The 112782-nt window shown below is 45.7% G+C and overlaps 1 protein-coding gene across 3 annotated transcripts; it reads right to left on the reverse strand.

Moving 5' to 3' along the window:
• Positions 1 to 15418: 15418 nt before the first annotated feature.
• BCAS4 (breast carcinoma amplified sequence 4) lies at positions 15419 to 93169 on the reverse strand. 3 transcript variants are annotated; one of them, XM_060202674.1, is made up of 5 exons: positions 92617 to 93162; positions 74467 to 74538; positions 57419 to 57520; positions 47632 to 47766; positions 15419 to 15886 (listed from the first exon to the last, which is right to left on the reverse strand). In XM_060202674.1, exons 1-5 carry the CDS (start codon positions 92911 to 92913, stop codon positions 15764 to 15766), a joined length of 729 nt encoding a protein of 242 aa, XP_060058657.1. In that variant the 5' UTR covers positions 92914 to 93162; the 3' UTR covers positions 15419 to 15763. The 3 variants fall into 3 exon arrangements, with proteins under 3 accessions (XP_060058657.1, XP_060058668.1, XP_060058663.1); XM_060202685.1 differs by lacking the exon at positions 47632 to 47766 and having other exon boundaries at positions 92617 to 93169; XM_060202680.1 differs by lacking the exon at positions 74467 to 74538 and having other exon boundaries at positions 92617 to 93166.
• Positions 93170 to 112782: the final 19613 nt, after the last annotated feature.

The raw sequence follows: 112782 nt of genomic DNA on the forward strand, positions 1-112782 counted from the left end.
TTAGTCTTCCTTGCAATTGGATTTGTATCATCAAAGATGTCCTTGAGGTTTATATGGGAAAGTGTTCCACCAATGTTTTCCTCTAAGTATTTGATAGTTTCTGGTCTAACATCCAGGTCTTTGATCCATTTGGAGTTGACGTTTGTTTGTTTCTTTTTTATTTATTTATTGATTTAAGAAAGGAGACATTAACAAAACCATAGGATAGGAGGGGTACAACTCCACACAATTCTCGCCACTCAATCTCCATATCCCATCCCCTCCCCTGATAGCTTTCCCATTCTCTATCCCTCTGGGAGTATGGACCCAGGGTCGTTGTGGGTTGCAGAAGGTGGAAGTTCTGGCTTCTGTAATTGCTTCCCCGCTGAACATGGGTGTTGACTGGTCAATCCATACTCCCAGCCTGTCTCTCTCTTTCCCTAGTAGGGTGGGTCTCTGGGGAAGCGGAGCTCCAGGACACATTGGTAAGGTCCTCAGTCCAAGGAAGCCTGGCTGGCATCCTGATGGCATCTGGAACCTGGTGGCTGAAAAGAGAGTTAAAATACAAAGCCAAACAAATTGTTGTTCAATAGTGGAAATGAAGTGTTGGGGGCTACTCACCGCATACTCTAGTGTACTTCTGCTTTCAGGTATATATTTTGCCCTAGTTTATGGATACATGTGAGCATATGCTCTATCTCACGGAACCTGGTCTATATCTAGGTTTTGGGACTTTGTTAGAAAGTGAACCACCTGGGATGGAATTAGAGAATACTATGAAAGGAAAGGTCTCACCCAAGTAATGAAGCTGAAGGGTTGTCATTCCACACCTGAAGTCTCTGGACACAGTCTGAGCTGAAGCATGTTGAGGTGGCACTCATTGTGTTAATTAGGTTGTGATCAGCAGATGCAATATTATTTTATATAAATTGGGAGAAGCATGCGGGAAAGTGGGCCCTACCCTAAGGTTCCTAAGGTTCCAGGACTGGGAGAAATATAGGCTCTATAGTGGACTGTTTTGTTTCTGGTGAGATAAAGTAATTCAGTTTCATTCTTCTGCATGTCTCAACCCAATTTTCCCAGCACCACTTATTGAAGAGAGCCTCCTTCTTCCACTTAATATTTTTGGCCCCTTTATCAAAAATTAGATGTCCATAGGTGTGGGGGTTTAGTTCTGGGCTTTCAATTCTGTTCCACTGGTCTATGTACCTATTTTTGTTCTGCTACCAGGCTGTTTTGATGATGATGGCCTTATAATATAGTTTGAAATCTGGAAATATATTACAGCCTTTAGGCTCAAGATTAATCAACACTTTGTATGGATTTATATGTTAACTCTTTTTCAGCCACCAGGTTCCAGATGTTACCAGGATGCCAACCTAACTTCCCTGGACAGATGACCCAATGTGTCCTGGAGCTCTGCTTCCTCAAAGCCCTACCCTACTAGGGAAAGAGAGAGATAGGCTGGGAGTATGGATTGATATGTCAATGCCCATTTTCAGCAGGGAGGCAATTACAGAAGCCAGACCTTCCACCTTCTATACCCATGTTGACCCTGGCTCCATACTCCCATGGAGTTAAAGAATAGGAAAGCTGTCAGGGGAGGGGATGAGATACGGAGCTCTGGTGGTGAGAATTGTACTCCTCTTATCCTATGGTCTTGTCAGTGTTTCCATTTTAAACATAAATTAATTAAATTAAAATAAATAAATAAAATATTTAAAAAAGAAAAAAGGAAAGAGAAGAAAGAGACAAAGAGAGAGAAAGAAAGAAGGGAATAAAGATAGAAAAAAGAAAGAGAGAGGCGGAGCTACAAGCAGCAGATCGCTTTCTCTCCTCTCCCGGATCAACTAGGAATACCAAAGGAGACCACCTGGGACCAAAACAAGACAGGACTAGAATGATCACAGGAACCCACTAAATCACCGGTGAGTACTAACATGGGTGGCTGGTGACAGAGAGGAGCCTAAGGAGAGATTAAGTGACTGCTAACAGTTCAGCAGTTTATCAGTTGAGACACCACCTCCAGTCTGCTCCACCAACAAGGAGACAGCTTAAGGGAGGAGAGGACTCCCCAGAGACTGACCAAGTGCAACTCTGAGTCTCCATTGCTACTACCCTGAGAATCTGGAGCAGCGACAGGAAGGGACACCAGGGGACAGAGATCTAACCAGGAAACTCAGGAGAAGACCTATACCTTGGTGGCATAGCTGAGGGGCTGTGAAAGTCTCTTTGCATAACCACTGGATTATCTCTGCCACACCCTGCTTTATCTCTTGGTCAGGAGTCAGTGATTAAGCTAAGAAGCCTATTTATAGTTTAAAAGCCCTCAGGCTCCCATAGTCTACAGGGAATTTAAAAAAAAAAAAAAAAGAGGCTTTTAAACCACTGAGCTCCAACTCAGGGATTGAAACAACTGTTAATTTCCACCACTGTAAACCCTTTAATTAACTTACTTAGACACAAGTCAATCCAGGCAATAGTGATCAATAATTTGGAAAGTACTGATAAAGGGAACTCATAACATAATATATAAAATGGTTAAAACAACAAGAAAAAATATTGGAGAATCGAACCAGGACAAGAGTCCAGCTAAAAGCCTCCAGAGGGTGAAGCACAAAATAACGAGTTCAACATCCAAACATTAGCTAAGGAAATAATAACAGGAGTGAGTAAAGAATTTGAAAAAAGTGTAATCAGAAATACAGGAACAACAAATGAGAATATGGAAGAAAATACTAATTATCTCATGGTTATTAGAGAGCTGAAAGCTGAAATCTCTGAGCTAAGAATGCAAGTAGCTGAACAAGCTAAAACAGTATCAGAGCAGGGCAACAAAATAGATGAACTCCAGAAAACAATAGAGGGCAGAGAGAATAGAATAAATGAGGCTGGAGACAGAATTAGCAAGATTGAGGATGAATTAGAGACAACTGAAAAAGAAGTAAGAGATCTCAAAAAGAGATTAAAAGACGCTGAAAACAACAACAGAGTCCTATGGGATGACTTCAAAAGAAACAATATACGCATTATTGGCATACCAGAGGAAGAAAGAGAAGGAGAGGAAGAAAGCATTTTCCAGGCCATAATAGCTGAAAACTTCCCTAGTCTAGACAACATCAAAGACATAAAGATTCAAGAAACCCAGAGGGTCCCAAACAGAATTAACCCAGACCTAAAGACACCAAGACATGTCATACTTAGAATGGAAAGGAATAAGGATAAAGAAAGGATCCTGAAGGCTGCAAGAGAAAAACAAAGAGTCACCTACAAAGGAAAACCCATAAGATTAGCAGCAGACTTCTCCATACAAACACTACAGGCCAGAAGAGAATGGCAAGATATCTATCAAGTGCTCAATGAGAAAGGCTTTCAGCCAAGAATACTATATCCTGCTAGATTGTCATTCAGACTAGATGGAGGCATCAAAACCTTCTCAGACAAGCAACAGTTGAAGGAAGCAACCATCACCAAGCCTGCCCTGAAAGAAGTTCTGAAAGGTCTCCTATAAACAACCAGACCACCACAAATAGGACATATATCAAAACACCCTAAAACTCTACAAGAATGGCATTAAAATATCTTCAATCTTTGATATCAATAAATGTCAATGGCCTGAATTCACCTATTAAAAGACACAGAATAGGAAGATGGATCAGAAAACACAATCCAACAATATGCTGTCTACAGGAAACCCACCTAACTCAAGAAGAGAAACACAGACTTAAAGTGAAAGAATGGAAATCTATCATACAAGCCAATGGCCCACAAAAAAGGGCAGGAACAGCTATTCTCATATCTGACATGATAGACTTTAAAATAGATAAGATTAAAAAAGATAGGAATGGACACTACCTAATGCTCAGAGGATCAGTAAATCAAGAGGACTTAACAATTATTAACATCTATGCACCCAATGAGAAGCCATCTAAATACATCAAACTTCTACTGAAAGAGCTACAGCAATATATTAACAGCAACACAATCATAGTAGGGGACTTCAACACCCCACTCACTCAACTTGACAGATCATCCAGGCAGAAAATCAATAAAGACATAAGGGAGCTAAATGTAGAGATAGATAAACTAGAACTATTGGACATTTTCAGAGTCATTCATCCCAAGAAACTGGAATACACATTTTACTCAAATCCACATGGGGCATTCTCAAGGACAGACCATATGTTAGGCCACAAAGACAGCATCAGCCAATTCAAGAGCATTGAAATCATCCCAAGCATCTTCTCAGACCACAGTGGAATTAAACTAACAATTAACAATCAACAAAAGATTAGTAACAGTCCCAAAATGTGGAAGCTCAACAGTACACTTCTTAACAACTTCTGGGTCAAAGAGGAAATCAAGGAAGAAATCAAAATGTTTCGAGAGTTCAATGAAAATGAAGACACAAGCTATCAAAATATTTGGGACACAGCTAAAGCAGTTCTAAGAGGGAAGTTCATAGCTATACAAGCACACATTAGGAAACAAGAAAAAGCACAAATAAACAGCCTGATTGCATACCTTAAAGACCTAGAAGAAGAACAACAAAGGAATCCTAAAGCAACCAGAAGGACAGAAATCACTAAAGTTAGGGCAGAAATAAATAACACTGAGAATAGGAAAACCATACAAAAGATCAATGAAAGTAAATGTTGGTTCTTCGAAAGAGTAAACAAAATCGACAAACCTTTAGCCAGACTCACAAAACAAAAAAGGGAGAAGACCCAAATAAATCGGATAGTAAATGAAAGAGGAGATATCACAACAGACACTGCAGAAATTCAACATATCATGCGAGGCTTCTATGAACAACTATATGCCACCAAGCTAGAGAACCTGGAAGAAATGGACGATTTCCTAGCTACCTACCAACTTCCAAAACTAAGTAAAGAGGAAGTGGATTTCATGAACAGGCCCACACAGCTAATGAAATTGAAACAGTTATCAAAAATCTCCCCCAAAATAAAAGTCCTGGACCAGATGGTTTTACAAATGAATTCTACAAAACCTTCAAAGAAGAACTAATACCTCTACTTTTAAAAGTCTTCCAGAAGATTGAAGACACTGGAATACTCCCTGCCAGATTCTATGAAGCCAACATCACCCTGATACCAAAAGCAGACAGGGACACAACCAAAAAAGAAAACTACAGACCAATATCTCTGATGAACATAGATGCGAAAATATTGAACAAAATTCTAGCCAACCAGATACAGCAGTATATCAAAAAGATTGTCCATCATGACCAAGTGGGGTTTATCCCAGGCATGCAAGGTTGGTTTAATATACGTAAATCAATCAATGTGATCCACCACATCAACAAAAGCAAGACCAAAAATCACATGGTCATATCAATAGATGCAGAGAAAGCCTTTGACAAAATACAACATCCCTTTATGATTAAAACACTACAAAAAATGGGAATAGATGGAAAATTCCTGAAGATAGTGGAGTCTATATATAGCAAACCTACAGCCAACATCATACTCAATGGTGAAAAACTGGAAGCATTTCCACTCAGATCAGGTGCTAGACAGGGCTGCCCACTATCACCATTACTATTCAACATAGTGTTGGAAGTTCTTGCCATAGCAATCAGGCAGGAGCAAGGAATTAAAGGCATACAGATTGGAAGAGAAGAAGTCAAACTCTCCTTATTTGCAGATGACATGATAGTATACATGGAAAAACCTAAGGAATCCAGCAAGAAGCTTTTGGAAATCATCAGGCAATACAGTAAGGTGTCAGGCTACAAAATTAGCATTCAAAAGTCAGTGGCATTCCTCTATGCAAACACTAAGTTAGAAGAAATTGAAATCCAGAAATCAATTCCTTTTACTATAGCAACAAAAACAATAAAATATCTAGGAGTAAATCTAACCAAGGAAGTGAAAGACTTGTATACTGAAAATTATGAGTCACTACTCAAAGAAATTGAAAAAGACACAAAGAAGTGGAAAGATATTCCATGTTCATGGGTTGGAAGAATTAACATCATCAAAATGAATATATTACCCAGAGCCATCTACAAATTTAATGCTATCCCCATCAAGATCCCAAGCACATTTTTTAGGAGAATAGAAAAAATGCTACAAACGTTTATCTGGAACCAGAAAAGACCTAGAATTGCCAAAACAATCTTGAGAAAAAGGAACAGAACCGGAGGCATCACACTCCCAGATCTCAAACTGTATTATAGGGCCACTGTCATCAAAACTGCTTGGTAGTGGAACATGAACAGACTGGAATAGAATTCTATTCCACACTGACCAGTGGAATAGAATTGAGAGCCCAGAAATGAGGCCCCACACCTATAGACATCTAATCTTTGACAAAGGGGCCCGGACTATTACATGGGGAAAGCAGAGTCTCTTCAACAAATGGTGTTGGAAACAATGGGTTGAAACATGCAGAAGAATGAAACTGAATCACCGTATTTCACCAAATACAAAAGTAAATTCCAAGTGGATCAAGGACTTGGATGTTAGACCACAAACTATCAGATACTTAGAGGAAAATATTGGCAGAACTCTTTTCCACATAAATTTTAAAGACATTTTCAATGAAACGAATCCAATTACAAGGAAGACTAAGGCAAGTATAAACCTATGGGACTACATCAAATTAAAAAGCTTCTTCACAGCAAAAGAAATCACTACCCAAACCAAGAGACTGCTCACAGAATGGGAGAAGATCTTTACATGCCATACATCAGATAAGAGTTTAATAACCAACATATATAAAGAGCTTGCCAGACTCAACAACAAGACAGCAAATAACCCCATCCAAAAATGGGGGGAGGACTTGGACAGAATATTCACCACAGAAGAGATCCAAAAGGCTGAGAAACACATGAAAAAATGCTCCAAGTCTCTGATTGTCAGAGAAATGCAAATAAAGACAACAATGAGATATCACTTCACTCCTGTGAGAATGTCATACATCAGAAAAGGTTAACAGCAGCAAATGCTGGAGTGGGTGTGGGGTCAAAGGAACCCTCCTACACTGCTGGTGGGAATGTCAATTGGTCCAACCTCTGTGGAGAACAGTCTGGAGAACTCTCAGAAGGCTAGAAATGGACCTACCCTATAACCCTGCAATTCCTCTCCTGGGGATATATCCTGAGGAACCCAACACATCCATCCAAAAAGATCTGTGTACACATATGTTCTTGGCAGCACAATTTGTAATAGCCAAAACCTGGAAGCAACCCAGGTGTCCAACAACAGATGAGTGGCTGAACAAGTGGTGGTATATATACACAATGGAATAGTACTCCGCTGTAAAAAATGGTGACTTCACCGTTTTCAGCCGATCTTGGATGGACCTTGAAAAATTCATGTTGAGTGAAATAATTCAGAAACTGAAGGATGAATATGGGATGATCTTGCTCTCAGGCAGAAGTTGAAAAACAAGATCAGAAAAGAAAACACAAGTAGAACCTGAAATGGAATTGGCGTATTGCACCAAAGTAAAAGACTCTGGGGTGGGTGGGTGGGGAGAATACAGGTCCATGAAGGATGATAAATGACATAGTGGGGTTTGTATTGTTAAATGGGAAACTGGGGAATGTTATGCATGTACAAACTATTGTATTTACTGTTGAATGTAAAACATTAATTCCTCAATAAAGAAATAAAAAAAAAAGAAAAAAGAAAAAAGAGAGAGGGTTGATAGTGTAATGGTTATGCAAACAAACTCTCATGCCTGAGGCTCCAAAGTCCCAGGTTCAATCCTCTGCACCACCTATGCCAGAGCTGAATAGTACTCTGGAAAAAAAGTTTTTAATTTAAAAAATTAGAAAGAAAGAAGGAAGAAAAAGAAAAGATTACCCACCCAAGTCAGCAAAGTGACCCTTGTGACCTTGCAGCTTCGGGGCCTGGGAAGTCAAGAATTCATACCTGGCAGAGGCAAGTCAGAAGACATCCATCAAGTCCCCCTGCACAGGGACAGCATCCCCAGGATATAGGCAGCTCTGTGTCCTGGCCTTCCCCTCTCCTCCCCCATCATTGTTTGGCTCACACAATTCCCCGGAAACTTGGACTGGCCCATTTCAGCTCATCTGCCACGCTTTTCCCTTAGAAACCAGAAATAGCTTCATTCGTCCTCACAGCAACCCAGCAGGCAGGCTCCCTTAGTCTCCGCACCTTTATAGGAATAGGCTGGGTTCAGAGAGGGTAAGCACCTAGCCTAGGATCACAGAGCTGACATGTCCAGCAGGTGTCTAGGTTGCCCAGGAGGGCTGACCCAAGAGGCTGTAAATTCTAAGTGTGCCTCTGGGTCTCTATTTTAGGACACTTAAACTGCTGTGACATGTCCTCCCATCCCTTACACACACACACACACACACACACACACACACACACACACACACTGAAGATCAATGTCCTTGCTGCAGTAACGTGTCTGAAAATTGAGCTTCCCTGCGCCTTTCTGCTCTCCCTAAGGGATTGAGCCCAAGGGGTGCAACACAGCCATGGGAATAAATCATCTGCAGCCAGGGAACAGTTACAAGAAGATGACACCGGCTGGGCAGGTGCTCAATAGGCAGAGCACAAACTTTAAAAGCCTGAGGTTGCAAGTTTGATCCTGAGCACCACCTATGGCCAGAGAAGTGGTCTCTCTCCCTTTCCTGTCTTACTTTCCCTCATTAAATAAATAAATATTTGGGGAAAAGTGGGGGAAGGCAGTTGGTGCACCCAGTCAATTGCACATATGATCTATCATTCATAAGGAGCTGAATTCAAGCCCCTGATTCCCATGTGAGAGATGGTTAGGTCTTCTTTTCAAAGGAACATGAACAGAACAACTGTTTAAAAAGAGCAAATTATTTTTTAATTTTTTAAAATATTTATTTTTTCCCTTTTGTTGCCCTTGTTTTTTTATTGTTGTAGTTATTATTGTTGCTGTTATTGATATCATTGTTGTTGGATAGGACATCGAGAAATGGAGAGAGGAGGTGAAGACAGAGATGGGTTGAGAAAGACAGACACCGGAAGACTTGCTTCACAGGTAGTGAAGCGACTCCCCTGCAGGTAGGGAGCCGGGGCGGGGCTCAAACTGGGATCCTTACACTGGTCCTTGCGCTTTGCGCCACCTGCACTTAACCTGCTGCGCTGCCACCCCACTCCCAAGAGCAAATTATTTTTATAAATTGTTATCTATGACCATGTGTGGCCATTAGTTTTGTATTCTTTAGATCAGATAATAGTTCCTTGCAGTGCTGGCTAATCCTTCAGCAGAGACCCTCAGACTCTCTTCCTTTCCTTATTTCGGCAATGGGGAGATTGTGAGCTCCGAAGCCCAGCCCAGGGATGGAGGAGACAGTTCTGCATTAGGGATATAAGATGGGGAAGGGTGAGGGAGGGTGCGGTGCTGCCTGATGGCCACTGTTGGCAGCACACCCTTTTGCAAAAGAATAAATGCATTATTTCAACTCCTTATTTTTTGCCTTGACAAGTAATTTTAATTGGACGTCATTTATAACACCAACTTGTTCGTTTATTTGTTCGTTTTTGTTTTTCCTAGAGCACTTCTCAGCTCTGGCTGATGGTGATGCAGGGGACTGAACCTGGGACTTCAGAGCCTCAGGGAGTCTGGTTGCATAACCATTACATTATCTATCCCCACCTCCTGACCCCCACCTGTAGGGGAGGAGCTTTACAAGTGGTGAAGCAGCGCTGCAGGTGTTTTATCTTTCTCTCTCCCTCTCTATCTTCCCTCCCCCTCTCAATTTCTCTCTGTCCTATCAACTGAAAAAGAAAAAGAAAGGAGACCACATTGTGCGTCTCGGTCCACCCACCGTCTAGTTACACCCAGGTGAAACCTGAAAGGCTGTGGAACCTCTTGGGGCTTGAGGGTGATGAGGTAGCAGAGTGGGGGTGTGAGGATGGAGGGGTGAGGTGATGTGGGTTAAAGGGTGGAAGCCAGAGTTCAGCAGGATAGGGGTGGGGTGGGGCGGGGCAGTGAAATAGTTCACTTGAATAGTGCCCCGTTTTGCCATGTACATGACCCAGGTTTGAGCCTAAAGGAAGCATCGGTGCTCGGACCTCTTTTACTCTCTGTCTCACTCAAAATAAAATAAATTAAACAAAATAAATAGAGGACAGGTAGAGGAGTAGTGTGGGAGGAGAAGGGAGAGGTAACAGGAATAAGAAATGGAGGGGTAAAGGAAGGGATGGCAGGGGGGATTTGTAGGGGGAAGGAGGAGTTAAAAAGTCAGGGTCTGGGAGTCGGACAGAAGTGCAGCAGGTTAAGATCCCGGTTCGAGCCCCCGGCTCCCCACCTGCAGGGGAGTCGCTTCACAGTCGGGTCTGCAGGTCTGCAGGTGTCTGTCTTTCTCTCCCCCTCTCTGTCTTCCCCTCCACTCTCCATTTCTCTATGTCCTATGCAATAACAACAACAATAAAAAAAAAACAAGGGCAACAAAAGGGAATATTTAAATTTTTTTTTAAAAATTATTTATTATTGAATAAAGACAGAGAGAAACTGAGAGGAGTAGAGATAGAGAGACAGACAACTGCAGCCCTGCTTCACCACTCGTGAAACTTTCTCCCTGCACATGGGGACCAAGGGCTCGAACCTGGGTCCTTGTGCACTGCAGTATGTGCATATAACCAGGTGCACCATCTTCTGGCCCCCTAAAAAATGTTTACAAAATTATTTTCACAGAAAAATTGCTGGCTCTTGGAGCTGGGGAGATAGCACATAGTCATACTAAAGACTTTTATACCTGAGGCTCCAATGTCCCAGGTTCAATTCCCAGCAGTGCTCTTTTCTTTCTCTCTGTATCTCTCTCTCATAGGAAGGAAGGAAAAAAAAGGAAGGAAGGATGAAAGGAAGGAGGAGTCCGGCGGTAATGCATCGGATTAAGCGCAGGTGGCGCAAATCCCAAGGACCAGGGTAAGGATCCCGGTTTGAGCCCCTGGCTCCCCACCTGCAGGGGAGTCACTTCACAAGTGGTGAAGCAGGTCTGCAGGTGTCTGTCTTTCTCTCCCCCTCTCTGTCTTCCCCTCCTCTCTCCATTTCTCTCTGCTCTATCCAACAATGACGACATCAATAACTACAACAGTAAAAAAAAAAAAGGGCAACAAAAAATAAATTAAATAAATAAAAAAAATATTTTTTAAAAAAGGAAGGAAGGAAGGAAGGAAGGAAGGAAGGAAGGAAGGAAGGAAGGAAGGAAGGAGGGAAAGAAGGAAGTATGGAGGAAGGGAGGGAGAAAAAAGAAAAGTAAGGGCTTGGTGGTGATGTACCTGGGTAAGAACACAGGCTATAAGGGTCCGGGTGGTGGCACACCTGGTTGAGTGACATGTTACAATGTGAAAGGATCCGGGTTTGAGCCCCTAACCCCCACCTGATGGGGGAAAGCTTTGCAAGTGGTGAAGCAGGGCTGCAGGTGTCTCTGTCTCCTCCTTCCCTCTCAATTTCTGGCTGTTTCTATCGAATAAATAAAAATAATAATAAAAAAAGAACACATGCTATGTGGTCTGGGAGGTGGCGCAGTGAATAAAGCACTGGATTCTCAAGCATGAGGTCCCGAGTTCAATCCCCGGCAGCACATGTACCAGAGTGATATCTGGTTCTTTCTCCCTCTCCTCCTATCTTTCTCATTAATAAATACATAAAATCTTTAAAAAAAAGAACACATGCTATAATGTGCAAGGACCTGGGTTCCAGCCCCCCCCGTCCCCACCTACAGGGGAAGCTTCACAAGCGGTGAGGCAGTGCTGCAGGTTTCTGTGTCTCTATCTTCCTCTTGCCCCCTTTGTCTGCATCCAGTAAATTAATTAAACAAAACAAAATGAAAAGCAGTTCCAAAGGGTAGTACATCTGGTTGAGTGCCCAAGTTCCCATGCACAAGGACCCAGGTTCAAGCCCCACTCTCCCCAGCCCTGTCCCCACCAGCAGGGGGAATCGCTTCAGGAGTGGTGAAGTAGTGTGCAAGTGTCTCTTTTTCTCTCTCCTTATCTCCTCTTTCCCTCTCAATTTCTGTCTGTATTCAATTAAAAATATATATACTTCATGAAATGAGGGATCTACCTATAGCCTTTTTTATTTAAAAAATTACTTAATAATATTATTTATTAATGGGAGAAAGAGAAAGAAGTAGGACATCACCCTGGCACATGTGACACTGGGGATCAAACTTATAAACTTGGAAGTCTGAGAATCCAAGTCTTCATTAAGCCTGCACTACAAATCCACTGCTCCTGGTTGTCATTCCCCCCCCCCCTTTTATGGCCCTTGTTTATTACTGTTGTTGTTATTGTTGTTGCTGTCCTTGTTGGATAGGACAGAGAGAAATGGAGAGAGGAGGGGAAGACAGAGAGGAGGAGAGAAAGATAGACACCTGCAGACCTGCTTCACCACTTGTAAAGCAACCCCCTGGAAGGTGGGGAGCTGGGGGCTCAACCAGGATCCTTGCGCTGGTTCTTGCACTTTGCGCCATGTGCGCTTAACCCTCTGCACTACCGCCTGGCCCTTATTTATTTATTTTTACTAGAGCTCAGCTCTGGTTTATACTGGTACCAAATTGAATTTAGGACCCCAGAGCCTCAGGCATAAATTTATTTATGTATTTACTTCTTACCAGAGCACTACACAGCTCTGATTTACGGGGTACATGGGATTGAAACTGGACCTTTGGTGTCTCAGGAAGGCATGAGTTTTCCATCACCATTACGTTGTCTCCCTGGCCCAGGCAAGTAATAAATCATTAACATGAACATGCTATCTCTCCTAGTCCCATCCATATTTTCTAATTCCAAACATTCTCAAACCCCAAGACCCAGCATTTCCCTTGTTTTTCTGCTATTATCTGTGCTGGATTCTTTGAATTTCTAGTGTATGTCTGCTGTTCAGTTATGTGTGGGTGTTTTCTTGGTTCTGTGAAGAATTCCAGAAAAACCAGAAATATCCTTCACCCAAGAGGAAGCTGGGGTTTCTGGGAAGTAGCAAGAAGCTCATCTGCATGAGAAATTAAAACTGGATGAGGGAGGTACCATAAGGGCTATGCAAAAGGACTTTCACTTCTGAGGCTCCAAAGTCCTAGGTTCAGTCCCCCTCACCACCATAAGCCAGAGCTGACCTGTGCTGTTTTTTTCTCTTGTATCTCTCTTTCATTAAAATAAAAATAAACAAAAGAAATCTGGATCTCTCATTTAAAAAGGAGGAGGAGGAGGTGGTTTGGGAGGTGGAACAGTGGATAAAGCATTGGACTCTCAAGTACAAAGTCCTGAGTTTAATCCCCAGCAGCACATGTACCAGAGTGATGGCTGGTTCTTTCTCTGTCCTCCTATCTTTCTTACTAAGAAATAAATAAAATATTTAGTGGTGGTCCAGGAGGTGGCACAGTGGATGGGGCATTGGACTCTCAAGCATTAGGTCCTGAGTTCGATCCCCCGCAGCACATGTACCAAAGTGACATCTGGTTCTTTCTCTCTCTCCTCCTCTTTCTCAATAATAAATGAAATCTTTAAAAAAAAAAAAAAAGAGGAGGAGGAGCAGAAGAGGAAAGAGGGGGAGGAGGAGGAGTGAAAGCAAACAGGAAATAGTATAGTGGTTATGCAAAAAAAAAAAAATTTTTTTTCATGCCTGATGCTTCAAGGTCCCAGGTTCAGTCTCCAGGACCATCATAAACCAGAGCTGAACAATGCTCTGGTAAAATAAATAAATAATAATGAAAGAAAGGAGGGAAAAAAGAGACTGGGAGGTGGCACAGTGGATAGGGGTTGTGACTCAAGCATGAATGAGATCCTCAGTGCAAATCCTGGTATCACATGTGTCAGAGAGATGCTCTGGTTCTCTCTCTCTTAGACTGGAGGTGAATGTTTTACAAAAACTGAGAAGTTGGGTTAAGTGCAAGTGGTGTGAAGCGCAAGGACCAGCGTTAGGATCCCGGTTCGAGCCCCCAGCTCCCCACCTGCAGGGAAGTCGCTTCACAATCGGTGAAGCAGGTCTGAAGGTGTCTATCTTTCTCTCCCCTTCTTTGTCTTCTCTTCCTCTCTCCATTTCTCTGTCTTATCTAATAATGACAACATCAATAACAACAATAATAACTACAACAACAATGAAAAACATGGGCAACAAAAAGGGAAAATACATTTTAAAAAAAAGCTGAGAAATTTTATACATGTACCAACAACTGTATCTACTGTAAACCATTAACTCCCCCCCCCCATAAAAAAGGAAGGAAGGGAGGAAGGAAAGCAAGCAGACAGAAGCTATCTAGGGAAAGGTTCTCCTGGAAGAAGGATATTAGCAAACCCTCCCCCTGCACACTGCAGGTAGCCTGGAAGAGGGGTCAGATTCCGAGATGTCTACATGCATTACTGGTATCTCTCTCCCTTTCCACCTGACAGCTAGTGTCATAAAATGCAAATGAATGCAGATGTGTGCACCTGGAGACAATGACTGAAGTTAATCCCCTCAGGGTTCCATTTCAGCAGCCCCCAATCCACCAGGAAAGTTGGAAGACAGAGAAGCTTAGGACTACGCCCCACCACATGCCTTAAAAGCATGTTTTTTCTTCTTTTTCTCTCTCCCTACACCCCCCCTTTTTTTGCCTCCAGGGTTATCACTGGGGTCCATCCTGCACTACAAATCCACTCACTGATCCTAGAGGCCATTTTTTTTCTGTTGTTGCTGTTATTGTTGTTAGATGAGGACAGAGAAAAACTGAGAGAGGAGGGGAAGACAGAGAGAGGAAGAGAAAGATAGACACCTCCAGACTTGTTTCACTGCTTGTGAAGCGACTTTCCCTGCAGGTGGGGAGCTGGGGGCTCGAACCAGGATCATTGAGCAGGTCCTAGCACTTTGCACTATGCGCACTTAACCCAGTGGGTTACCACCCAACCTCTCTCTCTCTCTTATTTTTATCACTGTTTAATTTCAATAAGTGCTTGTCTTCCTGCAACATGACCGAGTCTCTTGTGATTTTTCCATGTAGATAATCAGTCCAGAACCCTAACAGAGGACCATAAAGGGGGCATGGATGCCCTTGGACCCCTCCTGCTATCCACACAGAGCTCCCATGTCTGCATGAGGCTGGAGGTCCCAGATTTGACCCCCCAGCATCACCATTAGCCAGAGCTGAGGAGTGCTCTGGTTTCTGTATCTTTTTATCTCTCTCTCATTAAAATAAAACATTTTAAAATTAAAATAGTATTAAAACATAAATTAATTACTTACTTAAAGTAAACATAGCTGTGAAGACCCAGAGACGTTCTAGGTATTTGTGGAGTGTATATGGGGCGGGGGGGGGGGGGGGGGCAGTGTGTAAAGGCAATACTGCCGCCTCCAGGCCAGCAATCCGGAACTTTATAAAGAGCGGATTCTCAGGATCCAGTTTATCCAAATAAAGGACCTTTCCTTCCAGGAAACAGTCACCCACAGTCAAGAAAGAAGGGCCACTCAGTTTTTGTCACACCCAGACCACACGGGTCTTGGGACACTTTTATTGAGAGGATTCCTGCACGGCAGGCACTAGGTTTGCAACATAGACTTCCCAACATAGACCTGAGCCGTACACCCTGATGGCACTGAACAAACCCCACAGTTCCTGGGCACAGCCCTTCACAAAGAGAACAGGAACCTCACCCCAGGGCCACCTGAGTGCCTTGTCCCAAAGTACCCACAGGGCTCTCATTGTCCCAAATGACAACTCCTCCCTGAGGCACTACCACTTAGGAGCCAGGGGAAATTTCAGAAAATAAACCAACATAAACATGGTTTCTCCAGCCACGGAATATCCTAATATCCCCACGCAGGACCTCAGAGCTCACAGACGCCTCTGGCTGCTTTGGGGTTGATGTGGTACCTCCGCAGAGTCCACAGGAAAATAGTCCTCCGTCCTGTACAACTTGGGCAGTTCATACGGTGGAGGTGCTGGTGCCAGTGGGTTCTGGAATGGAAAACACAGAACAGGTGTCAGTTACTTGGGTCTACTTGTTCTGTGAACTGAGGGTCCCATGGTAGTGTTAGAGACAATTCTGAGGGACAGCATGCCTGGGATATTTTTCTAGTCTACTTTCATGTTATCTAAAATGCTCAAACAAAAATGAGTAAAGTTCTAGGCACATTCTGTGGGAGGAGTTTTAGAAAGGTAACCACACCTGAGAAGCTGTAACCCCAATAGGAAAGATAGGTGATTTGTGTGGGGGTCATTTGTCCTTTATTTCTTTCTCCCTTTCTTTCTTTCTTTCTTTCTTTCTGGATTAATGTTTTACATTCAACAGAAAATAAAATAGTTTGTGCATGCATAACATTTCTCAGTTTTCCACATAACAATACAACCCCCACTAGGTCCTCTGTCATCCTTTCCTGTACTTTCCCCCTCACCCACCCCAGAGTCTTTTACTCATCTGTTGTTGGACACCTGGGTTGATTCCAGGTTTTGGCTATTACAAATTGTGCTGCTATAAACATAAGTATATACAAATCTTTTTGGATGGGTGTGTTGGGTTCCTTAGGATATAGCCCCAGGAGAGGAACTTTGGGATCATAGGGTAGGTCCACTTCTAGCCTTGTGAGAGTTCTCCAGACTGCTCTCCACTCTTTCTTCTTTTTTTTAATAGGGAGAGAAAGGGAGAGAGACACAGACACACAGATAGACACCTGCAGCACTACTCCACTGCTTGTGAAGCTACCCTCCTGTAGATGGGGACTATGGAACTGGAATCCAGGTCCCCACGCCTGGTAACTTATGCACTCTACCAGCTATACCACCACCCTGCCCTGCACTTGACTTTTGTTGTTTGTTTGGTTGATCCAGGGTGTCTCAAGTATGTATGATTTCCAAGCTTCTTTTCTTTTCTCTTTTTTTTCTTTCTTTCCCTTCCTTCCTTCCTTCCTTCCTTCCTTCCCATCTTTCTTCCAGGGTTATCGCTGGGGCTCGGTGCCTGCACTAGGAATCCACTGCTCCTGGAGGTCATTTTTTTCCCCCATTTTGTTGCCCTTGTCATGGTTGTTATTGTTATTGCTGCTATAGCTGTTCTTTCTCTTTTTCAGATAGAGACAGTAAAGACAGAGAGTGAAAGAGATTACAGTTCCTTCTATGTGATGGGGGCCTGGTTCAAAATTGGGTCTCAGTGGCAAAGCAGTACACGAGCCAAGTGAGCTATTTTGCTGGACCTGCGTGAGCGTTACCGCTTCATGAGCAGTAAAGCAGGTCTGCAGGTGTCTTTCTCTCTCCTCTCTACCTCCCCTCCTATCTCAACTTCTCTCTGTCCTGTCAAATAAAAATAAACAGAAAGGTGGTCTGGGAGGTGGCACAGTAGATAAAGCATTTAGCATTAGGTCACTTTTTCACTCAGTCAGAGAAGGGGGAAGGAGACACCCCCTTATTTAAGCTTTGTTCACTGCTATAGCAATTTTTAAAAAAATTTTATTTATTTATTTTCCCTTTGTTTTTGCCCTTGTTGTTTTATTGTTGTAGTCATTATTATTGTTGTTATTGATGTCTTCGTTGTTGGATAGGACAGAGAGAAATGGAGAGAGGAGGGGGAGACAGGGAGAGAGAAAGATAGACACCTGCAGACCTGCTTCACCGCTTGTGAAGCGACTCCCCTGCAGGTGGGGAGCCAGGGGCTTGAACCGAGACCCTTATGCCGGTCCTTGTGCTTTGCGCCACCTGCGCTTAACCGTTGCGCTACCGCCCGACTCCCGCTATAGCACTTCTTATGGGGTGCTGGGTCCCACATGTGGCAGTACAGACACCCCACCTGGGTGAGGTAGATTTGGGCCCAAGAAGTGCTCATTTCTTTCTTCTTTCCTGTCCCTCTTCCTCTTCCTGCTTTTTTAAAAAAGTATTTTATTTATTTATTTACTTATTTTTATTTTTGAGTGAGATGAAGGGAGAAAGACACAGAGAGAAACACCGGAGCACTGTTCAGTTCTGGCTTATGGTGGTGTGGGGGATTGAACCTGGGACTTCAGAGCCTCAGGCATGAGAGTCTCTTTGCACAGCCATTATGCTATCTACCCCCACCCACTTCCTCCTTCTTTTCCTTTAAATTATTTAATTATTTTTTATTTTAATGAGAGAGATAAAGGAAGGAAGGAAGGAAGGAAAGAAGGAAGGAGGAAGGGGGTGCCAGGCAGCGGTATACCTGGTTGAGTGCACATATCACCATGAGCAAGGACTCGGTTCGAGCCCCCACTCCCTACCTACAGAGGTAATGCTTCATGAGTGGTAAAGCAGGTCTGCAGGTGTCTCTCTCTCCTCCTCCTCTCTCAATTTCTCTCTATCCTGTCAAATAAAAATAGACTGAAAGGTGGTCCGGGAGGTGGCACAGTGGATAAAGCCATTAGGCTTTCAAGCATGAGGTCCTGAGTTAAATTCTTGGCAGCACATGTACCAGAGTGATGTCTGGTTCTTTGTCTCTCTCTTCACCTACCTTTCTCATTAATTAATAAATAAAATCTTTAAAAAAATTAAAAAAGAGTTCAACACCTAAAGAGGGGGGGTGGTTGCCAGGAGCAGAGGATTTGTGGATTTGTAGTGCAGGCAATGAGCCCCACTGATAAGCCTGGTGGCAAAAATAAAAATAAAATAAAATAAAATGAGTAACAAAAAGAAAGAAAGACAGGAGAGAAAGAAATACAGACAAAGTGATAGAATGCTGGGAATTGAACCTAGGACCACAGAGCGTCAGGCATGAAAGTCATCTGCATAACCATTATGCAGTCTCCCCAGCTCTCACTTATTTCAAATGTGGATTTCTATTGCAGAACACCGGTGAGGAGAGATTAGCCCATCAAGTAGCCCTCCCTCCCCAGGATCTAGTTGGAGAGGTCAGCAGTCACCCAGGCATCTCTGAGGAAACCAGCTTTATGAGCCCTTCACACAACACTTCCCCACCCTGGCTGCAGTACCACCTCCAGATCTGCTTAGGGCCAGCCTCCACCTGGGAAATCTGATGCCACTCCACTGGGGGTGTGGCCTGGCCATGGGCTATTACAAATCTCTGGCTGATTGGAGAGCCAGGGCCAATCCCAGGGCTGTTACCAAAGACGGAACAAAGCAACTGCTCTGGGTGGGCCCAGCAGGGAGAAACATGGGCATGGGTTCAATGGGTCCAGAGGGAAGAGGCCCTACTGTATGTCTCCACCCAGGCTCTCTTATCATCCCTCATCCATGTCCTGGCCACCTTTGAATCCTGAGACTCAGCTCTGGCCCAGCGTTGGTAGCAGCTATAAGCACCAGGGCAAGAACAGGGCCTCTAGCCCATGTCACTCATGCAAAATGCAGCACTTCCACATGCTGTGCCCTGGGCTACACATACACATCCTGTACACATCCCCACCACCATCACCATCACTTGTTACCAAAGAGACACAGTAACTCAATGACTGCCATTCCCACATCAGAACTGGAAGACCCAAGGTTTGAGAGGGAGGTTGCCTCCAGACTCACATCTTTCAAGTGTCTATCCATAGGGCAAGGGAAAAAGGATAATGGCTAAACAAAGAAATTCTCATGCCTGATGCTCCAAAGTCCCAAGTTTGATCCCTCATACCATGAGCCAGAGCTGAACAGTGCTCTGATAAAAAAAAAAAAAAAAAAAAGAGGAGGGGGCAGGTGGTGGCACATCTGGTTAAACACACACACTGTAGTGCAAAAAGATGCAGATTCAAGCCCCTGGTCCCCACCTGCAGGGGAAAGGTGGTGAAGCAGGACTGCATGTGTCTCTAATCTCCCCCTCCCCTCTCAAGTTCTCTCTGTCTCTATCCAATAATAAAAATAAATAAATAAATATATATATATATAGTATCCATTCAGCACATAGTTCCAGCTGCCTTGGGGCTCACTGTCTGGGGGAGGGGACACACACATAGGAATATCACCACCAACTGATAAGGGCTAAAGGCAAGGGGCACAGAGGCCTGCAGAACCTGAATGGTCCACTCAGCCTGCAGCTCTTCTTAGTCTTACCAACACTCAGTGAGCATGAACAGCCCTGGTGCTGTGGCATAAAATTATAAATAAGGCTTTTGGCAGGTTGACCGAATAGCAACAGCTCAGAGCTAGGCCAGTGAAAACCTTCAGGTTTAGGACATTTGCAGGTGCAAAGACTAGCAATGAGCTGCTAACAATTCTGAAGTTGAATAGGACAGAAAACTAGCCCCCCCCGGGGGGCTGGATGGTGGCATCCCAGTTAAGTGCACACATTACCATGTGCAAGTACCCTGATTCAAGCCCCCGGTCCCTGGCCCCTGCAGGAGGAAAGCTTCACAAATGCTGATAGAGTGCTGGTGTCTCTTTCTCCCTCTTTACCTTCTGTCTCTATCAAATAAAGAAATATTAACCAGGGGAGTCGGGCTGTAGTGCAGCAGGTTGAGCGCAGGTGGTGCAAAGCACAAGGACCGGTGTAAGGATCCTGGTTTGAGCCCTGGCTCCCCACCTGCAGGGGAGTCGCTTTACAAGCGGTGAAGCAGGTCTGCAGGTGTCTATCTTTCTCTCCCCCTCTGTCTTCCCCCTCTCCTCTCTCCATTTCTCTCTGTCCTATCCAACAACACTAACGACAACAATAATAACTACAACAATAAAACAAGGGCAACAAAAGGGAATAAATAAATTAGATATTTTTTAAAAAAAGAAATATTAACCAAAAGAAAGAAAGAAAACTATCTCTAATGCAGGGTGGCTAGTGACATACTCCTTCCCCATTTTCCTGACAAAACCCAATTTTAGTTGAAAGGTATAATAACCAGTGCACACCTGCCTAGTACCAGCAGGCAGTCCTCTCTCTCTCTCTCTCTCTCTCTTCGCTTTCTCTCCTGATAGGCCTCCCTCTGTCTTGACTATGAGGTCGATGCTCCTTTTAACTGTCTGCCCTTCTCTTCTCTTGGTGATTGTTTCTTGTTTATTCCAATAAACCTTTGCTGTGTGTTGCTTTAGTCTCTCCCAGGTCGCTTGTGCATCAATGGGCAGGAGGCACAAATTGTTTTCACCAGGGTTAGGTGACAGTGTGGGCAGTAACAGGACTCACTCAAGTTGCTTAGATAAGGAAATGGAATGGCTTCCCCAAACAACTGAACTGCTGGACACCAAAGCAAGCAAAGTGAGAAGATACAAATCTCGAGTCTAAGTGATATTCAACCCAATGTTTACTGCAGTAGCTAAGTTACTTATTATTTTATCTTTAGTCTTTTTTAACGAAAGACCAGAACACTGCACAGCTCTGGCTCATGGTGGTGCTGGGTGTTGAATCTAGGATTTCAGAGCCTCAAGCATGACAGTCATTTACCAACTAGGCTATTTCCCTGTCAGAAGATAATTATTATTGTTTTTAATCAGAGGACAGCACAGCTCCAGTTTATGGAGGTGGTAGTAGTGGTGGTGGGAAGGAACTGAACCTGGGTAACTCAGAGCCTCAGGCATGAAAGTCCTTTGCATAATAACCATTATACTATCTACCAGGTCTGCTAAAGTACTTAACAATAGCTAAGCTATGGAAACTACCAAAGTGCTCCTGCTCAAGTGAATAGATGATTGGATAGGAGATTGCTCTATGTGCACAATGGGATTCTGGTCAGTTAAAAACAAACAAACAAACAAACAGCATTCCCAGCACCACCATAAGCCAGAGCTCAGAGTTGAGCAAGTGTTCTGGAAAAAAAAAAAAAGAGCATTATGCAAAGCAAAATTGAGTTAGCAAGACAAAGACAAAGATTGAGTGGTTTCACCTATGTGTGTAATATAAGGAAACAAATCTGAAGAACATACAAATTAAAAATAAAACTGTGGGGCCAGGGAGACAATTCAATGGTTATGCAAAAAAGACTTTCATGCCTGAGGAACCAAGGTCCCAGGTGCAGAGTAAATGATATGGTGGTGTTGGAGATTGAACCTGGGAGCTTAGAGCCTTAGGCAAGAAAGGTTTTTTTTTGCATAACCATTATGCTATTACCCCATAGTCACAATCTCTAAGAACTTGTTGATGGTAATGATACTAAGTGTAGGTTTTACTGACCACTTCCTGAGACCCAGCCCATGATGCAGGATCACAGTCCATTCACCCACATAGCTTATAGGAGGGTGGGTGTCCTTAATCCAATTTTGAGGAGAGGAAACTAAATTGCAGGCTGGCACTTGCCCACAGCCACCTCAGTGGGAACCAGCAGAACTGCGTTTGAACCCAGGCCCTATCTTCCTGCCTAGGTGTGCTATCTATGCTGCCCCAGGCGCCAGCCAGGACACAGGGAGGGCTGACTAGAGTGGTGGAGTCTTGTGTACAGACCCCAGTATTTCCCTTCAGTATCTGTCTCCCCACACACTGAGACATCCCTCAGGAGTCTCCCTCAGTGATGGCAAACTGGTGACCTTTTTCTGAATGTGGTCAGCAGACATTACTGGTTTGGATGCTGCACATTTTAAAACAAATTTGCTGCCAACATGGATGAACTGGGATGACTCAAATAAATATTAAGTCCATCTTTCTTTTCTTTTTCTTTTCTTTAATAGGATAGGACAGAGAGAAATTGAGTGGGAAGGGGAAGATAGAGAGGGGAGAGAAAGACACCTGCAGACCTGCTTCACCACTTGTGAAGCAACTCCCCTGCAGGTGGGGAGCCAGGGGCTCAAACCGGGATCCTTGTGTAGGTCCTTACGCTTCATATTATGTGCACTTAACACGCTGCACTACTGCCTGGCACCCTCAAGTCCCTCTTTCTTTACTCCTTTTGTTCTCTCTTCTTTCAGTTATTTATTTCAGTTCAATGAGGTTACTAACTTTTATTTGATATTTTTACCACAGCACTGCTCAGCTCTGATTTATTTATTTATTTTTTAAATTTTTATTATTATTATTTATTTTCCCTTTTGTTGTCCTTGCTATTCTGTTGTTGTAGTTATTGTCGTTGATGTTGTCGTTGGATAGGACAGAGAGAAATAGAGAGAGGAGGGGAAGACAGAGAGGGGGAGAGAAAGACAGATACCTGCAGACCTGCTTCACTGCCTGTGAAGCGACTCCCCTGCAGGTGGGGAGCCGGGGCTTGAACCAGGATCCTTACTCTGGTCCCCACGCTTTGCGCCACCTGCGCTTAACCCGCTGCGCTACCACCGGACTCCCTCAGCTCTGATTTATTATAGTGTGTGAAGGGGTTGACCTGGGACTTCAGAGCCCTAAGCATAGAAATTTTCTTCCTTTTTTTGCCTCCAGGAGTTACCACTGGGGCTTGGTGCTGGCACTTCAAATCCACTGTTCCTGGGGGTGAGTTTTTCCATTTTATTGGATAGGATAGAGAGAAACTGAGAGAAGTGGGGGAGATAGGGAGAAAGACACCTGCAGGGGCCAGGCAGTGGCACACCTGGTTAACCGCACACACTACAGTGCACAAGGACCCGGGTTTAAGCCCCTGGCCCCCACCTGCAGAGGGAAAGCTTCACAAATGGTGAAGTAGAGCTGCAGGTGTCTCTGTTTCTCTCCCTTTCTACCTCTCAATTTCTGTCTCTATCCAATAATAGATTAATCAAAAAAAAAAAAAAAAAACAACACCTGCAGACCTGATTCACTGATTGTGAAGTGATACCCCTGCAGGTAGGGGGCTGGGGTCTTGAACCAGGATCCTTGCATGGGTCCTTGTGCTTTATACTATGTGCGCTTAACCCAGTATACTACCACCTGGCCCACCCCCAGAATTTTTATGCATGACCATTATGTTACCTACCTTACCCTCAAGTTCCTACTTCTCTTGAACATCAGCCCCCCACATTCCTATGAGTGCAATAAGTTGGCCCCTCTAAACTGGGCAAGTGCTGTCCAGTTTGTCACCATCCTTCCTGGCCTGACTCATCTGTCCTCAGGACCTGCCAAGGCCTGTGGCATCTGGGCTGGCACATCATGTCACTTGGACAGGTCCCCAGTTGACTGTCGAGGACACCAGATGGAGAAAGCTTTGCCTTCAGTCCCGTGCCCTGGGTCCTACGGGCTGAGGACCACTGGCCCAAGGCCCACTAGAACCTGCTGCCCTTGACCTTTCTTCTCCAAAGCTCACAGTCAGCAAGGCTGGAACTGTACCAACCCACAAAACTGTCCTCCTTGACTCTGGCCTGCACCTCAGCCCTACCATGTCTGTGTCTGCTCTAGTGCCCCAGGTATTTCAGAAAGCTCTGACAGCTGTGAGCAGAGCCCCTCCCATTCCTGTCAGCAGCTCCTGCATGTCCAATCGTGCCCATGGATTGGGCTGGCTGGTCTCAGTGTCTGCTCCTGCATACAACTCCCTCCACAGCAGACCCTCCTGGCAGCCAGTGGCCACAGCAGTTGGTGGCTGTGGGATGGTGCTGGGGTCCTAGGGACAGAGGACAGGGCTGAGGGCTCTTGGATCTGGTAGCCCTTACCCAGCTGGAGCAAGCTGGAATAATTTTCTTTTCCTCTCTTTCTTTTCTTTCTTTTTTTTCCCCCATGTTAATTATTTTATTATAGTGACAACACAAATGACAGTTTTTTTCATTATATTCATGCTAGGGATAACAATGCTTCCTCTACTGAAAGTGCTACTACATCTTAAAACACATTATTGACTAGGTTTAGAATTCTGGGTGTGCTCTTTTTCTTTTTTTATCACTGGGGCTTTATTGCTCCAGGATGACATTTTTAGATAGAGGCAGAGATAAAGCAGGAGAGAGAGATATCATAGCACCAAAGCTTCCATCAGTGCAGTGGGGGCTGGTCTTGAACCTGGGTCATGCACATGGCAAAGCAGTGCATTATCCAAGTGAGCTATTTCACCGGCCCTGGAGCAATCTTGACAGAGGTGGTGGTGACCCTGGGCAGCAGCTCTGGAAGGTTCCTACATCCTGATGGATTCTGTTTTTAGCCAGAGGAAAAGTGTTAACATGGAAACCAGCAGAGCAGGAGCCCCCACAAGTTCTGCCAAGATACTGCTACTAAATCTGACCTCACACGTGGTCTGGGAGAAAAAGCAAGACAGCCAAAGGCAGGGGTGGGGTGTTGCCTCCCAGTCCCTTCCACTACTAGTGGAGAGCCCTAGGTCTGGATCCAGAACACGTCTTCTCGCATGAGCTAGTTTTATGACCCTTATCTTGCAAAGCCCAACAAGTTTTGGTAATAGGGTGCTGCTGCATTTATTTCCACTTTGCACTGAGTCCTGCAAATGCTGCAGCTGGATGTGGTCACAGCCCTGCCAGCCATCTTCATGAGTAAAATGCCTGGGGATACAGGACAAGAAGATAGTGGTATCTGGGGAGACATCGGTGGATAGATAGCATTACCTGGGACCCGTTCTTGGCAGTGGAAAGAAGACTCTTCCAGGCTCCAGAGAGCAAGCCAGCTGCTCACACCCTATAGTTACTCAGCTCAGTGGCCACTCAGCTGAACAGAGTCACTAGCACCCCACAGGAGGTGTGGTAATGCCCAGACACCAGGCACCCTACTTCCAGACTCATATCCAGAAGCCTGTATCAACAGCTGGAGAAGGTCCAGCCACTGGTTCTGGAGAGCTGGACACTGCTCACTCTGATGCTGACTAGCAGGACAATGCTTGGAGGTTTACTTGGCTGACCTTGTAAGGTGGCTGGCTCCATAAAAGAATCTTGAGAATAGCATCAATTAGTGCTGGGAAGCAGAAAGCAAACACTGACACAGTGCCCATCTTATGGGGCTCCCTAACTCGGGCAGCTGTTCTCCATTAAGTAAACAAGCCATCAGGATCGAAGCAGCAGGTGTTGAGCTGCCTCTAGGCTCCACTCCCGCCAGGCTACAGAGAGACCTTGAGAACCCGAAGGAACCTGCTTGGGAGGCAAAACCTAGGTGGACATCTGTGTTGCTACCTCTCCCCCACCCATCCACTCTCCCCTCCCAGTCCCAGGCCAGGCCTCCAGGAAACCCTGGGAGCTTCTCCTCAACCTACCCATCCTTCAGGCGGAGCTGTCCTCAGAGTTCCAGCCAGTGCCCAGATCTAAATCTAAATCATCCTTCTCCACAGTGGCCTGGGTTGCAGCCTGTGGGCCTCTGGTAGTCACCAGCTCCACCCGAGATGCTTAGCATGGGTGGCTCTGCCATTTCCCAGGTGATGACACGGTGGCACAGAGGGAGAGCATGAGGTCCCAAGTTTGATTCCTGGCATTGAGTGAATATGTCAGAGTACTGCTCTGCTTCTATCTCACTGAACAAATAACATAAATATTTTCATGTTTATTTTTCCACCAGGGTTATCGCTAGAGACAGAGATTACATAAAAGAGACCACAGCACTAAAGTTTTCTTCAGTGCGGTGGGGGGCTGGGCTCAAACCTGGGTTGTGTACATGGCAAAGCAGCTCACAGTGGATTGACTGACTGATTGCCTCCAGGGTTACTGCTGGGGCTTGGTGCCTGCACTACGCATCCACTGCTCCTGGAAGCTATTTTTCCCATTTTGTTGCCCTTGTTATTGTTGTTATAGCTGTTGTTGTTGTTGTTGGATAGGACAGAGCGAAATCGAGAGAGGAGGGGAAGACAGAGAGGGAGAGAGAAAGATAGACACCTGCAGAGCTGCTTCACCGCCTGTGAAGCGACTCCCCTGCAGGTAGAAAGTTGGGGGCTTGAACTGGGATCCTTACGCTGGTCATTGCGCTTCGCACCACGTGCGCTTAACCCGCCGCACTACCGCCCAGCCCCCCCATCTGAGTTTTTTCACCCCTCCATTTTTTCCTTTCTTTTAGTATTCACACCGCTTGGGAGTTTAAACAGTAGATAAAGTGCTGGATCCTCAAGTATGAGGTCCTGAACTCTATCCTTGTCATTACATAGGCCAGATCCTCCCCCCCCCCCCCCCCCGCTTCCCTCCCCCCACCTCCCCCCACCCTCTCTCAGCAAGAGCTCTATTCAGCTCTGGCTTATGGTTGTGCTGGGGACTGGACCTAGGACATTGGAGCCTCAAGAATTAAGGTCTTTATGGTCTGGGAGGTGGTGCAGTGGATAAAGTATTGGACTCTCAAGGGTGAAATGCTGAATTCAATCCCCAGAAGCACATGTACCAGAGTGATGTCTGTTTTTTTTTCTCTCTCTCCTTTCTCATTAATAAACAAAATATTTAAAAAAAAAGAATTAAGGTCTTTTTTTGCACAGTCATTATGCTATGTCTCAAATAAATAAATCTTAAAAACAAAAGCATTTCCCTAGAGTCCCCCTGTCCTATCTGACTCAGCCTCAGGACTGAAGCCCTTGGCTGTATGCTGGGCCCCTCCAGAGAGGAATCCCACACTTTCCTCCAACCCCTACCTGTAACACATCCAGATGGACTCTCAATTCACACAGCAACTTGGATGAGTCTCTAGGGAGTTATGCTGCTTGAGAAAAAGCTGATCCCAAAAGATTACATGCTGGATGATTCCATTTATAGGACATGTTTTAAAAAGCTGAAATTTAGAAATGGAGGGCAGATTAGTGGTTGCCAGGGGCTAGGGAAGAGAGGTGAGGTGGTTACAGGACCCTAAAGAAAATATAACAGTTGTTTTGCAGAGAATTTTTACTGAGATGAGAAATTATACCCACATGTCAGTGACCCCCCCATAAAATGATTTTTTTAAAAAAAGAAAAAAACGGGGCTGGGTGGTGGTGCATCTCGTTGAGCACACATGTTGCAATGCACAAGGACCCAGGTTCGAGCCCCTGGTCCCCACCTGCAGGGGGAAAGCTTTGCCTCGGAGTGGTAAAGCAGGCTTGCAGGTGTCTCTCTGTCTCTTTCCCTCTCTGTCTCTCCCTTCCACTTGATTTCTGTCTCTACCCAATAAATAAATAAAGATAAAATTTTTTTTAAAGAACACAAACTATTTATTAAAAAAGAAAGAAAGAGTGGTCTGGGAGGTGGCGCAGTGGCTTTGGACATCTCAAGCATGAGGTCCCGAGTTCGATCCCCAGCAGCACATGTGCCAGAGTGATGTCTGGTTCTTTCTCTCTCCTCTTATCTTTCTCATAAATAAATAAAATCTTTATATAAAAAAAGAAAGAACCTGGGTCCATTGTGCACTGTAATATGAATGCTTAAACAGGTGTGCTACCACCTGGCCCCAGGTCTGTCTTTCCCTATCTCCCTCTTCCTCTCAGTTTCTCTCTGTCATATCAAAAAAAAAAAAAAAAAAAAAAAGCTCCAGGGGCTGGCTGTGGCATACCTGGTTAAACATACATAGTACTAAACACAAGCCCCCCGTCTGTCATCTGCATGGGGGATGCCTCACAACTAGCAAAGCAGGCCTGTAGGTACCTCTTTGCCACCCCCTTCCCTTTCAATTTCTTTTTTAAAAATTATTTATTTATTTATTTATTTATTTATGAGAGAGACAGGAGGAGAGAAAGAACCAGACATCACTCTGGTACATGTGCTTCCGGGGACCGAACTCGGGACCTCATGGTTGAGATTCCAGTAATTTATCCACTGTACCACCTCCCGGACCACCCCTTTCAATTTCTGTCCTATCCAGTAAAAAAATGGCCTTCAGGAGCAGTGAATTCATGTGCTAGTACCAAGCCCCAGCAATAACCCTGGAGAGAAAAAAACTAAAACAAACAAACTTCTTGTGGTCTGGGAGGTGGTGCAGTGTAAAGCACTGGACTCTCAAGCTTGAGTTCAATCCCCAACAGCACATGTACCAGAGCGATGTCTGGTTCTTTCTCTCCTCCTATCATTCTTCATGAATAAATAAAATCTTTTAAAAAAAAAAAAAGGAAAACTTATCTCCAACTCCACCCCAGACCACTCTAGTCAAGATGTTAGACCCCCTTCCCTCCCAAAGTCATTTCAGTGACTCTAACCTCCACCTGCTCCTCCCAGGAAGACCCAGCCAGACACAAAGAAGATCACACCTCAAACCCTCTAGGCCAAGTCCCGGCAGCAGTGCCCCATCATCAGCCCCACTCCCACCTTCTCTTCGGACACACCACCTCTCACGCTCACTGCTCCCTTAGCAGCTTGAGGGATTTCCCCCCAGAGCCTGTGTGTGCCTTTTCTCACCTATTCCAAAGTGCCAGCCACACCCTGCAACCCTGCTGCCTTCTCTGGTCACCTCCCTCCCCAGAAAATGGTCTCCCCTGTCCTTCTTTACTTCTCTTTGCCCCAAGCACATTCTTTTTGTTGTTGTCATCAGTTCTACCAGGACTACTGCTGGGGCTTGGTGCCTACACAATGAGTCTACTACTCCCAGTAGCTATGCTTTCCTTTTTTTTTTTTTAAATAAGAAAAAAAGAAATTAAGAGAAGGGGGGTAGGGAATGGAGAGAGAGAGAGAGAGAGCGAGAGAGTGAAAGCGAGAGCCAGAGAGAGAGAGAGAAGCCAGAGCACTACCGTAGCACCTGCTGCAAGGCAGAGTGAACTGGAAATGTCAGGCATGCAACTCTGATGCTCCACAAGCTGAGTTATTGTCCCAGTCCATTCTATTCCATACTAGTGAGTAGGCAAGTTCTCTGCCATCCCTGGGTCTGAAACAGCAGGCTCATACAGGTGGGTGGGTAGATATATATTTATATTTGGTGAATGAATGAATAAAATGAGGGTTGGTGGGTGGAGATCTGGCATGCAGGAGTCAGATCTGGCCCTGGCATAGGGATGGGAGGGACAATGTGAGAGCAATGGGCAGGGCTGTCTCTAGGCCAGAGCACAGGCAAGAAGGAAGTCACACAACAGACAGCTGACAGTCTGGTCTCATTCGCCCAGGTTCTCAAGCAGACAGGATTTGGGGCCAATGGGTGAGTCCCTTCACCCACTACAGGATCCCTTAAATTCCCACCCCCTTCAGCTGGGTGATTTTGTCCAAATCACTTAACCTCTCAGAGCCTTCACTTTCTCACCCTAGAAATAGGACTACAGATACCTCAGGGCCTGGAGGTTTGCCTGCGTAATGCAAAATGCATAGCAAACAGTAAGTACTCAAGGAATGTTGACTAATTTCATGATGAGCACAGCTCCCCTGAGTCTGTATTTCAAAAAGCTATCATTAGCTTTTGAACAACTTAAGAGTCCATTTTCATAATGCATTTTTTCTTTTTTTAAATTTTTAAAAATATTTATTTAATTTTTCCCTTTTGTTGCCCTTGTTGTTTTATTGTTGTAGTTATTATTGTTGTTGTTGTTGCTGGATAGGACAGAGAGAAATGGAGAGAGGGAGGAGGAGAGAAAGATAGACACCTGCAGACCTGCTTCACCGCCTGTGAAGCGACTGCCCTGCAGGTGGGGAGCTGGGGTTCGAACCGGGATCCTTATGCCGGTCTTTGTGCTTTGCGCCACCTGCGCTTAGCCCGCTGCGCTACAGCCCGACTCCCCATAATGCATTTTTTAATATTAAATGCATACAGTTTCAAAACAGGAACATTTCAAAGTAAATCAAAACTATGGGAGCCAGCTGTGGTATTGCTGTGAGTTTTTGTTGCCCTTGTTGTTTTATCATTGTTGTGGTTATTATAATTATTGTTGTGATTGATGTCATTGTTGTTGGATAGGGGCAGAGAGAAATGGAAAGAGGAGGGGAAGACAGAGAGGGGAGAAAAAGATAGACACCTGCAGACCTGCTTCACTTCCTGTGAAGCCATCCCCCTGCAGGTGGGGAGCCAGGAGCTCGAACTGGGATCCTTAAGCCGGTCCACATGTGATTAACCTGCTGCCTAACGTTACCACCCAGCCCCCCCACTGCTTTAAGTTTTTATTCACAAGGAACCTCATATACTCCCCCCTCTTTGTTTTTTGATGGGGAGAGGGGAGGAGAAAGAGAGAGAGAGACCATAGAGCCCTGAATCTTTCAATTCTTCAACACAGTGGAGGCCAGGCTTAAACCTGGATTACACAGTATCCAAACAAGTTATTTCGCTGGCCTGCTTCACATGGTTTAAGTGTGGGATACCTCTTAGCCACTAAGAGGGGATGGTTCATGGATTAATTAAGAGGACTTGGCTCATAGCAGCTACTCAAGCTAACCAGTGACAGGTAACAGGAAGCCACACCCAGCCTGACTATGTCCCGGAGTCACCCCACAAGCAACCCAGTGGTTCCTAGTTGCCTAAAGCAAGAGCCATTACCCTCTGGACCCTTTCTGCCCTCTCCCACCCCCACCCCCACCCCCAATCTCACACAGTACTTCATAGGTTACTGCTCATGGTCTCTAAAGCCAGTCCTGGCCAACAGAGAGCTTCCAGACATAGGAGGGGAGAGGCAGCACCAGGGACATAACTGAGACCCACTCCCCCCAGCCAGTGCTCAGTCATGTCCAGCCCCAAAACTCCCCCTCCTTACTCCAGCTGGTCATTCTACCAAGAAGCCAGAATTTCCTTGCTTCTATTGAGGCCCCCCAGTTAATTATTAGGACTCTGCAAGTAACGGGAACTTTGGCCTTGGCTCTTGGCAATGTGACACGGTGTGATGGTATCAGGCACAACAGGCACCTGGACAAATTTACTGCTTAATGAGATGTGATTTACTTCCCTAGCAGAAAGGTGATCATAAACAGAGCCAAGTTCAAGAGCTTCCCAGACGCCTTGGTTATCAAGGGCATCATGTTTTTCTCCAGATGCTATAGCCCCAGATGCAGGAATCGTGCAAAGATCTGGGGTAACAAGGGACACACCTCCACTCAGCCTGTCACTCAGGAAGCCACCATGTGTGGCTAGTGAAGCGAGACTCAGAGTGAAAGAAGTTCACCATATAGAAAGGGAGTCTTTGGGTTAGGCAGTAGCACAGTGGGTTAAGAAAGGGAGTCTTGTGGTCCAGGAGGTGGTGCAGTGGATAAAGCATTGGACTCTCAAGCATGAGGTCCTGAGTTCAATCCCCGGCAGCACATGTGCCAGAGTGATGTCTGGTTCTCTCTCTCTCTTTCCTCCTATCTTTCTCATGAATAAATAAATAAAATCTTTTTTTTTTTAAAGGGAGTCTTTTAGATTTCTTTTTTTTAAAATTGCCTCCAGGGTTATCGCTGGGGCTTTGGTGCCTGCATTACGTATCCACTGCTCCTGGAGGCTATTTTTCCCTCTTTGTTGCCCTTGTTGTTTATTGTTTTTTTTGTTGTTGTTATTGCTGTCGTTGTTGTTAGATGGGACAGAGAGAAATGGAGAGAGGAGGGGAAGACAGAGGGGGAGAGAAAGATAGACACCTGCAGACCTGCTTCACTGCCTGTGAAGTGACTCCCCTGCAGGTAGGAAGCCGAGGGGCTCGAACTGGGTCCTTGCGCTTTGAGCCATGTGTGCTTAACCTGCTGCACCACCATCCAGCCCCCACAAGGGAGTCTTACATGTTCAGACCCTTAAGCTGACACTCCTCAAGGTGAAGGAGCTGCTGTACCTCCTCAGAGGGCAAAGTTGAGACCCTTATTCAAAGTCACAGAGCTGCCAAGTCACAGCATCAGAACTACTAGGTTCTAGATTTATTTAAGCACTGCTCAGCTCTGGCTTATGGCGGTACTGGGGATTAAACCTGGGACCTTCGGTACCTCAACTATGAGAGTCTATTTGGCAAAACCATGATGTGGTCTCCCACTTTCTTTATTTTTATTCGTGTATTTGATAGGACAGAGAGAAACTGAGAGAGGGAGGAGAAATTGAAAGAGGGGTATCTGGGAGTCAGGTGGTAGTGCAGCGGGTAAAATGAGAGAGAGAGAATGTGTGTGTGTGTGTGTGTGTGTGTGTAAGAGACTATAGCACTGAAGCTTCCTTCTTCCTTCAGTGTGATGGGGACTGGGTTCAAGTGAGCTATTCTACCAGCCCTATTTGTTAACTTCTGACTTGGGAAACTTTCCATATTTGAAGGCACTGTCCAAAAGCCAAGAGGATTATGATGAGTCAATTTTAAGAATGTAATTTTTCAGAATCCATTTGCCTCTTGAAGACATGTGGCATTTTCTGGACACTTTTGTGATTATCACACTGGGAGGAGGATGCTACTGAGAGCTAGTGGGTTGAGGGAGACCAGAGAGGCTGCCACATAGGCCTCAATGCACAGGATAGCCTCACCCTAGAGAAAGACCTGGACCCATGTCCATAGGGTTGAGGCTGTGGCACTTTGGTTTAAGCCTGTGCTCTCTCCTCTCTCCTCTCTCCTCTCTCCTCTCTCTCTCTCTCTCTCCTCTCTTACCAGAGCACTGCTTAGCTCTGGCTTATGGTGGTGCAGGGGACTGAACCTGGGACTTCAGAACCTCAGGCATGAGAGTCTCTTTGCATAACCATTATGCTATCTACCCCTGCCCAAGCCTATGCTTTTGACCATCCACTATCCAGGGGCTGTGGGGAGTTTGGTCTAATGAGAGTAGACTTTATGAAGGATGACTTTCAGGGTGATGCTCTAGTTAGAAAAGGGGATATTAAAAGCAGATGTTATAATGGGCCCCTTTTGGGGGCCCCCATAGGACCTTGCCCTCAATGTGGATCAATAATGGTAAAGAGTCTTCCATTCTCTGAAGGCAGGGGCTAGATAACATACTCTAACTACCACCTGAGGAAGATGTGTCCTGAAATTGGTGCAACTTGGAATGTTCCTACTCATAACCACAGAATGTGAGTTTGGACCTACATGGAAGTAAAGGTCACATAGGCTTCTATGCTGAATATGGGCCCCAGATCAAATCGATGGGGTTTACAGTCAACAATATTTATATACTTTTCCCATGTTTGGGAGCTACTCACTTCCCTGATTCAGTTTTTTAGCCCTTTTTCCAGCCATGACATCATCTCCCTAGACAGTAACTTGGGTCCACCTGCATATAAGATGTTAGGCTCAGGCAAAACTAATAATAAAACTAACAAAGAAACTAATAGGGGGTCGGGCGGTGGCGCAGTGGGTTAAGTGCATGTGGCGCAAAGCGCAAGGACCGGCGTAAGGATCCTGGTTCGAGCCCCCAGCTCCCCACCTGCAGGGGAGTCGCTTCACAGGCTGGGAAGCAGGTCTGCAGGTGTCTATCTTTCTCTCCCCCTCTGTCTTCCCCTCCTCTCTCCATTTCTCTCTGTCCTATCCAACAACGAACAACATCAACAATGGCAACAATAATAACCACAACGAGGCTACAACAACAAGGGCAACAAAAGGGGGAAAAAATGGCCTCCAGGAGCGGTGGATTCATGGTGCAGGCACCAAGCCCAGCAATAACCCTGGAGAAAAAAAAATATATATATATATAAGACTAATAATAAAATCACTTTTCATGGGCCCTTTGGAATATACCTGAAATAGACCTACTAGCTATTTCCAAAATGGAGACTCCAAATCTTCATCTGCAATATTCTAGCCTTTAGGTTCATGATTAGTCAACAATTTGTATGGCTTTATATGATAACTTTTATTTTCAGCCACCAGGTTCCAGATGTTACCATGATGCCAACATGACTTCCCTGGACATGACCCCACCAATGTGTCCTAGAGCTCTGCTTCTCCAGAGCCCTGCACTAGGGAAAGAAAGAGATGGGCTAGGAGTATGGATCGACCTGCCAATGCCCACGTTCAGAGGGGAAGCAATTACAGAAGCCAGACCTTCCACCTTCTTCATCCCATAATAACCCTGGGTCCATACTCCCAGAGGGTTAAGACTAGGAAAGCTATCAGGGAAGGGGATGGGATATGGAGTTCTGGTGGTGGGAACTGTATCTCTTTTATCCTATGGTCTTGTCAGTGCTTCCATTTTATAAATAAAAATTTAAAAAAATAATAAAAGCAGTTGTTTTTGTTATTTTTGGAATAGGGGCCTTGAACAATGTCAATGTTCCAGGTCACTTTGCACTGAGACAGAGACAGAAAGAGCGAGGAGACACGATGGCACTGAAGACTCCCGTTGCCATCGCACCCTCAAGTGGTACAGGAGCTCGAACCCAGGTTGCATACATAGAAAGGCATGCACTCTACTTGGTGAGTGATCTCTTTAGCTCCCAAATCTGCATTTTCTCACACTTCACATAAGCCTGAGAAAATATCTTTCTGGTTCAAAAGTAAGAATACTTAATGGGGAGTATAAGGGGAGGGGGGTAGAGGGCCCCACCAACCACCTCCCTTGGCACTATACCTAGGGAGAATTCCTTTTGAGAAGTGAACCAACTGGCCAGCACTCACCACATCTTTTTAAACAATATTTTATTACTTTTTAAAAAATATTTACTTTATTCTCTTTTGTAACCCTTGTTTTATTGTTGTAGTTATTATTGTTGTCATCACAGGACAGAGAGAAATGGAGAGAGGAGGAGAAGACAAAGAGGGGGAGAGAAAGACAGACACCTGCAGACCTGCTTCACCGCTTGTGAAGCGACTCCCTTGCAGGTGGGGAGCTAGGGGGCTTGAACCGGGATCTTTATGTCGGTCCTTGTGCTTTGTGCCATGTGCACTTAACCCACTGCACTACTGCCCAACTCCCCTGTTTATTTTAATGAGAGAGAGATGTCAGACAGACCAGAGCACTGCTCACCCTTAGCTTATGGTGGTGCTGGGGACTGAACCTAGAACCTTAGAGGCCTAGGCATGAAGAGTCTTATGCATAATGACTATGCTACTTCCCCTGCCTTTATTTATCTATTTATTGGACAGAAAGAAATTGAGAGGGAAGGAGGAAGTAGAGAGAGAGATACCTGCAGTACTACTTCATCGGTTACAAAGCTTTTCTCTTGCAGGTGAGGACCAGGGCCTTGAACCTGGGTCCTTGCTCATTATAACATGTGCACTCAACCAGGTGTGCCAATGTCCGGCATTAGCACTCACCACATCTCAGCAATATTCAAATGGCCTATGCTGAGCCAGAAAGGACTGGTGTCCCATCTGTGGAGTCCATGTCCAAGACCCTGAGTGAGGAAACGGGGCCAGTTAGGGACTGTAACCTCTAAAGAGATAGGTGCCTTTGGCTCCAGCCACACAGAGACTCAAAGTGATCTGACTGCAGATCAGATCACTTTGTAAAACACACACACACACACACACACACACACACGCACACACACACACACACACACACACACACACACAAACAGTAGGGAGATAGCATAAGGATTATGCAAAAGGCTTTCATATCTGAAGCTCCAAGGTCCCAAGTTCAATCTTCAACACCATCATCAACCAGAGCTGAGCAGAGCTCTGGTAAAGACAAATATATGACTAAATAAGTAAATATTTTTTTATTGTTGTAGTTATTATTATTGTTATTGATGTCATCATTGTTGGATAGGACAGAGGGAAATGGAGCGAGGAGGGGAAAACAAAAAGTGGGAGAGAAAGACAGACACCTGCAGACCTGCTTCACCGCTTGTGAAGCAACCCCCCTGCAGGTGGGAAGCCAAAACAAGATTTTTTTTTTTGCCTCCAGGGTTATTGCTGGGGCTCAGTGCCTGCACTACAAATCCACTGCTCCTGGAGGCCACTTTTTTCCTTTTGTTGCCATTGTTGTCTATCGTTATTGTTTTTTTATCGTTATTGTTGTTAATATTATTGTTGTCATTGTTGTTGGATAGGACAGAGAGAAATGGAGAGAGGAGGGGAAGACAGAGAGGGGGAGAGATAAACACCTGCAGACCTGCTTCCCAGCCTGTGAAGACTCCCCTGCAGGTGGGGAGTCGGGGCTCGAACCGGGGTCCTTACGCCGGTCCTTGCGCTTTGTGCAACGCACATTTAACCCGCTCCGCTACCGCCCAGCCCCCCCCGAAACAGGATAATTAAGAATCAACATGGACAAGAGTAAATAGTATAATAGTTTTGCAAAAAGACTCTCATGCCTGAGACTCCAAAGTCCCACATTCAATTCCCCGCACAACCATAAACCAGAGCTGAGCAGTGCTCTGGTAAAAAAGAAAAAGGAAATAGAATCAATAGGACCAGGATAGTGTGCTTCTTTGTCATGCCTGTGGCCCAGGTTCAAACCTGGATACCCAATGTACTGGGGGAAACACTGGTGCTCTCTCGTGTCTTTCTCTTTCTCCCTCTGTTGAGATCTCTGTCTCTTTGATTCTGAGAAAGTCAGCCAGGAGTGGTGAGGCCCTGGCGAAACCAACCCCCTCTGTCTTCTGAGCATCAATCTCCCACTTATAAAGCAGGAATGGGAACAGTACCTTCGGCAGGTGAAGCACTAGCTTGTGCTGACCAAAGAGAACCCTAGAAAATTCTGGCTGTTTGCACCATCCTTACTATCATAAAGTCAAAGGGAACACAGTTCCTACACTTGAGAAACTCTGTTTAGGGGGACAACAGGTATAGAGGTGACTTGGGAGCAGGGAACCCTGAGCACCCAAAGATGAACAAGGATTGGGGAGCCCAGAGCAGTGCTGCCTGAGGGGATCTAGGTGGCTTCCCAAAGGTGGTAATATTTACTTCGTCTTGAATGATAAACACAGTTGTGTGCAGACACAGAAGGGCACTGTAGGCAGGGAACCAGCATATGCTAAGGCTACAGTGAACACCAAACCAAATCTCTCCTTGTTAAAAGGCACTCCTCTCCACTCTTAAAATCTCAATTCCTTAAAAAAAAAAAAATCTCCTTTCCAGGACCAGGTGGTAGCAGCAAGCTAAGTACACGTGGTGCCAAGCGCAATGACCAGTAGAAGGATCCTGGTTCCAGCCCGGGGTTCCCCACCTGCAGGGGGTCACTTCACAAGTGGTGAAGCAGGTCTGCAGGTGTCTATCTTTCTCTCCTCCTCTCTGTCTTCCCCTCCTGTCTCCATTTCTCTCTCTTCTATCCAACAACAATGGCAGCAATAACAACGATAAAACAAGGGCAACAAAAGGGAAAAAATGGCCGCCAGGAACAGTGGATTCATAGTGACGGCACCAAACCCCAGCAATAACACTGGAGGGAAAAATTAAAAAAAAAAAAAATCTACTTTCCAAATTGATCAGCCTCCCCAGCTGAGTGCCACCAAATTTAAAATCTGGAGTTAAACAAATCCATTAACAAGGAGGTGCTAAGTAACCCACTAAAACTCACTAAGAACCGGGCTGGTGGAAGAAGGGGTGATGAGGTTGAGGTGGGTGGCTGGGGACCCAACCGCTTGGCCTTCCATAGCTTTTTTTTTAAAAACATTTTTGAATTTATTTAAGAAAGGAGACATTTAAGAAAGGAGACAACTCCACACCTTCCATTGCTTCTTAATATTTGCCATTTGCTCATGTTGCATTTTTGGCGCAGAGGATGCTGGGGCAGCAGGAGAGGCTGGTTCAGGGCCGGGAGAAGGAGCCCCACACTCCCCCTGCTTGCTTTGTGTCAGCTGAGCTGCTTCCAGTGCCCAGATAAAGCCCAGTCAGGCCTGCCTTCTTCCGGGAGTCGTCCCTCCAGGGGGACAGGGCCTGGAGGGGGAGGTGCCCGGCTTGGCTTTGCAGAGGCTCCTCCTTTGCAGAGGCTTGGCTTTGCAGTGCCCCTCCTAAGCAGGGGCTGGGCCAGAGGGGAGGGAGATAGGGATCGAGGGAGTAGTGGGGGTGGGGGGGAGATGCCCTGCCTGGCACTGAGCCCTCCCACCCAAGCCTGGCAGATAGCACCGCCCACAGGCCTCACCTCCAGCAAAGTCCATGAGGCCGCTTGAGAGCTGGGGGAGGGAGGAAGGGAGGTGCCTTGGATATTGGATCTCAGGGCTCTGCAGTCTGCACACAGGAGACCATCAGGGGCCATGGTGGTCTGAAGAGCACTCGATGCTTAACGTTTACTGACCTACCCTACTACGTGTTCAACCAGACAGGAAATTTAAGTTGCCCAGCCAGAATGGGTGGATCATGGGGAAGCTACCCAAAGGCCTAGAAATCTGCTTTATCACAGAAGCCAGAAGTACGAATTCTTTTTTTTTTCTTTGCCATTTTTATCCCTTTGTTGACCTTGTTGTTTATCGTTGTTATTATTATTGTTGTTATTACTGTCATTGTTTTTGGATAGGACAGAGAGAAATGGAGAGAGGAGAGGAAGACTCTAGGGAGAGAGAAAGAGACACCTGCAGACCTGCTTCACCATTGTAAAGCCAACCCCCCTTCAGGTGGGGAACCCGGGGCTTGAACTGGGATCCTTATTCTGGTCTTTGCGCTTTGCGCCATGTGCGCTTAACCCTCTGAGCTACCGCCCAGCCCAAGAAGTATAATTTTTTAATTAAAATATTTATTTATTCCTTTTTGTTGCCCTTGTTGTTTTATTGTTGTAGTTATTATTGTTGTGGTTGTTGGATAGGACATAGAGAAATGGAGAGAGGAGGGGAAGACAGAGGGGGGAGAGAAAGACAAGACACCTGCTTCACCATTTGTGCAAACCCCCCTGCAAGTGGGGAGCCGGGGTTCGAACTGGGATTCTTAATGCCAGTCCTTGCGCTTTGCAACACCTGCGCTTACCCCGCTGTGCTACTGCCCGGTTCCTGAAGTACAAATTTTTTGTGTAGTATGCTATCTTCTAAAAAAAGATTTATTTGTGGGCTTTACAAAATAGTTCACTGTGTAGCACTCTGCTCTGCCATATGTGCAACCCATGTTTGAGCCCAGACCCCACCATACTGAAGGAAGCTTTGATGCTGTGGTCTCTCACTCTCTATCTCTGTGAAAAACAAACGAAAAGATTTTTTTATTTACTTATGGAGGAGGTATGGCTCACCGGGTAGGGCATACACCTTACTTACCAATTTCTTGGCTCAAGTTAGAGCTCAGGCACTACATGGAAGGCACTGTGGCATCAGAGGAAGCTCTGGTGTCTCATCAGCTCTATCTAACTGAAAAAGTGGCCCACAGCACTGCAGCTGCGCACATGTGATGCTCCACAGGAAAAACGAAAAGAGAGAGAGGGAGGGAGGGAGAGAGGGAGGGAGAGAGGGAGGGAGAGAGGGAGGGAGAGAGACGGAGAAAAGGAAAAGAGGAAGAGAATCACTCCCCCATCTCTTTGGTATATGTGGTGCCAAGGATTATACTCTGTATTTGACACATGCAAGTCCAATGAACCACCACTCCAGCCATAATTTATTCTTTAGGGTGACAACTAATTCAAGTTAAAAAACATGAAGTTCTTACTTAATCTTGTGGCTAGCTAATTGGTAGTTATGACTGTATGTGATGTGGAAGGACATATAACAAAGCAAGTTGTTGAATAGGGTCATTTTGTTGAAACTCCACAAGTTGGATTGTTTTTGTCTCCTCTACATTATCAAGAAAGAAAATTGAATACAATGACATTATTCGAGGGCTTGTGCAGACATGTATCAAGTTGGAAGAATAGATGTTGGAGGGGAGTTGGGCAAAAAACAAAAAAAAAATGAATAGATGTTGGTGGAGTAGATTCGGCTCAAGGCTCAAGGACCTCTAGTGTGTAACCTCAGTCGTGGGCTTGGTCCTGGCCCTGGTCCTAGCCCTGGAATAGATTCCAGATAAAGGGAGGGGGGATGGGGGACACAATGAGCAAGTCAAAGCTGGGTCCAGTCCTGGCTGCTGCTATGTGACCCTGGGCAAAGGACAATCCTTGTTACGCTTTAGGTCCCGTCCTTGTGAGCTAGAATAATAACATCAATCGCTGAGGTTACTGTGGGAAGTTGAGACAAGGCACAGAAAAGCTTTTATATATGAGCTCAACAAAACTACCACAGTTGCAGTAGTAGATGCTCAGTAAAATTGCTGGTGGTCTGCCACACATCTGCTAGGTACAGAAAGGCTTCTGACGGGGCTGAGGCGGAGAAGTAAAGAGGATGCTCCCCTCCTCCCTGGCATCACATCTCCTGAAGGGCTGAGTATTGTGGGATATGGGCCATCCACCTAAACCCCAGAGTTGGGGTGTTCTGGGGATGAGTCACAGGGGCAACAGAGTTCCCTCATCATGCTTCCCATTTAGCAAAATCAGGATGACTATAAGATATTGCTAGGTTCGGGAGTCAGGCGGTGGCGCAGTGGGTTAAGCGCACGTGGTGCGCTTAAGGATCCCGGTTCGAGCCCCCGGCTCCCCACCTGCAGGGGAGTCCCTTCACAGGCGGTGAAGCAGGTGTGCAGGTGTCTATCTTTCTCTCCCCCTATCTCCCCATCTCTCTCGATTTCTCTCTGTCCTGTCTAAAAATGATGACATCAACAACAACAACAACAACAACAGTACCTACAACATCAATGAAAAACAACAAGGGCAACAAAAGGGAAAATATTAAAGAAAGAAAAAGAAATGAATATTGAATAAGTTCATTTCTAAAAAAAATAATAATAAAAGATATTACTAGGTTCATATAAAACTCCTACCAATTAGGACATCTGGCCCTGTTTAGCCCCCCATTCCTGTGGGTGGTTCTGGGTAATTCACTCTCACTTTATTATTATTTTAACCAAAATACTTCTCAGCTCTGGCTTGTGTCAGTGCTGGGGATTGAACCTGGGCCCTGGGAGCCTCAGGCATGAAGTTATTTTGTGTAATTATTATGCTATCTCCCTGCTTTTTTACTATTGTTTGTTTAAAGATTTATTTTGACTGGGGAGACAGCTTGACTGGCAGATCATCAGATCTAAATATCTGAGGTTTGTTCCGTGGCACCACATGTACCATATTCTCTCTCATATGTAAGAAATAAAATAAAACTTTAAGAATATTTATTTTAGGGGCTGGGCAGGGGCACACCTGGTAAAGCATGTTACCATACATGAAAACCTGGGTTCAAGCCTAGAGTTCTCATCTGCGGTGTGTGTGTTGGGGGTGAGGGGGCTTCAAGAGTTTCAGGTGAAGAAGTGCTACAGGTCTCTCTCTCTTTTCCCTCCCTAATTTTTTTTTCAATTTTTAAATTAACTTTATTGGATAGAGACAACCAGAAATGAGAGAGATGGAGAGAAAGAGGGAGAGAGAGCTCTGCAGCCCTGCTTCATCACTCACAAAACTTTCCCCCTGCCAAGTGGGGGCCAGGGGCTCAAACCTGGGTCCTGTGCACTGTAACATGTGTGCTCAACCAGGTGCGCCACCACCCGACTCCCTCTCCATCCTCTCCATTTCTATCTCTACCCCAAAAAGAAGAAAAAAATTCATGAGAGGAATGAACAACACTCCAGCATATCCCATGCCAAGGACAGAACTCTGGACCTCATGCCTACAAGTTCAGAGTTCCATATGCTGCGCTCCCTGCCAGGCCAGTCTGCCCCCATTTAGACTAGACATGGGCTCTGCAATGTGCCACAGTTCCCACTGCTCCTGACCGATCACAGCTGGCAGACACGCTCATTTATGTACCAGACTGCTTCAGGGGCATTTGTGGGGGTGAAGGAGTGGACAGGACCTGCCTGGCTCTGCTCTGGTGTCAGGACTTTGTCCCAAGTAGTTTTGCTATTAGCTAAACAGCCTTCTTTCTTGGAAAGCATCCCACTCTGATCCTTAGGAAAATTCATCAAAATGACACCTCGTGAACAAGATGTTTTGGCTTGGCAGAAAACAAACAGTGGTTTACAACAAATTAGCGAGACTGCTCCATGCCTCCAGGCACACGCGCTGAGGACAGAGTCTGGCGCTGTCAGCAGCACACTGAAGGCAGGCACCAACCATGCCTGAGCCAAGGGGACACAGTGACACCCAATCCAGCCTCCATGCCTTTCCAAGGCCTGAGGCCTGGTTACAACCCCACCCCACCACACCCCCCATTTTTACTCCTGTGCATGACTGAAACCATCTCCAGATGTTAGGGGCCTCTATGTGCAAAGACTGAGCTCCTCCTCAGGCTGGGACTCAGGGCCAGCACTCACTAGAGTACCCCTTCACCCCCCAACTTTTTCAGTTGGGCCAGGGCCTGACACCTGGCCAGGCAAAGATCCAGTAAGCTCTGGACACATCTAAGGAACTCCCTCCTGACAATGAAACCCTGAAGCCGGGGACGCCCCGCTCTCCTCTCTTCTTCAAGCCTCCACATGCCTTTGTCCACTCTGAATGCCGACCTTGGCTCAGGAGAGAGCCAGGCCTGGCAAACCATGCCAAGAATAGTCCTCAGCACAGCGTTTGGCTTCTCTGTGGCTTTATCCTGCCCCGTCTGGCCCTGCCCCTGGCTCCCTTGGCAAACCCAGCCCCACTTCCTGCGGTTCCTCAAACAAAATGCTCAGTCTCTCTATGCACAGTTCACTTTGCTGCAACAACCCTTCCTTTTCACTTCAGAATAAAAAAAAAATTAGTTATTTTAGATGGAGATAGACATAGAGAGTGAAAGAGATCACAGCACCGAAGCTTCCTTCAATGCAGTGGGGGCCAGGCTTGAACCTGTGTTGTGCACATGGCAAAATAGCACACTATCCAAATGAGCTATTTTATCAGCTTGCTTTAATTAATAAATTAATTAGGAGCCAGGTGGTGGCACACCGGGTTGAGTGCATATGTTACAATGTGCAAGGACCTGGGTTCGAGCCCCTGTTCCCCATGTATGAGGGAAAGCTTTGTGAGTGGTGAAGCAAGTGTTGCAGGTGTCTCTCTGCCTCTCTATCACTCCTTCCCTCTCGGTTTCTGGCTGTCTCTATCCCATAAACAAAGATAATAAAAATTAATTAATTTTACCAGAGTACTGCTCAGCTCTGGCTTTTGGTGGTGGTGGTAGGGATTTTATTTGGGGCTTGAAAGCCTCAAGCATGATATTTGAGGCATTATTCTGTCTCCACTGACCCCTATTTATCAGTGGGAGAGAGGAAGAACCACAGCATCATTCTGGCATATGTGCTGCTAGGGACTGAACTCATAACTTCATGCTTCTAATTCCAATTCTTTAAGTTTATTTATTTATTTATTTACTTTTATTGTCACTGGGGTTATTATCACTGGGCTTCATGCCAGCACAGTGAATCCACCATTTCCAGTGGCCTATACCTTTTCCTTTATTTTATTTTATTTTTGTTTTGTTTTGCCACCAGAGTTATCTACCACTCCAAGCGGCCATTTTTTTCTATTTTTGTTCTTTCTATTTTTTCATTTGACAGGACAGAGAGAAATTGAGAGGAGGAAGAGAGAGAGACAGAGAGACATCTACAACACTGCTTTACCACTGGTAAAGCTTCCCTTCTGCAGGTGGGGAATGGGGCTTGAACCCAGGTCCTTATGCATGGTAATATGTGTGCTTAACTGGGCTATCCAACTGCCCAGCCCTGTAACTCCAACACGTTACTCATTGGCTACCTCCCAGACCACCATACTGACTTTGAACCCATATCCAGGTCTTAGCTTACCCAGGTCTTCCTCAAATGCCATCCCTGACACCTTAGAGCAAGCTGGGGAGCACTTTAGGATGTACTGCCTACTGAGTTTTTTTTGTGGATTTTGTCACGGTATGCTCCCACTAGACTAACTTCCTGAGGGAAGAGTTCACAGTGCACTACTATCCAAGTAAGCTATTATCCCAACCCAATTTTATCTTTTATAGTAATAATAATAACAATGAAGTGAGAGGCAAAAGAAGACACTACAGCACTGAAGCTTCCTTTAATGCCGTGGAGGCCAGGCTCAAACCTGGGGCATGTACTTAGCAAAGCAGCACACTATCCCAGTGAGCTGTTTTACTAGCCTTCTCTCTTTTTTTTTCCCTCCAGGGTTATGGTGCCTGCTCCTGGAGGCCATTTTTCCTATTTTGTTGCCCTTGTTGTTTATCTTTGTTGTTGTTATTATTGCTGTCACTGTTGTTACATAGGGCAGAGAAATTGAGAGAGGAGGAGAAGACAGAGAGGGGGAGAGAAAGATAGACACCTGCAGACCTGCTTCACCGCCTATAAAGAGACCCCCCCCTTTCAGGTGGGGAGCTGGGGGCTCGAACCAGGAACCTTACACCGGTCTTTGTGTTTCATGTCATGTGAGCTTAACCCACTGTGCTACCACCCAGCCCCCAGCTCCCCTCTTCTTTTTATCCCCATTGTTTTAGTGGAGATATCCTCTTAAATCAAACCCTAAACAGTTTTCTTTCTTTCTTTCTTTCTTTCTTTCTTTCTTTCTTTCTTTCTTTCTTTCTTTCTTTCTTTCTTTCTTTCTTTTTTTTTGCCAGCCCACTGTTCAGCTCTGGCTTATGGTGGTGCGGGGGGTTGAACTTGGGCCCAGTTTTCTAGTGAGCGAAACCTTCCAGGTCCTGCCTGAGTCTGCCCCCAGAGACTTACAGAGACTAAGTGACTTGCTCACAGTCACATGGCTAAAAAATGGCAGAGATGGAATTTGGTACAGTGAAAGAGAGGTACCAGTATTTTAAGTTGAAATCTTGGAATATTACGAGAATCAGTGTAGCAGCCTGGGAGGTGGAGTGGATAAGAGTAATGGACTTGCTAGCATAGGTCTTGATTTATTTTTCTCTGTCTTTTTGCTGTTGTTGGGCATCGTCATTTCAACCTTTCTCTGATAGAAAAAAGGAGGGAGGGAGGCAGAGAGAAGGAGAGGGGGAGGGAGGGGGGAGAGGGGGGAGTCCACACACACACACACACACACACACACACACACACACACACACACACACACACACTTAGTCCGCACTGCCTGTCCCCCACCCACACACAGTCCACACCACCTGCCCCAGACAAAAGCCTTCCGGAGCCAAGATCAACACACAGGGTTGCTGAATAACTCAGTGCCCTGGATGGGATGCATTTCCAGAACAAGTCACCACAGGTAAGCCTGGGGACTCTGAGTCTGGTAGTGATGAGAGGGTACAGATCCTAGCATGCCCAGCCACAGCTGGTGGGATCTGCTAGGGACCCAAGGGGAAACCCCAGTTTTAGAGCCCTGTAGGCATGTTTCAACTCCAGCACCATCCTCCAATACGTAACCATTCTCTGGCCTCCATCTGTAAGTGGGGACACCAGTGTTGGGGCCACAACTTTGATGATGATGGGCAAAAACCATGAAGTGAAAGGCTTGGCTGTTATAATGGACACTTGCTGCAGACCATGGGCAGCCAAGGTCCTCTGTGTCTGTCCCTGCCCACCAAGGGTGCTGCTAAACCATCTGTGGGTGCAGCAGCATGTGGCTGGGTTCATGCTTCACTGGGACTGGCCATGGGGAAGCCACTCACCTGGAGGCAGACACTGAGCAGTACCTGCCAGTCCAGGCCAACCAGCATGGTGATGTCCGGGCTCAGTGGGTGGACAGTAGAGTGTCCTTAGTCACACTCTAAGAATGCTTTTTGGCTAAACAGAGTTGAGTCCACATGGGCCAGATTCTGCCCTTGGACTGCAAGACTGCAACCTCCACTTCTTCTTCAGTCAAATGGGCATTCTACCCAGCACAAGTGAGAGCTGGGAAAGGTGAACAATGAGCAGTGACCCAAAGCACTGCCTGGGACACTGTTCACACTCAGTAGAGTCTCTGAGTGAGGGGTTGGATGGTGGTGTGCTTGGTTAAGGACACACAGTACCATGTGCAAGGACCTGGGTTTGAGCCCCAGCTTCCCGCCTGCAGTGGGGACACTTCACAGGCTATACAGCAGGTCTGCAGGTATCTATCTGCCTTTTTCCCTTTCATTTTTTTGGCCTCATGAGTTATTGCTGGGGCTCGGTGCCTGCACTGTGAATCCACTGCTCCTACAAGTTATTTTTTCCCTTTTGTTGCCCTTGTTATCATTACTGTTATTATTGTTGTTGTTATTGATGTTGTCATTGCTGAATAGACAGAGAGAAATGGAGAGAGGAGGGGAAGACAGGGAGGGGGAGGGAAAGATAGACACCTGCAGACCTGCTTCACCACTTGTGAAGTGACTCCTCTGCAGGTGGGGAGCTGGGGGCTCGAACCAGGATCCTTATGCCGGTCCTTGTGTTTCGTGCCATGGGTGCTTAACCCGCAGTGCTACAGCCTAGCCACCCCCTTCTGTTTTCCTCTCCCCTCTCAATTTTTCTCTGTCCTATTGAATAGACTGGAAAAAGAAAGAAAGAAAGAAAGAAAGAAAGAAAGAAAGAAAGAAAGAAAGAAAGAAAGAAGTGAAGGGAGAAAGAAAGGGAAAAAAGCATGAGGTCCTGAGTTCAATCCCCGGCAGCACATGTACCAGAGTGATATCTGGTTCTTTCTCCCTCTCCTCCTATCTTTCTCATTAATTAATACATAAAATCTTAAAAAAAAGAACACATGCTATAATGTGCAAGAACCTGGGTTCCAACCCCCCCATCCCCACCTACAGGGGAAGCTTCACAAGCGGTGAGGCAGTGCTGCAGGTTTCTGTGTCTCTATCTTCCCCTTGCCCCCTTTGTCTGCATCCAGTAAATTAATTAAACAAAACAAAATGAAAAGCAGTTCCAAATGGTAGTACATCTGGTTGAGTGCCCAAGTTCCCATGCACAAGGACCCAGGTTCAAGCCCCACTCCCCCCACCCGTCCCCACCAGCAGGGGGAAATGCTTCAGGAGTGTTGAAGTAGTGTGCAAGTATCTCCTTTTCTCTCTCCTTATCTCCTCTTTTTTTTTATATTTACTTTATTTATTTATTTATTTATTCCCTTTTGTTGCCCTTGTAGTTATTATTGTTGTTCTTGATGTTGTCCTTGTTGGATAGGACAGAGAGAAATGGAGAAAGGAGGAGAAGACAGAGAGGGGGAGAGAAAGACAGACACCTGCAGACCTGCTTCACTGCTTGTGAAGCGACTCCCCTGCAGGTGGGGAGCCGGGTGCTTGAATCGGGCTGGAACCAGGATCCTTACACTGGTCCATTAACACTTTGCACCACATGCGCTTAACCCGCTGTGCTACTGCCTGACTCTCTCCTTATTTCCTCTTTCCCTCTCATTTTCTGTCTGTATTCAATTTCTAGGGTCCCTCCCACTACAGAACATGGGAGGAAAGAGTGGGGGGGGGGGGAGGTGATACTCACAGTCCTGAAGGAGGGGAGCCCCGCAGAGCCCAGCCACTTTTTTAGGGTCTGTGAGAAGGCCCCCTGGGCTCGCTCAGCCTGAAGCACATGGGCCTCCAGGAAGGTGAGGTGTTGTCCGACCATCTTGACAAAAGCCTGTGGAAACAGAAGGCCAGCTGTGATGCAGCTGCCAGGACTGCAGCAGGTCCCTGGCCAGACTTCCGGGTGCTCTGCCCTGGGCCTGTCAAAGGGCCCCAGGCACTCCTTGAGGGCAGGCAGGGTTTACTCCCTCTATCCTCCCCTTAGAACTCCCCCACTCCCAACTATAGCAACAGCAACAGCTCCCCTGGTGCCAGCCCAGCATGGAACATGCCCTCTTACCTCCTCAGTGATCTGCCGCTTACTTCACCTGGGTTTTATGAAGGAGGGAGCTCCAAGAGGCTGAGCAAACACCAGGCCAGGATGTGGCAGAGGGGAGACACAGTACATATCCATCAGAGTGCAAAGCCTTCTTTATTAAAAAAGGATTTACGCTCACTGAAATGTTGATGGCTACCAGGGAGTCTCAAACTCAGAAGCTGCCAAGCCACAGACAGGTGACTAGCAAGCCAGGAGCAGGGAGGTGAGGAGGGGAGCAGGAATGTTGGGTTCAGGCCTATAGGGGCCACTCAACTCCAAACCTTGTTTTTTTTTTTTTTGTTGCTGTTGATTTGTTATGTTAACATTCCTTGCCTCTTGATGCAAAATTTCCAGTTTCAAGAAAGAAAAAGAGAGGGAGAGAAGGCTGGGGTCAGACTCTGGAGTAGAATTCATGGGGAGATAGTCTGATGGTTATGCAAGAGATTTTCTTGCCTGAGGCTCTGAGCTCCCAGGTTTAATCCCAGCATCACCATAAACCAGAGCTGAGCAGCGCTCTAAAAAAAGAAAGAGAAAGAAAAAAAAGCTGGGCAATGGCATATTGGCTGAGCACACATATCACAGTGTGCAAGGACAAGCAGTGCTATCTCTCTATTTCCCTATAGCCTTCTTCTCTCTGTTTCTCCTGTCTCCATCCAAAATAAATACATAAAGTATTTTTTTAAATACATGTTCTATAATTTACTAGTTGTGTGACTTTGGTGTACAAGTTTTTTTTTTTTTAAGATTTTATTTATTTCTTCATGAAGAAGATAGGAGGAGAGAGAGAGAGAACGGAAGAACCAAACATCACTCTGGTATAGGTGCTACCTGGGACTGAACTTGGGATCTCATGCTTGAGAGTCCAATGTTTTATCCATTGCACCACCTCCCAGGCCACTGCAAATGGCTTTTTTATTTGCCTCCAGTTTCCCCTCCTCCACCATCATTATCTTCTTCTTCTCCTCCTTCCTCTCCTCTTCCTTCTTTCTCTTCATCTTCTTATCACTATTTTATTTATTTTGCCTCCAAGGTTATCGCTGGGGCTCAGTGCCTGCACTATGAATCCATTGCTCCTGCAGGCCTTTTTTCCCAGTTTTTTTTGCCCTTGTTGTGCTTGTTATTGTTGTCATAGTTGTTGTTGGATAGGACAAAGAGAAATCGAGAGAGGAGGGGAAGGCAGAGAGGGGGAAAGAAAAATAGACATCTGCAGACCTGCTTCACCGCTTGCAAAGCGACCCCCTGCAGGTGGGGAGCTGGGGGCTCGAACTGGGATCTTTACACCGGTCCTTGCACTTTGTGCCATGTGCACTTAACCTGCTGCACTACCGCCCAGCCCCCTATTTTATTATTTTTAGATAGATACAGAGAGAGAACATGGCACGAAGCTTCCTTTAATATGGTGGGGGCTGGGCTCAAACCTGGATTGCACACATGGCAAAGCAGCACACCACCCAAGTGGGCAGGGGCAGGGTGGTGGTGCACCTGGTTGAATGCACATGTTACAGGGCTCTGTTCTGGCTCCTACGCTATTTAATATTTACATCAATGACCTCCCAGAAACTTCTTCAAGGAAGTTCATCTACGCTGATGACATCTGCTGTGCAACTCAAGCATCCAAGTTCGACATCCTCGAGGAAACACTCACGAAAGACATGTCTCTGATATCTGATTACTGTAAAAAATGGCGACTAATCCCTAGCACTGCAAAAACGGTATCATCTGTTTTCCATCTACACCATGCCTCGGCCTCGCGTGAGCTATTATAATGTGCAGCTTGGTGATACGAGAATCCGGCATGAAGCCCAGCCAGTCTATCTTGGCGTTACTCTCGATCGCACTCTGTCATTTCACGAGCATCTCATAAAAACTGCAGCAAAGGTGGGCACGAGGAATAACATCATTGCAAGACTGGCCAGCTCCTCATGGGGCGCGAGCGCTTCCACACTACGATCATCATCCCTGGCATTATGCTATTCCACTGCAGAATACTGTGCCCCAGTATGGTTCCGTAGCCCCTGTGTCCACTTGGTCGATTCCAAATTATATTCCTCCATGAGGATAATTTCTGGAACCATCCGTTCCACCCCGGTTCCATGGCTGCCAGTTCTTAGCAACATCGCCCCGCCAGATATTCGTCGGGATGCGGCATCATCCAAGTTCATTTCCCACGTCTACGCTTGACCGGACCTGCCAATATATGCGGATATCTTCGCCCACCCTGTCCAACACTTGACGTCTCGTCACCCAATCTGGTCTCCTACGCCTACACTGAACTTCTCTGTTCCAGACTCTTGGAAACAGAGTTGGCAGTCAGCTGAGGTAAAGAACAAACACCTCATCACAGACCCCTGCAAGCGTCAACCCGGCTTTGACCTAGCACGTTATGATTGGGCCCTCCTCAATTGCTATGGAACAGGCCATGGCCGGTGCGCCCCTATGTTCCATCGCTGGGGAGCCAGAGACGACCCGAACTGCCCCTGCGGCTCCAGAGAGACTATGACCCACATAGTCAACGACTGCCACCTCTCCAGATTCAAAGGAGGTCTCGAAACTTTACATCAGGCTCAACCTGACGCTGTTGACTGGCTACGGAAGAAGGGCAAACGCTAGAAGAAGAAGAAGTGAGCAAGGACCTGGGTTCGAGTCCCTAGTCCCCACCTGCAGAGGGATAGCTTTCCGAGTGGTAAAGCAGGGCTGCAGGTGTCTGTCTCTTTCTCTCTCTATCATCCACTTCCCTCTTGATTTCTGGTTCTCTAATAAATAATAAATTTTTTTTTTAAAAGTTCTCCCTTGTAGGTGCAGAGCAGGAACTTAAATCCAGCTCCTTGCACACAGTAATATGTGTGCTCAGCCCAGTACACCACTGCCTGAGCCCCCTGAATACCATTAAAAAAAGAGCCTTCTCCCCACCCTTTTTTGGAGGTGAGGGGAGTCAAATCTGGCAATTAATCCACAGTTAAATATACTGTGTGGGAGTTAAATATATTGTGTGGGAGTCACATGGTGCAAAGTGCAAGGACTAGAGGAAGGATCCTAGTTCGAGCCCCCGGCTCCCGACCTGCAGGGGAGTCGCTTCACAGGCAGTGAAGCAGGTCTGCAGGTGTCTACCTTTCTCTCCTCCTCTCTGCCTTCCCCATCTTTCTCCATTTCTCTTTGTTCTATCCAATAATGATGACAACATGAATAACTACAACACTAAAACAACAAGGGCAACAAAAGGGAATAAAAAAATAAAATAAATATTTAAAAAATATATTGTGTAGGCAACCTGGGAGGTGGCACAGTGGGTGAAGTGTGGGACATTCACAAACATGAGGTCTTGAGTTTGATCTACTGCATCACATGCACCAGAGTGATGCTCTGGTTCTCTCTCTTATGTTAATAAATAAACAGATCTTAAATATATACACATATATTTAAGATTATATTGGGTGGGCATGAGAACTCACTTGGATAATATGCTGCTTTGCCATGTACATGACCTAGGTTTGAGCTCAGTCTCCACCACACTGAAGGTAACTTTAGTGTGATGGTCTCTTTCATTCTCTAAAACACACACACACACACACACACACACACACACACACACACACACACACACACGGACACATGCAAGCACACACACATGCACTATAAATCCAATAAAATTATCCCACTTGTTTGTAGCCTCTGGTGTGTCTTTCATGCCGTTCTCTCCACTTGACACACATGCTTATGTGTGCAACTCTGTATTTAAGCATATGCATGTGTTGATGTGGTTGCACATGCTTTGTGTAGATCCATGTTTATGAGTGACTGTTTTATGTGTTGTGTGGATGAGTTTATGGGTATGCCTGTGTGTGTGTGTGTGTGTGTGTGTGTGTGTGTGTGTGAGAATTATGTTCATGCATTTATGTGTGTTCATGCCTGCACATGTACTGTGCATATGGATGGCTTTCAGTCACTACAGGTGGCAACTAAGTGCGTCCTCACACAGGTGCACCTATGTGGGTCTTCCCTGTTCAAAATAGTAAAAAGGAAGGGATTTTCTTGCACCAGGAATAGCAAGGAGGACAATTCAGTGCTGAGAGCGATGAGGGAACTTCCTTTCACTGGACTGAAAGCCACAGACCTCCCACAGGAAGTTGTGAGGCCTGCCACCATCCAGCCTTCCCACTTCTTGCCCCCCACACCACCAGGTTCCCTTCAAGTTCCTCGCAGCGTCAGGCTGCCCTTGGCATGCCTGCAGCAGCCTCCACTGTTCTTCATGGGCTGAGCCCTGCTCATTGTTCAGGCCTTCGATTAACTGGCCCCTCTGACTGCCTGACCTTACACAGTCCCTGAGCCACTATGCAGTCCACCTAGTGCCCTGTCTCCTGAGGGTCCTCGCCCTCCGAAGCTCACTCGGGCACATGTGATGCTAGGAATCAAACGCAGCCCCTCATGCTTTTAAGTTCTGTACTCCAGCCTCTGTACAACCTCCTAGGAGGTGCTCTCCAAAATTCCTGTCTGCTTGCTTCAAGAATGTTAGTTCTGGGCTAGGGAAACAGCATAATGCTTATATAAAAAGACTTTCAAGGGGGCCAGGTTACCACCTGACACAGCAGGTTAAGTGCACATGGTGCAAAGCTCAAGGATCAGTGTAAGGATCCGGGTTTGAGCACCCAGCCACCTATCTGCAGGGGGTTGCTTCACAAGCGGCGAAGCAGGTCTGTACGCATCTATATTTCTCTCTCCCACTCTGTCTCCCCTCCTCTCTTCATTTCTCTCTGTCCTATCCAGCAACAACAACAATGACAATAATAACAATAACAACAAGGGCAACAAAATGGGACAAATAGCCTCCAGGAGCAGTGGATTCGTAGTGCAGGCACTGAGCACCAGCGATAACCTCCCAAAGCAAAAAAAAAAAAAAAAAAAAAAGACCTTCAAGCCTGAGACTCTGGGGGTTCCACGTTTAATCCCCAGAACCACTATAAGCTAGAACTGAGCAGTGCTCTGGCATGAAAAATAAAATAAAGTAAAATAAAAAAGAATGTCATAGAATCTTAGTTCTGAAAGAGCAGGCAGTGAGTCAGCATTATTCATAAGACCAAGACCAGAGCCTGGTGTGCTAGAAGGGGTTCAGTTAGACAGTAGATGCAGAGATCCTATATGAAGGAACAAATGCATGCAAGCTTGAAATGCACATGGGCACAAATGGATAGAGGAATGAATGAATGAATGAATGCATGTAAGAGTGAATGGATGAATGTGTACTTATCAAAGAGATACTGGAAGGACCTGAGATGGCAGCTGATCTAATCACCTAGGGTTCTGGCTGTGACAGAGCTGAGAGTCTGAATAAGCCACATAAGATGAGTGTTTGTGGGAAGGGGGCTATGGAGTCATCCTGGAGTCCATGGGGCTTTGGAGTCGTCCTGGACCAGGGCTCACCCCTCACATTAGTAGGTCCCACTCAGTCAGCACATCTGCTTATAAAACATAGGAGAAAGGCCCTGCAATCCTTCCTCCAGCCGATTCCAATTTTACGCTCCTTGCGCTAATACCACTGGTGGGGCTGTAAGGCCACACTGAGGAATGTGCGTTCACAAGGTCTGAAAGGCCTCCAAAAACGCCTGCCAGTCAGGGCGCCAGGGACAGGCCTCAGTCCAGCTTGTAGCTGGCCCCAGGAACAGAAAACACTGCAGAGGATCAGGGGTGCTGGGAATAGGGGGACTTCTAGATATTTTTCTTTACAATGAAAACACCTCAGTTTTATTATGGGGTGGAAAAAGAAAAGCCCCATGGTTTAAAACACAAAAAACAAATTGGAAGCCAGGAAGATGGCACAGGGGATGTGACATAGTGAGTAAAATGCAGGACTGGTGAGCAGGGGGGCCCTGAGCACGATCTCCAGGACCATGCATGCCAGAGCTGTGCTCTGGCGTCACTCTTGCTGTCTTGTAAATTAAATTAATCAAAACATCTTTTTTTTTTTTAATTTTCCAGTGCTAGAGCCTTGCACATACATAATTTCACCACTTCTGGGCTGACTTCTTTATCTTGTTTATTTTTAATTTCTGAGAGACACAAAGGGAGACAGAGAAGGAGAGACACCGAAGGAGCAGAGCTTCCTCTATGGTGTGGCACTCTCATGTGAACACAGCAAGACATGCCCCTCACTCAGTAAGCTATCTTCTGAACCCTAAATTAATCTTTTACAAATAATTAAACAAAAACAAACAAAAAATAGCTCTATTGGTAGAGCACTGGGTTTGCAGGCCTAAAGTTTCTAGTTTGATCCCTGGGGCCACAATGTACTTACTAGAATGGTGCTCTGGAGAAGAAAGAGTGAGTGTGTGTGTGTGAAAATGTGTGTGTGTGTAAATGTGTGTGTGTTGTGTGTGTAAATGTGTGTGTGTTGTGAAACTCTCATGTGTGATAAACTAATAATAAATAATAATAAAAACAGAGCCCTTCTCTCAGGCTGTCCACTCTTGCCTCTATCTTCTTTTTTTTTTAAATATTTATTTTATTTATTTATTCCCTTTTGTTGCCCTTGTTGTTTTATTGTTGTAGTTATTATTGTTGTTGTCGTTGTTGGATAGGACAGAGAGAAATGGAGAGAGGAGGGGAAGACAGAGAGGAGGAGAGAAAGATAGACACCTGCAGACCTGCTTCACCTCCTGTGAAGCGACTCCCCTGCAGGTGGGGAGCTGGGGTTCGAACCGGGATCCTTATGCTGGTCCTTGTGCTTTGCGCCACCTGCGCTTAACCCACTGTGCTACAGCCCGACTCCCACCTCTATCTTCTTAAGATAGAAAAGAGAGGGAGAAAGGAGAGAAAGACATCACAGCACTGAAACCCCCTTCTACGGGGGCTAGGCTTGAGCCTGGGTTGTGCACATGGCAAGCAGCACACTATTCAAGTGAGCTATTTCTCTAGCCCACACTCTTGACCCTTTGGGGGGGGGTGTTCACTTTCTTTCTTTTTCTTTCTTTTTTTTTTTTACCAGAGCACTGCTCAGCTCTGTTTTATGGTGGTGCAGGGGATTGAACCTTGGACTTTGGAACCTCAGGCATGAGAGTCTCTTTGCATAACCACTATGCTATCTATCCCCACCTGATGTGTATTCACTTTCACACTCCTCCCCCCACCCCCTCCCCGCCCCTTACCAAATAAACGGTTTTTACTGCTGAAAGCAAAATAAAATGAAAATATCTACATGACCTGACAATCTGCACACTCCTGGAAAGGCCTCCCCACCCCCGCTCTGTCCAGGGTGGAATCCACACACAACATGGAGGTTGGTCAGGAGCCCGGCCTCGACACCCTAGCTTCCTTCCGAGTGAGGAAAGAATAGGGTTAGAGAGTGACTGACGCCAGCCCAAGCAAGGCAGGAACCAGGGCTGCAGATCTTCACATTTTCTTTCTCTAACAAATGTGTGGAATAAAATTCAAATGAATCAGCTATTCCAAGGGCAAAGTTTTAATTATATTCCTGCCTCATTCTCTGCTGACAAGAATGCTAATGTTCTGCTCGCTCCAGAGGCGAGAGAAAGGCTCCCTTCCCTGTCACTCAGAGGAGATCTCCTTCTCGCTGTCCAGGTGACCATTACTAGATGCCAAACGCCTCCCAGCCAAAAGCCCCGGCCCACAGATGCCAGGGAACAGCCCCAGTCTCACAGAATTGGCTTTGTGACCCTGGAAGCAGCTTGTATCTTGCAGCTGAGCTCCTCCCCTGGGAAATGGAGCAGGGAGGGGATTGACTTTGTATCAGAGAGGAGGAGACGACCTGCCATGCATCTTGGCTTGGTGCCCACATAGGTAAAAGATGGGTGGGAGAAGAAGTCAGTCACTAGGCAGTAGGGCATAGCAGGGATCATGGCAAAATGCAGACCACCTATCACATGGGAGGGGCAGCTGCTTCCAGTTCTAGAAGAAGACAGCTCAGGGGCTGTAAATTCTTTATTGTTCAGTCTGGGTCTTCTTTATGTGGGAATTTTTTTTTTTTTAATTTCTTCTTCTTCTGTTGTTTACCACTCTGGACTTGTGAGCTATTTCACCAATTCTACATGTGGACATTTTCTCTTTTTTATTATTTTTTTCCTTGCTGGGGCCTCACAGCTCCAGGCTGAATTTTTCAGGTAGAGGGAGAGATTGGGGGTGGGGGTATCATAGTACTGAACCTTTTTCTAATTTTTTTAAATTAAAATTTTTTTAAAGTATTTACTAATTCCCTTTTGTTGTCCTTGTTGTTTTTTATTGTTGTAGTTATTATTGATGTCGTTCATTGTTGGACAGGACAGAGAGAAATGGAGAGAGGAGAGGAAGACAGAGAGGGAGAGAGAAAGATGGACACCTGCAGACCTGCTTCACCCACCGCCTGTGAAGCAACTCCCCTACAGGTGGAGAGCCAGGGACTCAAACCTGGATCCTTACACCGGTCCTTGCATTTTGCGCCACGTGTGCTTAACCTGCTGCACTACCACCTGACTCCCCAATTTTATTTTATTTATTTATTTTAATTTTTCTTTTTAAATTTTTTTTTTTAAACTAGAGCACTGCTCATCTCTGGCTGTGGTGTGGGGGATTGCACCTGGAACTTTGGAGATTCAGGCATGAGAGTCTCTTTGCATAAACACTGCTATCTACCCTCACCCTGAACCTTTTTCTAATACATTGTGGACAGGGCCTGAGCCTGGTTCTCATGCATGGTAAAGCAGGAATACTACCCAAGTGAGCTATTTTGCTGGCCTGATAATTTACACATGTAAAAATTCACTTAACTGTACATTTTAGATATGTGTACTTTATTGTATTTATTCTTTGAAAAATAAAATATTTAGGGTGGTCAATGTTTCTGAATTTCCAAAAGCAGCTTAGAATTTAGATTTTTATATCAAGTACCTGGCTTTTAAATGGGGTACCTTGTATAACTTCCCATTTCTTCCTACTTGCCTTTCTTTTTTTCTTTTCCTTCTTTCTTTCTTTCTTTTCTTTTCTTTTCTTTTAACTTTAACCAGCACACTATTCAGCTGTGGTGGTGCATTCATGGTGGCATTGAAGACTGAACCTGGGACCTTGGAGCCTCAGGCATGAGAGCCTTTTTGCAGAACCATTATGCTATCTCCCTAGCTCTCATATTCGTCTTAAATGCCATTTGATACAGACCCCATTTACACCAAACTTCTCTGTTGGTCTAATGCCTGACAGGTTCAAGGTCAGGTCCACCATCTTGGAAAAGAAGGCCAAAGAGATTAAGTCTGCAGCCTGAGAGGTGGTGCAGTGAGTACAGCTGGACTCTCAAGCATATGGTCCCCAGAACTGCACAGGCCAGAGTGAAGCTATGCTTTTCTCTCATTAATAACATAATAAATACATTTTTAAAAAGCAAAAGAAAATAAGGTCACACTCTCACAAAGAAAGCTCATTGTCCTCTACAGACCTCCAGCTGGTCCACCTTGGTGTAGACGCCACGCATTTCTGTCACCTTGCCCTTGAGAAGTGGGATGTTTTCCTCCAAGATCTGTGAAGTGTCACTCCTGATCTGCAAAGAACAAAGCCACTCATTAGCCCCTTGGCGTGTCACCATGTCCTCCCACTTGTCTGAGAACTTGACCAGGGTCTTCACAGACCTGACTGAGGTCTTCCAGGGTGGCATCCCAAAGGAACACGGGTCTGGGAACAACCCCAAGTCACAGGTGGGGACCAACCTAGCTCAAGTTGGGTCACAGGCCCATCCAGGTATCTCTGACTGAACCACAAACTGTTTCCCCTCAAACACTCGCCCACACCAGCCCTGCACGAAATATCTTTATTTTCTGAACCACTGAACTGTAGCAAAGGGAAAGAATTAAAATCTCTTCTCTAAACCAAAGTCGGGTTTTTACTGCACTGGAACTAGTGTTAAGGAGTTTATAATAACCATTAACAGTCATTAATAATGTCCATAAAAATCACATCACTTTCATAGCCGGAGTTTCCAATATGCAAGGTACTGTGCTGAGCATTTCCTGTGTACCATCTCATTTAATTCCAATCACTTCTACTTGGAAGGACCCCAGAAGGGGACTTTTTGAGGTCATATGCTTCCCTTTATCACTGAAACTGGACATGTTTTCTTTCAGAGTTGAGGAAACAAACCCAGCTCTAAATGTGTGAGAGAGAAATCCATTTCTGTGTCCTTACACCCTTACTGCACAGAGCACACACGCTGTTCTGGGCCTTGGGGGAAACCCTCTGTGATGCTTCTCACAGTCACCCCCACCCCCAATGCCCAGTCCAGTTTATCTGGATCGAGCTGGGAATCTGTTTCCAGTCGAGTGTCAAGGTCATGCTAGAGTGGAAGTCTGGGGACAGTCAAACAGCAGTTGTGTCACCGAGGTCTGAATTCACAACACAGTTTGAATTTAGCTCCACTACTGTAAGTTCTGTGACATGGGGCTAGTCACTTCACTTCTCTGAGCCCTTCTTGGCTCATCTGAACAGCAAAGCAATACAAGGGTATGTGTTTCCTAGGAAGGCAGTGAGGACAGAACATGTAGCAAAGTGGTTTGCCATGTGTACACAGCTAGAATCTGGTCTCTGCCCTGAGCCTTGCTTCCTTACTTGAATTGAGGTTAAATAAGCTCATCTTTATCTATGTCTAGGTGTGGCCTGCACAGGTGTCTCACTGTCCCATAAAGTATTTTGGTTTTTAATTTGATATAATACCCATCTAAGCTCCCCGTGGGACTCCTAGGGGAAATGGCTGAGTCCAGGGCTAGGGCGGAAAAATATGAGTCTGGAGCATCTTTAATGCCAGAAAGGAAGGCAGTGTTAGAAAAACATAGAATGTTAGCTTCAAAGGAACACAAGAGCCAATGTGAAAATCAAATAGCCAAGCCTGGAACAATGTGAGCAAGATACATAACAGTATTGGACTATAACTCAAAGTATTAGAGACGCAAATACAACTCTGACTAAATGGCTCAACAGCCTGTGGAAAGGGAGAATGTTATCGTGGAGAGAAAAGAGACCATGTGATTTCATGATATCAGACTGAATGTCACATGGATGCCACATGTCCCTGGTAGGTTATTAAAAGGTGTCATCTCTGGGGTGGAAGAGATGGCATACTGTTTCTACAAGGAAGGAAAAAAAGAGAAGAGGAAGGGAGGGGAGGGGAGGGGAGGGGAGGGGAGGGGAGGGGAGGGGAGGGGAGGGGAGGGGAGGGGAGGAGAGGAGAGGAGAGGAGAGGAGAAGAGGAAAGAAAAGAAAAGAAAAGAAAAGAAAAGAAAAGAAAGGAGGGGAGTTGGGTGGTGGGTGGTGGTACACATGAGTGCACATTACGGTGTGCAAGGACCTGAGTTTAAGCCCCAGGTTCCCACTTACAGAGGGAAAGCTTTGTGAGTGGTGAAGTATTGTTGCAGGTGTCTGTCTCTCTCCCTCTCTATCACCCACTGACTTCTTAATTTTTAGCTGTTTCTATCCAATAAGTAAATAAAGGTAATAAAAATAAATTTAAAGAGAATATTTTTTAATAGCCTCCTATCTGTCAATGCTCTCCAGAAACCTATAACCCCCATCTAACCACATGAAAAACATCTGATAAACCCAAGAGAGGGACTGCCTACAGAACAGCTCCTCTACATTGTCAAAGTCAAGAAAAGCAAGAAGACAGAAGAAGATAAAAGACTTGACACCTGACCCTGATCCTCACATCCACATCCATGTCCTGCATTTGTGGGACAAGTCACCACTATCCTCCCTTCTCCCTGCCAAGGCTGAACTACTAGAAAGATACCTGGCTGTTGGTCTGCTTCTAAGACCCCTTCTGTTGCATTGTTTGCAGCTGTGGTCTATTTACATAATCATTGTTTTCACTGGTTTAAACCCCACTGGTTCATGTGCTTTTTCCTTCTGCCCATCCCCTATCCTACGTACACCCTCTTCTGACCTGACACTTCCGCCTCAGGAGATATATATATAGGACAGGATTGTGATTAGAGATAGCTAGCTTGCACTGCATCCCCGCTCACCAATAAAGATTGAACTGCGTTCCCAGTTCAGCCATGAGTCCCTGGTCGTCTCTCTCCTGCCCGCGAAACTAGCCCGACACCTGGCCTCTGTGGTATGGGAGATGAGTCAGTACATAAAACTAGACTCTCAAGCATGAGGTCCTGAGTTCAATCCCTGGCACTGCATGTACCAGAGTGATGCTCTGGTTCTCTCTCCCTCTCTCTTATTCATTAGTGAATAAATAAACACTGAAGGAAGAGGAGAGGGAGACAGAAGGGGTGAGGGGAGAAAGATACCCAGCCCCCACAAAGACTGAGTCTAGGAGAAGACTGCAATGATGCAAGAGGAAGGGTAACTCCCGGCAAGGTCAGACCAGAGGTCACAGTGTGTCACACTCTCTGCTTTCTGTTACTATCTAAAAAGGAGACCTGTGGGGGAAGGGAGATAAGTGGAAGGAAACTTGGCTTCTCACAGACATGAGGGGAGCACTTTGGAGAGGAGACTCACTGAGAAACACAGAGGTTCAGAAGACCTGCAAAAGCTTCTCCACTAGCTTAAAACTAGCAGAAGGAGCCACCTGCACCAGCTGCAGGGGTGTCTGGAGAGGTGGGGGTGGAGGGTGATCTCTGGGGTCTTTGTCTTGGTTTCCCTGGGGGGTAAGGGGCAGCTGGAAAACAGTAAGGGAGATAGGCATAAGGATCATTTTACATCATCTGGGTAAAGAGCAGCAGGGTACCAACACTCCAGCCTCCAGAGCCAGCTCATGTGCTGGACACAGTCCTGACAAAGGGCAGCAATTGCCAATGTAAGAACATGGGCGCGGAGACTAAGGAAAAGCCATAAAGGTTACACAAGCTGGGTCCAAGCCACCAGACTGCAAAGCGAGAGTATGAGAGGGGTTTCTAGGCAGGCTGAGTCCACGTCGAACCCCGGGGTCTGCCAGCAACTTGTCTACAAAGAATTCCCAAAACAACTAAGTTAGGTGCCCAGGTCTAGAATGAAGGCGATGGGGCCAGATGGTAGCACACCCAGTTGAGCACATATGTTACCGTGTGCAAGGTTCAAACCCACTCCCCACTTGCAGGGCAAAAACTTCACAAAGTGGTGAACCAGTGCTGCAGTTATCTCTCTCCCTCTCTGCCTCTTCCTCCTTTCTCAATTCCTGCCTTCATCCAAAACCAAACCAAACCAAAACAGAATAGAATGGAGATTCTCCATCAGAGCACAGATTTCTGGCTCCTTGTGAAAAGTCAGAAGACACTGCCACACGTGTCCACGTTTCAGATACAGTCATCAGCCTTAGCAGGGTGACAGTTGTCCCCTCTGCTTAACCACAGTCCCTCTACTCCCTAGAGTCTCCCCAACATGGTATCTTCTGGGGGTATCAAAAGAAGGTGCTGCACTACTTATCTCACACCTAACCTGCCACAGGCTCCTATATTTGCATTTTTTTCACACTCCTAAAAACAGAAAAGAGATCTTAAAGGAGAAATCATCAGGTGGGAGACAACATGATAGTTATGCAAAGAGATTCTCTTGCCTGAGGCTCCAAGGTCTCAAATTCAATCCCCCACAACACCAGAAGCCAGACCTGAGCAGTACTCTGGTAAAAACAAAAAAAAAAAAGGGGGGGGGGAGCAGGTGGTGGTGTACCTGGTTAAGCACACACATTACAGTGGGCAAGGACATGGATTCAAATTCCTGGTCCCCACCTGCAGGGGGAAAGTTTCATGAATGGTGAAGCAGGGCTGCAGGTATCTCTCTATCTCTACTTTTCTTTCTATCTCCTCCTCTCTCAATTTCTGTCTCTATCCAATAATAGACAAAAATATTAAAATAAAACAAAAATAAAGAGAAGAATTCAGGGGGCTGGTTGGTGGTGCACCTGGTTGAGCACTCGTATTACAAAGCACAAGGACCCAGGTTCGAGCCCCCGGTCCCTACCTGCAGGGGCAAAGCTTTGTAAGTGGTGAAGCAGTGCTGTAGGTGTCTCCCTGTCTCTCTCCCTTTCTGTCACCCCCTTCCCTCTTGATTTCTGGCTGTCTCTATCCAATAAGTAAAGATAATTTTTAAAAAAAGAAAAAGAAAAGAATTCATCTCTTTTGATATTCTACAAGGGATATCTAGTCCAGGGGTCCCGGCAGAATCTTCCTTAGTCTGTTCTGTCTCCCCTCCCTTCCCAAAAGCTGGAGCCCAGAAGTCTGGGCAGCGGATGCTGGGGTTATCATCGAGCAGAGGCGGCTGTCCTAGATGATTCAGGGCCCCCAGGAAGGAGAGCCAAATGCACTTGACCCAAGCACACACACCAAGGCCAAATGCAACTGCTGGGCTGAGGCCAACAGGAAATTTTCTCCTTTCATGTGAGCAAAATAAGCGTCTGCTCCCTGCCAGAAGGTGGGTGTGAGGCCTCTGGGGTTTCCAGGGGCCCAAATAGGCTGACCAAGCCCAGGGGCACTGACCTGGAAAGCCCTGCAAAGCCAGTTTCTTCAAATAATCTTACCAGTTCACAACCCTCCGGAACTGTACTACTGGCATGTACTCATGACCTGCTGTACACGGGCCACTTAGCATACTGCAGATACTGTGCAAAGCAGTTGCTATTCTGTCTACTGGACAGACTTCTTTCTTTTAATTTCAGGTCGAGGGAGGAGAGAGACAGCAGACACCTAAGCACCACTCTACTTACTGTTCATGGAGCTTCCTTAGTGCTCTGGATGGTGCTCCAGTGTGGTGCTGGAATCCGGGCCCTTGAGTATAGTGGAATATGTGCACTATCTCCTGGCTCCAGTGATGATTTTTAACTGAGTATAAAGGACATACGGGGATGTGCCCTGGTCATAAGCCAGTTTGGCCATCAGTAAAGCATGCCAGGCTCTTGCCCTTATCCAGCTTTTGTAGTCCTTACTTTATCTGATGAAGTTAGACTTAATGTGATGGAAAGAAGTGAAATAGGGGGTAGGAGAGGAAGGTGTCTAAGTAAATATTTGATAAGGTACTTTATGGCATCTTCTTTAGGTCTTTCTACTTATTTGCTGCACTTGATGAGTCTAAGTCTACTCACTGCAGACTACTGAACACTGTTACTCTGAGGTATATATTTTCCCCTAACTTATGTGCAAATGTACTCTGTCCCTTGGACCCTGGTCTATATCGAGGGTCTGTAACTTTGTTAGGGAATTCGCCATTTGAAATAGCACTAAGTGCTCCATGTGATAGGAAAAGTTCCTACCAGATTATTGGAGTTGGAGGGTTGACATCTCAGGCTTGGCATCTCTGGATACAGTATGAAAGGCAATATGGCATGGAGGCACTGGTTGCATTGATTTAGTTGAGGTTAGCAGAGGCAGTATCACAGGGTAGGGGATCAAGAGGAGAAGCATGAAGAAACACAAGTGCCGGGCTAGCTTCACAGGCAGGAGACAGACGACCAGGGACTCATGGCTGAGCTGGGAATGCAGTTCAATCTTTATTGGCGAGCGGGGATGCAGTTCAACAATCTAACCTCTTCGAATTCCTCTTCATTAGAAAGCCCTGTCTTTTATATCTCCTGAGGTGGAAGTGTCAGGAAGAGGAAGTACGTAGGATAGGGGGTGGGGAGAACGAAAATATCGCTCAAACCAGTGGGGATTAAACCAACGAAAACAATGATTATGTAAATAGACCAGAGTCAAGCAATGCAACAGAAGGGGTCTTAGAAGAAGCAGAATTTAAAAGCATACCAACACACAAGCAAAGTACCGGAGGTTCTAGGACTGGGAGAAATACGGATTTTAAAGAAAATGAGGAAGGTTCTTTGCTGTCTTAGAGTTTAGGAAGGCAATAATAGGGAGTCTGGCGGTAGCACAGTGGCTTAAGCGCACGTGGTGCAAAGCGCAAGGACCAGTGTAAGGATCCCAGTTTGAGCCCCTGGCTCCCCACCTGCAGGGGGCGTTGCTTTACAGGTGGTGAAGCAGGTCTGCAGGTGTCTATCTTTCTCTCTCCCTCTCTGTCTTCCCCGCCTCTCTCCATTTCTCTCTGTCCTATCCAACAATGATGACATCAATAACAATAATAACTATAACAACAATGAAAAAAACAATGGCAACAAAAGGGAAAATAAATATTAAAAAAAGAAGGCAATAATTATTATTATAACCAAGTTATTTAGGAGCTTGGTTTACTTTGAAAATTCTATAATTAAGATTTACTATATTATAAATGACCTCACTGTGATTTTTTTGGTGAATACCAGGCCACCCCATCATCTGGGGCTCTAGTCAGTGAACCCTTGGATTCCTACATAGATATGATGGGCCTAGACCTCTTATAGATCCTTCTCTCCACCATCATTGGTCACCTCCATCAGGAACATCATCATAAGCCCTCTTGTGGGCCTATCCAGGACCTTGCCCTCACTGTAGAGCAGCAATGGTAGGGACTGCCCCACTCTCTGAAGGGAGGCCAGGTCAACCTTCTATGCCACTCGAGGAAGACTGGTTCTAAAATGAGTGCAGCCTAGAACATTCCTAGCTGTGATCATGGACTGCGAGTTCATACTGACAGGGACTCAAAGGTCACACAGGCTCTTGTGCTAAATATGAATATATAATGGGCCCTAGGTCAGATCAATAGGGTTAACACTTAATGGCATTTATACACTTTCCTCATATTTGCCCTAATCCAGCTTTCTAGTCCTATTCTAAATTCTGACACCATCTTCCCAGACAATACTTTTAGTCCACCTATATGTTTGCTACCAGGCTCAGGCAAAAATTACTAAAATCATGGGCCCCATGGAACATACCTAAAATAGACTTCTGGGGCCAGGTGGTGGTATACCTGGTTGAGCACACATGTTACAATGCACAAGGGCCCAGGTTTGAGCCCCCAGTTCCCACCTGCAGGGGGAAAACTTTGCAAGTGGTGAAGCAGGGCTGCAAGTGTCTCTCTGTCTCTCTTCCTCTCTATCACCTCCTTTCTGGCTGTCTCTATCCAATAAATAAATATAGACAATAGACTTCCTGGCTTCTTCCCACCTGAAGACCCCTCATTTCATCTGCTCTATCCCTCCCTTTATTAAACTATTTGTCCTGCTTTATATCTTACTGCCTTTCAGATTGCAGATGCTACTATGATGCCATCATGACTTCCTTGGGCAGAGGACCTCACCAATGTGTCCCAGAACCTTGCCTCTCCAGAGTCCTACCCCACTAGGTAAAGATAGAAACAGGCTGGGGGTATGGATCAACTTGCCAACATCCATGTCCAGCGAAGAAGCAATTACAGAAGCCAGACCTTCCACCTTTTGCACCCCATAAAGAATTCTGGTCCAGGGACCTGGTTAAGTGCACGCATTACAGTGTGTAAGGACCCAGGTTCAAGCCCCTGGTCCCCACCTGCAAGGGGAAAGCTTCACAAGTGGTGAAGCTTTCTCTCTGCCTCTTTCCCTCTCTCTCCCCTCTCAATTTCTGTCTCTGTGCAGTAATATAAATAAATAAACAAAAAAAACAAACAAAAGAATTCTGGTCCATACTCTCAGAGATAAGGAATAGGGAAGCTTCCCATGGAGGGGATGGTATAGGGGATTCTGGTGGTGGGAACTGTATGGAATTGTCCTCCTGTTATCTTACAATCTTGTTAATCATTATTAAATCACTAATGACATTTTTAAAATATTTATTTATTTTCCCTTTTGTTGCCCTTGTTATTTTATTGTTGTAGTTAGTATTGTTGTTGGATAGGACATCGAAAAATGGAGAGAGGAGAGGAAGACAGAGAGGGGGAGAGAAAGACACCTGCAGACCTGCTTCACCTCCTGTGAAGCGACTGCCCTGTAGGTGGGGAGCCGGGGGCTCGAACCCGGATCCTTACGTCAGTCCTTGCACTTTGTGTATGTGCGCTTAACCCGCTGCGCTACCACCTGACTCCCGCCCTTGTTGTTTTTTATTGTTGTTGTAGCTATTATTGTTGTTGTTACTGATGTCGTCATTGTTGGTTAGGATGTCAAGAAATGGAGAGAGGAGAGGGAGAGAGAAAGATAGACACCTGCAGACCTGCTTCACCACCTGTGAAGCGACTCCCCTACAGATAGGGAGCCAGGAGCTTGAACCAAGATCCTTATGCTGGTCCTTGTGCTTCGCGCCACCTGTGCTTAACCTACTGTGTCACCAACCGACCCCAACATTTTTTAAAAAGAAGCCCAGTTTGATGAATCTGTACATGTGTTTGCATCAGTGTGACCAATACCCAGACCCATGTACAGAGAGAACATTCCATCATCCTGTGAGGTTTCTGCCTCTCTGCAATCATGAGCCCCTCCCCAAGCTATCTGCTACCTGGCTTCTATCTTCACAGATTCATGTGGCTTGTTTTTGAATTTCACCTTAAGAGATTCACCCAGAATACAATATGCACTCCAGTGCATGCAGAACTAGAAATTCCCACACTTGCTTCCACTGCTGATGGAGATCTGGGCTGCTTCTTGTTTGGGGTATCCTAAACAAAGCTTCCACGGAAACTGGTTGTATGAGTCTTCGTAGATACTTGCTTTCTCTTGGGTAATTATCTCAGATTAGAATTTCTGGGTGGTAGTGTAAGTATGTATCTGACTTTATAAGTGCTACCGAATTTTTCCAAAGTAGGACACCCTGGTACCTGTCTGACCACAACCAGCAAGAGCTTCAGCAGCTCCCACACTCACTATTGGCCTCTTTCATTGTAGCCCTAACCTGTATATGACATGCACATCCCTGCCTTATTCATCCCTCACAACAACTCTCTGGAGATAAATACCACCGTAGTGGACACAACAAAGTTTATATATATAATTTTTACTTATAAAAAGGAAACACTGATAAAAACCATAGGATAAGAGGGGTACAACTCCACACAGCTCACATCACCAGAATTCCGTATCCCATACCCTCCCCTGATAGCTTTCCTATTCTTTAACCCTCTGGGAGTATGGACCCAGGGTCATTATGGGTTGCAGAAGGTTGAAGGTCTGGCTTCTGTAATTGCTTCCCCACTGAACATGGGCATTGACAGGTTGATCCATACTCCCAGCCTGTCTCTCTCTTCCCCCTGGTGGGAAGGGAGGCTGGACAACATACTTTATCTTCCACCTGAGGAAGATGGGCCCTGAAGTTGGGGTAGCTTGCAATGTTATTACTCATGATCACAGAGTGTGAGCTCAGATCTACAGGGATGCAGAGGTCACATAGGCTCCTAAGCTAATTATGGGCCCCAGATCAGATCAAATCGATGCAGTTTACAGTCAACAACATTTATACACCTTTCTCATATTTGGGAGCTACTCTCTTCCCTGATCCAGCTTTCTGGTCCTTTCTCCAGCCATGCATGACATCATCTCCCCAGACAATAACTTGGGTCCACCTGCATATCAAATGTCAGGCCCAGAAAGAAACAAAACAAAACAAACAAATAAACAAAAAACAACAAAGTTTTAATTTCACATAGAGACGGCCTGGGTTCTGGTCCTGGCACCACATGGGAGTCCCAGGGGAAGTTCCATGAATGTAGGGAGGTGCTGTGGGGCCTCTCTCTCTCTGTCTCTGAGTTGAAGGAATTCTTTACATTCCTCCCTTAAAGAGGCAAAGTCTCTTGTCTCTCCTGGGGTCTAGGTGGGCTATTTGACCCGTGGAATGTAACAGAATCTCACTGTTCACTTCTCTACTCAAGAAAGAACTGGCTGCTTCTCCTTCCTGTGTGCTGAAACCCTTGCCTTGGGAGGCCAGACTGCTGAGCTAGAAGCAAGTCCAAGTGCCCATGTGAGGAGGCCCTTCAAGACCAGACTTCCACACCCCAGCCAGTGCCACATGGCTCAGATGCAACAAGAGATGATCAGAACCATCACTTCCATTTCACAGAGATGAGAAGCAGAGAGAGGTGATGGGCTGTGCCCCAGGCCCCATGGTGCGAAGAATTAGAACTTAGAGCAACCAGCATTATATCTAAGGTCAATGGAGAATGCTGGTTCAGGTCAGTGAATGGCAGTCACAATGCTCCATCAAGGACAGGCAGCAGAGTTGACACATCAGACGGGAAGCTGGGCCCTCATTTCAAATAGCTTGATGGTATCAGGATAAAGTGGCTTCTCTTTGACTGTGCAGCTAAGAATCTAACTTCTCTCTGACCTCGAACTTGATCACTGTTTCCAAGTCAGGAACCTGGCGATCAGTGGTCCTTGGGGTGATCTTATCTTTCCCACTGGACATCCCCATTCATGCTTAAATTAAATTTCTCTTTCTTTTCTTTTTCTTTTTTAAATATTTATTTATTATTGGATAGAGAGAGAAAAAATTGAGAGGGAAGGAGATAGACAGAGATAGAGATATACTTGCAGCCCTGCTTCACCACTCATGAAGCTTTCCCCCTGCAGGTGGGGACCAGGTGCAACACCACTTGTCCCCTCTTTCTTTTCCTTTTAGATGGAGATGGAGAGGAAGAGGCAGAGAGAGTGAAAGACACCACAGCACCAAAGCTTCCTACAATGTGGTAGGGGCCAGGCTTGAACCTGGTGCACATGTGAAAGCAGCGCATTATCCAAGTGAGCCACGCTTAGATTTCAGAGCAGCTCAGAAGAGAACTGTATGGTCTGGAGAGAGAGAGAGAGAGACAGGAAGACAGGCACATAGATGGCAGAAGCTGATCAGATAAGGCACCCATCTTGGCCTATGTGCAGCCCATGTACGAGCTCCAGCACCACATGGCAGGTGCGATGGTATTGCTAGAAGAACTCTCTCTCTCCCCCTCTCTTTAATATATTTTATTTATTTTGAACAGAGACAGAAAAAAGTTGAGAGGGAAGTGGGGGAAGAGAGGAAGAGAGAGACACACCTGTAGCACTGCTTCACCACTTATGAAGCTTCCTCCTGCAGGTAGGGACTGGGGGCTTAAACCTGGGCCTTACACACTGTAATATGTACGCTCAACCAGGTGTGCCACCACCCGGCTCCATCTTTGTCTCTTTCTCTCTCTGGATGAAGCAGCAGGATGGAACTGTGAATTTGCACATACTTCAGGTTCTGGTTCCACAAAGAGGGGAGAGGAAGAGACAGAACAATGTCCCAAGCCAGGCTGAGTCACCTCTCTTTGTGCCTCGGAGCCTGTGGCACCTGGATGCAGGTAGATCAGGTGAGATGAGCATCATCAATTGCTGGATCGAGAGCACTCTGTGACCTAACTAGCATCAGCCCGGAGCATCACGGTGGAGCCCTCAAATGATTCAAAACCCTTTCAGGGACAAAAGCACTATGCGGTAGGCACAACCTATCAACACAAGCACACTGGCTTGCATACCAACAGCTGAAATAGTCTTCACCTCCTTGAGAAGCACTCTCTTTTATCACTTTCTATCCCCCCCCATACTCCCCTACCCACCCGCACCTATCTTTCTTTCAGCACTACCATATTGGGCACATATGATTTTACTGTTCTTGGGTTGATTTTCTCATTCTGGATGAGACACTGGAGCTTCCCCCAGGGCTACAGCACTCCTATGTGGCACTGGGACTTGAACCTGGGACTCAAGCATGGTAAGATATGTGTCCTGTTGGGTGAGCTAGTTTATGACCCTTCTCATTCCTTAAAATACGGCAACCTCTCAACCTGGTCTCATTTCCCCTCTTTTGAAAGGACCAACAACATTTTTATCCACCTCAAAAAAAACATACATTTATAACAATGTGACTGGTACACATTGGGAGGCTCTCGTTAAGAGATGGAGAGATAGGACAAAGTGGGGAACACAACTGCTTCCACATGGGTGGCTACTGTGTAGATCTGGCTGATATTTGCCAGCACCCAAGGGAACTAGATCTTTCCTTTCCCAAGAAAAGCAAGAAACCCAGGTTGGTTTTCCATAGGACATCTTTAAATGTCAGCAGGTAATTCCTCTCCACTGCCTCCCCAGAAACATCCATTGCAGGCAGGACTGGTTCCATGGGGCATCAGTCTGAGATCTCTGTATTAAGAGTGTTTCTCCTGTTGCCAGAGTTAGGGCTAGGGCTTAGTAGCTGCATAACCCCACTGCTCCCAGTAGCCATATTTTTCTTCTTATCCTTTACCTTTCTGTTCTCTTTCTCCTTCTCCTGCTCCTCATTTTCTCTCTCTCTCTCTCTTCTTTCTTTTAGATAGAGACAGGGAGGCAGAAAGTGAAAGAGACCAAAGCACCGAAGCTTCCTTCAATGTGGTAGATGCTGGACTCAAACCTGGGTCACACACGGTAAAACAATATCCTGTATGAGTGAACTATTTTTCTGGCCCTCTTTCTGTTTTTGATGGAGAATAAGAGACAGAGGGAGCTGGGTGGTGGTGTACCCAGTTAAGTGCACATATTACTAAACACGAAGACCCATGCAAGCATCTGAGTTCAAGCCCCTGGCTCCTCACCTTCAGGTGAGACACTTCACAAGTAGCAAAGCAGGTCTGCAGGTCTCTCCCTCTCTATCTACCCTTCCCTCTCAATTTATCTCTGTCCTATCCAATAAAAAAACGGAAGAAAATGGTCACCAGGAGTAGCGATGTATCGTACTGGCACCGAGCCCCAACGATAACTCTAGAGGGGAAAAGAGAGAAAGAATGAGAGATAGAGAAGAGGAAGAAAGAAAGAAAGGAAGGAAGAGAGAGACAGAGAGGAGGAGAAAAACCTGCAGCGCTTCTGTGCTATTCATGGTGTTTCTTTTCCTGAATGTGAGGATCAGGGGCTTGAACCCAGGTCCTTACAAATTGTAGCATGTGTTCTCTACCAGGAGTGTCACCACCCAGTTCCTATTAGAGAGACAGAGAAAGACAGAATCAGATCATCACTCTGGCATATGAAGGACTGATGACTGAACTCAGAACCTCATGCATGTAAGTCGGGTACTCTCTCCACTGTACAGCCTCTGGTCTATTGTATTAACATCTTTGCATAGGACCCGGAGGTAGTATAATGGTTATGCAAAAAAGAGTCTCAGGCCTGGGAGTCAGTGGCGCAGCAGGTTAAGCACACGTGGCACAAAGCACAAGGACCAGCGGAAGGATCCCGGTTTGAGCCCCCGGCTCCCCACCTGCAGGGGAGTCACTTCACAGGTGGTGAAGCAGGTCTGTAGGTGTCTATCTTTCTCTCCCCGTCTTGGTCTTCCCCTCCTCTCTCCATTTCTCTCTGTTCTATCCAACAACAATGGCATCAATAACAAAAATATTAATAACCATAACAATGTTAAAACAACAAGGGCAACAAAAGGGAAAATAAATAAATATTTTTAAAAAGTCTCAGGCCTGAGACTTCCATACCACCATCAACCAGAGCTGGGTAGTGCTCCGTTAAAAAATAAATAGCAGGGGCTGGGCAGTGGCACATCTGGTTATGCACACATTACCATGTACAAGGGCTCAGGTTCAAGGCCCAGTTCCCCACCTGCCGGAGGGAAGCGTCATGAGCGGTGAAGCAAGGACTTCAGGTGTCTTTCTGCCTCTCTCCCTCTCCTCTCAACTTCTCTCTGTTCTAGCAAATAAATAAAGAATAAATAAATAAATAAGGACAAGGGAGACAGCATAATGGGTACGCAGAAGACTCACATACTTGAAGCTTGAGGCCCCAAATTCAATCCTTAGCACCACCTTATATAAGCCAGAGGCTCTGGTCTCTTTGTATTTTTCTCATTAAATAAGGAAATAAATAATAGATCTACTAAATAAATAAACAAGTAGCTAAATAAAACATCTGTATAAATGCCTCTCTAGGCTTCGTGTTTGGAGAGGATCTCCTTGACACTGTCTGCAATCCTAGGCCTCTGCATAATACCAGCAGACTTCACACCACAGTTCTGAGTCCCTTCCCTCATATTTAAACTGACTTCTGCCCCAAACTCTCCTCTTTGACATGGTGGGCTGGGATTTGAGAACAAAATGTCCCTGGATCCCTGGTCCATGGTGTCTCCCAAATCCCTCTCTTCTAGCTATGAACTCATAGGGTCCACACTGTGCCCAGCCACATACCCACATGCTGGGCTTTCTGACTGGATGACCACCATTCCCAGTGTTTAAGACCTTCCTGTTTTGGTTCTTCAGGTCCCAAATTAATTCCCACCTGTCCTGATTTCTTAGGCAGAAATTTTAAGTCTTCTGGGTTCATTTTTTTCCCATTTTGTCTTTGAATGCAAATCAAACCTCAGGATTATGGGCCCAGTCCCCTCTCGACCTGCTTTCCCTTTTCAATGCCTCTGCAGCCTCTTACTGGACCTCAAGCACGTGACAGCATTTTGTGACAACATTTCAGCCCAGGGTGATGGTGACCAGAATATGAACCAGGACCCCAGAGCAAATTTGGGGTGGGGGTGGGGATGAGGGAGGGGAAGCCAAAATAAAGCTTACTTTCTTTGTATCCTCAAGCACATCATGGGACCCAGTTAAAGAAGGTGCCCAGAGTTTAGTGAACAAAGGACAATTGGAACTGGTAAGGTAGCTTACTTGGATAGTATGTTGTTTTGCCATGCCATGACCCAGGTTTGAGGCCAGCTTAAGGAAGTTTTGGTGGGTGTTGTGGTCTCTCTCTCCTTCTATCTAAAAGAAGGAAGGAACGAGAGAAAGAAAGGGAAGAAGGGAAAGAGGAAGAATGTGGATATTTAAATGTCTGTCCAGCTCCTACCTAAACCCACATCTGAACTGAAAGCCACTCTTCCATATCCTGCTGGGAACATTTTGTCTGTTTTTGTCTGTGTCCCCAGCAGCTGGCATAAACTAGGTACTCAATGCCAGGTGAGTGTACTAGGATGACATAGTGCCCTTAGTCATGGGCTGCTTTGAAGAGAAATGAACTGAGGTGGGAAACACTTTGTACGATGCCGACAACAAAGCGGGGGTTTACCAAATACCTGAGCTGATGCTGCTGTTCTTCCCTTCAAATACCTCAACTCAGGAGGAGCACAAACCAACACTGATGGGCAGGCTCCCCTTGGGCTAGGAAGAGCCAGTGCCTGGTCACAGTATGAAGCTCAAGTCTTTCGATCTCTAAGATGAAGCATAAGGCCTGGGTTGCTGGTTTCCCTTTAAAAATCTTGGGGAAAGTATAAACTTACCCAATATTTGGGAGCTACTCTCTTCCCTGGTCCAGTTTTCTAGTCCTTTTTCCAACTATGACACCATCTCCTCAGATAATAACCTGGGTTCATCAGCATATTAGCTGTCAGTCTCAGGCAAAAAAACTAGTGAAGTCATGGGCCCCTTGGAATATACCTAAAACAGACCTACTAGCTTTTTCCAAAACGGAGACTCCAAATCTTCATCTGCAATATTCTTGCCTTTAGGTTCATGATTACTCAACAATTTGTTCTGCTTTATATCTTAACTCTTTTTCAGTCACCAAGTTCCAGATGATACCATGATGCCAACCAGACTTCCCTGGGCAGACAACCCCACCAATGTGTCCTGATGCCCCACCTCCCCAGAGCCCTGCCCCACTAGGGAAAGAGAGGGACAGGCTGGGAATACGGATCGACGTGCCAATGCCCACGTTCAATGGGGAAGCAATTACAGAAGCCAGACCTTTCACCTTTTGCACCCCATAATAATCCTGGGTCCATATCCCAGAGGGGTAAAGAATAGGAAAGCTATCAACAGAGGGGATTGGATATGGAGTTCTGGGGGTGGAAATTGTGTGGAAATGTACCCCTCTTAGTACCCTTCTTAGCCTACAGTCTTGTCAATATTTCCATTTTATAAATAAAAATTAAAAAAAAAAAAGCTTGCAGACTTTCAGAAAATTCTATCATTGTCTCCTGGGATCCTGCACCTGCCTGACAACAATTCTGGGAACATGAGGACCTAGAAGAGATTGCTAGAGAATTTGGAGTGTAGACTTTGTCTGTTGGGCCTAAGGCACTGCTTCCATTTTCTTTTTTACTTAGTCAAGAAGAGGGCTTGATCCTACAAATCAGGAAAGACATATGCAAAAGCAGAGAAAGTATAAGAATTGGGGGAGAAACTCAACGCCCGACTGTGTCAAGGGCTACAATCTGGACAAGCGGCTCCTTCTAGGCCTCATAGGCCTGAAGCCATTTCCGGACTGTCTCCATGTTTGCCTGGTGAACTGCATAGAGCAGAGCAAAGTTAAATATAGTCTCAGCATCCCCGCCGACCAGCTCCCTGTATCAGTGCCCGAGAGTGCCACCTGGTGGCCCACTTCTGGCTCCTCTGTGGAATAAAATCTATGGGGGTGGGGAGGGCATTATCAAGATGGCCGTCACAGGAAGCCTTGGTGTTAAGAGAAAATGGGGGAGGGGAGGAAGAAAAGGGATAGAGAGAGACACACACACAGAGAAGGAGGGAGAGGGAGGGGGAGAGGGAGAGAGAGACTGTGTGTGTATGAGAGGGAATGCATGTGTGATTTTTCTCTCACCATTGGCCACTGCCCCATTCCTTCTGATTGCTAAATCACCACCAAAATGGCTGCCCCAGAAAACTCCAGGTAAAGCCCAGTCCTAAATCTGTGACTCCCAAGCAGATACTCACCATGTCAGTTAGGCTGCAAAACTCTTCCAGCCTAAGGAGCATTCCCTCAATGGTCTCCTCCACCTCTTTTGCCTGAAAAGAGACAATATCCTGGAGATTAGCAAGTGGTTTCCAGGGAGACAAACACCCTTTTTTTTTTTTTTAGCAAACTAAATCTAGGATTATGTGGCTGGTTCCCTCTAGACCTCCTTTCATTTTTCAAAACCTATCATAGTCATTAGAAATAGTGATAAGCTGGGGGGCAGTGCAGGACCTGGGACATGATGGCAGAGGAGGACCTAATGGGGGTTGAATTGTTAACTGGGAAACGTTAAAAATGTACAAACTATTGTGTTTTGCTGTCAACTGTAAACTATTTTTTGTTTTTGTTTTTCCTCCTGTGTTATTGCTGGAGTTCAGTGGCTGTACTACGAATCCACTGCTCCTGGAGGCCATTTTTCCCATTGTGTTGCCCTTGTTGTTGTTGTTATTGTTGCCATTGCTGTTGTTGTTGGATAGGACAGAGAGAAATTGAGAGAGGAGGAGAAGACAGAGAGAGGGAAAGGTAGACACCTGCAGACCTGCTTCACCACTTGTGAAACAACCCCCTGCAGGTGGGGAGCTGGAGCTGGAACTGGGATCCTTACATTGGTCCTTCGCTTTGCACCATATGCTTTTAACCCACTGTGCTACCTCCTGGCCCCCAACTGTAAGCCATTATCCCCTAATAAAGAAAGAAAGGAAAAGAAAAGAAAAGGAAAGGAAAGAAAAAGACAAGAGGAGAGGAGAGGAGAGGAGAGGAGAGGAGAGGAGAGGAGAGGAGAGGAGAGGAGAAGAGAAGAGAAGGGAAGAGGAGAAGAGAAGAGAAGAGAAGAGAAAAAGAGAAATAGTGATAAGCTGACAGCAACCCTGTTGACTGCGGACAGAGAACTGGTCCTCTGAAAGCCTCCATGAGCCAACCACTCCATGCAGCTTTCAGACAAGACAAGATAAATATATATATAACAGGAGACAACAAGGCTACCCTCAGCATACCCACTGTTCAGATGAGGAAACCGAGACTCAGAGAGTGAGGGAAACTGTTCAAAGTCACACAGCTTGTAAATGGTAGAGCCAAAAGTCTCATATAGGCTTGAGGGCACCTAATGCTTGTTTTTTTGTTTTTAATTTTTTTAATTTCATGAGTGATCAGTAGATAGACAGATATAAAATAGCATTACTCTGGAATTCTGGCATATGCAATGTTGGGAATCAAACTCAGGATCTCATGCTTGTATGTCCAACACTTTATCCAATGAGCCACCTTCCAGGCCACTCAGAGCTTGTTTTTACTGCACTGCAAAATGTTTCTTGGGAAAAACACAAAAGGCAAAGAGAGCTGCATAGGATATAGAATACAAAGCTATCCACAAAGATATGTGGTGGAACAGTGCTGCAGGTGTCTCCTTTCCCTACCGCCCCTTCACTCTCAACTTCTCTGTCTCTATCCAAAATAAATAAGATGTCAAAAAAAAAAGTGGGAGTCGGGCTGTAGCGCAGTGGGTTAAGCGCAGGTGGCACAAAGCACCGGCATAAGGATCCCGGTTCAAACCCCGGCTCCCCACCTGCAGGGAAGTCTCTTCACAGGTGGTGAAGCAGGTCTGCAGGTGTCTATCTTTCTCTCCTCTCTGTCTTCCCCTCCTCTCTCCATTTCTCTCTGTCCTATCCAACAACGACGACAACAACAATAATAACTACAACAATAAAAAAAAAAAACAAGGGCAACAAAAGGGAATAAATAAATAAAATATTAAAAAAAAAAGTTTCCAGGGCCAGAGAGTGGTACGAATGAGGGACAAGGGTCTGGGGTTGGCAGATCCTCTTTCTTTTTTTTTTTGCCTTCAGGGTTATTGCTGGGGCTTGGTGCCGGCACTATGAACCCACTGCTCCTGATGGCCATGTTTTTCATTTTATTGGATAGGACAGAGAGAAATTGAGAGGGGAGGGGATGATAGAGGGGGGAGAGAAAGACACCTGCAGATCTACTTTACCGTTTGTGATGTGGCCCTGCGGCAGGTGGTAAGCTGGAGGCTTGAACTAGGATCCTTGTGCCAGTCCTTGTGTTTTGTACTATGTGCACTTAACCTGCTGTGCTACCACCAAGCTCCTTCCTTTCTTTCTCTCTTTCTTTCTTTCTTCCTTTCTTTCCTTCTTTCTTTCTCTTTCTTCCTTCCTTCCTTCCCTTCTTTCTTCCTTCCTTTCCTTTTTTCTTTCTCTCCTTTCTTCCTTATTTTTTAATGTTTTATTTATTTATTAGCTAGACACAGAGGGACATCAAAAGGAAAGATAAAGATAACGAGAGAAGAAGAGAGAGACCTGAAGTATTGCTTCACTACCTGCAATGCTTCCCCCCTGCAGGTGAAGACCAGGGGCTTGAACTCAGGTCCTTGCACATGGTAACTTGTGTGCTCTCCTGGGTGCACCACCACCTGGCACATAGTACTTCCATTTTTCAAAAGCAGTCAGAAACTTTAATTTTATGGGAAGTGTTCCAACATTTAAATATGGCACTAATTAAAAAAAGATCTTTTAGATGTTCCTTGGGCCAAGTAAAACATAATCAGAAAAGGGTCTACCAAAATAGACCATGAATTAACCACTTGTATAAAAGTTAATTTAAGGAGTTGGGCAGTGGTGCATCTGGTAGAGTGTATGTGTTACAATGCCAAGGACCCAGGTTCAAGCCCCTGCCCCAACTATGGGGGGGATGCTTCACAAGCACTCAAGCAGTGGTTCAAGTGTCTCTATTTCTCCCTCTATGCCCTTATTGTTTTCTCTCTGTCTCTGTCAAATAAATAAATAAATATAACACTATTTAAAAGTTAATTCAAGGGCAGAGGAGATACCATAATGGTTACGTAATGACTTTCACAGCTGACACTCAAAAGCCCCAGGTTCAAGCCCTAGCACCACCATAATCCAGGTAAAAATAAATTAATTAAAATCTCCTGTACACACACATTTGCTATTTTCACCTCTCTTTCTCTCTCTCTCTCTCTCTCTCTCTCTCTGTGTATGTATTTGTGTATGTGTGTTTTTCCTTTTCAGTTACCAGGCATCTAGGAAGAGTGTTCATGTACAGCAAAAACCAGTCTGACTCACCAAGCCAAGATGGCTTTGCTCCAGGCAGGTATTACTGGACATTTCTGGGCAGGCCTGGTGCACCCCTGCCCCAATATGCACACCTTAAGGCTCTCCTACCACCCATCTGGCATCACAGAAATGTCTCTGCTGGCTGGAGCCTGTGGTTGCAGTGTGAGCCCTGGCCAAAACAACAATATAAACGACTGTGCAAATGAAAAAAAAAAAATTCCGGCTGGAATATAAATAGTACCAAGTTGCAATTTTAAATTCTGGAACCTTCATCTCACAGCTGGGGCTATTTCTGTGTCTCCACGGGGGAGGCTTGACAGGAGAAGGGACCACAGAGGAGGAAGGAGCAGGAGCATGTAGGAAGCTCCCCTCCACCCAGCCACCCCCCCCCAAAAAAAAAAAACAACAAGTAAAAGGTAAAATGTTCTTAATGTATGAAGGAAGAAAGGAGGAAGTGAGAGGCCCTGAGGTCGGAGAAGGGCAGGTTGTGGGCTGCTGCTGAACTAGAGGAAAGAGACAGGAGACAGGTGTGACAGGGTGACGAAGACTCCCTTGGCACAGCTGTAGGCACAGCTGTAGGCTGAGTCAGACCCCAGTCTAAACATCCTTAGGACAGTCATGTCTGTGAGGGGGACATGAGTGTTCATGCCCGGCTGGGTAGGCTGCCTTCTTCCCAACACGTTGAAGCAGTTCTCCATCTAGCTTAGCATGCCCAGAAAGGGCACTGGTGGTCTGGGGTTCAAATCTCATCTCTTCTTTTACCAGCTGTGACCTTAACCCAATGGCTTTGTTTCTGGACCTATGACAAGCACTGCCCAACCATCTGTCAGGGTCATTAGGATTAACCAGACATTATAAATGTAGCTGAGTCATGGGACAGAGTTCTGGCATTAGCAGGTGCATTATAAAGAGTTGCTTTGGGAGTTGGGCGGTAGCACAGCGGGTTAAGTGCAGACAGTGCAAAGCAAAAGGACCGGTATAAGGATCCCGGTTCAAGCCCCCGGCTCCCCACCTGCAGGGGAGTCCCTTCACAGACGGTGAAGCAGGTCTGCAGGTGTCTGTCTTTCTCTTTCCCTCTGTCTTTCTCTCCTCTCTCTATTTCTCTCCGCCCTATCCAACAATGACATCGATAACAACTACAATAATAACTATAACAACAATGAAAAACAACAAGGGCAACAAAAGGGAAAATAAATAAATAAATATAAAGAAATAAAGAGTTGCTTTATGTATCTCTCTCACTGAATAATCCAAAAAAAAAAAAAAAAAAAGGTAACTCACTACATATATGTCCTTTGATTTTTATAAGAATTCTATATGGTAGGTGCAAATGATCTCTCTTTCTCCCCAGAGTACTGCTCAGCTCTGGTTTACGGTGGTACTGGGAGTTGAGCTGGGGAGCCCAGAGCCTTGGGCATGAAAGTCTTTTGCATAACTATTATGCAATCTCCCCACCCAATTTCCCTCTTCTAATAAAATGGGAAACAAAGGACCAGAGAACTTAAGTCATTCACTGAAGATCACACAGTGAATAAACACAGAAACCAGAACGTGGCCCCAGTCCCTATGATGTCAGAACTAAGTATATAACCATCAAGCTGTTCTTTGGGGAGGGAGGACTGTGTGTCCCTTTTTAAATAAATATTTATTTCTCAATGAGAGAGAAAAGGTGAGAGAAAGAGAATCAGATCATCACTCTGGCATATGCAATGCTAGGGATCAAACTTGGAAGTTCTTGCTTGAGAAGCCAATGCACTGTACCACATCCTGGGCCTCAGATGTACCCCTATATCACTGTCTGCCAGCATGGTCTCCCCCACACAGAGGGTGACACCCCAAGGAGGAGACACTGAAGAAAGTATGTGCTGACTGACTGATTCACTAAGGGAGGACTGAGCCCCAAGCATTCTTAGCAGAGGATTAGTCATCCCACCAATCCCACAAATCCCTCACAGGACAATTTCCTCTCCAGATAATCTCCTAAATGAACTCCAAAATGAGAGCCTTGCACGCTGCAGCCCATATGCCTTTTTAAAAAATATTTATTTTCCCTTTTTGTTGCCCTTATTTTTTTATTGTTGCTGTAGTTATTGTTGTTGTTATTGATGTCGTTGTTGTTAGATAGGACAGAGAGTAATGGAGGGAGGAGGGGAAGACAGAGTCGCTGCGCTACCGCCCCACTCCCTCATAGGCCTTTTTAACCATCTCAGAAGCAATGCAGAGGCCCTTTGCCACTTCCCAGGCATAAGCAGTTCCACTTCAAGGGGAAAGAAGCAAAAGGATCACTTGAGGGGGTCGGGTGGTAGTGCAGTGGGTTAAGGGCACATGGCACAAAGCACAAGGACTGGCAAAGGGATCCTAGTTCAAGCCTCTGGCTCCCCACCTGCAGGGGGGTCACTTCACAAGCGGTGAAGCAGGTCTGCAGGTGTCTATCTTTCTCTCCCCCTCTGTCTTCCCCTCCTCTCTTGATTTCTCTCTGTCCTATTTAACAATAACAATAGCAATGACAACAACAAGGGCAACAAAATGGGAAAAATAGCCTCTAGGAGCAGTGGATTCTATAGTGCAGGCACCAAACTCCAGCAATAACCCTGGAGGCAAAAACAAACAAACAAACAAAAAACTCAAGTGACATTCAGGGTATGACAGGAGTGGGGGGGGGGCATTTTCTTACACACCTAAGCTTTGCCATTCCCCTCTTGCAAAGTGCCAACCCCAGCTTCCCAGATGGGCACACAACACACGTATTCTATTATTTATTTACAATTCATTATTATTGTTGTTGTTGCTATTATTATTATTATTATCAGAGCACTGCTCAGCTCTGGCTTATGGTGGTGCTAGGGCTTGAACCTAAGATCTAAAAGTCTCAGGCATGAATTTTTTTTAAAGTATTTTATTTATTCATGATAGGAATAAAATAAAAATAAAAAGATAGGAAGAGAGAAAGAACCAGACATCACTCTGATACATGTGCTACCAGGGATTGAACTCAGGGCCTCATGCTTGAGAGTCAGTGCTTTATCCACTCTGCCACCTCCTGGACCACATCATGAATCTTTTGCATAACCATTATTCTGTCTCCCCAACCCTCTCAACCTAGTCCTCTGAGCCATCCTGTAGAGATAAAGTCCACATGGTCCAGGAGGTGGCACAGCCATTACAGTGCTAAACTTAAAAGCATAAAATCCTGGGTTTGATCCCTGGCATCACATGTGCCAGAGTGATGTTCTGGTTCTCTCCTGTTTGTGTCAATAAACTTCTGTTTGTCGATTTATTTTTTAGAGTTAACAAGGGATTCTCTGAACAGCCTTGGGCTGGAATTACAGACCAGGAAGAATCTCTGTTTGAGGGAACAAGGGCCTTCCTTCCATCCCTGAGCAGGACAAACAAATATCCTGGCCCCAGAGGGACCTTTAACCTGAAAGTTTGCAAGTCCAGAAAAAGCTAACTGCTACCATCCTCACCCCTGACCCTGACTTCTAAGAAGGTCATTTGGCAACAATGACTGACATTTAAAATTCACACCCCTTTAGAGGCTAGAGAGACAGCTCAACCTGCGTGTCCCTTTTTCTGACGGAGACAGAGAAAGGTAGAGACACCACAGCACCAGAGCTTCCCTTGAGGTTCGTGGCACTCCTAATCTGGGGTGCCTGTGGTATCTCTCCATCTGAAAAAGCTGGCCTGGAGTGGTGAAACCACAGATGAGTGATGGCTCAGCAATGCAAATAATAATTAAAAGTAAATTAATAAAACAAAAGGTACACAGCGGGGCCAGGTGGTAGCGCACCAGGTTAAGCACACATAGCGCGAAGCACAAGGATCCCTGTTCGAGCACCCGGCTCCCCACCTGCAGTGAGGTCACTTCACAATCGGTGAAGCCGGTCTTCAGGTGTCTATCTTTCTCTCCCCCTCTCTGTCTTCCCTTCCTCTCTCCATTTCTCTCTGTCCTATCCAACAATAATAGCAACAAAAATAACAACAACAACAATGGAAAAAAAATGGCCTCTAGGAGCAGTAGATTCATCATGCAGACCCCAAGGCCCAGCAATAAGCCTGGAGGTAAAAAAAAAAAAAGGTACACAGCTTTGGACCCAGATATTCCCCCACTAGGTAGCTGTCCAAGAGACATTTTTGCAAACACAGATAAATGCAATATGAGATGATGGGACACAGGCTGCGCTGGCCATTGCACAGGCTTTGTTATCCTAAGAGGTGCCATGAAACCTGCCTCCCTGGCCCGAGGAGTGGCTACCTACATTACAATCCAGACAGAGGTGGACATTCTCTTCAGCAGCTGAGGACAACGAGCAAGTGCTCTTGGCACACTCAGGACAGGATCTCCAAGACACCCTCAGTGAAAGCAGCCTGATGTGGATGAGAGTGCCATGGGTAGGAGTGGAGTAGTCCTTGCCCTGTGAACCTGGAGGGAGGCTCTAGAACTGAGCATCAGGGTGCTGGGGAAGGGTGCAAAAGGCCACACCCATCATCCTCTTGTCACAGAGGCCTACAGAGTTCTTTCTTTCTTTTGGCAGAGAGAAAGTGAAAGAGAGCGCACCACTGAAGCTTCCTTCCTGTCAGGATTGAACTTTGGTATAGAGATTTACCAGCAGTGCTGCAGGTGTCTCTCTTTACCTCTTCTTTCCCTCTCAATTTCTGTCTCTGTCCAAAAATGAATAAAATAAAAATTAAAAAGCATGCTTTAAAAATTAAAGCTCTCATGATGACAAAAAAAAAAAATTGATATCTTCAGTACACGTGAAGGGCTGGACTCGCCCTCTTGCAAACGGTGGACTGAATTATTAGGATGTACTGCTACCTCCACCCAAACACTGACAGAGAGCTCTAAGGACAAGTGGTCGCTCCTGCTTCTCCTCTCCAGTGCCCACTGCTGTCTGCTCCTGGCACCTGTCACTAGACCTCTGCAAATGGAGAAATGAGTCACCACAACTAATGCTCTCAGGCCACTTCCTGTGCATCAGGCCCCACACCAATAGTTTCCGGTGGATTATCTTCACTATACTCTCATGAGATGAGAGGACACTATGCGGAGAGACATCAGACCTGGGGCTGAGAGCTAAACCCCACCCTTTGGGTCCAAAGTCCCTTGTCTCCCACCACTCAGCCCCACCTGACCAGGGGCAGGAAGGCTGGGGAAGAGTCCATAGACCCTCTGAACAGTATGTCATCATTAGTGGTCCTTAGAAATGCAACTTTGAGGGTCAGGCGGTGGTACACCTGGTTGAGTGACATGTTACCATGCACAAGGACCCGGGATCAAGCCCCTGGTTCCCACCTGCAAGGGGGAAACATCATAGGTGATAAAGTAGTGCTGTAGGTGTCTCTTTCCCTTTTTTTTTTTTTGTATATGCTTACTTACTTATTTACTGGATAGAGGCAGAGAGAAATCAAGAGGGAAGGTGTTGATAGAGAAGGGGAGAGAAAGAGAGACCTGAAGCACTGCTTTACCACTTGTGAAGCTTCCCTCCTGAATATGGTGACTGGGGACTTGAACTCTGGTCCTTGTGTACTGTAACATGTGTACTGAACCAGGTGCACCACCTAGACCCCTCCCTCCCGCTTTATCTCCCCTTATCCCCTTGATTTCTCTCTCAGTCTCAATCAAATACAATATAAATAAAATATTTTTTTAAATGAAAAGAAATTTGGGGCTGGGGAGACAGCATAATGGTTATACAAAAAGACTTTAAGGCCTGAGGCACCAAAGGTCCCAGGTTTAGTCCCCAGCACCACTATAAGTCAGAGCTGAGCAGTGCTCTGGTGAAAAACAAGAAAGAAGGAAAGAAAGAAAGAAAGAAAGAAAGAAAGAAAGAAAGAAAGAAAGAAAGAGAAAGAGAGGGAGGAAGGAAGGAAGGAGGAAAGCAGGGAAGGAAGGGAGGGAAAGAAATTCAACTGAGCAAAACTATGGAGAATAAAAACAGTTTTAACAAAGGCTAATTGATATCAGCAAAAGAGAAGTTCCTACATCACATGTCATCAAAACCAAGTCAAACTTCTAAAGACCGCATAACACTGCCAGTAATTTCTTGTCATTCATTCACAACCAATCTGTTGATTCCAGTTCAAAGTCATGGGTGACTGGAGCCTGTCTTTGCAGCCCATTCCTGCAAGACCTGCCTTCCACCACCTTGGTTCCCAGGCAGGCTGCCCTCCCATCACTCATACATCCATTCTTTTTTTTTTTTTTTTTTTTTTTAACCCAAGCACTGCTCAGCTCTGGCTTATGGTGGTGGTATGGGGAATTGAATCTGGGACTGTGGAGCCTCAGGCATGAGAGTCTGTTTGCATAACCATTATGCTATCTACATCCACCCCTCTTTTTTTTTATTCCTTTTTTTTTTTACTTTAAATTTATTTTATTTTATTATTATTATTTTTTTTTACCAGAGCACTGCTCAGCTCTGGCTTATTGTGGTGTGGGGATTGAACCTGGGACTTTGGAGCCTCAGGTATGAGAGTCTCTTTGCATAACCATTGTGCTATCTACCCCCGCCCTTTTAAATTTCTTTATTGGGGGATTAATGGTTTATAGTTGACAATAAAATACAATAGTTTGAACATGCATAACATTTCCCAGTTTTTCACATAATATTCCAACCTCCTCTGCCATCATGTTCCAGGACCTGAACCCTACCCCCCACCCCAGAGTCTTTTACTGTGGTGCAATACACCAACTCCAGACCAAGTTCTGCCCAGTGTTTTCCCTTCTGATCTTGTTTTCAACTTCTGTCTACGAGTAAGATCATCCCATATTCATCCTTCTCTTTTTGACTTATCTCACTTAACATGATTCCTTCAAGCTCCGTCCTAGATGAGGTGAAGAAGGTGAATTCACCATTTTTAATAGCTGAGTAGTATTCCATTGTGTACATATACCACAATTTGCTCAGCCACTCATCTGTTGTTGGACACCTGGGTTGCTTTCAGGTTTTGGCTATTACAAATTGTGCTGGGGGGCCAGGGAGTGGTGCAACTGGCTGAGTGCACATGTAACAATGTGCAAGAACCCAGGTTCCAGGATCTATTCCTCACCTGCAGGGGGAAAGCTTCACAACTGGTGAAGCAGGGCTGCAGGTGTCTCTCTGCAATAAACAAATAAAGATAATTAAAAAATTTAAAAAAACCAAATTATGTTGCTATGAACATATGCATACCCAAATCTTTTTGGATGGGTGTGTTTGGTTCCTTAGGATATATACCCAGGAGAGGAATTGCAGGGTCATAAGGTAGGCCTACTTCTAGCCTTCTGAGAGTTCTCCAGACTCTTCTCCATAGGGGTTGGACTTACTTACATTCCCACCAGCAGAGGGGTTCCTTTGTCTCTACAACCTCTCCAGCATTTGTTGCTGCTACTTTTTCTGACATATCATACATCCATTCTTGTTGTTTAGTTTTGTTTTTTGTTTTGACCAGAGCACTGCTCAGTTCTAGCTAACAGTAGTGCTAGGAATTGAACCTGGGACTTCAGAGTCTCAGGCATGAAAGTCTTTTTACAGAACCATATGCTGTCTCCCTAGTTCAGTCACAGTCATTGACTGGGGCACAGGGAGCCTCCTGTACACATCTTAGTTCAGATAGAGACAGAGAGGCAGAGAGAGCAGAGAGTGAGAGAGACCAGCCCACCAAAGTTTCTTTCGATGTAGTGGAGCCAGGCTCACTGGATCACATACATGGCAAAGCATCACACTATCCAAGTGAGCTATTTTGACAGCCTTGATCTGCACGTCTTAGGGTGTGGGAGGGAGCCCTCAGGAAAAGCCCATGCAGGCATAGGGACACCATGCCAACTTCATACAGGTGGTGGTCCTGTTGGAAATCAACTGTTTTCCTTTAATCATTCTAACAAAACAACATTAAATGCAACAACATTTGAAGTTCTTCTGTGCAGTCACTCACTGGACACAGCAGCAGGCAGGACATACGGGTCCCTGGCTTTACTAGGATTGGGACATTCACACAAGTAGGGTAGGCTTTTTTCCACTGATAGGAGCTGGCACCCATGCAGGGAAATCCCAACCAGGTTGACCATCAAAATCACCAGGGGGTGTTTACAAGTCCAGATCCCCAGCCTGGGCCCCCTTCAGCCATGTTCCCTGTGTGTGCCCCCCCAACCAATTCACCAGCAGCCACAATGATTTTCCAGCACACTCATCAGACCAGATTACTGCAGGCCTAACCCCCAAGAGAGCAGTCAGCATCCAGACAGCAGGTGGCACCCAACAACGACTTCAGAATATTCCCAGGTAGGAGCAAGGCATCAGGATTTTTTTTTTTTTTTTTTACAGATCTCTGGGTGACTCCAATGGCTGGTATTTTGGAAGCATGCCCTGTGTTAGGGCTCTCATGCAATGGCCCCATGTCACACTGCCTGCAGAGCTTGACTTAACTTCAGCACTGATTTATAGATGCATGAACTAGGTAAGTTTTGCCTTTTGCCTTTGAAAACTTTCATTCACACTATGTGTCGTTAACCCCGTGCACCACAGCCCAGCCCCCTGAAATGTATGTTATGCATCTACTCACTGTCTGACGGTGCCAGAACAGAGAGTCCTTGTGTATCTCATGTTCCAGGCATGTTCAGGAACATGTTAAGGGCTACAAGATTTGCAGGACATAGACCCACTTCACTCAGAAAAAAAAAAATTCCCCAAGACTAGAGACAACTACACCATCTAAAAAATCAAAAGAGGGAGAGAAGGAACAGAACTTCAGTGGTGAGTGCAGTGTGGAACTATATGTCTACGATTTTATAATCTGGTAAGCCACTAAGTTATTTTTTTCTTTTTGTTTCTACCACTAAGCTTTTTAAACCATTTATTTATTAATGAAAGAGAGGAGAGGAGAAGAGAAAGAGAGAGAGAGAGAGAGAGAACCAGAACATGATTCTGGTACATGTGATGCCAGAGATCAAACTCAGGCCCTCATGCTTGAGAGTCCAACACTTAATCCATTGCACCACCTCCTGTGTCACAACCACTGTTTTATTTTTAAGAGTTGTTTATTTTTTTACAAGAGCACTGATCTGATCAGCTCTGGCTTATGGTGGTATGGGGCACTGAACCTGAGACTTGAAAGCCTCAGGCATGAGAGTAACCACTGCTGCCGTTTCCACCTGGTTAAACAGCCAGCCAGCCGGCTGTGCCCAGACAACCCCTCGCACTGCGTCTGCAGCCCCGCAGCCCCGCAGCCCGCAGGAGGCTGTCGCCAACACACAAGAGCCCCTGGAGCCCAATGCCAACATGCTGGAGCCCTATGCCAACACACAAGAGCCCGAGGCCAGCCCACAGGAGCCAGCTCTCCACCGCGTGGCGCAGGGCACTGGACGCGTGATCCCTCCACGCTGCTCGGCCACTGCGAACAGGGCAGCAGACATGGCAGGGCCATGGGGCAGGGCCTTGGCGTTCTATCATGGCCGCCACCCCTGGGCACCTAGGCTCACGCCTTCTACAAAGATGGCCTGCCTGCCCTCTTTCTATGAATTCTGGAACTCTCGCACCCTCGCACTCTCGAACTCCGGAACTCAGGAACTCTCGGACTCCGGAACCCTCTCCCAGGGTCCCTTGGGGCGGGGCCAAGCAGGCCCGCGAAATTAACAGGACTCATCCAATTCTCTTGGAGGGGGAGGGCTAGAACAAGCCAATGTAAAGCATACGACACACTGCGATATCCACTCCCGCCCTTTAAAAATGTATTTATTGCAGTCCAGAAGATGGCACAGTGGATAAAGCGTTGGGCCTTCAAGCATGAGTTCCATCCCTGGCAGTGCATACACTAGAGTGAAGTCTAGTTCTCTATCTCCTCTTCCTTCTTCTTTTTCTTTCAATCTCTCTCTCTCTCTCTCTCTCTCTCACACACACACACACACACACACACACACACACACACACACACAAATATATATAAATAAAGCCTTTAGAGATTATTTATTTACCAATAGGACTCAAGAGAGAGCCATAGAGTGTGTAGGGCTGGGGGTTGAACTCAGGAATTCATGCTTGGGAGTCTAGAGCTTTATCCAGAACACCACTTTCAGGGCTGCAGCTTGTAAGCCACTATTAAATCACTATTTAAAAAAAAAAAGCAGCCAGTGAAATAACTTAATTGAATAGTGTGCTGCTTTGCCACATGTGAGACCCAGGTTCTAGCTGGCCTCTACTGCTCTCTTTCTCCGTTTCTATTAAAAAAAAATAGTAATCAGGGGCCGGGTGGTGGTGGACCTGGTTGAGCATACTTGTTACAGTGCGAAAGGACATGGGTTCAAGTCTCGGGTCTCCACCTGCAGGAGAAAAGCTTTTGAAGTAGTGAAACAGGACTGCAGCTGTCTCTCTGTCTCTCTCCCTCTCTATCACTCCCTTCTCTCTCGATTTCTGGCTGTCTCTATCCAATAAAGATAATAAATGTTTTAAAAAAGTCTTAAAAAAGGTAATCATAAGGGGTCAGGCGATAGCGCAACAGGTTAAGTGCACATTACATTAAGCACAAGGACCAGCATAAGGATCCCAGTTCGAGTCCCTGGCTCCTCCACCTGCAGGGGAGTCACTTCACAGGCAGTGAAGCAGGTCTGCAGGTGGTCTATCTTTCTCACCCCCCCTTTGTCTTCCCCTCTCTCTCTCCATTTCTCTCTGTCCTATCCAATAATGACGACAACAATAATAACTACAACAATAAAACAACAAGGACAACAAAAGGGAATTTAAAAAAAGTTAAAAAGTGGGGGCCAGGTGGTGGTGTATCTGCTTGAGCACACATGTTACAATGTGCAAGGACCTGGGTTCAAGCCTCCAGTCTCCACCTGCAGGGGGAAAAGCTTTGCGAGTGGTGGAGCAGTGTTGCAGGTGTCTCTCTTCCGATCATCCCTGTCCCTTTTAATTTCTGGCTCTCTATCCAATAAATAAAGATAAAAATAATTTTTTAATTAAAAAGTGGGGTCCTGGTGGTGGTGCACATGGTTGAGCACACATATTACCATACGCAAGGATCTGGGTTCAAGCCCCTGATCCCCACCCCCACAGGGAGGAAGCTTCACAAGGTGGTGAAGCAGTGCTACAGGTATTTCTCTTTCTCCCTCTCTATCTCCCCCTTTCCTCTCTGTCTCTGTTTACAAAAAGAGGTGGGGGGCTGGAGGAACAGCTTGATTGGTAGAGCACTGGATTTGCATACCTAGTGCTGCAGGTACCAGAGTAGTGGTCTGGCTTTTCTGTCTCTCCCTCTCTTTGTCTTGTGTCAAACTTTCTCTTTCATATGTAATAAAAGATTAGTAAAAATTTCTTCATTGGGGATTAATGGATTACAGTTGACAGTAAAACACAATAGTTTATACACGCATAACAGTTCCCAGTTTAATAAAAACAAATCTTAAGAAAAAAATATGATCGGGAGTCGGGCGGTAGTGCAGCAGGTTAAGCACACGTGGAGCAAAGCGCAAGGACCCGCGGAGGATCCCTGTTAGAGCCCCTGGGTCCCCACCTGCAGGGGAGTTGTTTCACAAGGATGAAGCAGGTCTGCAGGTGTCTGTCTATCTTTCTCTCCCTCTTTCTGTCTTGCCCTCCTCTCTCCATTTCTCTCTGTCCTAACAATGACATCATCAAGAACAATAATAATAACTACAACAACAATAAAAAAATGGTGACAATAGAGCTGGTGGGGAGGACCAGCTGCCCAGGCTCCTTTCCAAAGCAGACCCCCCACCCCCGCCCCTGCTCCTGTGCTCCTGGGCTCCTGCGCTAGCCTGCGGGCAACTTCAGCTCAGGGACCTGCTAATGAATTAAGCTTTAAGTACTGACTGCAAGTGGCTCTGCTGTGGCTGTTGCTGCTTCTTTTGGTAAATAAACTTCAACAAGTGCTCTAAGTGGGTTTATTGCTGCTGCATGGAGCTACTGGGAGTTGGGCTCTTCATTATTTCCCTTACAAATGAGCGTAAGCCAACCCATGTCTGCTTTAAAGAGAACCCCAAGTGGGAAAATGAAGTTAACATATGCAGTTTCTCTGGAAGACTGGCCCTAATGGAGACAAAATGAAGCTGGGGCTTAGCCACTGGGTGCAATGACTTCTCACTGCTGTGAGCTAAGGAAAGAGGAAATAGAAAAACCACTCTTAGGCTAAACTGCAGCCTACCTTCACTTGCACCCCTGGGCACGGGGGCAAGGGTTCATAAAAAAGTACAGCAGTCGAAGGATGTCCCTGACTCCGCGAAAGTCTCAGTTTCCTCGAGCTATAAAAGCAACACAACAGCCTAGCTATAGCTACCTCCAGGATGCAGTGACACAATCCATGAACAGGGCTGGCATGTGACATGTGCTCAGAAATCAGGAGTGAATGCTATTTAATGATGAGATACAAAGAGTCAAAAATGGAGACTGACCTTACCAACTAGCCTCAGTCTAGTTTCCTCTGAGTAATGCCACTCCCGTGATTACTGAGCACCCACAATCTGGCCATTCCAAACTGAGATGTGTCCCAAATTTGATGCTAAAAGCCTGGTTCTGAAATACCATGACTCCAGAATATAAAAACCACATTAAATCACTTATCAACGCAAGGCTTTATTATTTTTCTTGTTGTATATGCTATGTCTAATTTATTGAAATGAGTTTCACTTGTTTCTTGCTGTTTTCTTCTTAATGTGACTCTAAGAATCGTTTAAATTGGGGCCCAGGTGGTGGTGCAACTGGTTGAGCCCACAGGTTATAAATTTGCAAGGACCTTGTTTAAGGTCCCGCTCCCCACCTGCAGGGGGCAAGCTTCAGGAACCATGAAGCAGAACTGCAGGTGTCTTTCTATCTCCCCCTTCCTCTCAATTTCTGGCTTTCTCTATCCAATAAATAAGTAAAGATAACACATTTTTAAAAAGTTTTTTTAAAAAGTATTTTAAATGATAGAGATTCTAGCTGGAGAAGTGGCTGAATGGCTAGAACAAAGGATTTGCATGCCTGAGTCCCATGTTCCTTCCCCAACATCAGATATGCCAGAGTTGAGCAGTGCTTGGGTCTCTTGTCACTGTCTCTCTCATCAAGATAAATACATCTACCAGGTAGTGCACTGGGTTAAGTGCACATACTACGAAGCACAAGGACCCACTCAAGGATCCTGGTTCAAACCCTGGGCTCCCCACCTGCAGGGGCGGTGGTCGCTTCACAAGGGGTGAAGCATGTCTGCAGGTGTTTATCTTCCCTTCCTCTTCTCTATCTTCCTCTGCCCCCTCTTAATTTCTTTCTCTTAGCCAATAAAATGAAAAAAAAAAAAAAAAGATGGCCACTAGGAGCAGTGGATTCATAGTGCAGGTACCCAGACCCAGCAAAAATAAATAAATACATCTACAACAACAAAAGAAGTCTAGGGATACCTCATCTGTGCATAGTTCTTATGGAAACACTCTTGACAGAAAAACAGGTCTGTACCATTTGTCAATTAAGATATAAGTCACATACCATAAAATTAACCCTTTGAAAGTACAATTCAGTTGCTTCTATGTATAATCACAAAGTTATGCAACTATCACCAGTAAGTCCAGAACATTTTCAATACCTTGAAAAAGGGGACATAGGGGCCGGGTGGTGGCACACCTGGTTGAGCGCACATGTTACAGTGCTCAAGGACCGGGATTCGAGCCCCCAGTCCCCACCTGCAAGGGGAACCTTCACAAGGGGTAAAGCAGGGTTGAAGGTGTCTCTCTCCCTCTCTGTCTCCCCTACCATCTCGATTTCTGGCTGTCTCTATCCAATAAATAAAGATAAAAAATTTAAAAAAAAAAGAAAAAGGGGACATAGTACTTATCACTAGCATCAACTTACACATATCTAGGTCTCTCTCTTCCTTTTTAATGAAAAAAAGCAAGATGTGTGGGGTTCAGGAGGTGACATAGTGGGTAAAGTGTTGTGCTCTCAAGCATGAGGTCCCATTTTGACCTCTGGCAACACCAGAGTGGTGATGTCCGGTTTTCTTTCTCTCCTATCTTTATTAATAAATAATATCCTAAAAAAAGCCAGTTAGGAGAGGGAGAAAGCAACATAATAGTTATGCAAAAGACTTTCAAGTCTGAGCCTCTGAAGTCCCAGGTTCAATCACATGCAGTACCATAAACCAGAGCTGAGTAGAGACCTGGTAAAAATGAGAGAGAGAGGAGAAAATGAAGTTGCATAACAGTGTCATAATATAAAAAAGGGCTTGGTGAGAGCTAGTACTAGCAATATATATATATATATATATATATATATATATATGCACATTAGCAAATCAATGTTTAAATATCTGAAAAGACGTACAACTGTCAGTGGTGGTTATCTCTGGAGACTTGAACGGGGGTGGGAGGGAAAGGGTGTGAAGGCTTATTTACCTTTTATTTTAAATACTTCTGCACTGCTTTTAAGGTGTGTGTGTGTGTGTGTGTGTTTCTCCCAACTGCTCAGCTCTGGTTAATGGTGGTGCCTAGGACTGAAACTGGGACCTCAAAGCCTCAAGCTTCAAAATCTTTTACTTAACCATAAGGCTATGTCCCCAGCCTCTGCATGGCTTTTGAAATGACAAGAGACCGAGTTGAATTCCTCGCCCCCAATGGCGAACTTGGGTAACTTTTTCATGCATTGTCTACAGACTGCCTTCAACCGGGAGATACACAGTCTAGTTTTTACTCAGTGCTTTTTAAATAGAAAGCAGAGACGCAGACGAAGACTTTCCCTCCTAGCAACAGCGGAGGGCGAGCGGAGCCGTGTGCCTGCCCGCACAGCCGCCTGGAAAGGGGGTGGGAGGGAGGCCGGGTCGGGGAGACCCTCCGGGCTGCAGGAGCTCGGGGCTGGGACCGGAGGGCGCAGGGCCGAGACCTGCCGCGCATTTCTGGGCAACTCCAGGGGCTCACCGCTCCGCAAAGGAGGGGACCCAAAGTCCGGGTCCGGAGCCTCAGTTCCGAGTACGAGAAGATGCAACGGTGCCTGCGCGCCGCGTCCAGTCCTTCTCCGGGGCTCGCGGAGCCGGGGGCCCCAATCTCGAGCTCCGCCTCCCCCACATCCATCACGGGTCCCCTACCTCGGCCTGGGGCTCCGGGGTCAGGAAGAGCGCGAGCTCACGCGCCCCATTGCACACGGGCTCCGGCCGGTCCGCATCCACGAGCAGCAGCATCCTGAGCGCCGCGGGGTTCAGCTGGCCCGGGTCAGCAGAGAGCCCGTGGCCGCGCCCCAACCTCGGAGCCCCGCCTCTCCGATAGCATGCCCCGGGGCCCGCCTGGAAGAGGCGGAGCAGGTGTGCGATCGGTGGCCGCACAGGCCAGTCTTCCGAAGCGCCGCGCCGAGCGGGCAGCGCCACCCAGTGGCACGCGGTGAGCATTGTGTCCGGTCCTTGCACTGCCAGGTAACCCAGAGATTCTCCAAATTGCTTGCAGATTGCAATCACCTGAGGCTCTGTTTTCAAACTTTCAAAATCCGGACCACACACAGTCTTTGGGAATGGAACTTGGGCATCAGTATTTTGGAAGCTTGCCAGATGATTCCAACGGGAGTTTGTGCACCACTTACAGACCGCCCCTTCTCATTGGAATCCCAGTACAACGGCAGTTTTTACCCCCACTGCATTGTAGAAGGTCCCAGAGAGCCTTCGAGAGCTGAAGCCGGGCGTGGCGCCACCCCAGGCCAGAATTCCTAGGGGTGGGGTCTGGGCAAAGGTGGTAGGAAATGCTCCCCCGGAGTATAGCACCCTGCATTCAAGATAGAGAACTGCTAATCTAGAGGACCCTTTTCCACGCCTCCCCCCAGACCCCAAGATTCGTCCTACAGCTGTATCTGGTTTGTACAGAGTCCTGGAAGTTAAGGAAGCAGGGGTGGCCGCCCTCGTGCTTATGGGACCACCACCACAACCACCACGCGCGCTTTTTAAAATAAGCTCTCCAGGGAGATATTACAGGCACTAAATTTAGCCATGTGCCAATAACATGTACCATTAAAACCCAATAAAAAAATAAAGACTAAAAGGCGCTAAATTTGAGCCTTAGAAGAGGCACAAAATGTTGAGGTACAATCTCCGCCCCCAAGCAATGCTAATGAGGAAAGTAAAGATCCAGAGTTCTAGTTTTTCTTGGATTTTTCTTTTAAGATGTGAAATTCCAGGTGGAGGAGACTGGTTATGCAAAAGAACAGAGGTTCAACCTCTAGCACCACCGTAAATCACAGCTGAGCAGTGCTTTGGTAAGATAAATAAATAACAATTTTAAAAAGCTGTGAAACTTTTTAACAAGTCAGATGTTGACTCAGGTTTGCAAACAACACACCAGGCATTCCTTATCCCAGTGGGCATCTTACCTTTGAATGTATGTTCTATTTAGCAGCCCATGGTAGGGGTGTAAACACATGCTTGGTTAGCTGCTGGGGCGATTTACTGCTGTACAGTGCCCACTTCCTCATCTGTCTTCTGCTTTACTTGTTTTTACCCTTTCTTTCTTCCTCTCTTTGTTTCTTTTTTGTCCCATGAAAGGCAAAGAGTGAGAGAACCAGAGCATTATTCTGGCACATGCAATGTGGAGAGTAGAGACTTGACTTTACTTTCATGTTTGAGAGTCCAAGGTTTTATGCACTGTACTGCCTTCTGAGCCACTCCATTATTGTTGTAAGATTTTATTTACTGACATGAAAGGAAGAACCAGAACCTCACTCTGGCTCAGATAACACTGACTCTAGCCATTGTGCCACCTTCCAGGTCACTGTTTTGTTTTTGACAAGAAATACAGATATAGCAGTCCAGAAGGTGCCATAGTGGATAAAGCATTAGACATGTGGTCATGAATTTGATCCTCACCAGCACATGTACCCGAGTGATGTCTGGTCTCCTTTCTCTTTCCTCCTATCTCGCCTAAGTAAATAAATACAGATTTATTTAGTAAAAGCTCCTGTTTAAGGTGGAGTATACACTTGATAAAGAATTTGGGCTTGAGTAGAAAATGTAAAGGGATAGCACACCCTTGAGCAAGAAAGGGCAGAGGGAGTTGAGTGGTAGCGCAAGGACTGCCACAGGATCCCGGTTCGAGCCCCGGCTCCCCACCTGCAGGGGGAGTCGCCTCACAAGCGGTGAAGCAGGTCTGCAGGTGTCTATCTTTCTCTCCCCGTCTCTGTCTTCCCCTCCTCTCTCCATTTCTCTCTGTCCTATCCAACAATGACATCAATAACAAAAAAAAAAAGGGAATAAATAAATATTTTTTAAAAAGAAAGAAATGGCAGACAGGAAGTAAGTTTGCCTGTTTTATTTTTATTTTTTTACTTTATTTATTCCCTTTTGTTGCCCTTGTTGTTTTATTGTTGTAGTTATTATTGTTGTCGTTGGATAGGACAGAGAGAAATGGAGAGAGGAGGGGAAGACAGAGAGGGGGGAGAGAAAGATAGACACCTGCAGACCTGCTTCACCGCCTGTGAAGTGACTCCCCTGCAGGTGGGGAGCCGGGGCTCGAACCGGGATCCTTATGCCGGTCCCTGCGCTTTGCGCCACCTGCGCTTAACCCGCTGCGCTACAGCCCGACTCCCGTTTGCCTGTTTTATTTCTCTACAACTCTCCAGACCAAATGTCCAGGCCCAGAGGCCAGAGTCACTTTCTGGGAAACTTGGCAAAGACATGGGGCTAATATGCTATGAGAAGGGATTTGATAGCAATTCACTGAAGTTGCACTTGACTATTCATTTCTGTCTTGGTTTTCCTGATGATTGGGGCCTATCCTTGCCTTGTGCAGACACACACACACTCTCTCTCTCTCTCTCTCTCTCTCTCTCTCTCTCACACACACACACACACACACACACACACACACACACACACGACTTTGTTTTGTTTTTAATGGAAGCACTTCTCAGCTCTAGTGGTGCCTGGAGATTGATCCTGATGAGACCTCACAGCCTCAGGCATGAAAGTCTTTTTTGCATAACTATTATGCTATCTCCCCAACCCCCCTCACATACACCCAGGAACCAGGCTCATAGCCTAAACCTTGCTTGTTGGCTAGGAGTCTTCCTTGGAAAAACCTAAAATTGGCCTCTGGTTAGCTCAAGAAAGGCCTGAGCATTGCAAACTTAGCCAGTGAATGTCCTCCAAATCATGGGGTGGGGTGGGGGGATAGGACACCAATTGCAGAAGGCTCCATAGGGCATGCTGCCATTAATATAAAGTCTTAAAAACAGGGTAAGTCACATTCTGTATTGTTTATGGATACAGACATATGGAGTAATGCATAGAGCAGTGCCTGGAAGTCATGTGTCCACATTCCAGAACTTACTCTGGGCTGGGGAGGAGACATCCAGGACCATGAGAGGGCCTTAAAAATTATATCTGGAACTTTTTAACTTCTTCTGCTATTGTCTGATTTAATAAGTAAACTTTTGAACATCTGAACTGCCTCACTTAAAAAAAAATAAAAGCAGGTGGGTTGTGCAAGAAAACTCTTTATGCTTGAGACTCCAAAGTCCTAGTTCAGTCCTCCTCACCACTGTAAATCAGAACTGAACAGTGCTGTGGTAAGAAAATAAATACATAAATGAATAAATAAAGCAAATAAATAAAAGAGTAAAGTAGCAACCTGGGATCACAGTTCAAAGTGCCAACTTCCCTTCCCTGGGGGAAAGAAATGTCTATGTTCTTTACAAGCATCTCAGCAATCTGCACACACAGGGCCAAGTTGGGTCGCCAACAGGCTTTTTGGTTTTTAACCCCCCCTTTTATTTAATAGTGTGATTATGCCTTAGAATGACTTTACTAAATATTCTTATTATTAATAATGATGATGGTGATTATTATATAGATGCTGGGAGCTCTACCTCTAACTTTCCTAATCAGGATCTTTGGGAATCCCTGCAGCTGCATTTTAAGGAGCTCTGAGACTGACTCCCAGCGGCACCCAAGCCAATCCAGGGGTTCCACTCTTGCTCAGGGCACAAGTAAGGGAGCTCCCCCTGGGAAGCCAAATCAATGACTTTAAAAAGCGCACTGAAAAGAAAAAGAAGCAATCTTCCCAGGCTCTCAGTGGCGCTTGCCTCCAGCTGCAGAGCCAGGCCGGGGTCCCCAGGCCTGCAAGGTGGCGGGGGCAGGCACCAGGCCCGCCCCCCGGAATGCAGCCCGCCTAGGCCGCACCCTGCCCGAACCAGTTTGAACCAGCTCGGGGGATGGAGCCATGGCGCGTCCCCGCGAGCTCCCTCTGGCGCCCAAGCCAGGCTTAGAGCTGCTGCTCCGGCCTCCGGTGGGAGAGTCCAGGGCGGGTGTCGCCAGAGGGCTCGGGCGCAGGCCAACAGGCGAGGCGCGCCAGGGCCTCCAGGAGCCAGTGGAGCCCACACCTCTTCTACCTCACTCCATCTGTCTTCACCTCTTGCTGCAAATGGTCCCCTGTCTGCGCCCTTTCAAGGTCATCTCCCAGACTCAGGCACACAGGGTTGGTTCTCAGTCTGCTCTAGTTCTGGAGATCAGCTACAGGCAGAGAGTTGACGCCTAGTTGCCACCCCAAAGGCTGTGTCTGAGCTGGGCTGGCTGTGGCCTTCGCTAAAGGAGGGTTCAAAGACCCAGCTGAAGACTAGTCTGCATCGTGTGGTGTCAGCCTTTGCGTGGGCCTGTGGGTTCAGGACTCCTGTGCAGTACTGGCCATGGTGTCCCTAGTGCCTGGTATATGCACCAAACCCTTCGTGCCAGTGGCCTCCCTGAGGGTGGGTCCACCCTGCTTTGATGCCCAGTCTACAGACGGAGACATTGAGACTGGCCGGTTAAGCACCCATGCAGGATCAGAACTGAGTGGGTGACAGTCAGGATTTGAACCCTGGACACTCCAGTTCCAGAACACAGACCTTTCTCAACACTCTCCCCAAACCTCCCACATATCTGAGTCTTTTATTTATTGATTTATTTTTCTACAGCTGCCTAATTCATTCCTCCTCTCCTGTCTCCATCCCAACCCATTTTCATTGCCCTCCCAAAGCATGTTCTAGTCATTTCTAGTCTTCTTCTTCTCCTCCTCTCCCTCCTCCTCCTCCACATAGATAAAGGGATAGAGAGAGAGAGAGAGAGAAAGAAAGAGAGAGAAAAACACACAGAGAGAGAGAGTGCAAGAGTGAGAATAAGAGTGAACAAAAGAGAGAGAGCGATCTCCACAGTACCAAATCTTCCTTCGGTGTGATGGAGGCCAGATGTGAACTTGGGTTGCACACATGGCAAAGCAGTGCACTATCCAAGGGAACTGTTTCACACGCTTCTCATACACCCCCCCCCCATAAAGTTCAAAGACCACACTCCAACCTATGTTGCCAGTCTGCCTTTTATTACTTTTCTCCTTGAACCCGAAGTGGCAATGGGGAGCCTGTGAAGCAGAACAGGGTCTCAGGGAGTGTGAGAGACTTAGAATGCAAGCTGGCGGGGGTCGGGCGGGTGGGTTAAGCGCACATGATGCAAAGCACAAGGACCGGCGTAAGGATCCCAGTTCGAGCCCCTGGCTCCCATCTGCAGGGGCGGGCTTAACCAGCAGTGAAGCAGGTCTGCTGGTGTTTTTCTCTCCCCCTCTCTTTCCCTCCTCTCTCCATTTCTCTCTGTCCTATCCAACGAAAACAACAACAATAACCACAACAATGATAAAACAACAAGGACATCAAAAAGGAAAAAAATAGCCTCCAGTAGCAGTGGATTTGTGGTGCAGGCACTGAGCCCTGGAGGCAAAAAAAAACAAAAAAACAAACAAACAAACAAACAAAAACCCGCAAGCTGGCAAGGGACCTTGTTGTCTTGGTAGTGTCTGCGGGTGGGCACCAGGGAATCAGTGGGTGTCTTGGGCATCTTACTGGCCTTCCCTAGTCCCGACTCTGTCTTGTAGCCAGAATGGAATATAGACTGAATATTTGTGTCCCCTCACATTCATATATTGAGATCCTGCCCCCCCCATGTTAGGAGGTGGGGCATCTGGAAGTTGATTTAGTCAATAGGGTGAGCCCCCATAAAAGGGGCTCTGAGAGAGCCCCCTTGTCCTGTCTATCAAAGGGCTTTGTGAACACCTTGTACCCTGGAAGTAGGTCTCCCCAGACACTGAAACTTTCACTGCCATGATCTCAGAACCCCAGCCTCCAGAGCCAAACGTAGTAATGGCCCATTCACAAGCTGCCTCACTTTGTTGAATCTATCCAGCAGGACTGAGAGGCCTGCAGATGTGGTTTGTGTCACAACATTGTGTCTTTTCCTATGGCAGCCCTTTTTCAGCATGCACACAGTCAGATTTATAACTTTTCTCAAGAAGGACCTAGACTAGACTACAGACATGAGGGGTGTTGTTGTTTTCGACGGGTTATGTTGTTTTCGCCGGGCTGGCTTCACGGGCGGGTAACAGACGACCAGGGACTCATGGTTGAGCTGTAGGCAGTATCTCTTTATTCATGCAGGATGCAGCACAATCTAAGACGAGCTAAGTTAAACTCAAAGTACAGTACTGTAAAACTCACAATGCTGTCTTTATATATACTTGCCAAGTAAGGTGGTAACAGGATGTGACATAGAGAGGGTGGAGAGAAAAGTGACTGGTGAAAATCCGAGTGTGACAAAGGGGGCAGATTAGGCGAGAATCCTATCACTGAACCACAAATGCCCTGGAGGGAGGGTGGAACTTGTTAACAGTGGTTATGTAAATAGAATGAAGTGGTTATGTAAATAGAATAGTGTTAAGCAGGGGGGATTTAAACCAGATGAAACAGAAGGGGTCTCATGGATACCAACAATTCCCCCTTTCTTTTTAACTAATGGCCATTGTGGGGTGAACAGAAACGTATATCGTACAGGCGTTTTCAAAAGAACTGGCATAAGACATGGAAAACAAAATAGGCGAGCAGCAATAACCAATGTGATGTCAAGGGGAACGTTTCTTGCCTCAAAGGGCAAGGCCTAGCAGGTGAAATGGCATTTCTTGCCTCTGGGAATGCTTCATGCCTCTGGGGGCATCTCTTGCCTCAAAGGACGTTTCCTGCCTCTGTGGGCATCTCTTGCCTCTTGGGGCGCTTCATGCCTCTGTGGGCATAACCTAATAAGGAGGGGAAGTTTTCTACCTCTGGGGAAGAGTCTGCAGGCGAGGGGACATGGTCTATAAAGTCTCAAGGCAATTGGCTGAAGTTAGTCTTTGAGAAACACAGCAGCGTGTACCAGTAAGTTTGATGGAGGTGTCAGTCCAAAGTAGCTGACCACAGAAGAAAATGCCAGAGGATGAAACGCTGCACGTCTGTCTTGATGGGGAATGTCGGCCACCAGAATTCTGCTTTTCTGTAGAGAGTGAGCTCTGGAGTCTGTGAATCTGTTTCTTCAGGTCGTGCCAGGTCACATCATTGGTTTCCGGGGGTGTGTTGTAGTCATTCCATCTTGTGGGTGATGTCAGAGAACAGGATCCAAATGGATTTCCAGGAATTCCATTTGAGTAGATGTTTTTTCATGTGAAGACTTTGACAGCTGAAATTCACTTACTTGTCAAACAAAACTTGTAGCAGATTAGAAGTTTACTATAATTGATAACTCCATTATAATTGGAAATCCTTTCTAGTATGATTTTAAGGTTGTTTAAACAGTTTAAACTCAATAAAATGTGGAAAGGTAAACAGAAGAACCACGGTTAAAAGCCTCAGGCATGAGAATAATTAACATAATCATTGCACTATCTGCCCCACCCATAACTCATACAGTTTTCAGGATTAAACGTTTCAGATTCATGTCAAGACGTAAAAGAGAAATCAAAGGAGGGAAAAAACAACTTTTTGGATTGTTTCTGGATGTCTCTAGAAATCATGGCTGTGTCCAGCATTTTTTAAATTTATTTATTTATTTATTTATTTATTTTTCCTCCTCCAGGGTTATTGCTGGGCTCGGTGCCTGCACCATGAATCCACCGCTCCTGGAGGCCTTTTTTTTCCCCCCCTTTTGTTGCCCTTGTTGTAGCTTCATTGTGGTTATTATTATTGCCCTTGTTGATGCAATTCGTTGTTGGATAGGACAGAGAGAAATAGAGAGAGGAGGGGAAGACAGAGAAGGGGAGAGAAAGATAAACACCTACAGACCTGCTTCACCGCCTGTGAAGCAACTCCCCTGCAGGTGGGGAGCCGGGGGCTCAAACCGGAATCCTTACGCCGGTTCCTGCGCTTTGCGCCACATGCACTTAACCCGCTGCGCCACCGCCTGACCCCCCGGCATTTTTTTTTTAAGTCAATGTCAAACAAAAATTCAGTCATTCAAATCATTCTCTTATGAAACGCAACTTGAGCCAGATTATCAAGATCTCACCATGTAGGATTAAGAATCCCCGGAGGGCGACCTAGTCCAAAAAGGTCCTCGAAATTCCATTTAGGGTGCTTCGGACTATTCCTGCTGGATTGCTTCAGGCACCCATTTTTAAAAGTGTCTTCCCATCAAAGAAAGAATCCATTCAGGAGAGTAGAACTAACCACGTGTCTCCATACTTGGGAACTGCCAGGGTACTTGAGAATGTTCTTCAAATTAGAGTAGTCCTTCTCCATGGGAAACATGCGAGAAGAAGTCCAGAAAGTCCCAGGGGAAATCCCCATGCATATCCCAAGGTCTACGATCACAGTCATAAAGAACCAAACTGTGGCCCGGAGCAAAATGTAGTCCTTTTCCTCAGGAAACATGGGAGAGGGAATCCAGAAAGTCCAAGGAGAAATCTCCGTGCATCTCCCAAGCTCTATGATCCCGGTCATAAGAAACCAAAGTTCCCGGTCAGGGAAACAAAGTTTGGCCCAGAGCAAAATGTTCCAGAGACAGAGTAACTGTCTCATGATGAAACAGTAGAGGCTTTGGCAAACCTCTTCATAAGTAGAAGAGAAGACCATAGTGCATAGGTAGGCAAAGTCTTCACTTATCTGGGAGTTGCGCAGGTCTGGTCCCACGTTGTTGCGCCATATGTTGTTTTCGATGGGTTATGTTGTTTTCGCCGGGCTGGCTTCACGGGCGGGTAACAGACGACCAGGGACTCATGGTTGAGCTGTAGGCAGTATCTCTTTATTCATGCAGGACGCAGCACAATCTAAGACGAGCTAAGTTAAACTCAAAGTACAGTACTGTAAAACTCACAATGCTGTCTTTATATATACTTGCCAAGTAAGGTGGAAACAGGATGTGACATAGAGAGGGTGGAGAGAAAAGTGACTGGTGAAAATCAGAGTGTGACAAAGAGGGGGCAGATTAGGCGAGAATCCTATCACTGAACCACAAATGCCCTGGAGGGAGGGTGGAACTTGTTAACAGTGGTTATGTAAATAGAATGAAGTGGTTATGTAAATAGAATAGTGTTAAGCAGGGGGGATTTAAACCAAATGAAACAGAAGGGGTCTCATGCATACCAACAGGGTGTGTGTGTGTGTGTGTGTGTGTAGCTAAGCAGTGGATGTAGCTCCTTACTGCCTTCCTCACTGGCCCCTGTCTCTCGCCAGTTCCTCAGTTCCTGAGGGCATTTTGGTTTCTGACTCAGTGCTCTGCAAATATGCCCCATGTCTGCTGAGCTTAGCTTCTGTGATCCATTTTTCTCTGCTCCTTTTCCCTTCCACAGCAGAACTACAGAAAGGGTCTTCTATTTTTGGGGGCTGAGAGTGTACCATACAAGACAACATGTAAATTCACAGTTACAGCTGGCCCAGTCTTGAGAAAAGAGAGGAGAATGGTGGGTGTGGAGAAAAGAGGTAATGCTGATATTCTCCCTTCTAGCATGTAGGTCCCAGGTTACTTTTTCTCTCCCTCTAAACATCCATTTATATGAGACACATACATCAACTATTTAAATAGACATTTTATTTTATTTTACTTATTATTTATTTTGGATAGAGACCGTGTAGTTGAGAGAGAACAGAGAGAAAAGAGAGATACCTACACCACTGCTCCACCGTTTCTGAAGCTTTCCACCTGTGAAGACTGGGGGCTTAAACTAGGGTCCTTGTGCACTGTAATATGAATCCAGTCCCCCCCCCTTTGTTTTTAATTTCCACCAAGGCCGTCACTGGGGTTTGGTGCCTGCACAATGAATCCACTGCTCCCAGCAGTCAGTCTGTTTTCTTCCCTCCCTCTCTCCCTCCCTCTTTTCCTTCCTTCCTTCTAGTCTTTCCTCCTCTCCCTTTCCTTCCTTCTTTCTTTCTTTCTTTCTTTCTTGGAAATAGATAGGAATTGAGAACGGAGGGAGAGAGAAATAGAGACACCTGCAGCACTATCTCACCATTCATGAACCTTCCCTCCCGCAGGTGGGAACCAGAGTCTTGAACATGGTTTTTGAGCATGGTAACATATGTGCTCTACTGAGTGCAATGACCTTGAGTTCAGTCTGAGACAATGAAATGACATTTGCTAAAAAGCAAATGGATTCTTGAATCTTAAAAAGAAAAAAAAGGATAGAACACAATAGAGGTAAAAGAAGAAAGTCCTTAGTTCCCCCCAGGATCCCTGCAAGGAAAAGAGAGGGTAGCTTTGCCTAATACGTAACTACATGGCCTCTAAAACGAACCGGATTCAAACTCTGGCTCTCCACCTAAGAACTGTGTGACCTCCATAGATTTGCTTATCCTCTCCATAACTGAGTCTCCTCATCAGTAAAATGGCATGATACAACTTCACAGGGTTGCAAAAAATTCAGTGAGATAATCTATGTAAACTGCTTCAAACAATGTCTGACTAAGTAAATACTCAATAAAAAAACCACAGTATCAGTGGAGTATTGACTAACTAGGGATTTTCAAGGCAGGGCAAAGAAACCAAAGAAACAATAATTCAGGGGGTGGGGTAGATACCATAATGGTTATGCAAAGAGAATCTCATGGGGTGGGGTGGTGGTGCACCTGGTTGAGCACACATGTTACAATGTGCAAGGACCTGGGTTCAAGCCTCCAGTCCCCACTTGCTGGGGGAAAGCTTCACAAGCGGTGAAGCAGTGCTGCAGGTCTCTCTCTCTCTATCTATCTACCTATCTATCTCCTTGCTCCTCTCAATTTCTGGTTGTTTCTATCCAATAAATAAATAAAGATAATAAAAAATAAATAATAAAAAAGAGACTCTCTTGCCTGAGACTCCAAAGTCCCAAGTTCAGTCTCCAGCACCACCATAAACCAGAGCCGAGTAGTGCTCTGGTGAGAGAGAGAGACAGAGAAAGAGAGAAAGAGAGAGAGAGAGAAAGAGAGGGAGAGAGAAGGAAACAATAGCTCAGTTCAGGTGTAACTTTCAGGCAAGATAACTGTCACCAAGTCAGCATTCGATAAAGGCCTGTTGAGATGAACTGGAGGAGTCTATGGGCATGTCAGGTGACAATAGCTTGAAGTTGCTGGAGCTCTTTGGCCTGGAGAAAAATGTGGATTATATGTAGGGAGATTCTGAGGCTAGAGTCACTGAGCTGCTTAGGGCTGCTAAGGAAAGAACTATGAGGCTAGGCAGTGGTGAACTTGGTTAAGTGCACACATTATAGTGCTCAAGGACCCAGGTACAGACCTCTGGTCTGTTTTACGAACAAAAAGACTGCTGAAGAGAGGAGAGGACTCCCCTAAGACTCACCAAATGCAACTGTGAGTCTCCATTGCTACTTCTCTCAGAGACTGGAGCAGCAGGGGGGAGGCCCTGGGCTGACATCTGGGAACAGAGAACTGACCCAGAAACTCAGGAGAAGAGCTCAGTGACCTAGCAGTGGGGCTGTATAGTGGGAGCCTTTCCATATGTTCTCCTGATGAGAAAATGATGAATAATGCCTCAGAAACTACAGACTATAAATGGGACTTGTTTGGAAACTCATAGGGTCCAGCAGTGCTGCCTGGCTTGACAGAGAAGCTGAACTGAGCCTGGAGCTTTGGGATCCTTGGGGTGTGAGAGTCTCTTTGCATAGCCACTGTGCTATCTCTCCCCCACCCTGCTTTATCTCTTGGTCAGGAGTGAGGGATTAAGCTAAGAAGCCTACTATAGTTTAAAAGCCCTTAGGCTCCCATAGCCTACAGGGAAGAAAAAGAACAAGAGATTTTAACAGCCATTGTGCTCCAACTCAGGGATTGAAATAATACTGAAACAACTGTGAATTTCCACAAGTGAGAACTCTTTAAGTACTTTACTTAGACACAAGGCAATCCAGGCAAGAGTGATCAGTAATTTGAAAAGTGCTGAGAGAGGGACCTCATAACATACTATATAGAATGGTTAAACCAACAAGGAGAAATGAACCAGGACAAGAGTCTAGCTAAAAGCCCCCCTAAAGGCTGGACCACAAAACAGTGAGGTTAACATCCAAACGCTTGTTAAGGAAATAGTCACAGGAGTGAGTAAAGAGTTTGAAAGAATTGTCATCAGAAATGTAGAAACAACAAATGAGACTCTGGAAGAAAACACTAATTATTTCAAGGTTATTAGAGAGCTGAAAGCTGAAATAGTTGAGCTAAGAACACAACTAGCTGAACAAGCTAAAACAGTATCAGAACAGGGTAATAGATGAACTTCAGAAAACAGTAGAGGGGAGAGAAATAGAATAATGAGGCAGAAGACAGAATTAGCAAGATAGAGGACAAATTAGACAACTAAAAAAGAAATAAGAGATCTCAAAAAAGAGAGTAAGAGATACTGAAAACAACAATAGTGATTTCACCATTTTCAGCCCATCTTGGATGGAGCTTGAAGAAATCATGTTACGTGAAATAAGTCAGAAACAGAAGGATGACTATGGAATGATCTTACTCTCAGGCAGAAGTTGAAAAACAAGATCAGAAGAGAAAACACAAGTAGAACCTGAACTGGAGTTGGTGTGTTTCACCAAAGTAAAAGACTTTGGGGTGGGTGGGAGGGAGAGTACAGGTCCTGGAAAGGATGACAGAGGACCTGGGGGGGGTTGTATTATTATGTGGAATATTGAGAAATGTTATGCATATACAAACTATTGTATTTACTTTTGACTGTAAAACATTAATCCCCCAATAAAGAAATAATAATAATAATAATAATATGACACATGTGAAAAACTTTGCCATGGCCCTTCAGATGGACCAGTGGCTTTAGGTTAGACTTGAAAGCATAAGGTTTTTTGAATTCGAGTCCTGACATCACATTGCAAGGGTGATGTTCTGGCTCTCTCTTTGCTGCTAGTAAATAAACAAATATTTAAGACAAACAAAAGTTGCCTACAGTTGTTGGTATGCATGAGACCCCTTCTGTTTCATTTGGTTTAAATCCCCCCTGCTTAACACTATTCTATTTACATAACCACTGTTAACAAGTTCCACCCTCCCTCCAGGGCACTGTGGTTCAGTGATAGGATTCTCGCCTGCTTTGCCCCTTCTTTGTCACACTCTGATTTTCACCAGTCACTTTTCTCTCCACCCTCTCTATGTCACATCCTGTTTCCACCCTACTTGGCAAGTATATATAAAGACAGCATTGTGAGTTTTAGAGTACTTTACCTTGAGTTTAGCTTAGCTCGTCTTAGATTGTGCTGCGTCCTGCATGAATAAAGAGATACTGCCTACAGCTCAACTATGAGTCCCTGGTCGTCTGTTACCTGCCCGTGAAGCCAGCCCGGCGAAAACAACATAGCCCATCGAAAACAACATACAGTTGTTACTTTTGTTGCCTGTTGATGAAAACAACACCTGGGAATGATCACTCCAATAAGGAACATTTGAAGACAACTTTCCTGAGGAAGAAAAGAGTGAAAATAAGCACAAGGTCAATTTGCCAAGAGGACACAGTGGGCTCAATGTTGTGAGTCTTCCTAATGGAGAGCAAACCATTGGTCTGGAAATGAGCATCAACTGAGGAATAAATTATGTATGACTGCTGTTAAATATTTCATCCCTGCCTAACCATTATTTGCCTTTGCATAGCTAAAAGAGGAAAGAATAAGATGATACCCCCCTCATCAGAAGCATTATCTCTTTGGCCTGCTTTCTTTTACCCAGGAACGGCCACCAACAGTCAAATACCATCTCTCTTCAGGAGGAAAACTTCAGACCATGACTAAAACAAGAGAGCAATTGGCTGTCCACACCTGACCTTCACTACTTGATTAATGGATGTCTCAGTGGCCACACCTCTGTATCATTTGTTACCTCTCCTCCCAAAGTCATGAACGTTCACTTCTACTTAGAATGCAGTTTTTTTTTTTTTTTTAAATCATGTTAAGGAAATTCATTAGAAAGAGAAATAGGGTAAAAAAAAAAAAAAGAAAAAGAAGGGTATGTTTATTTAAAGAATAATACACTGCTGAAAGGGGCAGGGGTCCTAGAAAGGGACAAAGAAAACAAGAAAAGCATGCAGTGGTTCTATTTATTGATTTACTTGCTTATTTGATTTGCATTAAAAGATACTTTATTACTATACTTTCTGTAATCAAACCAATGCAGATAAGACCTTACATAATTTTTTTTATTTAAATTTTTTTTTTTGCCTCCAGGGTTATTGCTGGATTGCTCAGTGCATGCACTATGAATCCACAGCTCCTGGAGGCCATCTTTTGTCCATTGTTGTTGTTGCTGTTGTTGTTGTTGGATAGGACAGAGAGAAATTGAAAAGGGAGGGTGACATAGGAAAGGAGAGAGAAAGATAGACACCTGCAGACCTACCTCACCGCTTGTGAAGTGACCCCTGCAGGGGAGCCAAGGGCTCAAGCCAGAATCTCTGTACTTGTCCTTGCACTTTGCAAGACCTTACATATTTTTAAGGATTTTTTTTTTTTTTTTGAGAGAGAGAGAGAAAGAACCAGAGTTTACTCGGGCATGTCTAATGCCTGGGATTGAACTCAGGAGCTCATGCTCACTGTACCGCCCCCCAGGTCACAAACCTTACATAGTTTTATTTTATTTATTTATTTATTTATTTATTTATTTATTTATTCATAATGAATTAGACATCACTCTGTTACGTGTGCTGCCAGAGATTGAACTCGGGACTTCATGGTTGAGAATCCAATGCTTTATCCACTGTGCCACCTCACACAGTTTTTTTAAAAATATATACTCACTCACACATTACAGTGCACAAAGACCCAGGTTCAAGTCCTCACCTAGGAGGCAAACTTCACAAGTGGTGAAACAGTGCTGCCCATGTCTCTCTGTCCCTCTCCTCCATCTACTCTTTTTCCTCAATTTATCTCTGTTTCTAAATAAATAAAAATATTTTGAAAAGAAATTTACTTTTTATATTATCTTTATTTATTTATTGGATAGAGACAGTCAGAAACTGAGGGGGGGGGGAGAGAGAAATACCTATAGCCATGTTTCATCACTTGTCAAGTTTTCCCTCTGCAGGAGAGGACCGGGGGCTTAAACCTGGGTCTTTGTACAATGTAATATGTGCTCTCAACCAGGTGTGCCACCACCCAGCCCCCAAGATTTACTTATTATTGAGAAAGAGAAAGAGGAAGAGAGTGAGGAGAAGAGAAAATAATAGAGCTTCATTCTGGTATGTGTAATGTCAGAGTTCAGACTCAGGACTTCATGCTTGCAAGTCCAGTGCTCAACACACTGATTTACCTCCTGGGCATCAGAATCTTAGATATTTTTTAAAGGGTATTACCCTGTACAAATGGGAAATCTGCTTAACACTTTTTAAAGATGTGTATTTATATGAGAGAGAGAGAGCATATCGTGTCAACCTACCACAGTACAACTTTCCCTAAAGTTGACAGTGCAGCTAAAATTTCAAAAAATTCAAATTATTTATATATATGTGTGTGTGTGTGAAGATTATATGTGTTATGTGCCAGCAGTAAGAACAGCATTTCTAGGTTCTTCGTTCACCTGAAGAATATCCCAGAGATTTGACTTCCAACACATTGTATTTAAAAAAAGGTGGAGGTGTGGGGCGGGCGGGTGATGGTTGAGTGCACACATCACAGTGCAAGAGGACCTGGTTCCCACCTGCAGGGGAGATGCATCCTGAGAGTGGTCCAGGAGATGGCGCCGTGGATAAAGCGTTGGACTCTCAAGCATGAGGTCCCGAGTTCAAAACTCGGCCACACAGGTACCAGAGTGATGTCTGATTCTTTCACTCTCTCCTCCTATCTTTCTCATAAATAAAATATTTAGAGAAAAGAAGAGAGAGAGGAAGAGAGAGAGAGAGAAAGAGAGAAAGAGAGGGTTTCATCAAGAGAAGGGAAACAGAGCTGCAGATGTCTCTGTCTCTCCTCTACCTTCCTCTTCATCCTCAGCTTCTCTGCCTCTATCCTTGATAAATAAATAAAGCTATTTAAAAATAATTCTGGGGCAGGGGAAATAGCACAACGGTTATGAAAAGATTTTCATGCCTGAAGAGCCAAGACCTCAGGGGTCATGCAGTGGCGCAACTGGTTAAGTACACACATTATAATGTACAAGGAACTGGGTTCAAGCCCCTGGTCTCCACCTGCAGGGAGAGGTTTCCAAGTGGTAAAGGAGGGCTGCAGGTGGCTGTCTCTTTCCCTCATTTTTTTTTTCTTTTGCTCTTTGTCTCCCCATCCCTTCTCAATTTCTCTGTCTCTGTCTGATTTTAAAAAACAAAGAATTCTAAGATCCAGATTCAATTTCCAGCACTTCCATAAGCCAGAGATGAGCAGTGCTCCGGTAAAAATAAAACCAAAACCAAAAACCAACAAACAAAAAACTCCATATGGGCCAGGTGGTGGTGCACCTGGTTGAGTGTGCATGACCCAGGCTTAAGCCCCCAGTCCCCACCTGCAGAAGGAAAGCTTCATAAGTGGTAAAGCAGTGCTGCAGGTGTCTCCCTGTCTCTCTCCCTCTTTACCTTCCCACTCCTTTCAATTTCTGGCTGTCTCTATCCAATAAATACAGATAATGAAAAAAAAATGAAAAAAAAAACAAAACACCTGTGGTCTGGGAGGTGGAGCTGTGGATAAAGCATTGGACTCTCAAGCATAAGGTCCTCAGTTCAACCCCCGGCAGCACATGTACCAGAGTGATGTCTGGCTTTCTCTCTCCTCCTATGTTTCTCATAAATAAATAAATAAATAAATAAATAAATAAATAAAATCTTAAAAAAAAGAAAAAACTCTGACAAATCCCAGTCACTACTGCACATGATAAAGCAGAGGCAGGGTCTTTTACATTCACAGAAGTATTATATAGTCCTATCCTGAGTCTGTAATACTAGATGAATCCATTCCAAAAGCATTGAGGTTTTAGTCTAGTTTTCCAGCAGAGGGCCCAAAGAATGGTATGATACAGATCTGGTGAAGTTCAGTAAGCAGTTGAAAAAAAAGTTGTTTTTTTTTTTTTTTTGCTTTGTTTTGTTTTGTTTTTGGTGACGTCCTGAGTCTTGTGTTCTCCTGGTCCCCAGGCAGCCAGTGTGCAAGGACAACAAGGCTCTTTGAAGTGCTGTCAAGAGCTGATGCAGCCCATTCAGCCTTTTGCCATTTGGCCAGTTTCCCAGCCACTCTGCCTCCTCCCCTGGCTCTTCTCCCTTTACCGTTTATTTCCTTCCTTTCTCCTAGCCCTGTCTGCCTGTCCATTGGAGACACATGCCAGCCCCACTGGGCACAGGGCCTGTGAACACCAGCCAAAGATCACTGGGGGTGAAGGAAGGGCATTGAGGCCAGCACACGAGAAAACCCCTCCTGTGTTGCAATTGGATTGCAAAAGTTTTACTGTTGATTTGTATAGAGCACTGAAAAAACTATTATGATGGCCATTTGAGGGTAAGATTTGCATGGAATCATGTTTCACATATTGTTTGGTATTTTGTGTCTGTGCCAGCATTTGAATTCCACATTCAGGCTAATCAGGTGTGTGTGTGTGTGTGTGTGTGTGTGTGTGTGTGTGTGTGTGTGTATAAATATGTTGGTGCAAGTATGAGGATCCAATTTAGAATCAACTAGTTGAAAAGTTGTGTTTTGTTTTTTGATGTAGGGGTTCAAACCCAGGACCTCATACATGAAGAATATTCACTTTATCGGGAGTCGGGCAGTGGCGCAGCGGGTTAAGATCATGTGGCTCAAAGCACAAGGACCAGCGTAAGGATTCCAGTTCGAGCCCCGGGTTCCCCACCTTCAGGGGAGTCGCTTCACAAGCAGTGAAGCAAGTCTGCAGGTGTCTGTCTATCTTTCTCTCCCTTTCTCTGTCTTCCCCTCCTCTCTCCATTTCTCTCTGTCCTATCCTACAACAACAACGACATCAATAACCACAACAAGGGCAGAAAAAGGGAAAATAAATAAATATTAAAAAATTAAAAGATTAAAAAAAGAAGCATATTCACTTTATCATAGAGCTATGACTTCCTCCTCCCCATCCCCAGCCCAAAGGTTGTGTTATTCGAGTTGAGAAGACTTTCCCACTTTTTCCTGCTCTCCTAGGAAGTTAAACTAACCGACATCCTTCACAAATTGCTGCTGCTGAGAGTGACTGGAGAACAGTTCTGATTAAGGGGACACTAGAGGGCTGGCAAACGCAGCTCGCGCGGATAGTACACCTGCTTTGCCATGCACACAACCCCGGTTTGAGCCTGGCTCCCGCTGCATTGGAAGAAACTTCAGTGCTATGGTGTCTCTCTCTTCCTCTCTGCCTATCTGGAAAAGTTGGTCTGGAGTGGGGAAGTCCCAGTGGCAACAACAACAACAACAACAACAAAAAGATAAGATAATCCTAGCCGTAGCCACTGGTTCCCCAGAAAGCCACACTGCCTGGAATTGCTGTTCTCCTATAATCATCATTGGGATTACCAGAACATCCTAAAGTGTTCTATTTCAAGCTCCCTTTGCCCAGTTTCTACAGATAGCGACTGAGTTAATGATTTAGCGACTGAGTCACCTAAGCAGGCTCACTTTTTGCCCGAGTCTCCTCAAGAGCATACCTGATCCAGCAGATTCTCGAAACGCCGGAGAAAACCTGATGGACAACTGTGCCCCCCGCCATAGATGGAAAGCCAGCGCATGCTGGCAGGGCTGAAGGCCAGGCCAGAGCTCGGATGTTCTGTAAGAACTGCCCTGAGTTTCCTTTGAGTACAGTCTGCTCCAGGTCTCAGGCAGGGGCAGAGCCATGCATGCCATTGCCTGGTTTCTCCATGCGTGACTGGGAGACTGAAGGAGGGCTACACTGAGCAGATGCAGGCTGAAAGCTATTCGAATCCTGAAGTGCTAGCCTTTCTCGTCTGCCTTTTGACATGTAACCCAGTATAGAAATCCAGCCTGGGGAGTCAGGCGGTAGCGCAGCAGGTTAAGCGCACGTGGCACAAAGCACAAGGGACCAGAGGAAGGATCCTGGTTTGGGCCCCCGGGAGTCGCTTCACAAGCGGTGAAGCAGGTCTGCAAGTCGCAGGGGAGTCGCTTCACAAGCGGTGAAGCAGGTCTGCAAGTGTCAATCTTTCTCTCCCCCTCTCTGTCTTCCCCATCTCTCTCCATTTCTCTCTGTCCTATCCAACAATGATGACATCAATAACAAAAACAATAATAAATACAACAATAAACAACAAGGGCAACAAAAGGGAATAAATAAATATTAAAAAAAAAAAAAAGAAAAGAAAACCAACCTGGAGTTCTCAGAGGCTTATTTTCTCTGCAATGATCTCTGTGATGATCTCTATGGAGAATTACTTTTTTCCAGCAAAACTGTATTAAAAATATTGTTATTTTTATTTCATAGGACAGACAGAAATTGAGAGGGGTGAGGAAGATAGAGAGGGAGACAGACACATACCTGCAGCATTGGTTCACCACTATGAAGCTTCCTCCTTGCAGATGGGGAAGTGGGGTTTGAACCCAGGTCCTTGTGCATGGTAACATGTATGCTCAACTAGGTATGCCACTGCCCAGCCCCCAAAACTGCAATTCTGGTGAGGCTGAGCAGACTTATAGGAAATGGGGTGATACCGTGCAGCAGGCTGGGGCTTAAAGCTTACTCTCCAGTGTATGCGCAGTGGGTGAGTAGACAAAGGCTTTTCCTACATCTCTATGACTTCAGAAAAAATGACAAGCCATGTTCTGCTGAAAGTGAAGGAGAGAGACAGACAGACGAGCCAGATGTCAGACTCCCCCAAGCTTTAATGAGCACAGGAAGCACCTGGAGAAATGCTAAGAAAGAACATGCTGGCTGTGAAGCAGGTACAGCACCAGACTTGCATGTGTGAGGTCCCAAATTTGATCCCCGGCATTGCATATGCCAGAGTGATGCTCTGGTTCTCTTACTCTTGTGCTAATAAATGAACTTTTCTTTCTTTTATTTTGCGTATTTATATTTTGGTACCAGGGTTGTTGCTCAGACTCAGTGCCTACATGAT

Source organism: Erinaceus europaeus, chromosome 1 (assembly GCF_950295315.1).
Source record: "Erinaceus europaeus chromosome 1, mEriEur2.1, whole genome shotgun sequence".
In the NCBI taxonomy this organism is placed as follows: Eukaryota; Metazoa; Chordata; class Mammalia; order Eulipotyphla; family Erinaceidae; genus Erinaceus; species Erinaceus europaeus.

Coding starts and splice junctions, on each gene's coding strand:
- BCAS4 (XM_060202674.1), bottom strand. CDS start 92,913: ATGCTCACCGCGTGCCACTGGGTGGCGCTGCCCGCTCGGCGCGGCGCT. Junction 47,767..57,418: donor CCAAGGTGGACCAGCTGGAG/GTCTGTAGAGGA, acceptor CTGTTTCCACAG/GCTTTTGTCAAGATGGTCGG. Junction 15,887..47,631: donor GGCTCCCCTCCTTCAGGACT/GTGAGTATCACC, acceptor TTTCCATTCCAG/AACCCACTGGCACCAGCACC.